General features: G+C 41.1%; 2 protein-coding genes across 3 annotated transcripts; both read left to right on the top strand.

The window, feature by feature from the left end:
- Positions 1 to 41,834: 41,834 nt before the first annotated feature.
- SAMSN1 (SAM domain, SH3 domain and nuclear localization signals 1) lies at positions 41,835 to 105,206 on the top strand. Of its 2 annotated transcripts, XM_059872851.1 has the most exons (12): positions 41,835 to 41,905; positions 45,695 to 45,762; positions 49,217 to 49,285; positions 52,078 to 52,201; positions 53,414 to 53,790; positions 86,766 to 86,837; positions 87,422 to 87,577; positions 89,538 to 89,658; positions 91,042 to 91,193; positions 93,204 to 93,410; positions 94,933 to 95,083; positions 103,971 to 105,206. In XM_059872851.1, exons 3-12 carry the CDS (start codon positions 49,283 to 49,285, stop codon positions 104,174 to 104,176), a joined length of 1,569 nt encoding a protein of 522 aa, XP_059728834.1. In that variant the 5' UTR covers positions 41,835 to 41,905; positions 45,695 to 45,762; positions 49,217 to 49,282; the 3' UTR covers positions 104,177 to 105,206. The 2 variants fall into 2 exon arrangements, with proteins under 2 accessions (XP_059728834.1, XP_059728828.1); XM_059872845.1 differs by lacking the exons at positions 41,835 to 41,905; positions 45,695 to 45,762; positions 49,217 to 49,285; positions 52,078 to 52,201; positions 53,414 to 53,790 and adding an exon at positions 70,332 to 70,517.
- A 28,355-nt stretch (positions 105,207 to 133,561) lies between these two features.
- On the top strand, positions 133,562 to 142,390 carry HSPA13 (heat shock protein family A (Hsp70) member 13). Its single transcript, XM_059872832.1, has 5 exons — positions 133,562 to 133,673; positions 135,167 to 135,507; positions 137,177 to 137,390; positions 137,957 to 138,124; positions 139,030 to 142,390. Exons 1-5 carry the CDS (start codon positions 133,649 to 133,651, stop codon positions 139,698 to 139,700), a joined length of 1,419 nt encoding a protein of 472 aa, XP_059728815.1. The 5' UTR covers positions 133,562 to 133,648; the 3' UTR covers positions 139,701 to 142,390.
- Positions 142,391 to 144,179: the final 1,789 nt, after the last annotated feature.

Below are 144,179 nucleotides of genomic sequence, written 5' to 3'. Positions count from 1 at the left end.
CAAAGGGTTACAGTGAAACTCCTTCTCTGTCAGAGCGTTTTGATGATTTGTGGTAGGCTGCTTTAGATGCTGCACTGTGACTGCAAATTCTTCAAAGTATTTGCTGCTTCCTCTAAGTATAATCTCAATTCTGTGAAGGTTTAACATGAACCAGCTGTTCTACAACCATATGGTGACCTGAGCAAGACACTGAACTGACTAGATTTTTTCAGTTTTACTAAGTGTGGCGTTTTATGTGGATACAGAAAAATGCAAGATAGAGAAGTTTATAAAATATCTCTCACTGCATTCACTTCTGCTCTTGGAGCAGCTGCTTATGCTCAGCCTCTGAACTGAGTCAGTCAATTTACTCCAATAGATACTAAATCAGTCCCTTTATCCTTAGTGATTAGACAGCAGCAAAAGGCACATCTGATAAAACATGGAGAAATCCAACACAAAACTTAAGCTTTCCTCATGGAGAAAGAAATGAGCCCTAACTGTGACTGAGCAGGTTAATAGCAAAACTGTACCAAGTAAAATCATTCTGCAAAGTGAAAGCAGGATCAAAGACATTAGACACAGGCAATAACATGTTTAAGGTACAGTAAAGAGTGCCTCAAGCCATATTTTTCAGCTACTATTCCTGTCTTATAATTAACAGCAGATTACAATTGAGTTAAATCCTATACTTCACATTGCAGATTTTCTGTAAACAAAGTAATTTGTTTGGCTTAATTCTGTATTTCAAGTAACCTTTGTAAAAGTTTTACTTCACTGAGAACTACCATCCATCTCTTAAATTCAAGTTTTATCTGACCTGGCTTCCCTAAACTTTTTACTTTTTTTTACAAAGATTAAAAAATACACTGCAGAGTAAAATTATCTCAGCTTTGAAAATATGAAATTGCATCTGAAGCAGTGCTTCAGTATGTAGTAATTTACTGTGGTGCCTCTAAAGCACAGATGGGAGTGTATAGAAAGAGGATTAAGCTGCTTTCCATATCCTAAACTTTATCAGGGATAACACAGAAAACTGTGTCATTCATTACTGCCTGGGGAGTTCTTAAGTGTTAACAATTTATCCAGCTGATACAGTCTGGGGGACCGGCTGTCTGTCTCTGCCCCCAGACACGCGTAGGATGGTTCTTGCACGCTGGGCTTCAAAGGATGAGACTGGACGCCAGGTTTTTTCGGTCTTCAGTTTGTTTATTATCTCTTATCTAAAAAGTCCTTTTCCCTGCCTGAAGGATCTGACCAACACGGCAGCCAAAGGCACTCTGCCCACCCCTAAGGCGGCCGTATCTTTTATAACAAAAACTACGTGTATCATATTTACATTTTTTCCCCAATACCTATTATCTTCGTCACTAAGTACACCCTCATCCCAGACCAATCCACAGGTGCCAACACCACCCCAGAAGATGGAAGACAGGAAGAAGAAGGAAAAGCCTGGTGGCACACCCTGATTCCTCCATCTTGTCTCTACCACCCCCCTGTACCGAAACCCCAAAATTTGTAATTCACCCTATAATAATATCTTCCCTTCACCATTTACACCTGAGTGGTTCCCGCATGTTCCATTTCCTCATACATCGGTGGCACATCTCTAGATGGATCAAAATCAAGCCACCAAGTGCTTTTGGCAACATTCCAGGGCTCCCGAGCCCCCCAAGGGTTCTCTCGGTAGCTCTGGACATCAGGAGTGATGTGCTGAGCTCCCACATCTCCCCCTTCTGTTTGCACAAAAAGCACTTCCTTTGTAATCGAACGTACAATGCGCCGTACACTCAAAAGGATGCATGGTATGAAGATCATGAGAACTGCAAGAATTAACAAAATATAAAATCCTACCTTTAAAAGCTCTCTCCATATGGGAGAAAGGTCAAAAAACTTTACCACATCATCAATCCATGATCCAGTGATCTCACCAAGTTTTTCTATGCTGTCTTTTATCTTTTTGATGTTTTCTGTAATTGATTGTGAATGGTCTGAGAGATTCATGCAACACATCCCCGCAAATTCTTCACATCCATGTCCATGGGCAAGCAACAGATAATCGACCGCTGCCCTGTTTTGTAGAGTTGCCTGTCTTACACTGCTCACGTCTTTCAACATGTCACTCAGTGCAAGAGAGACTGACTGAGCATGTTTGCTCAACCAACAACCCATGTGGTCCAATTGAGTCAAGGCCACCCCCGACGCTGTCTGAGGTGAGAAAATTGCTGTCGCAATTCTCCTTGCCTTGTCCCAAGTGTACACTGTATCATCACAATTTGTGCTATAATGTTGTAATGTTCTTTTTTCTTTACGTTTTGACTTTTTTAACATTTTTGAATCTGGTGACAACATTGAAATCTTTCCGATGCTGCATGGACCTCCCATTGCATTCGCAGGAACACCATACCAAATTCTGTCCCCGCAAATCAAAAACAATCCCTTTGGCAATTGCACTGGAACTTGGAGTGACCCTGTAGTTGTTACTGTGTTTTTGCACCAAGCTGATGCATTTTTATAATATTCATGATTCGGTGTGACATCAATGGTCTTATTTTTTGCCACATTTAAGATTCCGAATTGCATGCACAATTCCATTGTCATGGACCCAAAAATCTCCAATTCCTGAGGCTCAGTAGAATCCACAGGAAGAAGATGTGTCCAAGCATGCCACTCCGTCACAGGATCTTTAACAACCTGTGAGATTTTGACTGGAGCGTGCCCTGGAATTGGCCATTCGTCCACCGGCATCCCAATCATGCATGCCGAAAATGGACTCCCTGGTCTGGAGTGAGTTAGACAAATACTGTCTAAATTCGCTGCCTGAGCTAAAGCTTCCCAGACATTCTTTTTTGGTTGTTTAACTGGCAAATTTGCTTCGTCATTTGAAGCAATTGATGACAAAATGGAACATATGAGAATTACAAACCTTAGGATCCCATTCCCGTAACATAACATTGCCATTTTTTCCTCTCAAACCCTTTTTTTTTTTTTTTCCAAAGAAAGAAAAATCTCCAAAGTCTTTTATTCTTTTGTTTTCTCCGAACTGCTGTTTGTAACTTCAACTTCCTCTTCTGTCTGAGTACTCGTCTCTCTGCTTCCGGAACTGGTGCTTTCCTGCTCTTGCGTCCGGAACGGTTTCACGTGCCGCGCTGACACCCACTTCGGACCTCGCCCTGTGGAAACACAAGCAAAACCCTTGCCCCAAGTGATTAGTCTGAAAGGACCCTCTATTTGTCCTGACTCGGGGTTTCTGACCAAGACTAAAGGATTCTCCCTTAATCTTGCCTGAGAACTGTTCGAAAAATGTCTCAAGATGGGTGGATTGGGCTCTGAGGATGAACTATTAAGAAAGTTCAACACATACAATGCTTTGTTTAACTTCATGTGAGGCGTGGCCTCCGGCTCACCCCTTTTCTGTCTGTCCAGAAGGGATTTCAGGGTATGATGTGTTCTTTCAATGATTGCCTGACCTGTGGGTGAATGTGGAATACCAAACGTGTGTTTGACACCCCACCTTTTCAAGAACTTGTCAAGCACCCTGCCTGTATATGTTGGACCATTATCTGTTTTTATCTCCTGAGGCACGCCTAACGATGCAAATGCTTGCAAGAAATGCCGACAAGCATGATCTGCTGTTTCCCCTGCATGTGCTGAAGCGAAAACTGCTCCCGAGAATGTATCTACTGAAACGTGAACATTTTTGAGCCTCCCAAATGATGGATATTTTGTGACATCTGCCTGCCATAGTTGAAGACTCTGCAGCCCTCGTGGATTGACTGCCCCTGTTGAAGCTGGCGGCTGCACAAGTTGACAGTCTGGACAAGCACTGATGATCTCCCTCGCCTGAGTTTTTGTGAGACGGAAGGATTCCATCAGCGCTTGTGCATTTTGATGAAAAAATGCATGACTTAATTTTGCCTGCTCAAAAATGTCTGGGAGTGTCTGTGAAATGGGCATCGTCAACCTGTCTGCTCGAGCGTTCCCTTCCGCTAGAAATCCCGGAAGTGTTGTGTGAGCCCTGATGTGAGTGATGAAGTATTTATGTTCCCTGCTCTCTAGCAATGTTTTCATGCTTGCTAAGTACGAATATAAAACTTCATTGTTGGCTTCTTTCAAAAGCGAACCCTCCAATCGCCTGACCACACCCGCAACATATGCGGAATCTGTGACCAAGTTGAGGGGTTGCTTGAACAACTGAAACGCTCGAACGACTGCTGCCAATTCCACAATTTGCGGAGAGCCCTGAACCATCTTCACATTTGAGTCCCAGTCCCCTGTCTCTGAGTTCATCCAAGTGATTACTGACTTGTGTGTCTTTCCTGAGCCGTCTGTGAACACCGTGATCCCGTCCAGAGGTTCTTCGCTCATTCTTGGCTTCGCTCTGTAACATATCTGTGACTGCAGCACCCTATGTTGTGGGAAATGAATTGTGCAAGTCCCTGGAAAGGCTAACAATGCAATTAACAAGTCTTTTGATCTCTGCATCGCCCACTCGAAGTAGTCTTTCTTCAGAGGTAGATGAATGATTGAAAATTCTCTTCCTGTCATTGTCAGCAACCTTGTCCTCCCCTTCATGATGATCTGTGCTGCCATTTCTAAGTCTGTAAGAATTGTTTTTGAAGGCCTGTGAGGTAGAAAAATCCATTCTATGATTATCAAAGAGTCTTTCTGCGATGGATCCCATTGGAAGATTAAACCATGGAACTGTGTCTCCTTTCCCAGCACTGCTAACTCAAAAGGCAACGATTCAACGAATCGATGCGCTTGTCTCTTCTGAATGGCATCTGTGATTTTCTCCAACTCCCTTTTTGCTTCTCGTGTGAGTGTCCTGGGAGATCGAATGTCTGTGTCTCCTCTCAGGAGACCGAGCAAAGCTGGGATGTCACTGTTCGTGATTCCTAGAATCGGTCTCATCCAGTTGATTTCTCCTAGAAGTTGTTGCAAATCGTGTAGATTGTTGACCCTTGTGCTGACCTCCATTTTCTGGGGTCTTATTGTTCTCTCGGAGATCTTCCACCCTAGATACTTCCAAGGTGCGACCTCTTGAATCTTTGAAATACTAATTTCCAGACCTGCCTTCTGCACTTCTGCAATCACGCACTCACGAGCCTTTTGCAGCTCCTGTTGTGTTGACGCTGCAATGAGCAAATCATCCATATAATGAATGATCTTCACCTTTGGGAATTTCTTCCGCGCCGGTGACAAAGCTCGTGCCACGTACCATTGACAGATTGTCGGCGAGTTCTTCAGGCCCTGTGGAAGTACCACCCAATGGTATCGTTGCAGAGGTGTTTCCTTGTTGACACTTGGAACAGAAAAGGCAAGTCTCCTTGCGTCATCTGGATGGAGCGGAATGCTGAAGAAGCAATCTTTAAGGTCAATGACCACGAGTGGCCAGTCTCTGGGAATCATCGAAACTGATGGAAGTCCCAATTGGAGAGGTCCCATGTCCTCGACGACTTCATTGATCTTCCTGAGATCATGCAACAGCCTCCATTTTCCTGATAATTTCTTCTTGATGACGAACACTGGAGAATTCCAAGGGCTGTTTGTTGACTTGATGTGTCCCTTCTGCAATAGTTCTTGGACCAGGTTTCTCAGCGCACTCAATTTTTCTCGCCCAAGGGGCCACTGATCCACCCAAACTGGATCATCCGTTCTCCACGTCAGTTTCAGTGTGGTGAGTGCCGCAGTGACCCCGACTAAAAATCCACTTCGATCTTCGTGCCCCATTGTGCCAAAAGATCTCTTCCCCAAACGGTGATTGGCTTTTGCACAACAAAAGGACGAATGATCGCCGTCTTGTCTCCTGGTCCGGTGACAACGATGGAATTTTCACTTTGCAGACAAAGAGAAGCTCCCCCTATGCCTGAGAGAGTCCCCAAGGGTGCAATCAAGCTCCAATCACGGGGCCAAAAGATGTAGGATATTACTGTGACATCTGCCCCGGTGTCCAACATTCCTCTGACCTCTATCGTTCTGTCTCCACAAGTCAGTTGACAAGTGAGCGTGGGTCGATCTCGGCCTATGTGCTTTATCCATGTAGCATGTATCTCAACATGTTCCTTCAGTGGAAACCCTTCCTCGTCGAAAATCGACATGACCTGTTTGATGGCGTGTGGTGGCAAGGCGAAAGCCCTTGCGACTTGGGTGTTTTCCGCCACGGTCAATGGTGGACGGAGAGCTTTTGCCAAAACTGTCAGTTCCGTATTTTTGTCTGCTGAGACAACAGACGGATAAACAATGAGTCCAAGGGTACTACTTCTGTCCAACCCCACTATCAAAAAATCTTGCTTCTTGTGTGAATCCCCGCAGATACCTGTGGGTATCTCTGCGTGACTCTCGTCCAAGAAACACACTAATTTGGAAGCTGCCAATGTGCACTGTGCCCCTGGTGGGAGGAGGTCTGGGTCGCTGGGGAATCGGCTGAGGACTTTGCTGAGTGCATTTGCCTGGCGTTCTCCGATGATTGCCCTGTCTGCTCTTGGGCCATCGCCATCACTTGTGTCGTCGCGCGCTGGCGATTGTTCGCGCTGATTCTGGCGTTTCCCGGACGCGGTAGAGGATTTCCGTCCACGTCCATCTGGGAGTAACATTCATTCACAGCATGTCTTCCTTTTCTGCACCGTGCGCAGATTGGTTTTTGCAGCTTTGGTGCTTGCACTTGTACGTTCGCTTGTGGACAATTCTTCCTCATGTGCCCAAATGCTCCACACCTGTAACACTGTCCTCCCAATGGATTGTTCTTCTTGATGACTGCATGAATTTCGTTCATTATTTCGCTCTTCTGTTGTTGGAGCATCTTTTCCAGCGTCTTCTCCTCTGACTGTTTTGCTAGATGTCCTTCCAGCTGTCTCTTTATCTGTTCTTCCCACTCTCCTTTCAACTCGTCCCTCACGATCGACGCAACATGCTGTGGCGTTCCCACTTTGCTGCAAGCCTCCACCATCTCTGCCAAGGATGGCCGTCCTGGCATTGCTGAGATGACCCGTTGGCAATCCGGGTTGGCACCGCCGTAGGCTAAACTTTCCATGAGTGGCTGCTTTACCTGTTCATCTACCACCTGTCGATCCACAGCTTGTGAGAGTCGATCTATATATGATGAAAATGATTCTGTGGGACCTTGCTTGATGGATGCGAATGGGGTATCTGGAACTCCTGCTGGTGGAATCTGCAGGATTGCTCTTCGCGCTGCTTCTTTGATGTCATTCAGCACTTGCCTCGGAAGTCGTGCTGCTTGTTCCGCTGGGTTGTCATTTGGAGGATCCCCTGCCAACTGTGCTACAGTGAGGTTCGCATTTGGTCCACCTTGATAACTGTTCCTCAATCCTTCGAGGTATCGTCGCCATCTTCTGTCCCAGATGAGATTCTCCGTGTCCGTGAGGATAATTGACACAAGGCTTCGGATGTCGTAAGGTGTGAATTCATAATTGTCGAATGTCCCCTTCAGCAGTTGTTTGAAGTACCGTGAGTTCAAGCCGTTGCTTTGAATGGCCTTTGCTAAATCTTTGACCACGTCGTGACCCAGCCTTTCCCACCTTGGGTTCTGTCCCTGTGCATCATACGTCACTGGCATCGTCAGATCTCCTGATCCTCTTAACAAACCCTTCTCCTTGGACAACTCCTTTCTGATGTTTTTCCAATCTATTGGTCTCTTCGGTTGCCTTTCTTCTTCCTCTGGGAATTCCTCTTCTGGTAGTTCTGATGGCAACAGGTTGCACAGTGGAACCCTGGAAGTCATTGGTGATTCCTCGGTCCACATTCTTCGACTTGAGGTTTTTGGCCTCGCTCCCAAATCCGGAAAAGGAATTTCAAATTCTCGTGACTTCTTCTTCTTTTTCTTCACTGTATCAAATGATTGCAGAAAGCCTTTTGCTGCTTCTGCCATTGTAAACATCCATGCTGGAGTTCCCTCTGAAGCTGTGATTTGTATCATGTCCTCTCCTTCTTCTTCTTCTTCTTCCGCTTCTGATGATGTGTCTTCTAATTCTTGGAGCTCTGGAGTTGACTGAAAATCTGTTTGCTGCGTTGCTTTTTCCTTCTTTGTCGCTGTTTTCCTTTTGTATGTTGTTGGAAAAAACTGCTGCATTGTTATCGTTTTGCCACGAGATGGCGCTGTGACGCGACCGACCGGGTCTGGCATGTCCTGCACTGTGGTGTTCCCGCCACTAGGTGGCGCTGTGGTCCGCCTGGACGGCCGTAATGGCGTCCCGGACTCGATCGGCTCCTCAGCCGCTTCGGCTGAATGCAGCGTTTCTGACTTTTGGGACCGAGCTCGCACGGGTTTTGAATGAGCCAACAATGAAGCCTGAACACATGAACGTCCCTCAGGAATGGGAGAGGTTTGAATCGCAGGGTTTGGGGTCGGGGAAGCCGGAACTGGAGAGAGGGTGGAGCCCCGGGATGTGGAACCCCGCGCGCGGCCCCTCCTCGCCCGCAACGTCACAGGGGATCGGGCTCGCCCCCGACCGCGCTCCTTCCGCACTCTCTGCGCATGCGCGGGTTCGGGAATGCTCCCTGTCTCCCCTGAACTGACGTCACTGTCCTCGTCCCGCTCCGCCTCTGATGACTCCTCCCCTGTATCTGTCCCTGACTCCCTCTCCTCCTCCTCTGACGCTGTATTCACGCCCCCTGCTCGCGCGTACAACCCCTGCCCCGCCTGTGCCTGCGTGCGCAGCGCAATCCGAGCGGACCGCCGCGGCTTGACTTCCGGGTCCTGCATCATCACGCGTATCCTACGTCTACCTACGGGTGCCGCTTGGAGCTCTGCAGTTGCTCCTCGCCCGTTGCCCGCGTCTGACGTGGACGCTGTATTTTGAGAGCCCTTCCCGGACGTCCCGCGGGTCCCGCCCTGCGCGCGCGTCTTTGGCACTGCGCCAGCTGAGGCTGCCGCTGTCGGTGTCGCGCTCACAGCCCCCGCGCCGAAACTCGCGTCCCCCACTGCCTCCGCGCTCCCCCCGCCGCTCGCCGCCGCCGCCGCCGCGCAGCCACGCTCGCCGCGAGAGAGCAATCCCCCCTCCCCCTCCGGTCCCCGTTCGCCCCCCCTTTCCGATTTGGACGCTTTTCCCGTCCCTTTCCCCTGCTGTTTTCGCGAAATGGGGGGGTCTGCCCCTACAGGGCGTTCTTGCCCCTCCAGTTCGCTAGATGAAAATCCTAATTCATCTGGGGTAAGGACCGTATTTGCGTCCGAATCGGAACCCGAACTCCCCGCTGTTTCTGGGGTTTCAGGGCGTTTTGGAGGCTTCCTGGGCTTTCGGGGTAGAGGGATAGAAGGCGGTAAAGCTATTTGCCACTCCCTCTCATCGGGAGCTATTTCCCGCTCCCTCTCATCGGGAGCTATTTCCCGCTCCCTCTCATCGGGAGCTATTTCTCCAGGGCTGATCGGGACCAGAGACAATCTCTGCTTTGAGCTTTGCTCTCCTCCCCCCGCCCCTGTGGGATTCACAATTAATGACCTTTTAGCTCTACTTCGGGATCTTGCCATAATTGCCTCTAACATGATCCTTGCTGGAGACAGTAACTTCAAGGCCTTTCCATCACCCTTCGTAGCCAAAAGATAAACATGTCTATTAACTTCTTGCCAGAAACCCGTTTCAAATAACACACGGGTTTCCAGATGTGGGTAATTAAGTCTCACCCACATCAATAAATCTTTGAGTGCTTTCTTAGAAATTCCCTTTGTGTTTGCCTCAGCCACACTTTGTAGTGCGGACAAAACCTCTATTTGTTCCTGGGAGTATGTTTTCCCCATGTTCTTAATTTTTGACCTTCTTACCGAATTCACGTCGTCAGAGCAGTCCGAAGGCTCCCGGTCTCTGGCCAGCAGGTCACAGGAGATGGGGTCGGAGGCGCCTTTCCAATCCCGGTCCGGGCTGTTCTGGTACGATTTTTCTTCGGCAGAGGTAGAGTGCGATGTCCTTTTTGGCCGCTGTTCCTTCGGATCCCTCTGGCTGTTTTCCCAAGGAGTTATCAGTGGTCTCCTGGGAACCCGTCCAACTCAGGGAGCTGCCCGCCAGCGAGACTGCTTGCTTAACCGCAGTTCTTGATGGCCTTGCAGCACTGCCCTTGCAGCCCAGCTCTGTGGCCCACCTTTGTGGCCCACCTCTGTGGCCCACCCAGGGACGCCAGGTCTGGGGGACCGGCTGTCTGTCTCTGCCCCCAGACACGCGTAGGATGGTTCTTGCACGCTGGGCTTCAAAGGATGAGACTGGACGCCAGGTTTTTTCGGTCTTCAGTTTGTTTATTATCTCTTATCTAAAAAGTCCTTTTCCCTGCCTGAAGGATCTGACCAACACGGCAGCCAAAGGCACTCTGCCCACCCCTAAGGCGGCCGTATCTTTTATAACAAAAACTACGTGTATCATATTTACATTTTTTCCCCAATACCTATTATCTTCGTCACTAAGTACACCCTCATCCCAGACCAATCCACAGGTGCCAACACCACCCCAGAAGATGGAAGACAGGAAGAAGAAGGAAAAGCCTGGTGGCACACCCTGATTCCTCCATCTTGTCTCTACCACCCCCCTGTACCGAAACCCCAAAATTTGTAATTCACCCTATAATAATATCTTCCCTTCACCATTTACACCTGAGTGGTTCCCGCATGTTCCATTTCCTCATACATCGGTGGCACATCTCTAGATGGATCAAAATCAAGCCACCAAGTGCTTTTGGCAACATTCCAGGGCTCCCGAGCCCCCCAAGGGTTCTCTCGGTAGCTCTGGACATCAGGAGTGATGTGCTGAGCTCCCACAATACAGTAGAAAAGCTAGGAAGTATTTTTTTTCATTAGCAATAACAGACTGCAACTAAAATGAAAGTCAAAGTTGCATTGCAAGAGTTTTGTTCACCTGCCAAACAGAGGAAATTAATTGCTTCACTTTACATCTAAGCCAAAGTCTAAGTGTGTGGACTCAAGAAAAGCACTGCTGAAAAATTTGTTTTCTGGTGTCTTTATTTCTGAAAAGGCTATTTTTGCTACATTAAAAATAAAGAATAATGAGACACTGGTTTTGATACTTAATGCCATGCAAGGTTAATGTTCGTACACCATGCTTCACATCACACAACTAAAATGGTTTAGGAATTAGTTGAGAACCTATTAAAATCAGAAGAAATACACTCATTAACACTTAGCAGCCTTTGGATCAGACCTACCCAAAGATTCAGCTGATAATACCAACACATGCAGGAGATTACAACCAAAGTCTTGTTATCCCTTGTAATTATATCTCCCTCATGTTTGTTTTCACTTGGATGCTTTGGCAATTTTTCTAGACACTTCTGTTTAATCTGTGCACTTGGATTTAACAGAGTTTTATGACTGCAGTAGTTTTTCAATGATTTTTGAGTTTCTACAAATCCAAAGTTGTAATGCTCAAGTGGCAAGGGTACTGTGGTTTTTCTGTAAAAATGTCATTGCAGAGCAGTTCTTAATTTTGTAAATAGATGCCCATTAATAAAACATGTATTTAAACTAAAAAAAAAAAAAAATAGAGAAAAGGTCTGTACTTGCAGGCTTTCTAGAAGTTGTCACAAACCAGTTTATGGAACCCAGAGTGTGTGTATATTTGTACACATATAAATTTAGATAGATAGATATGCACAAAGATTTCTCTGCCTCAAGAGTATGCATTTAATCCTGGAAGTGATAAATTGATTGAGAACTTTTCCATTACATCTTTCTGTCAAATTCTGTAGGATTTCTTCATGAAAGCCTGGACCTGCATTGAATCTCTTTTTACATGGTATTTTTTGTCTCAGTTTCCACTGAAAACTCTTGCTCCAGATCTATTTCTCTTCTAGCTTTTGTTCTATTAATGTCTGCTCCCAGTTCTTTTTGTACGCTGGACTTTATCTTCTGCTTCTACAATTAGTACAAAACCCACAAGTAACATTGAGATGTAGGATACCATTGTGAAAATTGGAAAACACCTCTGGAGTACCTAAGATCACACAAGAAGACACATTGCACTGAGATGTTTGGTGAAGAACAGATGAGTATCCCATCTCCAGCAGTGACTGAAATTTTTATTTGTCATATTCAGAAATGTAATTCCAGCCCTCACATTGTGTTTTTTTCTTTTTGACTACCTAATCCCTTAATAATATATTATGCCTTTCTTGGTGTCTGTGAGATAAATAATATGCTTTCTTTAAGGAAGCGTAAACTGACACCCAGCAAAACTGTGGCTGTGGCTGACACTACTTGCAGAAGCAGTGGAAGTTTCCAGGCTAGGATATGTGCACACACACTTATCTTCTCCTATTCAGTTTTCATGTGGTGCCATCATTTTCTTTTAAATAAGATTCCCTGTGTCCACTCAATCCAACTGGGTTTTTCCAGCAAGACACTGGTGACAAAATGGACTGACTTCCCTGTGGTTACACACAGCAACAAGGTACTCAAAAGCAGCCCATAGCATTTGGCTTTGCCTTTTTGAAATGGCTCCTTCCTCACCCTCACTGTTTCTCTCCTGGAAATTCCCAGAGACTGGAGGAATGAATGATGACAGAGGGAGTATCAGAGGGAGATACAGAGTAAGATGCATGCCAGCCTTTGTTCCTCAAGAGGTCACACAGAAGTAATAAAGAAAAAAAGATTGGCAATTGTACTAAATACACTGCGCAGTTTACAATCTAACTGCAGCATTAGACTGGTTCCAGTTTCGTTGAGAGGATGAACAAGGATCTTTGCTGGATTCTTAGTACACAAATGTGGTTTGTGGTTCAAATTTTGGTTTTCTTCTGATTTCTTCCCTGAGCACACATAGCCAGTCCTCCAAAGCTTTCTATTTTACTTGCTGCAACAATTTTCATTTCTACTCGAGTGAAATCAATATTTAATGTTTATTGGAGCTCTGACTGGGGAATTCACTTGTATCCCCCTGTCAAGTGACTACTCAGGCAACCAGGCCAAAAAGTCATGCACCAGCTCTTACACATTTATACACACCTCTCCTTAGCTCTACTGGTGTCTAATTCACCTGCATGAAGCAGAACAGCTGATTCAAGGTTCTGGAGAAGGAGAAAGTCAACTGGTGTGGTGAAATCACACAGAGGACAGAAAACAAGAAGAAAATTTGAACCCCAGAGAGAAAGGATGCTGTGACTAGTGGGTTGTAGCAGGAAGGGTAAGTTCTGTCTGCTCCTCTACCCTTATTCTCTACAAAGCTTCCTTGAGTAAGGTTGCTCTGAAGAAAGCAGTCAGATTAATTGCAGAGATACCATAGGAACATGAATGCATAAATTAGAGATCCTGATTTAGCTTAAATGTAGGGTAGCTGTCTAGCTGCTAAATATTGTCAAGAAATCTACAGTGTCTGAATTTTTGCACAGACAGACTTTACATTTCTGTAAGCATCTTAAGAGTGAGGAAGCAAGTGAAACCATAGATTTGAAAATCAGCATTTTGACTTGAGACATTCTCTCATCAGTGACTGCTAGGGGACATGCATATGATTTTGGTTTTTAGTGATACAGACAATAAATTGAGCTGTATGACAACATTGGTGTAGTGCTACATTCCCTGCCATGGGGACACTGAAAGGATAACTGTGCTAAAGATTGTGATGTTTTAGATCTGATACCGCTGGTACCATGTGAGTGCTCGTAAGGAAGGTGGGAGGGGATGGCCAGCAGTGCAACCTCTGGAGTCCCACCCACCCTCTATCCTGGGTAAAACTGCTTCTAGATGTTTGCAGCACTAAACCAGTATGTGTGTGATTCATTGAGCTATTCCTGATGGATATTTGGAGTTAATTTTTGAACATTTCTTTCGGCATACAGCAGTGTTTTCCTTTTGGTGCTTTTAGAGTAACAGGGTTTTGAGCTACATGTGGTTTCAATAGAATTAGAGTAAATCTTGGCTGTTCCATGGTTATCCAGGATAAAAAACCAGTCATCTATTCCACTGAATCCCACTTTGAAGAATTTGAGTGAAATAAGAGCAGGGAGAGTCACAGGGGAATGGGTCCCTCTTTGATGTACAAGCCTTTGAACTGTAACTCTGCCTGTTGTCCACACCCTTTTTGCAGATTGCTGGATGCCAGTCTTCCTCAAGAACTGTCCCAATTGTTCCTTGCTCTCATAAATTAAAAGAAGTTAGCCTATCCAGGTAGAAATTCCTCTTCAAACACAGGAATACTGCCTTGGGTTTTTCCCTGTTTCCCCTCTCAATCCATTTGTAATTCATTAGGGTGATGTTAATTGTCCTGCTGAAAAACTCTGTTCAACTTAATGTAGAACAACACTGACATTTCCTCAGCAGCAGGATTTTTGTTGTGTTGTACTGGGGTTTTTTGTCTGTTTTTTTTTTTTTTTAATGTAGGTTCCAGTTTTCAAGTTATCCATCACAGGCTTTTGGTCACTTGCCTGAGGTAATTATGTTCTGCTAAATCAGGGCATGGGGGCAAGAAAGGTTACCCTGCTCAAGCTTTATAAAGTTTCTGGAACTGCCAACTCCAAGCATCTTGTTTTAACCGGGATGATTAAAAGAGTGATAATATCCAGTTACTAGCTCTGAGACAATTTGGCCATCTGAGGTACCATGAGGACTCAGCTACAGCAAGCAAGGCTGTTCTCCACAGAAATGAATATGTGCTGGTGTGCTGCCAAGATTATTCTAGGGCTGCAGATGGCATCTACTGTTCCCACTGTATAAGCCTGGTTTAATGTGACTGGTGCAGACAGTGTGTAGCTGATGGAATTTTTTTCCTGATGGGATGTGATAATCAAATTTAAATTTTGTTTTCCCTAAATATTTTAGAACACACCAGCCATGTGTTGTTCTTACAACATGTCCTGACAGTAGTGTAAGAACTTCTTCCCCAAATATGCCTCTTCTGCATATTTGATTATCTTAATAATAGCCTGCAATAGCTGGTACAGATGGGTCCTGTTTTGGAGGTACATGAAGTCATGAGTTGCCATTGGGCATGAGAACTGCCATTTTTTCAAAGGGGCCATAAAAGGCAAATACAGTTTATCTCTCACATGGCATAGTGTGTTTGTAGAAGTGATGGCAAGTGCTACAACACATGGGGAGGCAGAAAGACAGCGTAGCAGGGTCGTGGATAGTCAAAAAAGAGGACACTCTAAGCTGGAGGCTCTGCAATCACATGCATGGGGATGTAAACAGCTCAAATTGCCACTGTGTCAGTTGATGTCTCCCTGCCTCCAAAAAACAACACTGTCCTAAGGATTAGCTACCTGGGTGTGACTGCTTGGGGACACCAGATCAGCTGGCACAGCCCAGAGGAGAAATATGAACCTTTGCTGACATCCACCAGCTCAGGATCTATCCAGAGCAACTTCCATGAATATAAAGGTTCCATCCAAACAGCATGGAGCTGTTAAGCTGTGTAAAACAGCAAGGTGGGAAGAAGTGCTCTGTGAGCAGCATCTATTACTTGCTGAAGCATGAACTATTTTATGTGGTCTATTCCAGCTCATGACTTTATTTGCAGCCCTTAAGTTTTCGGACTGTTGTCTTCCAAGCAAATTTTGTACTTCTTAGGTGCATTATTAGTCACACTTCAGAAGTGGTCTAGAATATTAAAACCTCATTGGATTTTTCTGAGTAGAGATTGAAACCCAAGTTGCAGAGTGTCAGAGACAAGCTTTATTTGACACTACAGGAATTGCTGCATTGTTGTACTCCTTACCATTGAACTGCTGTGGATTGCTGGTCTCCTCAGGCTGTATAAAAGAATTGTCTTTTTTATAGAAAAATGGTTTTATACAGCCCCTGGAATCTATGTTAGAATTAGTGTAATCAAAATGTGTTTCTTGTACAGCAGAATTTTTTGGGAAGCATATATAAAAGAACTGGCTGCGGGCAGCAGGTACATATCTAAATCAGCTAAGAATTCATGGAATAGGTAAATGAAAACTAAGTGGGGAATTTGAGTTCCTAATTTGATTTCCAAAATGGGGAGTCTCACAGAAACCTTATAAGAAAATGAGAACACGAGACAGGAGCTCACCAGTGTAATTGTTAGGCTTTTTTTTTTTTTTTTTTTTTTTAATTCTAGATACTCCTGCAGCCTGTCTGCCAGTGAGTTCCTCCTGATTTGATGAGAGTGTCAAAGAGTATTGGGGAAGATTCCTGAGGACAGAAGAATAATTTTGTGTTGGGTCTACAATTTTAGGCAGATGCAAGTCTGAACTGGCTGGCTAAGAGTCAGGTCCAGCTCCAAAAACAGCAGAAAATATGGTGGTACGGACAAAATAGTACATTCTGCTGAGAGGCTACTCATGGAGATGTAGGGGTGGAGGGTGGGCTGTGAGAAGCAGCTGGCTCCTGTTTCTCTCAGAGCGTGGTGCTGTCAGCAGCCATCTGTGAGTGTGTCCTAAAGATAAGGCAGTGCTTGGGAACAGGAATAGGTGTCTATGGCCACAGGAACTGGGGGCAAGTTAGGACAGACTGTCCTACAATCATAGAATCACAGAGTGGTTTGGCTTGGAAGGGATCATCTCATTCCAACCCCACTGCCATGGGCAGGGACACTTTCGCCTAGACCAGGTTGGTCAGAGCCCCATCCAGCCTGGCCTTGAACACTCCCAGGGATGGGGCAGGCACAGCTTCTCTGGGCAACCTGTGCCAGGGCCTCACCACCCCCACAGGGAAGAATTTTTTCCTAACAGCAAATCTAAACCTACTCTCTGTCAGTTTGAAGCCATTTCCCCTGTCCTGTCACCACATGCTCTTGTAAACTCTCTGCTTGCCTTGGAGATTCCCTTCAGGTACTGGAAGGTGCTCTAAGATCTCCTCAGAACTTTTTCTTCTCTAGGCTAAATAATCCCAATTCTCTCAGCCTTTCCCCCCAGCAGAGCTGCTCCATCCCTCTGCTCACCTTGGTGCCTCCTCTGGCCTGGCTCCAGCAGGTCCCTGTCCTTGCTGTGCTGGGAGCCCAGAGCTGGATGCAGCCCTGCAGGTGGGGTCTCAGCAGAGGGGGCAGAGGGGCAGAATCCCCTCCCTGCCCTGCTGCCCATGGGGCTCTGGATGAGCCCAGCACACGGGGGGCTCTGGGCTCCCAATGGCCGGGGCATGTCCAGCCTCTCACCCACCAGCACCCCCAGGTCCTTCTCCCAGGGCTGCCCTGGGCCCATTCTCCTCCCAGCCTTTGTGCTTGGGATTACCTTGATCCAGGTGTAGGACCTTGCTTTGTTGAACTTTATGAGGTTCACACAGACTCACCTCTTGAGCTGGTCAAGGCCCATGTGGATGGCATCCCTTCACATGTGTTCACAGCTCCACACAGCTTGGTGTTCCCAGAAAATCTGCTGAGGGTGAACTCAGTCCCACCGTCCCGTCACCCACAGCCACCCACCCTGAGGTTGTGTCCTACATAACATATAAATTGGTACAGGAACTCTGAATTAAATTGCCAGAAATGCTAAGATCGATAGATGGATTCTTTTTGGCTTCATTTAGCTTTGGATTATGCTCTCAAGGAAGAAATAGATGACTACAGGTCTTAACCTGAATTCTCATAGGCAAGAGTGGAGAGATAATCCTTCTTGCAGAGTGGATTGGAAAAACTCTGCTAGCCTTTCCAAATTCTGTTCTAACTGCTCCCACCAGGCCTGGGTGGCTGCACACTTAGAGGGCAGGACTGATTGTTTGGAGCTCTTTCCAGCAGGGTGCTGTCATCTTGATATTAAAAAAAAAAAGAAAAAAGAAAAAAAAGCCATCAAAGTAAAAGGGAAATGGGGTGATGGAAAACTAAATGTTTGCAAAACAGGCCAGTTCTTTGAATTTCCCAATCCATTACATAACAAAAATGCATGAACTGTGTGATTAAGAATACTAAGTAGTGAGTACAGAAATCAATTCTGTTTAGTGAAGATTCAAATCCCCTTGAGGATTTAAAATGTTTTTTAAAGTCTAAGGAGGTGTGTGGGGGGGTGACATCTTTTCTATAAATGCATAGAATTACTAAGCACAAGGGATTTATTTAACCAGGAAACTTACATTACTGAGATTAGACATCTCGTTTTCAAGGTGCTCTGGGAAGATAATGACTCCTATAGCCATAATTCACTGTAGACATCAGTTTTGTCTGATAATACATAAATTGACCTGATGATAGAAGTTAGCAGTTTTCACTCTAAATTGCAGTATAGTGCTAGATAGCAATAAAGAATGTGTGGGGGTGATTCATTGAGTTTCTGTAAATTACAGAGCAGGGGATTTGGCCCTCCTGTTTAGGAAATATACATTTCATCTCTAAAACAGAGATGCAGTTTTTCCTTTCATTAAAATATAAATGCTCTGAAAAACAGAATTAAATCTTTTGGAACAAGGGAAAGAACAATGTGGTTATTTAACCTGAAAAGAAGGTTAGCCTCAAGGAATAGCTGAATGTTACAATGAATCATATGGAAAACACCACGGGCTTTTGTGATGCTGTGATTAAATGTGATCAGTTAGCAGGAGAAGGTGCGTGAAATTCTGATTACAGAGAATTTGATGGGAATTTTGCCAGTGACCTTAATATGCATAGAGCTTTCTTTGGATCCTGGAAACTGTGAAAGCATTTTACTTGCCTATTTGATTTTGAGTTAGGGAATATTGGCTCTTCTTGTCTTTATTTGCTTGATTTTCTAGGCTGAAGAAATGCTATAGCATTTTATGTTGAGTAAGATTAAAATAGTCTCTAACTGAGCTAAACTCTGTTGAAAATCTTGTTGTAAAGGTGTAAAAGCTGCTGTATTGAATTGATCCCTGCATCTGTAAGATTTTCTTTTCAGAGGAGGAACAGATTATTGCAGTTTGGCAGAGGTGAGGAGGATTGTGAAGCTTTTTCCTTACCAATTTTTAATTAGCTGCTGAATGTAAAAGGAGGAAATGAAGAAGCTGCCTCTAAATTGAAGGAGATTCTAAAAGAAAAAAAAATCAATACCGTTTAAGGAATCAGATTTTTAGTTGGTGCTTCATGGGTCCTTTCCAAACTATTAAGTAGATGTAATTTAGAGCCACTGATTGGAACATCTGATTCAGGAATATCAAATGTTAGTAGTTCTTTCTAAGAGACTCTATTGTGTTTGTGGTCTGAAATGGAGCTTTCTACCATTTAGAGTGTCTTCAGGGGATGTGCACGGCAGAAAATGTTAAACTTGTGTTACAGAAGAAGTCTCCCAGGTTCAGACAGGGACTTCTCATGGAGCTCTTGGCCGTGGGCTGTGGGTCACAGAGTTCTGCAAAGAACTGCTTTGTCACCTGCCTGTTGGAAATGAGCAGGAGGACCTGAAAGCAGGGGTTTCATCCAGTGTGCACCTATGGGATTGCCCTCACGTGCCAGGGAATAAGTGGGGTATGGAGTAGGCACTGGCTGAAAGGAAGTGCTGAAAGTTCTTCTTTCCAAAGAAACAGAGCAGCAAGAGGGAAGCCTCTGACTTAATTTCTGAACTTCCATTTTCCACCAAGACAATAGCAATGCACTATGTTTATTTTGAAATTATATTAAAGTAATAATTCAGCTTTTTACATGATGTGAATAGAGGAATGTGACCACTCAGCCTACCAGCAGTTGCATGTTTAACACTCAGGCTATATCTGGCATTAGTATTGTTGCTTTTGGTTTTAAACCTGTATGAAAACATTCAGATGACAAATAAATGATGATCAGAAGACAACTAGATGTAAATTTTAATTAAGGATTGATATGCTAGAAGTGGAAGAAGTGGAGGAGGAAGAAAATAGGAGTAAATATTATTTCCATATTTACTGAAATGTGTCCAAGTTAACAAGTACTAATGCATTATTTTATCTTTGTCCATCGCAAAAAGAAATCTGTGAACCACACAGCCCTGCTGAGCTCTCCCAGTGGCAGATGAAGATGCACCAGTAGAGTGGCTGTCATTAGGAGGGGAGCCTGGAGCTAAGGCTCACTTGAGAGTACCTGCACCATAGCTTGACCTTTACTGCTTGTATGCCATGTTAGATTATGGATTGCCACTTACAGTGACTGCACAGCTGAAATCCAGTCTCCTGAAAAGGCCAAGGATGCCTTAAGATTTCAGCTATGAAGTCTAGTAATTGTGCAGGAATAAAAAACTCAAGAGTACAAAAGTCACAGTTTGTGTGACTCTTTTTTTTCTCATTTTTACCTTTTTTTTTTTTTTTTTTTTTTTTGAGGATATAGAGCCCAAGCATACAGAAATCATGGAGCAGCAAAGAAAAAGAAATAAATGCTAACCATAATTTAAGATTAAAGCTGAAAAATGAAGGTTCAACTATTTGATAAAAAACTTTTTCCTGTCCCCTGTTTTAGTGGGTTTGCTGTTCTGTTATGCTACTGCTGCAGAAAAATGCACTATTTATAACTGATAAAATATACATAGAGATCACAACGTTGATGTCACTTTCAAGTTTAATCTATCTAGTTACAGGTTTTTAATTATTCTCAAGGCTCAAATTCTTTCCACAGAGAGCTGTGATGTCAAATGGCATTATGAACTCTTGCTGAGTATTTTATTTATATTATTCATCCTGATAATAATCTGTTGCTTCTTATTTTAATTATTCTAGTAGGTGTTTCCTTACAGTTTGTGATTTAACTTGTAGTCTAATGTCATCTCTAGTTTAGGCTGATCAACAAACTTGACCCTTACAGAAAGTTGTATCAGTGAATAATAAACATCTAAAGTGCTGCTTTTTCATAAGAAGAGTTTTATCACTGACAGTATCCAAAACCATGTAATAACATGTGCATTTTTGCCTTCCTACACTGTTTCCTTGCTATATAGGTGTATCTGTAAGTGTAGGTGCAGGCTGCTTCATCTATTTTAATGTTTAGTCTTAAATTATTCTCTGTTCTGCATGTCTGCAAATATAGGCAAAATGAAAACTTAATAGCTTAGTTTAAGGTCTGGCCTTTTAGTTACTCTTACCTTGAGGATCTGCAGTATAAAATCAAGAAACTTCCTCCTAAATGTTTCAGAGTATATAGCCCAATCACCTCTTAAGCTACAATCCAAAATCAAGAAATTAAATCAGTCTAAATGGAAGATTCAGAATTACTTGTTTTCATTTTCAAATGAAAACTAGCTCTTCAGTCTTTCTGGAGTTTTCCAGATACCTGTTACTGTAAATAGGCATTTAAAAAAAAAAAGTAATTAATTCTCTGTTGCTGGAAAGGGTGCTTTTGGTCGTTACTTTCATAGTGCTCTGCACATGAGGTTTCTTCTGGTAGTTTAGTTTTTCCAGCTGGAGAACCTGAGGCACAGGAAGGATTAGTACTTGCTCCCTCACAAGAAAACTAGCAAGTGAGCCATAAAGCAAATGCAAGCCCATCTGTAGCAAGCTTGGTCTCTCAAATGTCTATTTTTGTGACACTAGGTGGTAATTGACAAAATCTGTTACTATTCCTCAAGTTTATAGAAGGAGTAAATGAGAAGTCTCTCATTAATTTGCTTCCAAATGATAACATTCGTCATAAAGCTCCTCACAGCCAACCGTACTTTACTAATATGCGAAACCAACCTGAAATTATAACTGAAAAGGAGGCCTGGGAAAAGCCTTCAAGAAGACTTTTACATACTTCACAGCAAATTGGAAAAGTGTAAGTTAAGGATTTTTCCTTTTAAATCCTCAATCTTATCTGTGTTTGTTTGTGTGAGCCTTGTTTGGGTTTTGCTCGTGGTAGAAACAAATTTATGTTAAAATGTATTTGTCCTGCCAAAGTACAGACATTTCAAATTCATTGGGATGCAGATTCAGACTAAAAAATTACTAGAATAAACTGAACCAGTCAGAAGTAGGAGTGATGGAAGAGATGCCTGTCCTTTACAAATATGAAGCTGTGGGCCCAAAGAAAGGAAATCAAGATCATGGTCACAACGCGACACTGCCTCTCCATTAGTGGTGAATTTCAGCTTCTTAGTTCAGTACCAATTGCTCCTTGTTCAATGTAATCAAATTTCATAGCATTCACATAAAAGCTGTCAGAAATTTATTTATGGGAAATTAATTGTGGGTTGGTGGGCAATATTATTCCAAACACAGTCTAATTTCAAGTATTTCATAATCTGTAAAAATTGAGACTGACAGCATTAATTCTTAGACTGTTCTACTCCACTATGGGTGATGGAATTTTTCTGGTTTATACCAGCTAGTGATACAGACTAGTGTTTTTCTCTACAATCCCTTTTCCTTTGTATGCTTCTCTGTATACATTATAATACCTCTCACTATAACCCATGGACCACCTTTAACCATTCCCAATTTTTTTTATTTTCCAGATTTGCTATGTTTTCAAATGACAAAATTGGTTTAATCCTAATCTTCACCATCGAGCAATCAAAATGTTAGGCAGCAGCTTGGTAACTATTTTTTTAGAGGACAGGTGTAAAATTTGAGGTTTTTGATTGGTTGGTTGTAGATATTTTCAATAATTTGTGTTTGGCTCACAAGTTGCTCTTTTTTTTTTTTCCAAAATCTGTAAGTAAGAAGGTTTCATTCATAATGTAATCATTAGTAATTACTGAATTTTGTATATTGATTAATGTATGTAGCAAACCAGCATTTCGTGAGAATTTGTATTTTGATAATCTCAGTAAATTGAGAAGATTTGCCTTGGAGTTAGTTGCAAGTGCCAGTAGTCTCAGACTGAAAAAGATTTATTTCTCTTAGACGATAAACTTTAATGGAAACAACAGCCTGCAAGAGAGCATTTTCTGAGTTCATGAAAATCATTCAGACCGTGCTTTTGTTTTGCTAGTAAACACTGCTCTTTAATTCAGAAAACAGTTTGCATTGGCCTGGGGAAGCCTGTCTCATTTGATAATGGGCTCTGAACCCAGTGGATTATTGCAGGGATTTTATCTTGCAGTAATCTCCAGGGAGAAATGTACAAACAGCTGGGAGAGCAAGAAGGAACCGCATTGTGCGGCTGGAGTTTGTGGAGCAGGATTTTAGGGTGCTGGAGTGGATCTCAATACCAACATGAATCTTTTCTGTTTTTCTCTGGTAAGTGTGAACAGACATGTTTTTTTTAGTGGGTTACTGAGTTTATAAACTGAACTGGTGGGTGTGCTTTTATGGAAAATAATGAAGGGTTTATATCACAAACAGTGCAAGGGTTGTATAACAGCAGTGAGTCTCTGTAGCCTAGACGAAGGAGTTTTTGCATGAGAAATTGTATGTAGCAAAACACAATTAAGTAAAAACATAAAGCAAAGAATGTATAATAAATGTGCCATGCACTACCTGTGACTACTGCAAAAGCATGCATATTTAGTCAAGGGACACTTAATCCAAATACGATAAAACATCTCAGAAGTAAGATAAAATTACTAAATATAAGTATGTTATAATTTGTTTTCCATGAGGGATTTTTTTTTTTAATAGATAATAGTATCCTTTTTTCCTTCTTCAGTAGCTGGGGAGAATTGCTAGAACTTTTCAAGGAATAGTTTTCTATTAGCCAAACATGAGAAGATGGTAATCAGGAATAATTTATTCTTGGCAATATTTGCACACAGACAGAGGACTTGATTTAAGACCCTCTTTAGTTGGTTTTGCTTTTTTGCACTTTCTCTTACTGTTTATTTGTTTGTGTTGGTTGGTTGGTTTGGGGAATTTTCTTTTATTTTTTTTTCCCCTTTCCTTGCCCCAGGACAACTGCTTAGAATGAACAGGTAAATCAGGATAGGAAATCCACAGAAACTGTTTCTGTTTTAAGAGCTTAACCATCTGCCAATACCAATGCCCAGTACTAGTAATGGTAATTAGCAGAGTATATTTGCTGTATTTATGCAGCACAGTAGATCTGTTTGCCCATTTTTCATCTTTTGTCCTGATGTTTAGTATATCTTTCCCATACATTTAGAAAGAACAATAAAAATCAATATTCAAGCTGCACAGATACAAACTCAAATAGGGCAACTGCTTTGTGTAAATCATTGCTCCTGATTGCTAATACTATCTTAGTGCAGAGTACAGGTGTTTTCCAGATCATAAGGATTAAAAGCTGGTTTGTACTTAAAGTAAAATGCAGTGGTATTTCAGGAATCCGTGACAAGAGCCTCTCAAAAAAATAATTCCCAGGGAACTCAGTGACAATTTTGATCATACTTTAGTGTGAATGTATTTGTAAAAAGTGAACAATGGCTCTGTGGTACAGCCTGTAACAGCTTGAAAATACTCATTTCAGAAGTTCTTTGGGAAAGAACTGTTCCATCAATATTTTACTGTTCTGTTGGAGCAGCTTCTTGTTTTCTAAGTAGTTCACTTTTAAAAAAGGTGTTGAGCCTTGTATTGGTAGAGAAACCAACATTTAGATGAAATGTCAGGTAGATTGTGTGGGTGAGAGGAGGTCAAGTTCCAGTTCCCCTGTTAGACTCAGTATGCAGCACCCAGGGTTTCTGTGGGAGAGGCAATGACTGCTGTGGTAATGGATGGTTCAGACAAGTGAAAGCTGATGCCATGATAGTTTCTGTAATGAAATAATTAGTTCTGTTTAAAGATTGCTGCTAAGAAGATAACCTCCCTTCTTTACAAGCTTTACAAGGGAGCCATTCTGTCCGCTTTGGTAATCTTCTGCTCACCCAGCAAAACACCTCTCAAGTTATCAGCATCTAAAGATAATTTATAGATCATTAATGGATTTCATAAAAGGAAGAACCTTGTACAGTCCTCCCTGTGCCTGTGACATGGGGCAGTTGCTTTCAGTATTCAAATTGTCTAGCTTGAAAATGAGCTGGTGATCCAAGTATGTGCACGGGCCACTTCTACTCTGTTGCCCTGTGACCATGGAGAGGCTGGCTGCAAAGTAGTTGTAGCATCAATATAAGGGTATTTTCCCTTCAAGGGAGTCAAGCCAGAAATAATGAGCAGCAACAACATAATTAGGATTCAAAGGCAACTTTTAAAGGTGCCAGGGGAGAGAGTTGCTCAGTAGGTGCAAATAGACACCAAGGAATAGAAATCATGGTAGATTTACATTGAGTGAACATCTGGAGGAACAGCTAAACCTCAAACTGTGGAAGAGAAATTCAGACTATTGACAGACAGAACAAAAAGAGCTGTACAAAAGAAATAATATTCTTATGGAAGTATTTATCTCATGTAGACTGACTGACAAGATTTCAGACTGCAAAGATTGTGTGTGTGTGTGTACTTCTGTGTGCATATGCATATACTGTTAAAATACACTGGTTTATAGCTCAGAAAATACTTTTCTACCCTATAGTGGAGTATAGTGATTGAAATAATTTACAGCCTAACAGATTGACAATGATATTCTGTTTAACCAGACTTTTGGCTAATCCAAAGTGGTGGAACAACTGCTAATACTGTTGAGTTTTAATTTGTGCTTGCTTTCATACCTGTCCGTAAAACTGAGACATAATTCTAGCATGAGATACAGTGTTATGGGCTAGCCTAGAAAGTGGTGCTGTGGAGGCTGGAGACACATAATAGTCACAAGATGATTGTGATGAGGCTCTGGAGCCTGAACTGGATTGTCCCCTTCCCAGTGAGGCAAACTGGAATTACTCCCATCTGTCACCACCTGGGAGTCTTCTGATCTCCTAGTATGAGTGCTCCAGCAGGAGATGTTTCCCCAGCAGTACTTCATTCCTGAGTTCACTTCAGAATGATTTGGTTTCTCCACTGAGATTATTTTTCTCATCAGACTCATTGTCTTGTTCTCAAGAGATGTGCAGGCAAATTCGATTTGCTTTCAAAACCTTGTGTCCATTTTCCATTTACAAAATCATCAACAGGGTAAATGCCTCTTTTTTTTCTACATATATTATGTTAGAAGGTCAACCTTAGACCCTAAATTTGCAGTGTCTTTTCCATCTCATGGTTCTTAGCATGCCAGACAATTGAATCAGAGCAATACTCTTTGTATCAAGGGCAATATTCAGAGAGAGTCCCAAATGAAACACTGCTTTTGTATGAATTGCAAGAAACTATGCTGCCAAGCCACTGGTTTTGATACCCTGCCTAATAAATGTCAGAATCCTACAAATCTGATAAAATAAATTTATTATTGAACTGTAAATTCCTTTAGTTAAGGTAGAACATTTTTCCTGCATTATTTTCCTAAATTGGCTCTCCTGTATGAAGGATAGATGCACTAGGGTTAGCACCAATTCACCTGGAGCAGTACCTGTTAAACCTATCCTGACTGACACTCACGGCCCCTGCCCTTCAGTAAAGTTTTCACAAGAGAGCACAGCAGAAACCTGTGTAAGAGGGCCAGCAGAGAAAGGCTGTGCCACTCCTAATCACAGTGTTGTTCACATCAGTTATTCAAGTTGAGCACTGCTCTTAGGATTTAAGCCAAACAAGATCCCTTTCATTTGTCTATTTCTTTCCCATATGGTGCCTTTCTAGCCACCACTTTTGCTAGTAAAATGTAAAGTTAAGTACTGAGTGAAAGTCTAATCCTCTTAGTGATTTTCAGTAGCGTTGGACTAGTTAAGTTTTGTTTTGATTGTTGTTTTAAAGATGTGCTGACAGCACAATGTAAAACGTATTGCATGTAATGTTATAAGCTGAAAAAGCCCTTGGCACTAAAAGCTAATGTTTCTATAGTGCAAAATGCAGAGAGAATGAGTGTTAATAAAAGTGATGTAGTGGATAAATTGAGAATTAGCTGGTGCCTCTATGTTAAAGAAACCATAGAAAGGTGCTAACGCTGCTCTGACTAGTGGGACATGATGGTACTTAAGAATGGACTGGACTTAAAAATGTGTTTTACCAAAGAAGGATTGGCTGAATGTGGGAAGATCTTCCTCTAAAGTGGTGCATGATTAGAAGAGAACTAAGTGGTTGAACTTGTAGTGCTTCCCATGTATTCATCTCTATATAGCCCTTGTTCCTTTTAGCTGGATTGCTATCATCCCACCATATACAGGGTTCCATCCCTAAACCCGGGATGGACAATGACCTGGCTGCATTACTAAATTCCGCATTACTAAATTCACCAGGCCACTCAATCTCATGGCCTGATGCTCACTTTCTTGCACCCTTTCTCCCTCTTTCCTGAGAGCTCTGTATGTCACAAGGATTCCTTGTACACCATTTCTCACAACCTAGTCTCTGCATGGCATGATGATAAAAATATCATGCAAAGGGCAGAGCTACAGGCAATTATTTTCCTCTAGATCTGAACTAGGGTATTTTGGATATTTTATCCCTTGAAACTCCTGAAGCAAAGAGCTTCAGAAAGCTTTTTTTATTCCATGTAGGGTAAAGAAAATGTGCTAACCACTCCAGAATTAAGCTCATATTTTATTCTGCTATCTCTCATTTTCCTCTGTGATGTTTACTGTGCTCAGGACTATTAAAATAATTAACGTATGAAATGGGAAAACTTTACTGACTTGGCAGGTTTTTGTAAAAAAGTAGATTTAACTGTAAAATAACATAAAATAGAAGGAAGAAAGAAAATTTCAATTTCAGTTAAATGCTTTGAGTTGCCCTCAAAGAAAGGCAATTACTACAAGGAAAACATACTCTTATAAAGTATATAACCAGAAAGCAAAGAAAACAAATTTGAAGACTAAAGATGTATTTTCTCTTTTTTGGGTGCTATCCTTCTCACTCCTGTGCTTTTTTTGTGTGAGTTTTCTTTATTGCACTTGCTTTCCTGGTTGTTCTCTCTCACATCCTTTCCCTCTCTGTCATGTGTTCACATTCTTTCCTGTCTCTGCACTCACCTGAGCCCACAAAAGCCTCCCTTCCTCTCTCTACTCCATCTTCTTTTGTGTCCCTTTCTTATCTTTTAATTGTCCCCCCACTCTCTCCTTTCACTGTTCCTTGCCTTTTCTTTTCTCCCCCTTTATATCTTTCACATGAGCTCTCTTTATGCTCCTCCCTTTCTTCAGCAATGCCATGTATTATTCCCTATTGAGGAGAAGCATATGGTTACATTTCACATTGCAGAATCCTGGAAAGGTTTTAAACTCATCTCTTTTGTCTAGAACCTGTGATTCTGCTCTCTCACCCAGTTTCTCTCTTCATGTGATCTCACTCTTTTCTGCACCACCAAGCCCTTTGTCCCTTGCTTGATACTTCATGGCCACTCAATCTCATGGCCTGGTGCTTGCTTTCTTGCACCCTTTCTCCCTCTTTCCTGAGAGCTCTGTGTGTCACAAGGATTCCTTGTCCACCATCTCTCACATAGTCACTGTTTCTCACAAGCTGTCCTGCTCTTTCTTAGCCCCTTCCTCACAGCCCCTCTTTCTCGTGGCCTTGCACTGCCTCTCCTGTCTGCACACTCACTTCTTGCACATGCCTTCTCTTTCTTGAACAATCTCTCTTTTGCACACCATCTCTTACTCCTCTGCTCTGTGCTATTCACACTCCCTTCTTCTCATGCCCCAACTCTTGCTTCCTTTTGTTCACTGTTTTTTTTGCATGCCATATTTTGCCAGCACACTCTCTTTCTCACGTTCTTTCTCTCTTTTTCTCACTCTCTTTCTTGTCTTTCTCTCACATGTGCACTTTCTTGCAGCCTTGCTTGTGCATGCTTGTGCTTCTTTGCATACTTCCTTTCTCAAGCACTTGCCCTTTCTCATGATGGTGCTTTTCTTGCACCCTTGCTCTACCCTTTGTGCTTTCCTTTGTGTGCTGTCCTGCCCTCCTGCCTGCAACCCTGCCCTTTATTGCACCCACTCTTTGCAACTGCTTTCTCATGAGTGCTCTCTGTTATGTGAGCATTCCCTCTGATGTGGGCTTGCTCTGTCTTACAGTCATATTTGCTTTCTTAATCTATCTTGTGCACACTTCCTTTCTCACATCTCTTTTGTGCTGGGATACTTTCTCATGCTCTCTCCTTTTCTCACACCTTGATTTCCCTTGCATTCCCTTTCTTGTGCCCTCACACTCTTTCTCACGACCTTGTGCTTAACCATTTTCAAACACTGATGCTTGCTTTCTCACTCCATTTCTCTGTCCTTCTCCTTGTGCTTTCTCCCTCTTTATTTCTTGCACATTCCCTTTCTGGAGTGCTCTCCCTTTTTTGTGGCCTTGCTTATCTTGTGACCTCCCTCTTTCCAGCACCTCCTTGCACATGCTGGTAATTTCTCCTGCAACCATGCTCTCACACACCATGGGCTTTGTCACGTTCTTTTGCTTTCTTTTCTTGTGGCCACCCTTTCTCACACTTTTGCTTTCTTGCCCATGTCTTCCCTTTGTCACACCCTTGCTCATTTCTCTGCCCTCTCTCCCTCATGTGCTCACTCTTCCCCATTCCCTGGCTCTTCCCCTACACTTGCTGTTTCCCATGTGCTTACTCCACACACTCCTGTGCTTTCTCCTCCACCTTTCCATTCCCTTATGTTCACTCTTCCTCAGGAAAGCTTTACTTCTTATCCAACATCTGTCCCATGCTCTCTTTCTTCTTGTCTTCTCCCTCTCTCACTCATGGCTCCTCTGGCTTTCACACATTCTCTTGCTACCTCATCCCTTTTTTTCTCTTCTGTCCTTGCTCCCTGTTTTGTGTGCTGAGTCTTTGTGCACTCGTTTTTTCTTGTGTTCTTTCTCACAGCAGTTGTGCTTTCCCATGTGCTCCACTTGCCTGCATCCTCTTTCTCATGCCCCGGCAATTCTTCATGCACATCCTGAAGGATGTGCACTCCTTGTGCCCTCACCCTCTCACATGGACCTGCTGTTTTTTCTGCACACTGGCTTCTTCTTACACGCTCACCCTTTGTCACACTTTTGAGCTCCATCTTTCTCACACAAGATCTCTCTCTTTTTTGCTTGAGCTTGTTCTCAGGTTTTTCCTCTTTCAAGCACTAATTCTCATATGCTCTCCATTGCACTCTTTATCCTTTTTTCTAGTTCCCCCTCTCCTCCCTGTCTTATCCTTGCATGTATTTCTCTTATCCTTGCTCTTTTCCTCACTTCTCCCCCACTCTCTTTCTGTATCCTTTTGGTATATATTTTCTTACCCTTTTCCCTGCCACCACACTCTCTTTTCACTGTTCCTTGTTCTATCCTTCCTTTCCCTTTTTAGCTCTCTCATGCTCTCTCTTTCACATGAGTTCTCTTTTATGCTTCCATCTCTTCATTAAATAATCTCTTCACCAAAGTTATGTTTTATTCCCTATTGAAGGAGCTTTTCACATTTCCCTATGGTTGCATTTCACATTGCAGAACCCTGGAAGTGTGTAACAAGTTTTTAAACCCATCATTTTTGTCTAGAAGTGCTCCATCCACAACTTCAGATGGGGAAGCTGAACCATTGTTGCTATATGACAAAATACTTACAGTGATAAAAAAATAAATGCAGTAATAAAAAAAAAATGCAGTTGCTGTCAAAACCCAGGCTCAGCTGGATGTTCAGCACTTCCATGTGTTTCATAAACTAGGCACCAATTTCCCAGGAAGCATTAACTCATTAGTTCTTAGAATAGGCTCAAGTATGTAACTTGAGTATTTTCAAGAAGTTCACCATTAAATATTTTTCCCAAAATATTTATTTTGGTTTATCAAGAATCTAGCAGATTTAGGCAAATAATTATCCATTGATAAACATTGTGCTTGCAAAAATTAGTCGTGTCTTTGAACTGCTGCTCTACCAGTCAGAAATATTGCTTGTAAAGCTTTATGAATTAATAATATAACTTCAAATATACATCTGTGTTTATCTTCTGTAATAAAGGAACAAATGCCTTTAAATAATAATATACTATGTTAATTTCAATGGTGTTGCTCTGCTGTAAGTCACACTGCTATAAATTTGATTTATTCCTTAATTAATGCAGTTAAAATTAGTAATCAAAATTCATTGGGAAAATATTCAGTGCAGATCAAAATGGCAACATCTAAAATTTAGGATCATCAGTTAGAGTGTCTTTAGTTTTGCCATCTGCTTTCACTTAACTCTTGAATTATGAAATGGCAGCATGTATATGTAATCCTAGCTCTTGGAGCTGTGGGATAAATGTGAAAATCTTAGTTTCTATTAAAATGTTTATATTCTTGGTGGTTAAGTAAAAATAACCTTACACATGCATTAAAACCCAGAGCTCAAAAATTTAAATGCAAGTTGAATTTTTAATTCTAGCCATTATCATTATTTTGGGGACCTACACCATAATTGTCAAATTCTGGGGGCTGGCAGCACTATTTCTCTCTAATTCTAAGTAATGGGGTTATATTTCTGCATAAAATTAACTTTTTTTTTTTTTTTCCTGTCTAGAAGTACTAGCTAGAAAACATTTTTATGGTTCACATAAAAGCTTTCATGGTATATGGTTTTCATATTTTTCACAGAAATTTTCATGTAGTGTTCAGTTGGAGCTATACACCTGGTTTTACTCTTCTGAGCAGATAATAATAATTTTTACTGCACCCTCAGTTTTAACATGGCAATCTGTGGTGTCTAAGTCATGATACTGTGAAGTCCAGCATTTGGATACTTACTAAAATCAACATCTACAAGCCTTTTCAGAGAAAAAAACTAAGTAAAGGATTTCAAAAGATGGGGGAGGTAAAACACATTCCATTATGCAAATCACACAAACGTCTTCCTGTTTAAATTACAGTTAATTGAATATATTTGCAAGTGTTCATCTCTGCTTAAATGTATTTCAGGAGGGCTCGATGGACAGCCTGTATGAGCCTGTCCCAGAGCACCAGGAAGCCAAGGATACAGCTGCTCTTGAAAGCCAGGCTGGCACTCCAGTGAGCACACCTGGAAACTGTGAGCCACCTGACAGGTCTATGTCTTTGGTAAGTAACATTTAATTGCAAAGCATGCAATGCATTTGCAGAAAACTCTTGTGGTGTACATGGGCATGTGTGTGTTCTGCTGGCTTATCTGCCAGTTTGAACTATTCAGGCTCTTCAGAGCCACTGCTCACATCTCATCTCTGTAGCCAATGACCTGATTTCTGTCCAGTCCCAACCAGCATGCTTGAAAAGCAGGTCATGAGTTTCTCTACAGCAAAGGGAGATTAGTGCAGCTGGGCTGGACAAGGGAATTTCTCTTTGCAAGTAACAGAATGTGAAAGCTCTGGGTACAGTTATTGGTATGGTTTGTCTCTAAAGAATATACTATCACTGTCTTTGGTTGTCCTTTTTATTAATACAGAAAAATGCATTTCTAAAGCGTGAGTTGCATGAATTTTGTAACTGATGGCCTCTGGAATAAACTTGACATTTTACAAGCCCTCATTAGGCAAACATGTGAAGAAGGCTTTCTTCTGGGCTTTTTTTTCCTTCCCTAAATGATGTTACCCCCTACTTAATCCTTTCTTATTTGCATGTTATTGGTATAACAGATGATGCTTTGACAAATACTTTAACATGGTATATTAAAATTCATAATCTTATTTATTTCAGAATCTCTGTTCTCTGCTTTGCAGTGTGTCTTTGCTTATAATTACTGTTTCCATTTCAATGCATGATGCAGTCTGGTGATTGAATGAAGGGGAAATAAGGATGTTCATCATTCAGAGGAGACTGTCCTCCCTTCAGATATTGTGCCAAGTTTTACCCACATGCACTCTGGGTTAGGTACCATGTATCTATGATACTGCTGGGCCTTTGGTGTTGCAATATCACACAGCAGGTTTGCACACAGGATTTTCCTGGAGAGAGTGCTGGAGCTGGTGGGAGGGGAGAATACTTGGGGAATTGCGGCATGCGCTTGTTAAATTGCTAAAGGACTGAAAACAACTTGTTCTCAGACCTGTCTGCTGTAACCACCTCACTTTGTGCATGTTCCTCTCTTCCACATAATCACCTTGGGACTGTAAATAATGGTCCTGGTTTTGAAAGTGTAGCAGCGCAGAGATCTCAAGCATCAGCCTATGCTGATGATCTATGAGCCTGGGCTCTGAGATGTCCCTACATTGTAATTTTCCTGCAATAGGTGGGAGATTCTCTCCTGTGACAGGGTTTTTCCCCTTTTCCAGGCTGTGGTTTTGTCACTATAATATTTAGTTACCAGTTAAGAGTGTATAACTGTGGTTGTGAAATGTGGCTGTAACCTCATCCTAGCTTGACTGGAATATGTTCATTGTGGGAAGATCTAGTTATTTTTATTTGTGTACTGCATGCAATTCTACATGCCCAAAGGTTAACATTATAGTACACTTCATACATCCATCCCTTTGCTATGACTCCAAGCCAACTTAATTTTCAATGACTGCTACACTAATATTTCCTTGGCCAATAGATGTTCATCTGTTAGAAGCAGTATTTAGACAATATAAAATGAAAAAGGCAGCTCTGTTTTTTGATTTGTACCCAGAATAGGATGTATGATATCCTAATGGACCTTGAAATAGAAAACTAATAGAAATTGTCTTTTATTTTCTCAAGGTATGGTAAAGACACACCCTTAGGACTGTGCTCTGCTATGGTTTTCACAATGTGTAAAAATAAGGCTTAAAACTGCCATGGTTGTTTATATCAGGCTGTTCCTTGCTTTTTCTTGTTTTATTCTGCTTTTTATGTGTCAGCATCTTCAGACTTTTCATTGTATTGGGTTAAAGTTTATAAATTATTTGGCTAAAGAAAAATAACCAACCTATCCAGTAAAGAATTTTGTTTTCCTTGAGCCAGCCTGAAGAAGCAGAGTTGCTACTAGTGCAGGATTAGAAAATCCCGTACATGAATCTGAACAAATTTTAGCAAAACTTCTTTCATATTGTGGGATAGTACTGCATAGTCCATGAAGGTACATGTATTACACTGAATAGAAGAATCCAGCACTTTGGTTTCTGCTATATACTCTTAGCATGTATTTTTGTTTTCTTAAAGGAGATGTTATGGTGATGGCACATTTGTTCATCATTAAATATACAGCTCATTCTCAATAAAACTCCACTAAATGGGGTAGGCACACTTGGCTCACTAGGTACTAACAAGGAGCTTCCCAAGGCTGGCTCTAGGTTTTATTTTCTGGTTTAAGAGAAAATAAAAGAGTTAAGCTCAGCACTTAACTAAAAATAACGTCTGGATGCTGTGTCACTGTGCTGGCTGTAGAATCAACACGATTATTTATAAAATACTTTCTAGAAATGGAAAACAAGATTAGTGATGACGTGTCGGCAGTAAGACCTATGGAAAAATGTGGCTAAGGCCAGAGGCCTGTGTGTAATCTTATCTGCTATTTCTGGCCTCTGAGTTATTACAGCTACACCTTGGATGAAGCCGTTAAGCTTATTAACTGAGCCCATTTGTACTTCTCTCCCATTTTTAATTCCGTCACTCGGTTCCAGGCTGCGGGGCAGCCCCCACAGCATGATAAATTCAGGACATTATTGGCTCCACTTAGCCATCCATCATCATCCAGTAATGCACGTACATAAGTGCACTGCTAAGTAGGTATGGACTCGAGTGAATCTTTGAATGGTTGGCTGAAGCACAGCAGGTTCCACAGAGTTGCTAAATCTCTAAAGGGTGGAGCAGCCTGGCATGGCACACTTCCTCCTCAGGAGGCTTAAAATCAACCAGCCAGGCAGGCAGGATCAGCTCCCCTCACATTTAAAAAAGGTGATCAGAGCTAGAGAAAATTCTTCCTCGTAACGCAACAAGGTAGTGATTTTCTTGCAGTGAACTCATCTGTTGTGATTTGTCCTAATCATAGATGAGCTGTGAAGTTCTTCTGGAGATGTGGGAAATACAGGCTAGTGTGGTCACAGAAGCTGTGCAGGACATCATTCACTGAACACAGTCTTTGGACATTCCTTTTTGAACCATGGCTCTGGCCAAGCACCTGCCCAAATGACACATCCTGTATGAAGAAAAAGCTGTCTTTCATGTACACTGTTCTTCTGCTTCACATAACTCCAGAGACCTGTTTAGTATCCAGAATTATTTGTCAGGGATGTTTCCACTCTGGGTTCCTGTGGTACTATCATGACCTTGTTATGCATGCTTGTCTTTTGATTTTAATCCTCCTGGAGAATTGGTCAGTTAACTTTGTGGTTACTTTACCTGTTGCTCAGCTTCAGTGATATTCTCAGAATGAAAGAAAACCATAGATTTATGGAGTTGTTTTTGTAGTTCATGCATAGCAAATCTGAATTGGACCTTCCTCAGAAACTGCTGGTAGCCATGAGCACACAACGAATCACATGGATACTCTTTGCCTGTAACAATGCTATTAACTGGGAAACTGAATTTCTACCTCTTGTCACCTGGTGTCACAGTCTTCTACCTCACGAGCTCTCTCCAGCTTCTCAGGGAAAGAGCCTTCAGTATTAAAATCATTTTCATATATGTCCTGTCAGGCTGAAATTACCAAATGTCATAAGAGCCACATATTTTTGACTTGCTGACCGTGATATGATTGACTACTCTGTATATCAGAAGAGTGCCAAAAAAATTATCAGTTGTTCTAAGCTGTTGCCAGGAATAGCAAAACCAGTTGTGATACCTGCCTTAATCTGCAGTGTTATAATTGGCCTTTGATCCCACTGAGGGCAAGAAGAAGGCTGGTTTTCTGGAATGGTCATTTCACTCTTTGCAAGTCTTAGCACACACAGGAGCTCTAGCTTTTCTCAGCCAGCTTGGAAACACCAGAGGGTTTAATTCAATTCCTTAATTCACAGTTATTTGATAAAAGCAGAAAGAAAAGGACTTTATCAATAATTTCATCATGCAGGATTTCCCCATACCCAGTTTTTTCCTAGGAAACTTTTGGGATAAGGAGGGAAAGAAATGTTCCCATAGACAAGATAATTATGCTCCTTAGAGAATGTGGAGAGTAGAGTCAAGGTAAACCTCTATTTACATTCTAAGATAAAATATGTTTTTAGAAACTAGTATCATTTTAAAGTTACATATAATTTTAAAGGTATTCCATACTGAAAAGTTACTTTTAAAAAGTACAAACCAGAATAATTTATTGTTGTACCCCAATTTAGCCACCTGATTCAGATACAGCAGGAAGAATGTCTTGAATTAAAGGTGCCATTTTAAAATGGCCATTTAAGTCCACTACCTATTTCATTTTGGCACTGCATCCCATGCTACCCTGTGAACCCACATTAGTCATCACCTCAATATATGATGTACTGTCATCTATACAAATTTGCTGGACTTTAAGAATTGGTTTCAAGTTGTGGAGCAAAAGATTATACCTTGCTTCATGGTCTACACCAGCTGTTTGGTGTGTAAAGATATGAATCAAATCTTTTTAGGTACATTGCCACAATGGGGCCTGTCTCCAATTTTTTCCCTGGATACTATACAGATTTTAAGTTACAATATCCTTTGGTCTCTGACCTCCATGAATCATGCTTCCTTTAACAAACCTGTTTGAAATCAAATAGTTAATATTTGTCAATGAAATTTGACATTACCCTTTTAAAGAAGCCTCAAAATCACTTTTTAAATTCTTTTACTTCTCTGTGTTTGGGCACCTCAGTTAGTAATTTCTCTTGAGTTATTGAAATTATTTGTCCCAAGACTAAAATGCTGACATTTTTTCAGCAAAACATTTGTCTTACATCACCTACGTTATTTCAAAGTGAGTGATAAATTTTGTATACTCTTTTGCTCTACGTACAGCATCTATGAGCAAATTGACACAGGCAAAAAAAAAAAAAATGTTGTTGAAACTGCACGCAGTTATTACATTCACAAATATCCATGCTAAAAGGGTCTCTTACACTCAGCTAAAATAACTTAGCACAGGAAAACAACCTTTTCTTAATGCACTGCTTGAAAAAGCTTAAAAAAAATCTGTGATGACTTTTACTGAGAGGAGGGGGAGAAGTATAAAATGCTCAATTATGCACTTACATGGTTTTATGTAGTACAGATTTTGGTTTTTTATCATGCAACCTGGATGGCATTTTAAAATTACTGTGGTCAGAGTCATACAGCTGCACTTAGTGCTATGAGAAGGAAATAAATTAAACTTAATATCATGAGAAATAGGTCCAGTTAGACTAAATTTACAGATTTATAAAATAATTAATGGTTATATCATTTTTTAAATGCCTCTTGTTGCACAACAGATTGAAGTGGTATCATCATGGACATTTTTAAACCAGTTCCTGCTTTTCAAACCTGGAAGAAATAAATAGGAAGAAAGTGATGCAGTGCTTTGATATCCTGTCCAGGAGATATCACAATAATATAGGTACAGAGATCTCTTCTGTCCTAGCCATGACATCCTTAGGTTTTCCTACAGTGAAAATTAACCTCAAGTCCATGGTTAATTGCACAGCAAACATGCATTGAGATGTTTTGGTATCATTTGCCCAGCAAGGCACCTTTTTGTTCTCTCTTTCAACAGCTGCATCCCTTCTCCTCCCTCTCACACTTGTCAGGGTATAAATATTTATTGTTTGGGCCCTGAGGGCTGTGTGATTTTGCTTCCAGGCCAGTGTTTGATTCTGATTTTGTCCCCTTCAGAGCTTTCAATTTTATTTGCAGTTTCCTGCCCTCTTGCACATTCTTGCATGTTTGGGTTTACAGGGTCTGTGTCCTGTGTCCATCAGGAAACCACATCCCGTTGCAATGTGTCGGTATTTTAATCCTCATAAAATTCCAAAGAGTCATACTCTGAAAGAAATATGATATTCATTCCTGGGGTATGAGCATGGTTTTCTGCTTTTTCAGGGGTATTATGGTTGTCAGCTTCCTGGGAACTATGGATAACTGAAGCCTCCTGAAATCAGGCCACAAAATTATATATATTCTCTGCTGCACTGTGTCCTCCACAGCTCCAGCTGTTGGAAGTAGAAAGACTTGAAATGTTAGTGGACATTAAAAAGCTCACATCAAAAGTATATAATTCATTGTCTTTTCAGCGACAAAAATAATAGATTTGGATTAAACATTTTTGATTTTCATAGACCTTTTTTCTCTATCTTTTTAAAAGGAGTTTCCTGACTTTGAGAACACACTGACCAAAAAAAGAAAGTAAGTTGAGACCAGTTCAAGGTCTACACAGTGTCACTCTATTTGTCTGTACCTTTCATCCTTGTTGTTTTATTAAGTTTTGCCAATGTTGCTTTCATTCTCATAGAGTACATGTATTAGTGTTGCAGCTGAAGAGCCCATAACAAGCTTGTAATGCATTACTAAGGCTCTTTTGCCATGACTTTTTCATATCCACACAGCTTTCTTCCAAAATATCAGAACTGGGACAGCTAAAATCAAATGCAGTTAATCTGAGCTTAGTTTAACCATATGTCTGCTTTTCTGAGAGATTGAAGTGGTAACCTATTTTATAGCATGTTTGCACCATTGACCTGATAATCTCCTGAAGAGGTTTTTTTTATTTGTTTGTTTGTGTTTTTAATCCAAGAAAAAAATTTGTTTGCAAAATTATTCGGATAAAGCAGGTCAGACATAATTTTATGAATCATTTTTGTGATTGCAACATGTTTTGAATACATTCATAGACACAATGATATGATTTGAGCTAATGATCAATATTTATTAGCAGGTAGAGGAATTTATTTTGAAAATTCTTTTTTGTGCTTCATGTTGAAATCTATTGCATTACTGAAGTGGACCTCTTCAAATGAAATCTGAAATCCTGCCTAATGGAATGATACAGACAAATCTTATCTGTCTGCTGTGACAGACATGAAAATCCCTGGAGTTTTTGCTGGTTTTTGTTTTTTCCATTTGTAGGTGGGGCCCCACTAGACACAGAACATCAATGTTATCTGTGTCTGTTGCTGAAAAATGTCAAAATGGGTAAAGATTTCTAAGGAAATTAAGAGCTCTTTTGTCTTAAATAAGAGTTTAAATCTATTTCTTGTCATCTGATAAAAACACTAGTAACTTATCAGCTTCAAACCCAGAGACATGTGCACTCATCTATGAGATCTCAACTCTATGCCACCAGTCAGGACTCTGAAACTCCTCCCAAAATTTCATTACTTAAAATATGGACATAACTCTAGTACTCATGGATGTCTCATCATTCTCTTGCACTTTAAAGGAAGTCAAACTATTGTGTAGGCCTTATCAAGCTCTACCAGTTATGCTGAAATCACCTGGATGCCTAAAAGTGTCCTGCTTAGATCAGAACTAGGTCTGCCCCATGAAAAAAATAGCAGTCTATAGCTAAAAATGTCAAATCTTACAATGCAAATAAAACCATTCTTTTTGAAACCTAATACTATTCTAAAAAAAATTATTAGAATTTAGAAGAATTGTTGAGATAATTTGACTGATCAATTAAAATAAAAAAAAGTTTGAGCTGGAAGAAAATAGTTTAAGTAGTTTGAATCAACATGAAAATATTTTGTAATGAAAATTATTTCATCATGTCCAGCCGTCACTCTCCTGGCATGGCACTCCAAGTGATAATGCAGAAATTTCCCCATTGATCTTTCATGTAGATATGGAGGAAGTGAATGAGGAATTAATCATTCTTTGTTCCCCACAATGGGGCAACAAGGAAGCACCAAATTTTATGGAGTAGCAGAAATATCATAAGTATTCCTTGTTTAGACAATAAGAATTTAACTGTGGAATTCAGGAATCACAAAATCCAGTAATTTTGAAAGGAACTGGTGGGTACGGACTAGTTCCTTAAAAATCCCACGACAGTTTAGCTGCACCCTGTTCCTCAGGAAATCCTTCAGCACCTTCATGACTGAGGATGGGAGAGAGGTCCCAGATTTTGTGTTCTTTCCCTTCTGCTGATCATTGTCACAGATCAGACAGTCCCTGCTCTCACCTACTATAACCACTGCTCATAAATTACTCTCATTGGGTTTTTAATGGATAAAATGTAACAAATTAACCTTTATTAAAAGATTTTTTTTCCCTCCCTCTCTAATCTATTCTTCAAGTGGTCCTCTATGAACTACAGAGCACAGATGGAAGCATGAATTAGGACTAATCCTTGATGTAAATGTGCAAAAAGCTCAAGGTTTGCTGGGGCAATAAAATGGCACTCAGGGTCCTGGGAATGGTATGTTTCATGTACATTCATGCGTAGTTCTTTGGTTCAATTCTTTATCACGTCACCAAACTCGAGGCAATAATTCGAAAAGTTGTAGGACACTTCAGATCATGTCTAAAGGAAAGTATCTCTTTTTACTTCCTGATGGGTTCCCAGGATTCCAGCATGAATTCTTCACTTCAAAAGGAAACTTGAGTCCCATATTCTTGCAGAACGGAGCCTCAGATGCTTTCAGAGCTTTGTGTGGCATGTGGGAGTTCATGATTGGGTGAATGAAACGAGTAACTCCAATTAAAGCCACTGGGAATAACACAGCTAAATCCCTGTGCCCTGCTTTGAAGAATTAGTTGAAAATACCCATATTTGATTAAACACACTTTAATTTTTTCATTCTGACTTTCAGCTAATGGTAAATTCTTTTAATTCTTTTAGATCCATCCAGAAGTCCATGTCTGAAAATGAAGCATTTGGTTAGTAGCTGCTTAATCATCTACTGTTTACTTGCTAATCTCAGAGAGCCAACTTTAATTAAGGGTCTGCTTTGTTTTACAGCTGTTGGAGCAAATGCAAAGGAAAGGAAAAAATAGAAATAAGCTATCAATATATTGTCCCCTCTTCCCTGCTTTCCACACACACACATGTAGGTAGACATTGAAAACAAACTAGTTAAATATAAAAACCACATTGAGATGAAGAACCTGTTATGGGACAACATTAGAAATACTCAGCATGTCCTGTGTTGCTTTTAATCATTTCAATAAAACCCTGAAATGTCTCTGATCTAAGAAAATCCAGGTCCCTGCCCTTTCCCATGATAAACTACTTTGCGAGAATTTTCACAAACAAGATGACCCAGAAGGAAATTCAGGGGTTTTGTTAAACCCATCCTGACACTGTGTATTGTTATCTACTCTGGTGTTTCAATGGGTTCTATCTTGTAAATACTCTATAGGAAATAATCATCAGCTTCTTAAAAGTAAAATTTCCTGGGTTTTTTTTGGTTTTTTTTGTTTGTTTTTTTTTTTCCCAGTGAGAGCTTCCTGTTATCATGGCTTCATTTATTCTTTGGAGTTTTGGTTCAGTTGTTGTATCTAGTCCGTGCTGAGTATAAAGGGTATTGAATGTGGCTGTACTGATGTGGCTCTTTTCCGCAACGTGTCTCAGATAGATGAAAGCTCCCCTGTGTTAAGGCTTCACTCTGCAGCCCTGCACGGGGAACACTTTCATGCAGGACAGCAAACAGGCTCTAATGAATTCCCAGCACCTGACAGGATCAACAAGAGCTTTCACAAAGAAAATTTTCTGAGTGAAAGCCAGCATTAAATAAAACTCCACAAAACAAAACCAAACAAACCCAGAAAGCACAAACCCCAAATAGCTGTCTATGTGTTGTGAAGCACAGGCACTCTGAAGTTCACTGAAGGAGCAGGTGAATGGCCATCTCCTTCTCAGAGCCAGCCTAGTTCAGCCAGCCAGGCTGAGACAGTCCAAGCCTTGGAGTCCACAGGGCATCCCTGTGGGCATCTTTGATGCTATTTCTTGCAAACACTCTAGCTTGGTAATGACAGACTTAAAAAAAATAACAGCAATTATACAATTAATACAATGTACAATATATAATACAATAATTATACAATTCCTGGAAGCAAAACAAAGGCACAGATTTTCTATGGGATCCTAGGTCTTAGATCCAGGGTTAAGATAACAATCATTATGATCATGTGTTAAGTGTTAAATGAGGTATTAGACCACAGGAAAAGATGATAAAACTTGAAGTCTGACTAAAATAAATATTATCCATCCATCTTCCTATAGTGCAAAATCATCAGTTCATTTCCATGTCTGAGCAGATGCTCCAGTGTTCTGCAAGCTTGTTTGATTTGCATTCTGATGCTATTTTTATAGAATTTCCTGTTATTTCACGGGTTTCCTATGAATTCAGGTGACTGCTCTCTGTGCTTTTACTTTAGACAGGAAAAATGTGAATGGCACACTTTGGCAGGGTTCCAGGAAGCCAGAGAATGATTCGTGCATCAGAAGGCACTGCCAGCTTGAAGGTAATTGCTAAACATATTTCAGCTGATTTTGCATTTTCAACAAAGTATTTAAAAGGGCACATTGGAAAATTTCTCATTTTTCACCAATAATTCAGCTAAATAATTTGTCAGGTCTTTGAGAGATTTATTTTGTCCTCAAGGGGGGTAAAAGTTGTTAGAATAAAGATTATCTTAAAACTGGTAAGATAAGAACACACTCTATGACCAACTGACTCTGTAGTCCATGAGCCAAAAGAGACTTTCCCTGCAGTAAATTGCCATAAATGTGTTGTGTAGGGCTTGCCAGCTGTAGTAATCCATGTTTCCTGGGCATTTTACACTGCTCCAGATATCCAACAGGGAAAGGGGTGCAACACTTCTCAGAAAAAACTTTTTGTGGCAGGTGCAAAAGAGAGTTGGCCAAATTTTAGATGCAAGTACTTTGTCTTTTGTTTCTCTTTTTAAGCCTGCTCTGACTAACTTTATTAAAACAACCTCACAGCTAATGTTAAGAAGTTGCTAATGGCACTGCTTAAGACTGTACCAATATAAATTCATTAAAATAACATTGAGTATTAACAAGTGAGCAATCACCTCACACAAACTGGCCTTTAAAAATCAACATGCTTTGATAATCTGCTTGATGTTGCTTCCAGGAATGGCATTTATATTTGTACTATTCAAAGTTAAGGTAGATCTCTTACTGTTGCTTAATCAGACCAAACCAGACAAGGCTCAGCAGAAGCAGAAACCCAGATATGTGAGATTAAATTGAAAGTGTGTCTTGTTCTCAATTTAAACTAAAAAAAGTGGGAATTTCTCCTGCACAAATGGTCTGGAGATCATCCACTGATAGGAGATTCCACTATTACCTGGATATGTCAAATAAAGCAATGGACAGGGTGCCAACTTTCCTTCTGAATTTAGTTCAGTTCACCACTTGAAGTTAAACTCTTAAATGTTTGGAAATAGATCTGAAATTGCAATACATATTGCACTTGCCCATCTATGGGCAAAATTGGTTTCTTGAACCAGAAATAAGAGCTGACAGGAAGATTGAGAGGAATTCTTCCATTGAACTAGTGAGGGGAAAAGGGACCTTCAGTAAATGTCATTGGCTTGCAAGGAACAGGTTCTAATGATAGGTGAAAGAAATATTGGGTGTTTCCTTCCTGACAAGTCTTACTTTTAACCAAAACCATTTTGGAATGATTCTTCCAATGATACTCCAGAGGCTGCTGGATTGGAAGTGGGGAGAAGCTGAATGAGAAAGCAGAACTTTTTGACCTTCCTCTAAAGTCTTTTCCACTCCAGGCATTTTTTACCCTTTTAAATATCCAAAGCATGCAAAAGAAGCAGTGCACATTTTAAAAGCTGACAAGTGTTGTAATTGAAGGGCAGGGGCCCAGAGGGAACAGGAAGCAAAGCTGGCAGCTAAATAAAAATCTCCCTTTCCCCTACTGCAGTAAAATTATTTCAAGGGAAGTCCCCTTCCCACAGTGGTGGAAACCTTTGCAAGGAGATTTGCAGTGTATCGCTATTGATCAAGATAATTCGTCGTTATTGATCAAACTTTTCTCTTTGCAGAGATAATCCTTCAAGGTCTGCAAGTCTAGTGCCTAAAATGAATTTCTGTTAGATTTAAAAAGCTGTGTATGGTGGTCACCACAGACATCTCTGCTTACTTCTGAGCTGTATCCATAAACCTGTCTCAAATCTCACTCAAATAATTGTAGAGACATCCAGAGACCCTGGTAGCCTTTGGAAGAAATCCTTGATGATAGCTTGTGTGTTATTTCATCTACAAACCCAAGTTTTTCAGGATGAAAATGCAGTGAGCACATATATATCCCACAGACACAATAGTGGAAACACCTGTCTTTGCTCATAAGGCCAAACCCAAATCATCAGCACAAGATCTTCCAGCCTAAAAGCATCCTTGTTGAAAAGTGGTCTGTGGAAGTCACAGTCATTGGGCTTGCATGAAAGATTATGGAGACAAACAGTGAAAAGCCAACACCTCTCAGAGCCAGTGGATGTAATTCTCCACTGCTCCTAATTCATTCCATAGGAGGGTGACTGGTGTCTGTTGGCAGACTAGGAAGACACGAACACTGCAGCTCTATTTGAAATTCATTTATATATTTTGCATGAGGGTTCTTGTGTGTTTGTTGGGTTTTTTTTTTTGTTTTGTTTTGTTGTTTGGTTGGTTTTTTACACAAACACCTTATTCCATAATTCAGTGGGCTGCAGAGCTGATCTAAGCAAGATATAAGAGCACTGTGGGTAGAGGATATTATGGCTATCAAAAGCCATTGTGGTTTGGGGGGACCACTGAGGTTTGCTTTAATAACTTGCTGTTTTAATTTGGGTTGGAACAATATTATATCAAAAGCAGTGTCACTGTATATAGTCTGTCAGGTTAAGGGCTTTCTATGTTGCCCCACAATTGTTTGTGATTCAGCTGCAAACACTAATAATAATATTTTGGACTAGACTGTCGGAGGACTTTGGGGCAAGGAGCTGAACAGTGCAGGATTGAATTTCCAGAGTAAGCTGACAGAGTGTAGGGATGTGGTGTACAGAGATGCCTGCAGGAGATGGAAACAAGTTATCCTGAGGACCAGAAAGAGCCCACTTACATTAATCTGGTGTTGCATGAGCACTGCTTCACATGAGTTATGGTGCTCCTGCAAGTCCAGCTAGCTATATAATGAAATAAATAACCAGATTGTCAGATGCCAGGCCCTCGGTGACTTCAGGGAGATTTTTAGGTGCTTAAGACAAAATATGGATCAGGATCTTATGTGCCTCTTTGAATATAAATTTTAATGACCACATTCAGACTCTTTTTCCATGTGATAGCTAAAGAATCTAAGTCACTCAGAATTATTCCCTGAATTACTCTTTCTTTTCCTGTTTATAGTAGGGAATGCAATCAGTCTTGCATACAGTTCGTTTTTGTGGATCTATATGTTAAGTAAGCTGTCCTTTTGCAAACAGGAGAACTACTGATGCTGTAAGGTATTCCACAGATGCAACAAAAATGCCAAATTAGGATTAATGAGGAAGAAAACCCCAAAACATTCCTGCTGTTTTCTAGTGACTTTAGAAAATGTGGTGTGATTAGCAGATATTTTTCTTCATGTTTTTTTTCTCCCTGCAATATCTGAGCGATAGTGATATCTTTTCTGATGGAATCTAATCACTAGGGCTGTCCTACAGTTACACAGTGGTGGGTGCTTTGCCTTAAGACTGGGAGGAAAAGTAGATCTTTCAAAGTAAGCTTGCTTAAAATATTTTTTCCAGACTTGTTTGACCTATTATTACTCATTGTTGTAGTGAAGGTTAATACTCTTCCCATCCAAACATTCATTTATTGCAAGAGATGGAAGGATGTTCATCCTTTGAAAGCAATTTCTAATCTAATCTAAGTTAAACAGATTTCAGTTGAAAAGATCATTTTTGCCCTTCATTTTTTGTATGAATATTCTAGAATTTGCAGCTGTAAATTAGCAGGGCAAGAGGAAAGTCACAGTGGGGTTCTGGGTTAGTAAACTGAGGACTGAGTACAGAAGAAGAAATAAGCACAAATGGGTTTTCTTTCTGTCAGTCAGTTTGCCAATTTGCTCTGCAGTCTCACTTCAAAGCAGTTTAAGAGAAAATGTGTGCTTAAATGATATAAGATTAACTTCAGAGAGTCAAAATGTCAGCTCAAAACATCAAGTGCAATTCAAATGATATTCCTCATTAAAACATAAAGCAGGACATTTTAAAGCATGTTTTCTCTTTTCTGGTCATAATTCACAGAAGATAATATTATTGCTGATGGAATACATTTGCTCCAAGGAAAGAAGATAGAAGAAACAACATGTCAGGTGAAACAACTACTCTTCTTTTTTAGAATCTAAATTTTCAGTCAAAATTTCATTTCTTGTTTCCATTCATCATTTTCCTAGCCTAAACTTCATGCTCAGTATGCCTCTGTATTTTAGAAGCTGATTTTAAAAGAAGAATCTGGTGACTTCCAAAGTTGTTAATGATTTTTCTTATGCAGGCCATATGGATTTCATTGCCTAGAAAACCTCTTCCTTCCCTGAGTGAATACATTTCTGCTAAATTGATGTGCTAGAACTGTGTCTGGCGAGATCTATCCTGAGTGTTTAGATATGTCTTGCATGATCCATATTGGCATATGGATCCTAATTCTTTCTGAATTTCTCTCAACATATACCATATTTCTTCCTACATCTGTACTACTCATCCCACTGGCATGAGGAATTAACAAATTCTGATTCCTGAGTTTGCATAATCATAGCAACAACACAAAAGTAGGTAACAGCCCATCAGCAGAGGCGAGGAGAAAGACTGGTAGCTCTGGAATTGGAATGACTGGTGTTTGGGTTTTATTTCACTTCCACTCCAATGTTTGATCTGATAATGTTTTTCTTCAGTTCTTATCTGTGGCAAACCAGCTCAGCTCTGCTGATTTCACAGGACATAACAATTTACCCAGTTTGGGACTAAAAATATGTAACATCTGTATATATGTGTGTGTTCTAAATGAGGAATGACTACAATAAAATTATTTAGAAGCTGAAAATCTATTAAATTTTCCTTTGCAGAAAAGTATTAAATTCAAGGTGAGCAGCATTAAACTTTAGAAATAAAGCTCTGAGCTGAGCTTCCTCTGTTGTTTCTATACAATGCCAGGAGTCCTTTTAGATGTTTGGGTTAAAACCAAGAAAAAAAATGGACATTCATCACCCTCGAGGCATCTGAGATAAGACAGGGAACTGTGAAGACCCAATGTTTAGGTAGTGCTCAGCTCCAGTGTAGGTCAAAGTCGAGATGTGGCTTAAAAAAAGAGTCAAATGATCTGCATATTGGGGGACACAAAATTTCCATATTGGAAAACAAGGAAGGTCACTGTGTCCCAGGTTCTTCCTGCTTTCCCTCAGGGTTTTATCTGTCTCTGCACTGTTAGTTTGTTCTCATGATTATCTCCTCTCACAGCTGACAAAAGAGTATCTGAGGAGGAAGGAAAGGAGAAAAGAACTCGTTTTCTTTTGCAACTCTCATTGTCTTTGATTTCTTTCTCTCGTTCTCTAAGTGTTGTGGAGAAAGATTATTCTTTGATTTCCTACAATAGTTCTTCCCTGAGTGTGAGGGATCTCTGGCTCTGCCCCTATCCTGCCATGACAGCTTTGGGAGTGGCTCCTGGTGAAGGTCCAGGAGGTCATTCCTTAGACATGACAGACTGTGGAGGGGAAAAGGGAATAAGGTCTATGTTTGCTCTAAGTATAAGTTCCCATAAAATCCCTTAAAACTTTTCCCCATGAACTACTTGCCCCATTTTAGAAGCAAGGTCCTTTTTTTTTGACTTCTCAAAGCATTAGAAGATTTTTTTTCAGGTGCATGAATGATGAACAATAGGGACTTGGTCCCTCCAAACTTTGGTATCAATTTAAGACTTATTGCACTTGCTTTATAAAAAATTCAAGTGTAATGGAATTATTTTGAATTTTAGTGATTGTTACCTCATGTCTTCATAATCATATATCATCATTGATCCAATTCTCTTTTAAGCTTCCAAAATAGTCTGATTATAACGATTTTCATTTGCTGCACTACATTATGCACACAAAAAAGGAAATGCTGAAAGAACAGCATTATGGGGGAAGGTCTTTTTCTGCAAAATCAGAACAAATGAATGTCCTCATGAAGTGCCTGTCTGCTGATGCACACAGCATGGGGAACAGACAGGAGGAATTAGAAGTCTGCATGCAATTGCACAACTGCAGCCTCAGGATCACACAACTGGGTGGGATAGCTCACACAACTCAGCTATCCCAGAAGGTCCAGGGAATTACAGGCTGCCACTCCCAGGAATATGATGGAGCCATGGGCACAAACTGAGATACAGGAAATTTCACAGAACATGAAGCACTCTTCTAGTAAAAGAGGTGGTCAGACACTGATGAAGCTTCCTAGAGAGGACATGAGAAGTTTATCTTTAGAGACATTCCTGTCAGGAGATGGACCTATGCAACTTGCTCTGGTGACCAGTTCTGAGCAGGGGGCCAAACTAGACAATCCCCAAAAGTGCATTCCCACCTGAGCTGGTCTAAGGGAGTTTGTGATTCTGTGTGCCATGGAAGAGGCAAATTTACAAACAGGAGTAAATAGAACAGATGAACACCTTAGATTTTTTTTCCTTTAGTTGAAGGAAAAAAAAATAAAAAGAGAAAGCAAATAAGTTTCCCTGAGTGCTTCACAAAAAGCTTTAATCCTTCTCCATTTCCTAAATTGACATTCATTCATTCCATTCATTCTGTAAGTGCTGGAAAATGGGCTTAAAACAGAAGTATAGGTTGAGGGATATAGCATGAGCACTGCTGCAATAATTGTACCTTTCCATAAAAAGTGCCTTTATTTTCTGCATTTATTTTTTGTACCTTTGTTCTTATTTACTCGTGTCTAGCAGGGCTCCCTTGATGGCTCGAAGCCTCTGTAGCATATTGGGAAGGACATAAAATACCAAGTAACGCAGTCTTTGGGCTAATACATTTTCAAAAATGTTTCATGCCTCATTTCTCACGTAAATTCATAGGTTGCATTCATCCTTCAACGTGTCATTCATATTCATGAAGCAAAAAGGCCAGTGTTCATCACTTTCCTGCTGAGCTGGAGGCACTGCCAGGCTTGCCCCCTAGGGACTGCAGCAATGCCCCAAGGAAGGTGTATTCTCCTGGAGCTCCTCTCCTGAGGACGCTGTGACCAACAAACGCCTTGTGGGCAGATGACCAAAGTGTAAATAGTCTTGTCTTAGTTCTGAGGATTGCCCCATTTTCTCCACATTGCTAATCCAGTTCAACTCACACCCGTGGTGCTCAACATCCCAGGAAAAATGAGGTGAACTAAGCAAGACCCTTTTTAGAACTGCATCAGCGATGCTCCTCAGCTGGGGGAGTGCAGCTGAGGGAAGTGTTCTCTGGCTTTCCTGTTCATTGAGCAAGGAAAGCCAAGATCTAGGATGAGATCCAAGGATCCCACACTATAATGCACAGCTCTGCCATGGTGCTGCTTTCACTGTGATGTCTCCAAGACGTTACTGAGTCCCAGATAACTGAGGAAATCAAGAGAGTTCAATCCCAAAACAATTTCAATGGGTGGCAGCTGGTGTATGTCAGCCTTTTATTTTCATATCCACAGAGTACTGGCCTGAAAAACTACTGAGCTCTTGTCTATATTTTATTACATTATGCTTATTATGCTTATAAATCTTATGTAAGTTGTAATTTTTTTTATATTACTTTTTTTACTGTCTAGGTGATAAACTATGAGCAATGGATCCCACCACGAGTTCACAATCCAGGTGTGCCTGGTAACAGTGAAATGGTGAGTGGCCATGAAAATTGGGAAATACAGGCTGGTTTTTGCTGTGCTCTATGTTCCTTCTCCAAAAGCTGAAAGATCTTTATCCATATCCATGTTGTTAATCATGATATCCCTTTGTCTTCTGTAGAATACCTAATTATTGTTCTGCTATTAATGATTATATTTCTTTATCATTTATAGAATATTGTATTATTGCTGTGATATCCAAGACAGAATCTGCCTATTATCTTAGGCTGCTTAGTCTGCTTTGCACTCATTTTAAGCTAGTTGGAGTACCAGACCAACATCATGGGAGTATTTAAAGGTCAGATATATATGGGGAGGAGCGCATGAAAGTCTGCACAGTGCTTCTCTATACACTGGCTGACCATGGCTTTATCAACATTTTCTAACAGAAAATTTATCCAAATTTGGAGCAGAACTCTTTTAAAAAGAGCAAGAAGTTGCCTATCATCACATACTATTTTAATATTAATTATGTGCGGCCATGTTATTACTGAAGCTTCCCAAACATTTTTATGGTGCCATAACAATTAGCACTGTGGACACAGTAAACACACACTAATATTTATCTTCTCACTATTACTCTGCACTCTGAATTTAAGTGCATTGGTAGTCATGATTAAATCATTGCACTTCTTTCGGGAAGGCAAAGCAGTTGAAGAAAAATCACAGAGATTAGACTGTGCCATGGCTAAATTCTTTATGCTGAGAAGTGACATGCTGTGCAAGTAGTTTTATTGAAATTAATGCAGTTACACCCAGGAAGGAGAGTGCTCACCAGGACTGAGATTGCAGGAATCTGACCAGCAGTGTTTTACACTTAGCTTCCAAATTGCTGTATTGCTGTCACCAGGTTAATCCTCATAACATCTCACTGTGCAAAGATTTCTAAGGTATTTAAAATACCTTTATAAATTGGAAACAGTTTATCAGACACAATTTAGGTCTTTCTTCTGTAATGCATTTTAGAATGCATTTTTAAAATGTCTATTTTTTGTACTTAAGTATTCCTGCACACTTCATGCAAATTATTTGCAACTAAAGGGCAGCCTGTGATTTATTTTTTTTATACAATTAATTTTGATTTGTGAGGTGACATGATTTTTTCATCACTAAAACCCATTAAGTAGGGAAATCAATAATAGTCTTGATTTTTGTTCATGCGGGAATTCTTTCCTTATAGATAGCTTTGCTTATAGATTGGGGCAAATCACAGTTCACCTGATTGTCTGGTTTCAACACCAAAGAATGTTTGGATAGGCAGATAAAAATCCATATTTTAATGCTTAGGTAAGCCAAAATAAAATACTGTAAATTTAAAGGCTGTCTCACCAACAGCTGATACTGCATGAGCTTTTTTCTCCATGAAAGAGAGTTACTGCATTTATTATTTAAGCACTTATGACTTTTCCCTAACAATGGACTCTATGAAATGAGTGCTTTTAAGGAAAAGAGGATTAGAGTTTGCCATTAATGAAATTATCTGAATAGATTATCTTCCATTTATCTTGATGTCTCCATGATGGAAATCCCAGATCGTCAATCAAAGTCATCATGTTGCTTTTGTGTCGTTACTTACAAGTGAACAAATTATTATTGCTACAAGAGATCTAATATGAGAGCAACATTTCCATTTTAAACCACTGTGATTTATTTTGTGAAGACATTCTCACAATGAGAGAGTGAAAAATTGCACCTCAGTTTCTCTTGTTAGCTGAGGTAAAAATTCTTTCCTCTTTCTTGAATTTGGAAGAGGAAAGAAATCCAGACACAGGTGAAGGACAGAAAAAGCACAGCAGAACAGTTGGTGCTGATGAGCTGATGTCCACACTGTGTCCTATGGGAGGTCTACCTGTGCTCACATCCTCTCTGTTGGACACCAACCAGAAGCTGGAGGTCATCAGCTGAACTTCTGGAAAGTGTCTTTTGTTTTAATTTCAGCTGTAACGAGTTCAGGCTGTGGCACTTTGAGACCAAAACGCAGCTTTCAGGAATAGCTGCGAAATTCACTGCAAAACTAAGACACTAATGAAGCCATGACTTACAAGGGACACTGGAGACGTGAAAAGGTGTCAACTCCCTGGCTTCCTGCTCTGCTCCTGTGGTTGATTCCCAGTTTCCAGAACACTGCAGTTTTCATGATATATAGCTTGCTGCTGAGAAGGAGGGAGTCTAAAGCCACGGTGGGAACTTTTGCACTATTGTGATTAAAGAAGGAGGACTCCTAGGGTCCCATCCTTAAGGAAAGCAGTCAGCATAGGCTCCACCAGCATGAGTGAGATTTATATCACCCATGAAGGTAGCCCTGAAAGGTGTATCTAGACATGTAACAAAACAACAACATCAACAACAACAATAATAATAACAATAAAATTTTACATAACTAAGATGATTAGCATAATAGTGCCTGAAAAAATTAAGCAGTTTCAGATTTTTTGAGGTGTGGGTATATGTTTATTTTACTAGGTCCTGCTTGTATTCAGTAATGGTCAGGTATTCAAGAAAAGTAATAGGCAAACAGCAATATGAACACTGGTCTAAGCCTGATGTTTCTTGTGAGTGACCTTTTCCCCTTTTTTTACCTATTAGTCTGAAGCAAGGAAAAGACTAACTTTCAAAGATTTGTGTCAGCAATCAGTTCTTTGAATCCAAAACTTTGTCATTTTCAAGATAAACACCATGTTACCCTTAGTTTTTATTTTTTGGGTTTGAATTATTTTAATGTCTTTCTTGTTTTGTTTTGGGGTTTTTTTGTTTGTTTGTTTTTTTTTTTTTTTTTTTTTTGGCAGGGTACAGAACCAGACAATAAAGCTGAGTCCAGGGGAACATTAAAAAGATTGCAGAAATTGGTGCGAACAAAGAAAACAAGTACACAAAGCTTGGAAGATGTCAAGCACGTTCTGGTTCCCCTCAGTAAGTAAAGCATCACATCAGCATTCTTTCCAACATTTGGCAAATGACACTGGATTGAACATAACTGTAAACAATCTTGTCCTGGTCTGTCATTCACCACCCACAATTTTCAACCTCCAACTGAGATGTTACTGTGATACCACTCCAGCTCTGACTTCTTCTTAGTGTGAAAACCTGCTTCCTGTCACTCTAGCTGGAGTTTTGTAACAGTATATCTCACAAGTGGGGATTCTAGGTAAATAGAATTGTATAACAGCGGGGCCTCCATGCTGGGGACACTTTGGCTTTCCTAGTTTTGTATCATATTTCGGGTCAGAAAGGCTAAATTCACAAATGAGAAGATGATTTCCAGTGCTAATCCATGGGTCAGTAGCGTCTGCGAGGGCAGGAGGGTCTGAGGTATGACAAGCAAGTCGGTTTGTCACCATATCTGAGTGCCCAGGGCTGTAAGACACAGGAATTCTGAACTAATTCTGGCCTCACTGATTTTCTGGAGTTTCCTATGGTTCTCTGGTCTGATTGTGCAACAGTTCTTCCTCTGAACTTGTTTTGCCTACATTGTTTTAACAGCACACACATTGGTTGTGCAATGCACTTGTTTGTATGATTATTTATAATCCAGTATTAACAAAATGACTTTAAACTCTCTGTTGAACTACTGCTCCAGCCAAATCACTGCTGGGGCTGAAATACATGAGGAAATAGGGATTTTTGTAACACAACATACATACAAGGGGTGGGAGAGCAATTGTCCAGAAAGCTTCCTGAACTTTTCCAGCTCGACTCATGCTGTCTGAAACTATCAGCAAAATGACATTCAGTTAGCAAATTTTCATGGGCAGAACTAATAAAATTTTCCACACCTCTGAGGGAACAAGATGAATATATCAAATGGAGAATAAATCTCACTTTTGGCTCAGATGCCTGACCTATTAAAAAATCCTTTCTATCTCCCCAATTATCATAGTTATTGGTTTTGGTTTTGTTAGGGTTTTTTTTTTTTTTTTTGTATGCATGTGTGGATTTTGTTTATTTTTTTTTTGTTTTGTTTTGGGTTTTTTTTGTGGGAGTATTTTGTTGTTATTTTTTTTTTTATGGAGTCCTTGACTTCTTAATTATATAGACTGAAAGACAGCTATTAAATTTAAGAAAAAGTGTGCTACTTTCTCTATGAATTGCAACATATTATAACAAGTATTTGCATTTTTAAAGATACCTTAGAAGATGCTTATCTCTCTGAAGAGGATGAAGAAGCCCTAACTTCTTGCATGAAGCTGACAAAGCCCCAGGAAAAGAAGACATGGAAAGATAACACAAGAAGAAAAGAAGAGCCTGAGACCAGGACAGATTTTATTTCTGCATCTCTGGGCCGCTCATACACTTCCAGACTTAATAACTTAGGAACTATTTCAATTCATTCTGAAACAGAATTTCACTTGTGGAGTGACTGGAAGCCGTTTCCTGACAACCAGCTCTGTCCTTGTGACTTTTTAATTTCAAAAATAGAAGAATGGGAAAACTGTACTTGCTCTTCTCATCAGCCACATCTTACATATTCCCTAACAGATATGGATCTACAGTACTCCTGGGTAAGTGGAAGTGGTTTCTTTTGTGCTGATATGCATAAAAATTGGAAACTTTTTGCTCTGATTCAGCATTAAAGAGATACTGTCATCTTCTGTGTGGTTATGAAATGCTATAAACCAAATTTAGATTTCAGGTAAATGGATGTGAATGCATTGCTCAGGCTAACACCAGGGCTTCGTATAGCCCTGGGTAGTTCATTTTTAACCATGCAGACATCAGCAGCTTAGAGATGGAAGGCTCTAGGCTATTCTGTTTCTCATCAGCACACTCATGCTTTTTAGGTTTTTTCATCTGTTCTATACTCATCCTTCCAGGCTTAGAAAACTTTCTGGAAGTCTGGGCTGAATCAGTAAGAGACAATGAAGCTAATGGACTTGGAGTAGGCTCCTAGCGGTCACTGCAATACTAGTAAAGGACACTGGAGTTATTTAGGCAAATGTCAGAGGTTGCAGAGGTATCTGTGTTTCTATCTTGGTCAGCTTAGCTGGTGGAGCCTATTTTTGCAATTACCCATGTGGCAGCAAGAAGATTCTGGAGACAGAAACAAAGAAGCAGAGTTTAACCTTGTTCTGAAATTATCTTCCTGGATAGATCTCTGGAGGAGGTTTTCATGGTATAATTGCAGGCTTTTCTATAAAGGGATATTTGAAACTAGAAGAACAAAGCCAAGAGAAACTCTTTTTGGAGAGATAGACAAAATATAGACACTGCAACAAGGATTTTCCCCCTCTCCTCACTGGGCACAGGAAGTCTTCTGGCACTGCACATAGTGGTGAGCACATGGAGGGTGACTGGTACAGTGAAATACATCAGAGAAGCAGTAAAAAGTAGCCCCTTTTCCCTTTCTGCCTGTTCCCTCTACAGTGCTCCAGGGACAGAGCTGTCTCTCACTGTGGAATAAGACCATCTCCCAGGAAAGTACAGCCAAACTACAGGGGGTGAGACACCTGCAGAAACCTGAGCCAGCTGAGTGCTCAAATGCAGGCCTGAGCAATCACAGCCTTAGATCAGAGAGTGTCCTGCTGAGAGCAGCATGATCTCAGAGTGCCCATATAGCATTTGAAAGGTAATAGATGGGGGTCTGTCCAGCAGCCATATTTCTGAATTCATGGGGAAGGTAATTCAGTTCCTTTCCAATGACCCAATAGCTGAGATACCAGGCAGGACCTGAAATGTGGGATTTTCCTAGCTGTAGACTTTCCTGGGATTTGATGTAGAAAACAAGAGTCTGAAACTTTCACTGATGGATCATTCGAAAAAGAAAGGAAGGAAGCTACTCTAAAAAAATCTGAGGGAGATGCATCAAAGAAACCCTGGACACCTCAGCCCTGCACACTCCCACGGGGAAAGCACCTGCAGACAGACCTGCAGGACAGAGAGTTGACAGAAATGGGCTGTGAGCCATGAACAAAGGCTGTGGTCTGTCAGATGAGTCCCCCAGCATGGCAGGAAATAGAAGTCTCTGCAGAAAGTGAATTGAGTCAGGGATGGGAGCCTCCATCATATGCCTGGCTCCTTTATGCAAGCAGCTGTCAGCATCCCAAGCGAAGGCTGAAGTCCCAGGTAAAAACAGTAATAGAGGTGTTGGTCAGATTTATGACAACATAAGTGTCAGTTCAAATAATTTTATTTCATTTTGTCACAAACAGGCTGTTAATGTTCCCTACCCTGGTGAGATTTGTCCTACCCATGTAACTATTAAGTACCACCAAGGAGTTTAGTGCTTTTTTTTCCTGAATTGTTTATTTTGCCATCTGCCTTCCTGACGGGCTCTCTGACTTTAATGTATCTCTGTGGGCTTAGTGCCTTTAGATTTAGGTTACAGCCAATGGCAAGACATCTCATTCTTTGCATCTGCATTCTACCAACTGGCTCAGTTGAAGATTACAGAGTCTGGATTTTCAGTTTTGCTGTTTAAGGATCAAAAAGCAGGCACTGGAGGTTTTGCTATGAGAGGATCAGACAGAGGGGGTGGTGCAGATGTTCTTTCTGATGTTGATTTATTTATTAGAGTAAAAGCAATATATTCCATTATATTCTTCCATATTCTGTGAGAAAGAAGGTATGGTTTCATTTTCTTGACTTGGTAACTCCTCTGTTGTGTCTGCTGCAGCAAATTGTGGAGGAGATAGCTGGAGATGAACTATCAAAATGCTTGTTGGTATGTCCTAAATTGAGACCAAACTGGTAGATGCAAGACAAAGATCCAAAGATCCTCTGCTATTCCATCAGCAAACTGCTGCTGATCTGGCATGGGGGACAGACAAATATCTAGATCAGACAAATATTAGCCAGACATATCTCAGCAATGCACACAAAGCTGATTGGGCCTGGCCTTTATTAAAGCTTAAATGGCAGACAGTGAATTAAGCAGTGCTCTCCTGTAATCACAAGGAAAGACATGGATCTCTCCATGATGGATTGCTGTTTAGAGAGACAAAATATGAGTAATCCTAATTCCCTTCCTCCAATTTCTTCCCTTGACACCTTTCTTCCCTTGACTCCTTCTTGCTTTCTTCCGCCTCAGCACTTTACACAGCCTCCCTTGTGGTGCTTCATATTGCCAGTCTTTGTCACCTAAACCAGTAAAAATGCTGACAGAGGTCATCTAGGCAAGGACTGTGAGAACAGACTCCAAAAACCATATCCATCTTCAGCTCCATCAGGCTCCTCCAGCCTCCCCCAGTTAAGCCCTCAGCAACCACCTGCATTACTGGACAGCCTCTGGCACAAGGATATTGCAGACCACCCACATTTCACCCATCCTGCCATGGTGCCACCATAAGATTCTTTAGGCAGAGTTAACAACAGGTCTTTTATTTATATATATATATATATATATATATATATATATATATATATATATATATATATATATATATATATAAAATCATTCAGCTTTTTAAAATATAATTAGTGTTTGGCCAAAATTTTGCTAGGGGCAACATAAAACATTGCTTTTTTTAGTGTGTCAAGCTTGCCATGTGAAATTATTGTTACTGGCATTCTTTCCAGAGACATGTAATTTATAAATACTTCTTCCTTAGAAAGTGGAAGAGAGTGTATTTTAAAAAATACAGTGTACTTGAAGGAAAAAAAAAAAGAAAAATATTCTTGCATGCTTGGATAAAGTAACTACTATGCTGCATATTTTTCTGTTATCACAAAGTATATTGGGGATATCTGGGCTGATGTTTGTGATGGTATGAATCAGCTGAAAAGCAGGCAGAGGATGGAAGAAAAGGTTGTCCAGACACCACTTTAACAACCACTTGACCCTAATGGGAAAGGTTACTGGATTTTTATACTTCTTTTTATTCCTCAGGCTTAGCCCTGCAGAAAACAGTTAAGCTGTCTGTCTCAGACTAGTTTTTTCTCTTTTTTTTTTGTGTTTACTAAAAGCTGCCCTTCTGTCATTTGTATGCTAAGATACTCAGTACCCCAACAAAGTAGTATACTTAGAAATGCCATGTCCATATATGACTTTTACAGAAGCTCTTTCAGCCTTCTGTTGCTTTTCTCAATCTGTGCAATTGCATAAGACTTTTGCAACCTCGTGAGGCAAGAAAAATCTACAGTCAGGAGGCTGTAAACTATAGGAGCTTGCTAGGCTTGAATGGACCTGAAAGGCACAGTGGAGCATAGTGAGGTCACAGCTGAGGTCCTCTTCACAAAAGGGTTCCCAGACTATCCTGGACAGTCTGAGGCAAAGAGAAGAAAAGCAGATGAGTCCTTTTCTACATCACTGGCTGGCCCATCCACTCTCCCATTATCTGTGAAATATGGAAGATGCATTTGTAGAATCACACAGGCCGCCTTTACAGGAAAAGGAGAAGAGACAACATCCTCTGTTGGAGACAAATCAGCAGAGAGTTACTGGAAGTGGGTTTCCCTTCTTCACACATCTTACCAGCATGGTTAAGTTTGACAGAAGAGGTATTTAGTCATTGATACCATAAGAATATTTATTTGGTGCAACCTGTGTTTGGCATTCAGTGATAATGAAGTATGAGGGACATTCCCCAAGACTAAAAAGACCTGGGATTTTGATGGGGAGAAAGAAAAAAGTCTAAAGGTACTGCAGAGGAAGATACAATTTCTCTTCCATTTTCAAGTTAAGAGGAGATTAGAAATCTTTGAAAGATTGGTTTCTATCTGATATATGTTGTATTGTGGTGGAATGAACAAGTTGGGGAAACTGCAAAAGACTTTATGCCAATTCCTGTGTTCATTGTCTCCATATTCCTCTCAGGAAAGTGTTGTGATCTTATCAGGATTATGTTTGCCCTGCTGTTACTGGCCATGGTTCTCTGCCATTTCAGTGACCTTGTGGCTTTTTCCTTTCCTCCTGGTCTGGCTGCTTCCTAGTCAGCCATTTCTCAGCATCTCCCTTTCACCCCCAAGGAGACATGGCTACTTTGACACTCATTTTTTTGATGAAGAAACACTCTAATTGTCAACCCTGGTTTTGTGCATTTCCTTATTCCAAATTTTCCTGACACATTGTGCATAGGTTCTGGCTGCTGGTTGCCCCATCACAGCTTTGCTTCCTTGCTGTGGTTGCTCTTACCCTGCCCTCTGCACATCCTCTGATCATTTTGGTTCTCAAAAACGTGCTGCAGATTGCCTGGAGGTTTTGCAGGTGTGGGGTACCTGTGATACCAGGGACTGATAACTGCTCCCTGGACTGGTGGAGTGGGAAGGAAGGGTATGGACAGCTGGTAATGAACAAACAGGGCAGAGTGCTCTTCTCCAGTAAAATGTGCTCCAAAGCTGAAAGCTGTATTTGCACTGCCCAGAGAATTGCTGTGGGAAGATTTCTGCTCCATTTCAGCCAGCAGTTACTGCTACATACCAGAATGCTGTGGGCTTTAATGGACTTTCTGACTGCTCAATTTTCTTAAGCAATTTGACTGTTTTCTGATGTTTTTCCTTTCTTCAGCTAGTGTCTTTCTGTTGAGAGACACCTGAACATGCCTTAGAAGAGCTTTCTCAACTGCATTTTGAATCCTCATTTGGCACAAATATAGCACTAAAAAGAATGCCTGGAAATCCCCAAATTGCTTTTCTGAGACACCAATTTTCAGCTGCTCCGGTCACTCTGGCTGCTTTACTGTCAGTAGTAAGTGGTCCTTTTAAAAGCTATGGCTCTTGTTCCTATTTCAGTGACAAGGTAGGAAGCCAGGTCCTCACCAAGTATAAATCTATTTTCTATGGGTGTTAGAGAGTCCTGCTCTGCCTTAGCCAAGCTGAGACCCAAAGTCTTTGCCCAGAGAAGAGAGAAAGGGCAGCTGAAAGAGGCAGTAAACAGAACCAATCAAGACCATGAAATGCATGTTCAGGTGACAAGCTGTGGCTAAGACATGAAAACAGGATTTGTTTCCTAAGATATGAAACTGTCCCCAGCTGCTTCTCTTTCATCTTGTCATAACTTCAAGGCCCTCAACAGGTTTCCTGTTGCTTTTTATAACATTCTGGCTAATTTTGGTGCTCTTCCCCACTGTTCCACCAGCTCAGCCCTTCTCCCTCTGCATTCAGCACCTCTCTTGCAAGGTAAAGAGACAGCTAGAAACACCCCCATGCTCCCCAGACTGCAGACATGAGATATACAGGAGCTGATAGACAAAAAGGAGCCGTGCTACAAAGGCACTCATCTTTTCCTCGTTCAAACCCCGTTCCAGAACCTTGTGAAAACTAATTTTGAATTTCAAGATTTGTGAGTGGGTGGGGATTGACATTTATGCAAATCTATTGTAGTAAAGTGCTGGTGACATTTGAATGGCTTTTGGTTTTTAAACTGATGAGAAGACAAGAGCCACAACTAAAGTTTCAGTGTTTACTTTTCCTGGAAATATGAAGAAAAATATGGACTCAGAAAAAAAAAATACAAAAGCTAGTGAACTTAGGAATGCTCCTTTTCTTGATGCTTTGGAGTCTGTAGAGTTTTACTTTTTCTACTGTCACATGAACCTTTATTCAGAAACAGTTGCAGCAACAAGTTGGTAAACATTATAAGGTCTATTTCAGTTAAATACAAAAAGTGAGAGAGAAAATCACCTCTTAAAGTGCAAGGCTTCTCACAAGCTTTGTGCTGGGAAGACAGGAAACTGGGAGGGTGTCCAGCCTCTCTAAAGATGCACCATTGCACTGTGCTGATAGCAAATATCTGTCAGCACCATTCCACTTCCTACAGTGAATTTTGCTATTTCTTGCATAGCAATGTGAAAAATTTGGTGTCCTCATCTGTGATGACTTTGACCATGCAGTCTTAAAGCAGGTTTTAAAAAATGTGAAAAATCTGATGCTGTTATTCTTCACTATGGTAACTCTTGCCCTATTTTTTATTTTTAATACCTGACTAGAATTTTCATAGCTATATAGGGAATGATATCATACTTTCCATTAATCTTAAAGGCATGTATACCTAGCTCTACCAAAAAGCTTCCCAAACTTTTTCTGCCACAAACTTCTGGGCTGTTTTGTAAAGTTGGATTGCTAGCACTTGCTAGTATATAAGAGGCAGAATGATAATAAAGTGAATTTATTTGCACTAAAAGGTATTTTAGAGTACCACAACATTTTTAATATCATTACAGATAACTGCAGAACATTGCTATTCACTTCAGCAGATTTCATGGGTTTGCTTCTGCCATTGCTGCTTGGTCCTGCAGAGCTACAACTAGAGAGGGAAATGAAAGATTTTGGATTACTGTCATGAATGTAGTAAGAAAGGCAGTGTGATCATTGAAATTGCAGGGAAAACTGTGCATTTCCTAGACTTATTCTTTGTAAATGGCATATACCTTCTCAATACAAAGAGTGCTATGTGCTTCATGAAACATGATTAAGAGTCAAAATATAATTAAGCTAAGTGAAGTTGTTGGTAGCAAACTGTCTAGTAAAAGGATGACTTCCTGCTAGCCTACTTTAGAATTGCCAAAATGATGCACTTTTGCATACTGAAGGAAATAGATTGCATTGCCTGTCTACTGCTTTATTTACCTAGTCTGTGACAATATCATCCTTATGTGGATCTGCTATCAGTCCTGTATAAAAGACATTCTTGCTGTTTTTTATTTTTAAAAAATGTATTTAAGGCTATCATTTCTTTCCATACACCATACAAAGCTAGGAAAAAGGAAAATGCACATTACTGTGCTTGATCAGTGCTCCTGCTGAATGAATCAGCTAATACAGGCTGTGTTTTCATGCTGTGTTGTGCTAATGTATTAGCTCCTGGTGCTGGCAGGAATACCTCGACCAATGAAACCATCAGGCAATTTTTAAAATTTTTACAGTGCAGTTTATCTCCTCACACAAAGCAATGCAGCTTTACTTCTGTGTAGACTCACTTTTGAAACATAAATATTTTCTAGATCTTGTCCTTGTTGAGTTGGTGACAAGCTTCCCATTTGTAGCCAAAATGTTTAATCTTCACTGTGCTTGCAGTATCTCAGTGCACTCTGAGTGTGCTCATCTTGATGCAGGAGAATGAGCAAACTTAGCTTCCTCAGAATCCCTAATGAAACTAAAATTAAAGTGCTAATTAGGTAAGGATTTTGAGGCTTTGGTAAGGAAGTCATGGCTGAAGATGACTGATGGATCCTCTCTGACCTTAAGTTACAAGAATAGCTAAGTGGTGGCTGGCAGTGCACACCACAGTGCCTGATACTCCTTGTCTTCTCCTCTAGCTGACTCAAATGGCTCTTCTTTTGGGGCCATCATCTTTCTGGAAGTTTTGAGATGGCTCAGAACCTGATTATGTTTTCTTGCTTCTTTTGTGAGTTCTGATGAAGCTTGTTATCCTCTTTGGTAAATAACTTTTGTATACTTTAAAGTGCTCCCTAAAGCCTGTTTGTGAAATCAGCATTTCATAAATCAGAAGAAATTAGTTCTGTTTACATCTCCCTCACAAAGAAGTGAAGGGAAAGTCACATGATATCAGTGCTCAGCAACGGCACAAATAGAGGAGTGAGGATTTTCAGTGCCAGAAAGGTACTAATGTTTCCAGGGCTGCAGCATTATTATAATGAATGTGTTTCAAAGCCCTTTAAAAGAAGCCCTTCTGTTGTGACATTCTCCAAAAGCAGGGCATGTCTTGCATAATTCCAAACTTGTTTTTAGAAACTGAAAATTTAATGTGAAAACTGTGAGTTCATCCAGCTTGGAAAAAGTACTTGTGGGTGAAATGAACAAGAATGGGGCCTGAAAAATAAGACTGGAAATGAAACAATGAACACAGAGTGAACGCACCTGTAGTTCTGCTATTTAAATATTCTCACATATATGGATAGATCATTGGAAGACAAAGACCAGGGCTTTTCAGAAAAAAATGGACAGTGATTTGTATCTGAGTATTCACTTTTATTTTGAAAGGAATTCACCTATGGTAATGAAATTTCTGGACCGTTTTTCTGTAGACATTTAATTGATTGAAGTTCACCTTCCCTAATACATAAGGAAAGCAAATTGGAAACTTGAACAACATAATTCATGCTGGAAGTGCTTACACTCCATTTGAAAAAATCTGGCTGAATAATTTTTGCAGAAGAACCAAATTAATTAGGATAAATGATGTGAAACTCCTTGTTCACTTCTACTTACAACTTACCTTTGATAGCATAGCACAAGAAATGATGACAAACAGTGTGTGGGAGGTAGGAAAATGAGGAGTTCAGATAGTTTAAGATCATGAGACAGAAACTTTTTGCAGCTATCTTGAGGGTTTCTATATTTAGTTCTAGATTGTGTAAGTGTTTTAATACCTAGATTTCCTTCTTCACATTTATACTTCAACATAATTCCCCTAAGAATTATGGCAGGATAGTATTCAGATTTTCCAGTCTGAAAGACTGAAATCAAACTCCCCAAACTTTGCTTGCATCTATCTGTGCTCAAATTTTTTGCACACTTAACCACAGGGTCACACCCTGAGAATTACATGCAGTCAATGATCAATTGCAAAGTAAATAACTTTTAACACAATTTCTTTGTGCTCCCCTGAACTAGAAGGCCAAAATAAATTCTTACTCCACTTCCTTGTAGCAGCATAGGTTATTTAAACTAATGAATCATGATCCAGTGATTAAGGCTGTAGATAATGCAGATTCAACTCCCTGCACTACTACAGACCTCTTGTGTGAAATTAGACAAATCTCTTCACTTGTCTGCCTCAGGATTCATTTGCAAAATGGGGATGGCGTGTTCTTGTACACAGTTGGTTATTGCACAAGCAAGGATACATATTCCAGCCTGTGCCCCAGAAGGGCAGCAATTCAAACACTTTATTTGCAGGGCCTGACACTGTCATTCAGATTCATAGTTTGCACTAAATTAGACAGACATGCAGTAGAGAAAATGTGGTAAATGTTACAGCTGTCTTATTAAAACTGCACCATGAAACACACACGTGTAGGGGTGAGAATCAGGTATCACAGATAGCAATAATTCTGCCCTTCCTTGGCTTCAAAAGTTTTTTTCTTTCTCTAATGAGTTTGGGTGTGTATTGTACATAAAGGTGCTAATTTTTAGGGGTTTAGGTATTATTCTTTCTACCTCTAGGGGTGTTTGAACCCAAAGATATTTCAAAGGTTCTTGTGAACTTTCCCCTCACAAACCAGAGGAGCATAATATCAATGTTTCTCTCCACCAGTTTCTACATATATTAAAAAACCCCATAAAGCTTGTAAACTAGAAGGCCTAAATTCAGCTTTCAGAGTTTCCTCCTGGAGTGAAGATCCTCTCCAGTTTGCTGTCTGTAGCTCAGTAGAACATTTAGTAGATTGACCTGTTTGCAGGAAAGATTTTGCTGCCTTTTCATCAGCTGCTGCCTTCTGTGGCAGCATTAAGGCAAAGGAAACAGAAACCATACAAAATAATATATGTGATAGAAGAAAATAGAATCACATAAATGAGAATAGAGGGAAAAAAATGTTCTCTAGAGAAGGGGTATGCAAGATGTGAGTCAAAAGCTGTAGAAAGTGAGAGGGAAAGGAGCTGGATAATAGAATAGAAAAACATAAAGATTGGTGGAAGGAATATGGAAGGGGGTGTTTGTAAAGAGGCAAAGCATTACTCTCTTTCTACAAAGCACAGCTTTGGAGACATCTTTTCACTTCCATTCCTTTGTCTCCCCAAAGACAAGTTACTGACACATAAGTAATTACCTTAAACATACTGAGCACTGTGACTGTCCCTGTGAGTGCCTTTAGCCTACAGCCTGAGATAAAGCATGTTATCTAAAACCCTTAATGAAATAAATTTATGTGACTGTGCTTCACTTCATCTGGCTGATGGGCTTAGAGCAAGTCCCCACCCTGCTAGAGAGGCTCAGCTGACCTGGGGCAGCTTAGTCAGTTGTGACCATGCAGCCACAGCCTGAAGCATCCCATGAAACCCTGAGTGGGGCAAGAGGAGCCCTGGCCATGACCAGCACAGGGGGCAGCAATCACCTTGCCAGTCCTCAGTGCCAAAATCCAGCAGGAAAAGCATCTCCTCTCATTTGTCAAGGAGCCCAGCATGGCTGTTGCTTTCCCACACTCCCTCACTCCTGTCCTGGAGCAAGCAGCCAAGGGATCCAGGTAACCTCCTACACCTGCCAGACCAGCACAGAGCATGAGCCAAGCCACCCTGCACTGAGGTTCAGACCTGGAAGTAAGGGAAAATCAGCTCTCAAGTCTCATTCCCCGTGTCTGTGATTTGGAGGTGATGGAGATATTCTGACCCACTTCCTGCCAGATTTTGAAGGTATTTCCATTCATGTTAGCACCTGAATTAAGTTTTGCTACAGTAAGCCCACAGCTCTGGTACAGGGCGTGGGGAAGAAAGGAGGGAAGGGATGATGGAGGTTGCAGATGATCACCTTTTCTCAATGATGAAGACTTTTTGTGTCTCTGCTGGCTATCAGACAAGTATCACATCATTTAAATAGGTAGAAATAGATTTTTAAAACCAATTACAAATAAAACTGTCTTGTCCCTCTCTGTCACTTCCAAATTATGATTTTCACCCACTTTAAACTGTGTCAAAGGAGAAAGGAGGAACAACATTTTCCTCTAGAATCAGTGTGAAATCCCAGCCCTGTAAGTGAATGGATGTGCAGTGTGCTGTGTTACTCCTTTTCCTGATAGCCTTTGCATAGCAGTCCTAACACTGTGATGGCACAGCAATGTGACACTCTGACACCAGTGAAGAAATTCAGCAGGAGATGTTTACTGGGAAAAGATGGTTTCAACTGCAGTGTTCTGACAGCAGGCTGGTATTAGAGTTAATCAGAATTTACTTCTGTTGATCTTGATTCTAATCAGAGATAGGCTGGCAGACGTCATGTACATACCTTGAAAAAATCCCCTGCTGCACTGTCAGTGCTCCTGTGTTAAGCTGGTCTTCTAAATACCAAACGAAGCATGTCATGTTTTGTGTATGAGATTAAAACAGAGAGCCTAAATTTATTTTTATATCAGTTTCCTTTATTGAAAATCTCATATCTGAGCTTTTTAAACAGATGTGCAAGGCAACCATCACTATTTATGTGTAAATGCATTTCTGGGAGGCTGAGCTTCAGCTGGATGACTATAAAACAAGCCATCCAAACCTGCAAATTCCATGGGATAAAATGCCCTTGTAGCTGATTAGTAATCACAGCATTCACCAACAGAATCCACTGAGATGTTCTAGGTATGAACACTGCAGTGTATTTTAGCATTGATTTTAACACTCACTCTGAAACAGTGTGGCTGCTCCCCTGCATGTCTGAACTCACAGCAGCAGCATCCTGCCAGTTGCTTTCTGCTGTTCATCACAAACTGGAAAGTGCACTCTGCTTGCAGAGTACAGGAATTGTACAGGAAAACCACCAGTGACGCACATTTCTGCAGCAGACTTTACACAGATGCTGGATAAGTCTGTGGTTCTGCTTTACCATACATCAACCTTGCTGACTTTGAGTTTTCTCAACAGGAACACCTAGAAGATATAGACACAACTTTGGCTCTTACTGTTCAAGCTAATAAGAAAGGGATTTGTTCAATAGGTGAAAGCCAATCTCCTTGAGAATCCTTATGTCACAGTAGCATAGATTTTTATTAGTGTTAGGGCTAACCTGACATAGTATAGGTATGACTGATCTGTTCATCTACTGCTAATGCAAGGGAATGTGTTGGGATCAAAGCTGGAGATAAGTTCCTGGTGCTTCAATTTCCCTGTAGGCCAGGTGGTGTTGGGAACATGCCAAGGACACGGTCTGAGGGCCTGGCAATGAGACACTTCTTCTTACTCACAGAGCATCAACCACTCTTTTGGACCAGACACCTCTTTAAACTCTCGTAGTGGTGTTCTATAGCCTGTCCCTGCCGTAATTCTTCATGACCTTAAAGGCAAAGGGTTAGCATAAAAGAAGGAAGAATCACAGTAACATTTTTTTCAGGAAGAGAAGGAAGCCCAATAATCTGGGAGGCCAAAATCCCATTTCCTGGGACCTGGCATGATGTGGGTATTCCTGCTGTTCTGCACCCTGGTGGTTGCTCAAACAAGTTTTGACTCCCACTCTTTGTGGTGTCTTATGCCTTTTCACTTTATGTAACTCATTAAAAATCCACCCAATGTAAATTATTTAACAAAAATTAAGTTTTTGAAGCAAAAATGTTTGGTTTTGAACCACAAATTAAGTTTTTGAATTTAGGTGTTAGTTATTCCCTTGGCTGCATAGACAGGTTTCATAAGTATTATACTTTTTATGGGGTAGGAGTCTTCTTGATATAGGGTCAACACAGCCACAAATCAAAACTGTAAACTTTAAGCATTCTTTAATCATGTCCTGTCTCTCTAAAACTCTGAGGTTCTGTAGCTTCTGCATTTTCTATTCCTGATGAGAAAAGCACATGGGAGCCCATTCAATACGAAACCACGCACCTGGTTGTGTGAAGTCCCTAAATATTTCGGACCAATTTTCAATACTAAGTTCTGGATGAGGAATTTTCAGAGCATGTGGGAGTCTTAAAGATGAGACTTTAAGCATCCAGTTCCATTCCCCAGCAATCCAGTGGACAATCACAGCCTCAATCTTTGGCATTAAAATTAAAATGAGTATGTTGTTGAAATAGTTACAGCCCAGCCTTCAACCTCTGTTTTCTTTCATGGGTTATCAGTGGAGAGAAGAGGGCCTGATTTGATTTTTCACACTTTTTCCTTTTAGTTTCTGAAGAGTCTTTGCTGTGGTAGTTTATGGAGAGAGCTCTGCTGAGGATTAGCAGTGACTGTAGCTGTGGCTGGCTCGAATCAGACCAGGAGAGGGAAGTATCTAGCTAAATTCTTGCCCATAATTAATACATTTGAGGAAATTGTGTTCTGCTCACGAACATTCCTTGAGGAAATAAAGATTAAATTTGTTGAGTAAATTATTCACTGCAAATTATTCACTCAGCTTCACTTGCTATTCTGAGATTTCTGCAATATCTGAGTTAGATGGCACAGGGAGATGCACGGCCATAAAATCACAGGCTGAAGGCAGGATTCCTTTCTTGCTCAAAATATGTCTTCTTTTAATTAAAATAAACAGACTAAGACACTCTGGGCTTGTTTAGTGTTAGGGAAAGCAATGTAGAGCCCCAAGGTATCTTTGAGCCTCCAGTTAAACTTGGACCAGTTTTATCTGACGGACAATGAAAAACGAGCTGCTAACACAGAGAAAGTCTCATTTCATTTGCTTCTTGACAGGTGGCCAGAGTGCTAAACCCTTCAACCTACTTCACGCCCTACTTTCTGGTTTTATCAGAATAATCAAGTATTGAAAGGATAAGTTTACTCTTGCAGTTTGGTCTGGAAGTGATCTCTCCTCTCAGGGAAGGTAACTGGATGGAGCCCCTCGGGGAATATGATACCATGTGGGAGGAGGCACATAAAGCACTTGAACATCCAGGACCATCCATCACAGTCCATTCATTAAAAGTGAGTAATGATAATAATAGGCTGTAAGGGATGTTGCCTTTTATAAATATAATGACACTGAGAATCATTCTCATGGGGTCATCTTAATTATTTTTAAGTGGATAGCCTTTTTGCCTGTAAGACTTTCCAGATAAAAGAGTGACATTGCCTGGTTGTTTCAGGATAGAGGAGTCAGTCCAAGCCCCATAAAAATTGCCTGAAAAACACCTATTGATTTCACTGGGATTTGGATCAGATTCAAAGTCCAGCAAGGAAATGGAATAAGTTACAGGCAGTCATGTCAAACAGAATACTAAGTGTAGGAATTTTTCTTTAAATTTTACACAGGTACTCATTCCCCTTTGAAAAATTAGCTTCAAATACAGAGGATATAAGCACAAAGCTTATTATTAATTTTTAATTCAAAAGAGCTCCTTTTGAAACCTAATGATTCACTAATTTAAATGAACTCTAATGTTATATATGTTTGATTTTCTTCACTTTGTTACTTTTTAAAACTGGTGGGTCAACCTTCCAAGGGCAAGAACATAATCAGGTCAGCCTTCAAGCTGCTATAATTTTTCTGATATGTGGATGAGGAAAGGAAATAGATATGGGTGGGTACTATATCTCTTGAAATAGCCTCTTTCTTCCTGTTTAACAATAAATATTCTACAGAAAGGAAGCTCATATATTACTCTTCAGCTGAGCTCCCATTTTATTAATCATGAAGATTTTAACAGTGGCCTGAGACAGGAAATCACAGTCTAATGATCAGCAGAGTCTGATTTAATCCTCACATTTGGATCAGATTAAAAAGAAAACCAATATACTGCAATATAAATCTATGGAGACAATAATCAAGTTTAATTACTATTAAACATACATGCAGCTTTTGTAACAACTTATGGCCCTACTGAATTACTGAGGCTGATTAAATATCCATGGTAAAACCTCCTTCTGCTTAGAAACCTAAACTGATGTTTCAGGTGGTCTTTTCAAATATAGGGAAAAAATATCTCTGAGTTAACCATTATTATAAATTATTTAATTATTAATAATCTGAATAATTAGGAACTCTAATGGATATGTTATTTTCAATAACAAAACCCTCACATTCAACTTTGGTTTAAAATGATTAAAATGTGAAGTGAAGCTCCATGGGCTGAGATTCAAAACATAGCACACTGCAGCCCACTAACCCAGAGATTTTTGGGCCTGTATTTGACAAAATTTTGGTACCTTAACCCCAGTTCCTCCTCCCCTTCTTACCAACTCCCATCTTAGAAAGCCTGGAAAGGAAAACCTCATAATACCATTAGTGTATAACAATTATTCCTTCATCACTCAGTCTCAGTCCATCCAGCTGCCCACCCATTAGAACCCAAAAAAACCCTCCAAAACTTCTTTTAAGCATTTAAAGAAAACTCCAAATAGCAAGTCAAAGTGGGAATTCATCTGATGAGCATGTCTTATCCCTACTTGGAATATTCATCTGGTAGAAGAGAAGGAAGAGTATTTTTAAAAGAGCTTTTATATATGCCAAAATTATGTGTTAAGGCTGCTTAGAAAAAAAATAATTTTGAAAAAGTAACAAAATCTTGAAAAAAAATATTACCAATTTTTTTTTTGGACATCTACTCCTGAACCTTTTTCTTGTAACTTACTAAGACGTTTCTTTTACATAGAATCTCAACTTAAGACTTAATTGAAGCTCTGTGAGGAAACTGAAAATTTGGAGTTTGAAACTGAGAATTTGCCTTCATTTCTCAGCAAAATGTTGGGAATATTTAATCGTTTCAAGGTTTGTGGCCTATGATTCACAACAAATAAGTTTTACCAAGGATGCTCAAGACTTTTGTTTTTCTGTAAGATAAAATTTTCAAGCAAAATAAAGCAGGAATTTCAGCTCTTTTAATAGCTTCCTTTCTTTTAGCTTTTGGGCTGGTTTTCAAGAGGTTGTAGAGCACCTCTGCCATTTCCCTCAGCCTCTTTGTTTAAAGTCTGCTGTAAGACTTGCCTTTTCTCCCAGTGACTTTTTCAGCAAATCAAGGAAAATGGACAACTGAAAAGTGCTGTTTCAGGGAGTCCCAGTTCTGTGATGAATGGCAAAAAATTATTCCACTATGCAATAGAAAAAGATGGCTTTAGATAATTCCTTTCTCTACCAAACAGCAACCTTAAATCTCATTTCTTTTATTGAATTGCTGGAGAGCCAAGAGAGGAATGGAGGAGTTAGGGGCCAATTACACCCACAGTGTAGCTCACATCTGATATCAAAAATAGTTCTTGGTCCTCTGAATATCAGCACACCTTCTTCACACACAAGTCCAGCACTGGTAGAAATAAAGGTGCACTTAGTGCCACAAGACTAGGGAGAGAATAATTGAGAGAGGAAAAGAGAATAATTTTCTTGAGGTTGTCCAAAATCTTACTAAGGGCTGATGGTGACACAGCAGCAGATAAGTTTTAAAGCATTTCTATTTTGACCCCTGCCCTAATTTTCAACTCATATCCTCGGTGCGCCTCTCTCTTTCTTGTCCCCGTCACTTCCTCCTTCCTTCCTCACCCCCTCCCCAAAGGAAGGATTCAGTTTGCTGCCCCATGCCACAAGGCAGCCGTGTGAAGTCACATCCTGATAGAAAAGGAACTGCATAACCAATGCACACGTCCGCAGTGCCCTTCCTTGCACTCAGTTTGGTCACAAATTCATAGCACTTGCACGTCCAGTGGATTAACTGAGTTAAACATGCTGAAGAGAAAACCATCTAATGCATCTGAGAAGGAGAAAAGCCAAAAGCCAAAGGTAAGGATGTTTTGTTTTTGTGGCCAATTAATAATAATAACAGGAATTCTTAACAATTTTTAATATGAGGGTTTCCTCTTAAATCCTAGCTTCAGGATTTTCCTATGTCCTTGCAAGTACCTCGGTGCTATAATCTCAGGAATCTGCCTGCATATACTCACTTTATAATAGTAAAGGTCCAATTCAAGGAATCATCATTGTGAAGCTGCTATAGCTGTGCTAATGAAGTCCAGTGCTGCAATTTGTCTGTAGTTTTACGCTCTGCATCAGTCTTTTAGCAGATGGGCACTCAAAATCCACTCTCTCCATTTCATCTATGATAAACCAATGATCTTCCAGAAAGGAGTGTGAGAATCAGTGAAGAATTAGAAAAGCTATTAAATTTGTTCCTTATTTTAATAAATTTGCTTTTGCATCGCCATAACCACAAGAGAAGAGGGTACTTGGCAATCAGTGCTTGTCATCTTAATTTCTCTGGGAATCATTAAAATATCAGCCTGAAAGAAATACTCTAAGCAAACTATATGCTACACTGGACACTTTCCACAATCAGGAGTTGTAAGAAAGGTAGTGAGTGTTTTGCAAGATGCACAAGGATGTGTCCAATGCTGGAAATTTATTTTCAGTCCCTGCCCTGGATTGAGTGCAAAAAGACCTCTGTGCAATGTATTGTACAAGTTGTAGAGCATTGCAAGGCTGCAGTGCAACAGCTACTGCTCAACCTGAGTACTTCAGCCTCCATTTCTGCCTCATTTATCAGTGCTGAAAATTTACCAAAGAGATTAGAAATGCCATTTAGTATTTCTCTGCTCTCAACAACTGGTGTTTCCCAGTTTATAGATCCACCTTCTCATTGTTTGGGAATCGACCTCCCTTAGTGACTTCTGTGTCCTAAGAGATTACTGCAGACATTGTTTCAGCAAGGAGGTCTTCTGCTTTCACACAGCATTGGCTTTTGTAGACTGTCCTTGCAATTTTAGACCATGACTCATTAACAGCTAAAATTAGCAGCTTTTTCCATGGATTTGAAGTGATTTGATACTATTTCCCCCTGCGTTTTAATATTTTTTTAAGCATTGCACTGGTTGGCTTGGTATGCATTTTTTTCTGCTCATTCATAATACTGTGTTTTAAGGGCAGGGAAGAATTATAATTAATACCTAATTACATTATTGATTAAACAAAAAATGATCATGAAAGACTCTGGGAATGGGCTTTGTTTCCCTGGCTGTAAAATATTTTCAAAAGCCAGTTTTGGCCACTCTTCTTTTCCAAAAGAAGGCATTCCTTAACAATAGTGTGATTTTTATTTTTAAAGGCCCACTTTTGTACAGAACTGTGTAAATTTTCCATGAGTGGAATGCCTTTGCTGGCTGTGCTGCTCATAATCAGGGCAGGGGAGCAGACAACCCCACGTTGCACAGAACAGGAATCTTGGCTCCTTGTAGCACGTTTCAAAACTTGTCCCAGGGAAGCAACGTAAATACTCAAGTTGCTTAATGCTGAGTTGGGTAAGGTGGGACACAAGTCCTCACCTCTTGGAGAAGTTACAGGATTTCACAAGTGACCTCTGTAGGTCATGTCCTGGCTGTCCCTGCTCTGTGCTGGCCACATTTGGTACCTCCTCAGGCTCACGTGGCACGATACCATTGCCACTGGGCAGGTCATGGGCTACCTCACCTTGCCTTTAGGCCACTTAGACATCCCAGTGTCTCCAACACATCCACACAGACCTGTGGGAGAGCCATAAGGCCTGTTTTGCATTTTAAATGAAAATCAGGTTTGCAGCCATAGACTCTCAAAGGGGACACCAAAAAGATCTTTTTAGATAATTGAATCTTTACCATGGTGACCATTTGTCTTTATCACAACTGTACAAATTTCTGTGTGTTAATTAGGGTGTTTCAGCAATATTTTCTTTTTAATACTTTTGGTTTTATTACTTTCTAATGTGAAGAACACTGGCATGAATTGATGCCTTTTGATAAAGATGAATGAATATCACAGAGGGCTGGTGTTAAAGCATTTCTCAAGGCAACTTGCTGTCCGTGTATAAAACCCCTCATGGAGGAGGGCAATTCAATGACCAATGCAAGAGAAATACAGGTTCAGTATCTCACTGTTCACTATGTGCAATGCAGTTACCTTATTTATTATTGTGGTGCTTGAGGGACTTCTGCAGATCTGTTAGATGCTGCATAGACAAAAATCTATTTTAATGCTCTCAGTGTACAATATGAAAAAGTTAATCTATGCCACAAAAGAATAGTTTTGCAGGGTTTTTTTGTCACTCAGCAAGATTTCAGTAGTGCTGCAGCCATGCTAATAACTTCTTTCAACGTCTGGCAGTTCTTGTGTATTCATGGATATGCATAAAACTGCTGAATGCATTTATATAAATAAACATTCATTGTTAGGCAAAAAGACATCTAAACCAGGTGTAATTTCAGAGAAAAGTGGGAGAGAAATGAGACAGAAATGCATTCAAAAGAGATACTGGAAGGATTCTGATCCATTGCAAATGTTTATCATTGTAGCTGTTCATACTAGTGCACATTTATACTTTGTATAACAGCTTAGGAAGTTGAATTATAAAGAAAAAGTCTTAGAGGGTTAAAAATACCCTGCTTAATGTTGAAGAAATTCAACCAATTGAAGAGTTGAAGCTCTCTATTCCAAGCCTATCTAAACTAACCTATCTGTCTATTGAGGACCTTAAATGACTTTCTACCACAACAGAATGTGTGCATCTCCCAACCCTCCCTTTAGGGAGTCCTTATCTGTCCTCCTTTCATTTCTGCCAGATGAGACACGGCTTGGTTTACACAGTGTAGCTGCTCAGAGCTGCAGAATTATTTGTGAGCAGGTGAGGTCAGACAAAGTAGGTCTTGCACAAAGCCCTGAGGTCCATGGTCACGCCGATGGCTGGAGTGGCTCACTGTGGCTCCTGCATTCCTGGAGCATGGCAGAGCAGGAGAGTAAATGGGGAAAGCACATATGTCCTAGATGTGCTTCAGCTATGGGTCTGTGCAGTCTGTCCCACCACCCCTCAGAGAGCTGGGGAGGAGGAGAGCAGTTGACTTAGAGGATGAAGGAAAGAGCCCTGAAATCCCCTGGATTTCAGCCTCTCTGAGCCTTATGATGTTACAGATGTCAGTGCATCTGGGGAGTGGAATGCAGCAGATTTAGAATGACGGTAAGAAAAAACCACTCTAACAAATAATACAGGTTCTAGTCTTCTCTTCTGTACACCCTTCAGGCAGCACCATACAGATAAAACCCCATTAAAGCACTTCACAGCTATTCTGCATTCCACTTCACACTGTTTTACACATTTGTCCAGGTGCAAATAATCTGTAAAACATCCCTGCATTGTCTTGCCCACTTGCCAGCACATGTAATGTGCTGGCCAGAACCTTCTCTTTTCCCTCTCTCTCTCTCTCTCTCTCTATCTCTCTTCCCCATTCCTCCGGACACAGCAAACTTGAGAACTGCCTGATGATTCTTGGCTTTACTTCAACGTGAAGCAAAGACGACTTTGTGCCATTTTTTCTGGCTTGACTTAAGAAAGTCTTGTGTTATTATTCTAATGACAGTTGATCTATGTTTATGCTAAAGGTTTGAGACATTTTTGTTTCCTTATTCTGCTTCCAAATGCACTTGGTGCTTTAAACTCAGCTTACATCTGGTGTGTAAGACAATTCAGGGTCAATGCCTCTGCATTTCATTTAGGCAAAAAAAAGATGTCCAATCTTCTAATTAAATCAATATTTGCTTACTTAGGTGATAAACCATTATTTGTGTTCAGGGTTATGAGAAAAGAATGGCAAATCCAACCGGAGGAAACATTTTAATATGCAAATTTGTTCCCCACTACAATTTCATACCAGCAATTTTACTTTTTATAAGCTTAAAATGAAACCCCGACATTGCAGAAATCAATGCACATTTTTGTCGTATTCTTGAGGCCAGAATTACACCTTTTTATATTTTCTTCACAGAAGGCCTGATCCTGATTCTGACTTAAATGAATAAATTAGCTGTGATCCCATTGATTTCAGCAGGATTATCTGAGTTAAGTTTATTGCTTTCCTAGGTGTTTGGATCCTGTAATGCAGACAGATGCTATAAGGAAATTTTTTGGTGCTGCATTTGTCTCAGATGGTGGCTCATGCCTCTTCAGTGGGGAATACTTATGAAAGAAAAGAAAATAGATACAACAAACCTAAACACCAAAAATAATTTGAGACATAATGAGAACTTCTGTCGGACAAGATCTGCAGTGAAGAGATTGCTCGGTGTTAATGAATATTAACTAGGATTTATCCTTGAGTGGGGAAAGCTGAAGGTTTTAATTTTATTTCAAAGCTAAAGACTGGTAGAGTTATAAAGTTTTATAAGTTTTATATTCTTTTCTTTCCCCCTGAAATTTTGAGTGCATAATAAAGGAGCCACTGCTAGTGTCACAGATGCTAATTTTCACAACCATGACTGAAGTGATGTTCGTTTCCATTTGCATTTCATTCTAACAATGATGAGAGGTGATGAGTTGATGATAAGCTGTTTTCACCATACTGCCCGCTGTGCAAATTTATGCTTATAGGCAAAGATGACACATAGTTCTGTCATTAAAGGGCTTTAGTGCATTGCCTCTTGAGCAGACTGTTTGTCAAAATCCATTTGAACTCTGGTAAGTAAGCAGGAACAGATGACAACATCTGGGAAGTATTTTTAAGAACCTGGTTTATGCTGTAAATACCTGTGGGCCTTTAGTGGGGGGGTTCAGAAAAAAATAATGATACTTGTAAAAACCATGTGTGTGGAGATGGGGAAAGGAGGGATTGCAGGTGACACTTCAGAAGGTGTTTTCTGTCTCCCCTAGGCTTCTTAAAATACTGGAACAAGGTTAGAGTGAACCTTGGGTTATTTTTCTTGTGTGAGTGGGTGGTTCTATAATCATATCACTGCTTCTCTGACTTCTGCTATTTTTTCTTTATTTATATTATCATCATGCTTCTCAGTCACCAGCTAATTATTCTTTATTTTTATGAGCAGCTTCAGAAAGTTGTGTCTTAACATATATGCTAACATATCTCTTCTAGAAAGCTATTGAAATTAGAGGAATTTTGTTTTCTCAGCAGGAAGTAAAGGTCCAGAGTGTTTGTGGGGAAAGAACAGTCATCTCTCACCTGGCCCTTGGCAGGAGGCTGGTTAAGACGACCAGACTCCCCATTTTGATGCTCACATCAAGACATAGTCTCACAACTCTTGGCTAGCTTTTGTTACAGTGGAAAAATTATATCTGTGTCCTGTTTCAGTACTGATGTATTTTGTGTGCTCCCTTGATTAAAGCATCTTTTGACATTTTTGTCAACTTTGCACAATACTAATTTAATTTTTTTTTTCTTCCCTGTCTTGGTTTCCTTCACTAGCTAGGCCTAAGTCCTTAAGAGCAGAATATTTTAAAACAAGTGAGAGCAACCTTCTGAAGGGAATATTTACACATTAATATTCATTTTGCTTACAGTAACAAATCCGGGGTTTTGTTTGTTTTCTTAAGCAAGTAGGAACATTTCAAAAAGTCTGCCTAAACCACCTTATCCAGGCATTTTTAGAAAACAGACTATCAGCTACAGAATTTATAACTGTGCTCCCTGATAAATAAAGTAGCACAACTACCAAGGTGACACAAATCAGCATTAGCTGCCTCCTAATTCTTTAAGAGTTGTTTAAGAGCAGTTGACTTACTTACTGTGTTTCTAGGAAAACCTAAATACCCCAAAGTAAACATTGGTCAGGATACCTGTCATTGCTGGGGAAAAAGCAGTAAAAATGTATGGGCAGGACTGGCAGAGGATGTGGTCTACAGTTTCCTGTACTTCCATATTTGTCTAGTAATCTATATCACAGCATAAATTCAGACAAAAGGTGTTATAAAGCCATCACTTGGCAGCTGTAAAGGCACTTTCTGGGTGGCCACAAACACTTCAGCCAGAAGAATCAATCTCTTGCTATGTGGGTAGAACCTGCTGGGAATCCCCACTCCTGAGAAGGGGAAAAAAAGTCTTCTGGGTCTCTGTAATCACAATATCCCTTAAGCTTTCTCTCCTGAAAGGCTGCAACAAAGACAGCAGAGTTACTCCAGTTGTTAGAAACAATTATACTCTATTCTACAAATTGGCAGTGGCAGTGGTTTTGCTCAACATTTTCTGCTTGGCACCAGGCTACAGATTATATATGCTCTGAATATTTAGCATATCATATATCCTTGAAACCATCCTAATGGAAAACTTTGTTTCATGAATTAGAGGTGTGTTGTATGCCTGTTGTTATTCCACAGGAAGATGAATGACCACTTATCTTTTTTTCTAAGTGAAATCTCTTCTGTATTCTTGCTTACTCTAACCCTTGTAGCTTTTAAAAAAAGTTAATTCCTCTTACAGTGCACCCAAGAGCATGTTCTTACTACTTTTCTTCTTCTTAAACCTGAGAGGGAAATTCCAGCCTGTGGAAAAGTTTGGAGACTTCTTCAGGTGTCACTCGTGTGCCAGGGTTGGGGCAGGAACAGATGAGAGGCAGGATCGTAGCAAAGGCAAAGCAAGACTTTATTCAAACAAACCGCGCGGTTTTTATAGAGAGGTACGATAGATTCTATTCTGTTGGCTAACAAACACAAACATCTTTCTCATGCACTGTCCTTGAGGAACAGAAAAACAAGGTAGAAAAACAGCACCTGCAAATTGTTTATAGTCAACAGGTTATCACATCTTTCCGACTCCCTAAAGTTTCTCACAAGCCGCTGTGAGAAACACTTGCTGTTTCTCTCTCCCTGTCCCATGGTATCCACATTCAGGGAAGCTGCTTCTTTGACTATGCACAATATATACCTTTCTGCCACTTTTCCTCTCCATACTTTCATTAGTTTATTCCACGGATACACAGAAATCTGGATAATGACTTCACCTGTATAGAGTCTTCAGGCTCCTTAATTGCCAGTCATAACATCTTCTGGCCCCTTTCTGGAAAGCTGAAATTCAAGAGCAAAGGGTCTTCTATCTCATCACCCAGCACTGAAGCTGACAAGTGTTCTCTGGCAACCAGCTCTAGTGACCTGCTGGTTTGCACCATTATGACTTCTGGGAAGAGTTTTAGACCTTTTCCTACCCTTATTTGTCTTCATCTCTTTTATCATCTTCTCAAGAACGGCCATGAAACCTAACACTGCTGAACTTGATTTCCATGAGGTGCTGAATGGTCACTTCCTTGAGAACTGTAGGAAGTGAGAGTTCCCCTACTTGTCCATGCTGACCTGATGTGGTAGTTTTGGTAGGTTTGCTGTTCTTCCAGGTATGTTGAAGGACAAGTGGGACTTGAGCCCCTGAATACTTGAATACTTGGATTTAGGTTTTTCTGCAGTGCTCCTCATGGCTTCTTCAGGGAGAGGATAAACCCCAGAAGAGTTCTGCTCAAACAGAAAACATGCTGCAGTTTCATGTCTTCCCTCTACCATTATGTTTGAGACAGAGATGGAGACGTGTCCTTGACAGAAATTAGCTTCACTTAGTGACAGCACAGCCCCCAATGAGCTAGAGGGGACAGCACAGTGGCTGAGCCAGCTGAGTGAGCTCACGTGGCTTCTCTGCTGCCTGCACCTGTGCGAAGGGGAGGCTTGGCTCTACTGCTCCTCAATGGTTTCACTGGCCACAGCTGTGCTGTTTTGCTCTTACATTTCTGTCTCTTTGCCTCCCTCTTTAAGATCAGATGTAATGTTCAAAAACCACTTCAAAAAGCTGGAGAGGGGACGTGGTTCACTGATGGTTAAGCAGCTCAGAACCTGTGGAGAGGTTGCATGAAATGACTGATGGTGGTACATCAGACATCCAGCTCTAGCACAAGCATGTTTATTACTGGCATGTTTACATTATTTTCTTCCTGTCTCTGTAATGGAGTTTGCATTTGCTTGACTAATACATCTTGGTAATTGAGGCAAAATGTTTGAAAACATCTTTGTGTTTGCGGTTTTAGCCAGTATCTGAAGGAATGGGAAGAGGCAAAATCTTCCTAAAATAATGTACTTGGTAGAGCTCCCTTTGCAGTGTTAGGGATGATTTCAGTAGGATTTGGAGTATGTTCCTTAATCTGGGGTTCAAAGAACACCTCAAAGCCCTCACTGGTGTCACTGCCTCAGGAGCAGCACCTCACTGGTGAGCTCTCCACTACATGTGGTTCTCCTGGAAGCTGCTGGAGTAGGGCAGGGGGAATGTTCAGTCTCACTCTTCTCATATGCCAGAATGAAAACACACTTCAGGCACCTGGTACACTTGTTTTTTATGAAATGAAGCTGTAATTTTCCACTGAGCTGTGATCACAACAACTCATGCCACAGAGATGATCAAATGGAGAGAGGGGAATACATGTGCCCTTACTGGTGCCCCTGTGAGCTGTTGATTGTGTTAATTCCTTCTCTGGAGTGACCTGAACAGAATCAGAATGATATATTCAGATTCCTAGATTTTTTTTTTTCCCTAGGATTGCAATTATAGAGCTTGCACTACAAAGCAAACATGGAATTTAATACATTAGAACTTGTGCACTACAAAGGATTCTTATACACTCTTGAATCATATGGAAACCCTGAGCTGCCAGCCTTCTCTCAGCTTCCATACAAAACCAAAAGCTTGCTGAACTTATAAGATCAAAAGTCCCAGGAGCATTTTTAGGATTCCCAGGTATAAATTGTGCAAGCATGTCCAGTTTTTGAAGCCTGAGAAGGTGCAATGAAGTGCCACGTGTTTTTTCTTCAACTGGACAATAAGGATAACTTTGGCCTGTGGATGACAACAAGCCAACATTGGAATACAGCCATTTGACAAGGGAGGACACAGCAAAAATGGTGACCCCAGTCAACATTTCAAAGGAGTCAAAAGTTAACCCACTCTAATGAACCTAGCATTTTATTTCTTTGTTGCTTTTTTTGCTTTGTTTTCCAATGTAAAAATGATTTAAATAAATGAACAGATAGATCTGATGAAGCACTCAAATTCACAGTGACTGATGATAGATACTGCACTGAATTTTGCTTCTCCACTGTAGTGCATCTCCATTAAGGCAATTTCAGCTAATCTCACTATGGATTCATTAATCAAGTGTAGTCAGGATGTCTGAAGGGAGATAATGAGGGGGAAAAATGGCCTATTGTTTGGATCCTATTATTCAGCTAGTTATTTTGTTTATCATGTTCCATAATATTTGTACCCCAATAAATAAGTTCCAGTTGCAATTAGTTATCATAGCAGATGACTGGGACATCTTTACTTACAAATTCAAAATCATTCCACAATGGATCAATTAAATTTGGGCTCTCTTTACATCACATGCCTATACAGTATCAGTTAGCAGTGAAATGGAAACAAGGTGGACTGGTGCATTTTTAAATTTCCTCCCTTTATCCAAAGATGCAAGCATCCACGGAGATAAAGACCCTAATCCCACATCTTTTTGTCTAAGCACAAATATCCTGCAGTATCAGCAGTCCTTAATGTCTTCCAAAATTTCTCCTCTAAAATCCCAAGAAAAGATTTGTTCATTTTTTACTTGCTTTTTACTCATTTAGGATTACATACTGTATATCTGCCCCACATAAAGCTGTCACTGTATTACTTAAAAAAAAAAAAAAAAAAGTTGAGTTTCTAAGAGCCCGGTGGGTTTGGAGACTGCTGAAGATGGGAATGTTTATAAGCTCTGTGATATTAACTGCAGCACTCAACCTCAGGTGACATAAAGCATGCAAAAAAGAACTTTCTGTCAGTTTTATTATTTCTAAAAAGGTTCCCCTTGAAAGAGAAGAGTGACCTTGCTCTGCTGAGCTGACATATGCCACTGAATTAATGGCTGGGCTTTGCTGTAGGGAAGCTTGCAGAAACATTACAACTCCAATGGCTGAGTTTGCTGCGAACATTAATCAGAGGAACCAAGATGATGTATCAAACACTCATTTAAAAGTAATAAAAACGAACTCTCTCTCTGGCCCCCTCCCCCAAGTTCCTTAGAATTAGCTTATTGTTGGTCATTACCTGTTGTCAAGGGTAAGGCTGCAGGAGGGCAGTGAAACTCGTGTAAGGGCTTTCTGAAGTTTGCTTACTCTTCAGAAAAAGAACAAACGAGCTTTTGGGATGGTCAGACTTGACCGTGGCTTAGAGGTTATTTTTTTTAATCTTGTTTTCATCTGGAAGGTCGTCTGAAGGAACACCTTCCACTGAACAGCCACATTCCCACCTCCTCTGCCAGTGCATGCTGGTTGCCCCTCTCGTGGGGGTGCAGGCCAGGCCTGGGGGTCCCTGTAAAACTGAACCTTTGGGGCTGGATTCTTCTCAGCCCCTCTTTAGGCATATGTATTTTTGTCGTCTATGAGGCAAACATGCTTGTGAGTAATTTCTCTCACACAGGAAATCCAGCAAAACCTGTGAGGTCTGGACCTAGATAACACACAACATTATTAAAATCATGCTGTTTAAGTAAGCAGGGAAAGGACTTTAATTGAAGCTGCTAGATGATTTGGTTTTAAAATGTGAGAATTCGTCTGTGAATTCAGCGGGTTTGAAGAGGAGGAAGTTTCAGGAGAGGAAAGATGTTGGTATTTAAGGGATTAAAGATCAAAGCCTGCAATGCTTATGTAGAGTTTAACCAGGCAGTGCTCCCCTCTACTGCAGGGATGGTTTTGTGGAGGGTGGATTTCAAGGCTCATCCCTCGGTGTTTCTGCCCATGTGTAAATGAAGAGTAGAAAAAGGAGAGCAGGGAGGTGGAAGTGCAAATCGTGCCAAATCCTTAACTGTCATTTTCATAGCTCCTCTGAGTTTGTCACACATCCTTAACCTTCTTCTAAAGCCATTTTCTTTTCATGGTTTTGTGTGCCACTGAAAGTCACTTTTAATTAAATGTCATATAAATAATAAAGTCTTAATTACATAATTATTGCTAATACCTGTGTGCACACTCCCAGAATTGGACAGACTGCCAGAAGAGCATTTGGAGTGACTTTTCTCACTGGGAACTGAGAGTGCTCTGCAGCAACTGGGAAGGAATAATGGTGCTCAAAACTCAGGGTGAATGTGCATTTAAAAAAAGTGGAGTCAGGTCCCTCCCCCCCTTGCAAATTTTGCAATACTCACTTGCACAAAACTTTCCGAGTGTCAAGACTGGCATTTCCTAAATTGCTTCCTTATTTAGTCCCTCACAAAGATGTCTAATCAACACAGCACTTTTCTCTTTTTTTGCCAGACCACACTGCCTCTTTGCTCAGATCTCCTGCATGGCTGCCCCTTCCAGAGGAAGACTTACAGACCTTGCAAAAAATCCCACCCTCGTTTAACTTCAGGAACAGCAGCTGTGCCCTTCTCTCAGCTGCCCCAGTGCCTGCCCAGGGCAAGGTGCCCCTGGAAAGCACTGGAGGCTGGGTTTCTAGTGGTGACTCTGACTGGGTTATTGGGAACTCTGTGCCTGGTGTCAGCAGGGAGTTAGGGCTGAGAGACCAAGGCTGGTACCACTCAGAGGCACTGATAAAACAGCTGCTCAGTGTTTACTTTGGAGAGAGCACTTTGTTCACCAGGAGGAGTGTTAGTTATGATTAGCTCATTTTTTAAATTCAGCTTTGCTTTTCCAGTCCTTTTCCACTGTTAAAATTAGGGTGTTTGATCTGAGGCTTCGTGGTGGCAGTTCTGTTCAAGGTCCACTTTGCTCCCCTCTCTCCCCCACCTCCATGCAGCTACTGAACACCAGGCCATGATAACAACCAGTCTTTTATAGAGTCATTTTTAAGCCAGTTAAAAATGCCATTTCACTAGATTGCTCTATTTGAGTTAGCAGGAACAAGCTGTATCTTTTTTATTGCTTTTGACTGGTGAAGTGCAAGGTTTAGGCCGTGTTTCATGTGGGCTATAAAGTTATATTAATGTGTTGGTTAGTGGTCAGAAGTTCTGTGTGTGTAACTAATGTGTAAATAGGAAAAAAATCCCTCTGGTACAGAGGTCATGATGTTTTCTCTTTTGTTGCTTCTCTTACCCTTTGGAGAGTCACTTAATCTTTAATGCAAATTCTCCTTCTTTATACAGAAGAAGGAGAATTTTGGTGGTGTTTGGTTTGTGGGGTTTTTTCCCACAGAACATCCAAAAAGCTATAAATTGCTATGTTGCCATCTGGGAAAGTAGGAGACAATTCTTTTGATTATCTATGCAAGAAGATAAGCTAGCAGAGTGGAAATATTCATCCCCTCTTGGTAACTCTTTCATTCTCAGAGTGGTCTCCTCCTTCTGAAGGGACCAGAACCATCAGGGAATAGAACAAATGAATCAAATCCTGATCTCCACTTATCTCCATCAATCAGAGCAGCAAGAACAGGCTGTTCTCTTGAGGGCTGCTGTATCTGCTCTCAAAAAAGAGGGAAGACAAGTGTCTGTGGCAGGCAAGGAAATTGAGCAACATGCTGAGCTCCCTTTTTATTACTTCCAGCTTCCACATTTGCCCCAGTACAGCTTACATGGTTTGGGTAGTCTAAGGATGAATGGAAGCTAAAAATTAAAATGCATGGAGGAATTTGAAGAGATTTACTTGTGTGAGAGGGTCAGTAAAGCCTTTGACACATGCAGGATTTAAAAGATATTTTGAATAGGACTTGAAGCAAAATATAATGGGCCAGAATTTATGACAGCAGGCAACCATATTGCTGAGCAGTGTGAATTGTCCAAAGAAAAATATGGGATGAATATCTCCCGTAATGATTATTTATCAGGATAACGGCAGTCACTTTTGGCTCAAAGGTTGTTTTTAGACACAGGGAAGCTCTGACTAGTTTGTCACAGACAAGAACTTACTTCTCCTATGATATGTCCTACAAGGGAAGGATGTTTCATAACAGAAAGACATGGATTGCAGAACCTGCTGTTGTCCTACTATTTGCATACCATACCATATTATTTTCTCTGGAAAATGATAGGCTATTTACAGTCAAGCCAGACAATCAACTGCAGACTGTCCAAATTAAAATCAACAATTACATAGCATTTATCCCTTTAAAAGGGTTATTTAAAATTCCTGGATTTCAGGGAATAAATGATAAAGGAGAAGGAAAAAGGTTTTAAAATACTGCAAAGTGTCTGATATTTTCTAATATGCTAGCTTGTTATACTGAACGGGAAGAGATGAAAGTTAATGCATTGATTTATAGAAATTATTTGATCAGTCCTTGTGCGGGAAAACACAGTTGTTTCTCCCTCTGCCCATGCCTCCATTAGATTTTACTGAGCAAATTCATATTTGCTTAACATATCCCTGGGTAGCTCTTGCATGAATTGAGCCAGAAAAACCACTTAACTTTATAGGATGCTGAATCCTGGTATCAAAAGTCAATAGCGTATTTTCTCTTAGTAGCTTTGCATTTACTTTAAAAGCTTCCCTTCACCTGGAAATAAGGCCTGTCCATATCTTCACAAAGTAGGTGTTCCCTGACACTAATGCAGTGACTGACACTGCTGAAAGTAATAGTCCCATTCCCTTTGCAGCCAGGAGCTCCTAAATCTGCTTTTCGTTATCAGTATAATGGGGTTGGATACGTTTTTAAAAGGTGGTGCCTATTGATTACTTAATGGAAAAAGTTAGTGCAGAGAACTGCTGAAGCAGCCCTATTCAGTGCTCTCCAGTGCAGCAACACCATTATCTAGAACAGTGGAAATCATCCTGTAACCCTTATTAATATTTAATAAGGATGAAGCAACACTGAAGTACACTACAAACAGCCCCGGGCTCCTGCACGTGTAGGATATAAGGTTGTTTCGAGGGTCAAAAAAGAATAACAGTGCTCAAGCTGTTTATAGGTAAGACCAACACTAAACAATGTATTCCCTCTTGTTCCCTTTAAACTATTTCCAGCACATCTGCACTTTAATATACACTTATTCCTACTAGACATATTGAAGTGTTGGAATGCAACAGAAAGGTCAGTGTACGTTTAGAGATTGCTGAGACAATTTTATACTTTCCCTTCCCAGTATTGCTGTGAATCCCAGACTCCCTTTTCCATCCTGCTCTGTGCTGCAGGGCACATTTGGCTGGGATGACAAGCTAGTCAAAGGTGTTAATCCTGTCTAATAGAACCATAATCCTCAGGGCTGTGTTTTTATATCATACTATTGAGCTAACCCCTTGTCACAGGATGTTCTTCATCTACTTAATAGCAAAGCTCTTTATGGGAATTTTAGATAAAATTAAATGTACAATTCAAATTGTAATTTTCAGTTCCACAATGTAAAAAAAAAAAAAACAAAAAAGCAAAACAAATAAACCACAGTGTTTAGAAGACAGAGATTTTACAATCAATAAAGAGTGACTATTGTATTTTCTTTTTTATTTTCCCCTCAGTAAATAGTAAATGTCATTATAGTTGTCCAAAAATATTCACAAATCTGGGTCAGTTTCTTCAAATAACCTTTGGCTGGAAATGTTTTTCAGGTTAGATGTGCCCAGAAATATAGGGCAGGGGCAAAAAGAGGATGTTATTATTCTTTTAAGCTGCACTGCTTAGAATATGGAGCCAAAATATGGGTAGGTTTTTCTCTTCCATCCATCTGACTCTGCTCAGGCTCCCACTATGTCCACACTCATTTTTTGGTGGAGGTGGCAGAACTGGTTAACAAATAAGATTACCCAAAGGATGTTCTACCTCTGTTGCTTCTGAGGCTGCCTCATGACCATTCTTGCCTGGTGGAGAAGATTGGAACTCTGTAATAGGAAAGGTGGGAGTTCACAACCCTTTTGTGAAGTTCCTGGATTGACAGCAAAAGGAGGGAGCTGAAGATGCCAGGTGAAGAGTGCACAGTGGGTGCTTTAGAAATCTGGGGGAGATGAAAATATGACTCATGTGGCTGGGGGTGGGGGAAGGAAGCAATGGAACAAGGAACTAGTTTGGCTGAAATCACACGGGCAAGGCAAAAGGATGAATAAGTACAGGAAAAGCTGTAGCCCAGATACTCTGAAATCACTTATTAAATCAGACAGAATGTATTTATTTTGTGGTTTACTATTTTGTTCAGTGTCTTTTTCCTCCAGAGGGGATTTTGAATACTCAAAAATAGACTGAGTTATATTGCCTCATGTATAATAGAGAGCCGTGCTCAAGAACTCTCATACTGCATTAAAGATTTTCATTTAGTATGGAAGAGGGAAGTACTTAAAAAAACCCAAGCCACTCTAGATCTAGCTGTGAGTATTGGTGAAGACATAAAAACAAGCTCTTAAAGACACTGTAGAGTGGATAGATGTTCAAATTCTGGCTGTTTCTAGTGCCACACTTGAAGGGACTCCAGACTTGGCATCAGTGCTGATTTTATGCATTTTGCCCCCCATGGGCAGTGCAGTGTCAGGCAGCTGTGCCTGAGCATGTCTGACAGGTATTTCTCTATGACTCCACTCCTCAAAATCTGCTGTGCCACCTCCCTCCTTTCCATGCCATTTATCCATATGTAGAAAGAGTGAAAACTAGAAGGAAGGCAGAGCAACCCATTCACTGTGTCTTAATGCACACCTCAGGTGATGCAGCTTTGTTAAGCCAAGTAAAGCTGTGGCATGGCAGAAAATTGTACCCATCTACGTTTTAAAATCTGAATTTCTAATTGGAAAATTGGGAAGAAAAGCACAAGGCCTGCCTGATTATTCTGTTATTTACTCCCTCTGCAATGTGTGCATTTTGGACAAGATGTATTCATAATCCTCAGCAGTCCTTGCTCATTCCTGATGGTAAAGAATCATAAATTGTCTTCCCAGCTGCAAAAATACATTGTATAAATTGCCACAATTTACACCACCACAACCAAGTCTATTGCTTGTATCATATTTATGATGACACCTTTTTTTTGAAACTCATAAACAAGTCTTTCTTACCTGCAAACAATGCATGGTTATTTACATACATAAGTAATGTGAAACAGATGTAGAAGAACTCATAATCATATCCATTACCTAATTAGTATTTGAAGCAGTATTGTTTCTCTTATTTTTCTACCTCTGCCTGCACAGTCATAATTTTTTTTTCCCCTACAGTCGCCTCATATTTTGTTTCTAGCTGGATGCAGCAGTTCATGGGCAACTTTATGGGAGGGATTTTTAACACCAACAGGTGGCTTGACAGTTTTTAAGTCTTAATAACAGAACAAAGCAGAGCAGCACCAGTGAGTCAAGGTTTGTCTTCTCTTCTTTTGCAGCGCACGAGCAGCTTTGGGAGCTTTGACCGTTTCAGGCACCACTCGATATCAAAGACAGATGATTCAGCTGAGGTCTGTAGAGCACTAAGTTTGAATTTCTGCAGTTCACTTTCCTGTGGCAGTTATGCAAAAACATTGGGATGCTCTTGTGTAAATTTTGGAGTGCTGAGAACTTTACTTGTATACCTGTTCAGTGATTGAAGCCTTGACAAAAAAACCAAGAGAATCACACCTAAACTTTGGCACTTTGATGTGAAAATAGAAACAATTTTAAAAAAAATTTTAAAAAGTGCACTTCACATTGGTGCATGCCCAAAGCAACCAGCACTTTACAACTAACCCACAGATGTCTCACTTTTGTTTTCAAGACCTCTGCAAAAATTCCCTCAATTCTTATTGATATTAGGGACAATAAATAATGGGAAACAAAATTACCTACCATAAAATAGATTTTCTTTCTTTCTTTCTGTCATTCATACATAGAGTATTGTGCTGCAAACCTGTTTAGGCACACAGTTTCCAAGGAAAATGGCCATGACTCAATATTGTCATGCTAACTGTGTTAGTGTCCTTAATATTTCCCTGTAATTTCTGCTTCAGCTTGCTGTGTTTTATTTTCCTGGTGAGTTATTGCTTACTTTTTGATTTCAAAACAGATATCTGAGCTGGAGACTATAAGTGACATTGGGGAAGCAGTACAAATCAAAGCAGCAAACAATGGAGGAAGCCTGAGTAAGAAGATGAGAGCCATTTCACTTACCATGAAGAAAAAGATGGGCAAAAAATACATCAAGGCACTGTCTGAGGAGATGGTAAATACGGCCTAAGAGCCTTGTGTTTGTTGGAAATAGATATGAAGTAGTAAAAATATTATGTGCATTTTTTCTGTTCATGTTTCAACTGTCCTCAGTTGTGACAAACCATAAAACCAGGGTAACAACACATACTGAATTAAGCTTTTGGTATGTACCTGCTCTTTCATGTGCATTTTAGTGTACACACAAATCCCACACTTATGACCCAAGAGAGTCATAAGAATTTCACTTCATTTAATTTTGCTTTTTCATCAAGGAGCACTGGTATGAGCATGTGTGTATGAGCTCAAAAAAAACCTCATCATGTGGACACAAGGGAGTTTTGGTTGAACCCCACCATCAGTCTGATGGTCAGTTTGTGCAAAAAGCTTCATTAGAAGAATTTATCTCCCAATGCAAGAATTATTTCTGAAGTCCTCTTTGTAAAGGTCAGCCAGCATCCTAGAGAATTCCAACTCATATGCCTTATCTCCTTTTACCTTATCAAATCTTAGTGAAACTATCTCTATTAAACATAAAAAACATAATCTTGCGCATACTGAAAACCCTGTTTTCTCAGTACTTTGTATCGGTAAGTTCAAAAATTTAAAACCATAGGAAAAGAAACTTGTCACACTTAGCAATCCAAAAAAAATCTATCTAGTCTGCATCCCATCTCACATGTCAATATAAGGTAAGTAAGGAAAATCAATGAGGAACGTCACAAGTAGAAAATAATTTTTCACAGGATACCTTTAAATATCTTTTGGAGGACCAAGAAAGGGATCTGTATTTCATTAGTTTAGTTTTCTTTTATTTCTTTTTTCTAAAGGGCAATCGATGATCTTTATATTATATTTTTATATTTCCTTTCTGCACATTTAAAGCAACAATTCCCATGACAGAAATTCAATGGATTATCTGGTTGGACACACATGTAGCATGATCTTCCTTCCTGCTGGAGATGATGACAATCAATACCAGCCTCCTGATTAATCTGTTATGCTGCTGGCTGGTTTAACAAGCACAATTCTTGTTGAAAACCAGTATAGTTCTTTATTTCACTGCTCTGCCTGATATGTACCTGTATGGGTCTCTAATTCACACATGCACTGTCATCTTTGCTTCAGCATCTAACTGGTGAATAACTAATTTTAAAATCCCCAAATACAAAGTGCTGAAGGAAGTTTCAGTTGCATTAGAATATCACATGCACCAGCAACATGATGGATTCTACTGAAAAATCCCTCCCTTTGAAAGATCATCCCTATTTAATTTATCTGTTACATCATCTCTAACTTAACTGTGACTGAAATATGGATCTTATTGGTTTGAACAGGCCTGATTCCTGAGGTGTGGTTTATTGGGATAAACTCAAGGGGCCAATTTCATACACCATTAGACTTTGAGAGAGAAACATGTACCTGTTAATTCTGAAATGCCCTGGATTTCGAGGACAGGGTGAATGTGGGTAGTGTGGTGAGCACGGTGCTAGAGCACACCAGTGCCCCACGTGTGTGCAAGTTGTCCCCAGCCTGCCACCAAGCAACCACCATCTTCACAAGTTCAGTGTAAAGCACAGCTGTGCCAGCCAGCTCTTCACCACCTGCCTTCAGAGCTGAGTTTTATATTTCCTTCTCTGAGACAAGCAGACAAAATCTTATCAGGCTGCCCACAAATTTCCCGTTAGAAGCTTTCAGCTCTAGACTGTGTTGCAGTCCTCCTAGCTTAGCTGTTTGAGCAGGGAGGGGGTGAAGTGAGTGGGGCAGAAACAAGAGGGAATTTCCCCAGGATCATAAGGGGTGATTGTTGGGCATGGTTAGTACCAGGCATCAGCTTCAAAAATGCCTTCTTTCACAAAGGAGTTCTTAATAAAGTGCAATGATGAGCTAATCTCCAATGAGACTTTAAAACAAACAAACAAAAAATTCTCTAAAACACATTTCTTGAGGGTTAACATTTGATTTTTGTGTTAAAGAATGAAGAGGGAAAAGATGACAGTGATCCTGGTGGTGGAGCACACACCGAGAAGGTCTCCCTAAAAACCAGTGACTCTTTGGAAAGTCTCTATAGTCTGAACAGTGGCCAGAGCTCATCTAGTAAGTACAAGACTCTACTTCTTATTCAGTCACTGGATCAATATAGTTATTGCTTATGTCTGTGGAATCAGAGCTGGTGATCAAAAATGTGATGGTAGAGAGCTCTTCATTCTGGCAGACAAAAGTGTAATTTGGTTAAATGGGTAGCAGCTAGCATAGGTATACATTTATCCAGAAATAAATTGAGTGTTTTTAAGAGTGAAATACTAGCTGAAGAAAAAAAAATAACAAGAATTATAGGGCATAGTGCTGGTATATAGACCACAAATTTTTGTGGGGTTATCACTGCCTTGGTGCTGGGTGTGCAATCACTGGGTGCAGCCACACAAGTGTCCTCTCCTGGTGGGCTGGCTGTGAGTTCATCCTTTGCCCGGGCAGACAAAGTCTCCCTGAGATGGAGGGGGATGTGGGTCTCACCTGGCAGCTTTGGGACCTGATGCAGAGAGGCACAGCTCACCTGAAACCCTCTGAAACCCCTCCCCCATCTGGGTAGATTTGGTCAGAGGGCAGATGAGTCTGATGAGAAATGTACCTCCACCTCTGTCTGTGTTGCCCTGCTGTGGATATCTGCTGGGTGGCAGGCCACAGCTATCCCTGGTTACACTGCTGTGCCCCCCTGCAGGCACTGCCTGAGCCCTGAGTGCAGGCTGGAGCTGCAGGCCAGACCATTTGCACTTAGAGTTAATCTGGCCCTGAGATGGAACTGTGCACTTAAGCAATCACCTCAAACAAAACCATTTTTATGATCATTTTCTGTGACGTGATTTGTGAAAATCGTATATGGGAGTTTACTTCCAATACACTGCTGCTCTTATCTAAAAACATATTTGGATGGGATATTGCAGAGCTTGCTCAAATTTGCTTGAATTACTCTGCTGATATTTTATTGCTCAACTTGGATAAAATGACAGGCAGAAATGTTGATAAGATTAAAATTTCCCTCTGCAATGCAGGTTCCTTTGATGTTTCAGCTAGCTCTGGAATGAAATAAAATAACTTTCACAGTACTTGTTTTCATTTCTCTGAATAAACAGGAGAAGTTCAGCAGAATTAATTCCCTAAATTGCACTTTTAGGGTACATTTTATTAATCTGCAGAGGTAATATTTCAAAAAGTCTGTAAATAAAATGCGTAGTCTATTAGTATCATCACCAGAAAAAGATTACTTTAGGGAAGATATTAATGAAAGATCTCCTACCCATTTTGTTCTGTCTCTTGTAGCATGATTTTTATTGAATGTAGTTATCCTGGAACGTGTCAAACCCACACAGGATACGCTCTCTCTCTGATTCTGTGGTTTTGAACCCCTTCCTTTGGGCTGCTGTGCAGAGTTGCATGTCTGGGCATTTGGTGCAGGGGTGTCTCAAGCTGCCTCTCTCCCAGGTGGGGTGACCAGCTGCTCCGATGGCACCAGCAACAGGGACAGCCTCCGCCTGGACGACGAGGTGCCCTACAACGGCCCCTTCTGCGGCCGAGCCAAAGTGCACACCGACTTCACACCCAGTCCCTATGACACTGACTCACTGAAAATCAAGGTAAGACAGCCACCAGGACTCCTCCTCTCCCACTAGCAATGCCAGGGGCACCACTTTTTACATGTAAATGATACATTTAATAATGAATTTTTACCTGCTCAAGCACGTGGAACACTCTCAAAGCAAGGCTGGTCTGGTTTCACAGTGCTTCTGTAAGGACTTAGTTCAGACAAGGCTGCAGAGCCAAGTGCTGCTAAAGGCTTTTTAAGGCACAGATTCCAGGTAGGAACCCCTTCATGGTATCTCCCTACATACCCCAGCCTTCCTCAGAGTAAAATACATGTTGTTTCCCACATACATGGTCTGTAGTTAGAAAGTCTCATGAGATGTGTAGCTGCCTCCCCAGGCTTTCCCAGTCACAACTGGGATATATCCAAATCTCAGTGGCCCCAATTGCCTTTAATAAAAACAGTTTGCCTTTCCATTAAAGTTTTCTTTATGCCTATGTTTGAGCTGTGAACATTCTTCAGCCCAGACATGGCAAGGGGTGTCTGGGTTGTGGGAGTGAGGAAGAGCAACAAACAAAGGCTCAGTTGAACATTACTTAAAAACCTCAGCCTTTCAGACCTTCTTCTTCACAGCTTCTTCATTTTGCCAAATTCTGTACCTCACACAGACTCCCTCTCCTCCTCTCTGGCCTACATGAGAGCTGTTGCTCTGCTGATACTTGCAGTCTTCAGCACTTGCCCTCTACTTCCACCCACATCTAGGGCATTTCTTTTAATGCAGTTTAAAAGTTTTAACTATTTAAGTGGTCATGAAATGGCAAATACCTGCTGGCTCATATAGGTTTCTTTTTTAGTCATTAGGATGGTGTATTTTGGAATTAGAAGTTGATAATTAGGGTTGAAATCCCCTGTATTTATCACACAAAATTTCCGTACCCTGGATGCGAATTCAAAGTGCATCTGCAGCTTGGCTTGGATCCTGACCTGCATCCACATCTGAAGCTCCTGAGCCTGCATGAGTTTGTAGAATAACATGTGCTTGTAGACCTTTAAATAAATGTTTGTTTAGTTTCCATTTCAAATGTGCTCACAGCTCTGAGCCCCATGTTCTAACTAAACCAGGTCACCAGCTCAAAGTCAGTTTTGTACTTGGGTTTGTACAAAAACTAGGGTGACCACTTGACTTGCTGTTCCTTGACCAGATCAGAAAAGATATACATCATGGAGCTGTGAACACATCTTAACAAACTGAGTTTGATTTCTAACTTTGTAGCAGAATCCCAAATGAAGCAGGTATTTGTTGGATAACTCTTCAAAGGCTTTCAACCTTTTTCTGTGATACGTGTCAAGAAGAGAGGGCTCATTTTGAGGTCCTTGGGAGCAAATTGTGCAGGGTGCATGACTTTGTAAGAGCCTTTTTACTATGAGAGTTACTCAGAATGACTGTTTTCCTGAGCTGAGACCTTGGTTCCCACAGTGTGGCTGTGAACACCTTCACCAAAAAACCTTCTTGAAATAGCTGTGTTGTCATCCTTTTAAGCACTCATATTTGCTAAGGGAGTTAAATGTTTTTTATTATCTTTGACAAATGCAGCCAGTCATTTTTCCTGTAAAATGGGTAGGAGTCCACCTTTCACATAGATCAGCTGTTTTCGGAGACCCTTGAGAGGCTAGATAATAAGATTATTCTGTAAATGCTATGGCACATATTTTGAAAATAACCTTACAGTCATCCCTTGATTTTTGCCAAAACTATGCCCACTGCCCATGACGAAAGTTAATTGCTGATGCAACCCTATCCCTATTCAGGGATGAAGTGGAGCACAAAAATAGTGAGTGGGGCTGCTTGTGCTCACCTCTCCTTCACAAAGGTTTGGAGATAAGGGCTAGCTCCACTTTCTGTAAATATTTTTCTGGGATTTTATAAAAGCAAAGGCACTAAATCAAGGTAATTAAAAAAAGTTACTTCACACTGACTAGCGCTGGTTTTGGTCTGCAGAGGAAAAGCTACATATAACAAACCAGAGGTGTAAGCAGTGGTGTGCTTTTTTTGTTGTTCTAGAAAGGAGACATCATAGATATCATCTGCAAAACTCCCATGGGCATATGGACAGGCATGCTGAACAACAAAGTAGGAAATTTCAAGTTCATTTATGTGGATATTATCTTGGAAGAAGAAGCCGCACCCAGAAAGATAAACCCACACAGAGGAAGCAAAAGGACCAAGCCTAAAACATTGCAAGAGCTCCTGGAATGTGTCCACCTGCAGGTCAGCCAAAGCATTTCCCAGCTCTGTTCCCTTTCTGTGTGCTCGGGTTTGAATGTCATTGACAGGCAGGAGGAGAAAGGCAGGTTTCAGCAGTTTTGATATCAGCAAAGCAAAGCAAAGCAACCTCCTGTCTGTCTTTTATCTGATGTGAGTGATGCCAAGATGATTTTTTGCCTTTTCTTTTATCTACCTTTTATATAACTTGTATGTAATCTCAGTATTCTTAGCATGCACACATGTAATTCCTTAAGTCTGATAACTGCATAGCCCTAGTATTTTGTTAGGCCAGGAGACCAAACATCCTAAAGACCTCATCAGAGGAGGCCAGAAAACCCTACACTGTCTTGGGAAACCAAGGTCCTCTCTAGAAAATATCCTGTAAACTAGAGGTTTGGTCCATCCAGGGGGGAATTCCATGGATGGGGGAATATAACACTATTCACCCACGCCTCCCATTGGGGCATACCTTGTTAGATATGCTGAGGTCTACACATTTTTAAGGTATATAAATTGCATACAAATCAATGTTGTGTGTGCATTGTGGCACATTCCACCCTGGTGAAGGGTGCACCAATAAGGATCCTTATTAAATATTGAGGTAAAACCCCCTTATCCCTTAACTGTGTCTGGTTCTCAGTTTTTAAGACCATGAAAGGCCTCATGAGTGGCTTATAGAACTGCCTTTTACCTCATCATGTGGCTGGGCTAGGAGACTCCTCCACTCAGAGAGGGGCACTGGTGACTTGTCAGGTCAGCCTGACTGCAGTTGTGTGTTTAAGGACAGGAGATGTGTGGCTGTGGACGTTTCAGGGGCAGGGCTGCAGTCTGACTCCAGAGCCAAAACTGAGAATTTGTGTTTCTCATTTCTTGTGATCTTTAGGGAGCAATAGTATTTTTGCACCAGGCTCATGTTGCACCTCTCTCCCTCTCTGCAGCCCTAGATCTTGACTGAGTGTCAAAGTGTAATGAGGTCATGATTTACAAGTAACATTTTTAATAAGGGTAATTGCTTTGCTGCTGATGCAAACACTCCTTTCCCTGGAGCATGCACAGAGGTTTGTACTGAGTCAACACATAGCTCAAGGAGGACCTTGCCTGACACAGCAGGGCCCAGGGCTCCCTCTGCTTCTCCCCTTGCTTGTATTGAGGGGTTCCTCCTCTGAAAAGGCAGAGCACTCCTCACCTCACAGGCCCTCTTGGGCTCAGCTGGGGGACACTCATGGAGTGACCCACAAAAGTCCAGACATTCAGCAAATTAAACAATTTCTGACAGAGCCCTGCCCTGGTCCTGTTTGCTGGTGGGCTGTGCTAGGGAGCTCAGGCACAGATGCTGGCATGGCCAGGAGGACTCCCAGGCATCTCTGCCTCTGTTCCCTCTTGCTCTCCACCTCTGCCAAAGGTAAGTCAACTGGACTGGAGAACAGAGCCCCTTTCAACCTGGCCAAAAAGTGAAATTGTGCCTGTTACTCTACTGAACATAATGCTTGTTTCCAAGAGAGGATTTGCTTGTTTCCTTTCACAGGAATATGCCTCGACCCTCCTGCTGAATGGCTATGAAACTCTAGAGGACTTAAAGGATCTACATGAAAGCCACCTTATTGAATTAAATATTTCTAACCCAGAAGACAGGGCAAGATTGTTATCAGCAATTGAAAATCTCCAGGACTGTGACAGTAAGTGTTTAGGATTTGTCAAGAGTATATGCACTAGTATCTTAAGCAAAAGAGAGCTTAGGTCAAACAGCTCCAAAAATGAATTTTCTTTAATTTTTTTAAACAACATTCTGCAGATAACTCCAATTTTTTTCTTCTCTCACTTCATCCCACACTTAAATCCTTATCCAAATTAGCTCTTTTGGTAGGAAAGTATTGTAAAAAATAAAAAAAAATAGCTGGTTTTCATTCTTCTCTCAAAATTAATTTAACTTCTGTTTCTGGTGAGCTTCCAAGATTTGAACATATGGGGTGTGTATATGCACGTGTATTGGTCACCATTTTGTTTTCTTCATTTCTTTTTTTGTGGGGAGTGGAAAAGCTAGGATACAGAACAGGAAAAAACTTTTCTTATGATATTTTAATAATATTTCCAGTCTGACTTTGAATTGTAAATAATTTATGTCAATTTTTTAGGAACTACAGCTAAGCACCTACTTAATTAGATATTCAGCCAAAACAGGAGGGGTTTTCATCTTCGTTAATATTTGTGCATACTCCCCATATGCTGAGCCATCATGTCATCAAATGTGCACTTTCAATTGAGAAGAACAGAAAAAAGAGAGAGAAGGATAAACAATGTCTTCCTGGGATAGCTTAATAGCAATTTTTTTCAGGCATCCACTTATTATCTCTTCAGTATGTCAGCAGCTTTCCATTTTTTTTCTGAATGTTTGGGCTTTTTTTGGAACCCCATTTGTACATTAAGTTGTTCCTGTTCTTATTCAACTTCCAGTGAAAGGCTCTTGCAAATATGTTGGAGTGCCATTAGAAAGGTTTTCTTTGCCCTCCAGGTTCAGAAGTTCTTTCTGGTCTATAGCTTTGCGAGATGACAGGTTTGAAAAGAACTCTTGAAGGGCTGTCTATGTAGAAGCAATGATTGAAAGAGTGAATCCAGAAAAGAAATGGGTTACATTTTGCACAAGTTTTATTGCAGGGATCTGCCAGGAAGGCACCTGAAAATGTACATACTGAGTATAGTGTGTTTGTTGTGGGAACCAGCCCTGCTGCGCTTTCTGCTCCTATTACTGCGAATGTTTTCCCACATTTAACACCAGAAAAATAGTAAAGAAAAATGCTAGATTGTAATTTTGCAGTTTTGCATAGGCGTGAAAGCCAAACTGAAACATAATGGTTTCTAACAGACCACACGAGTGCTGAACTGTTCTGTAGTGGTGAGAGTATGGTTTGCTGCTTGTATTTGCTGGGTAACAAAAAGCAGAGCAAGCAGCTTTCGATACCAAATGCGTCTTAACCCCTAATGTTCTACATGCACCTGTGCAAGAACCAAACCTAACAAGTCCTTATATGTCCCATATTCTGAAAATTAATATATTCACCCTTATTATCCAAATTGGGTTCTTCCTACGTTGGCAGCATAGGATTTAGTCACTTCTCCAGGCAAAAAAGTGTCCCTGATGTTATCTGCATGGTTTAATAGTTCAAATTCTTGTTACAGCTCTGGGAATATTAACATTAAATCTTGTAAAGGGGTCCATGCTTCAGAATCAGTGACGGCACTGTGTCACCGACATGTTTTATGAAAAATCCTTTCCTCAGGATTTTTCCCTCCTGAGAAGCTGAGAGGCCTCAGGAACAAACTGTAAACAATTCTTATCTGCTGCTGTAGAATGCATCAGGGGGATCTGTGATTGGTCTCATCTGGTTGTTTCTAGTTAAGGGCCAATCACAGATCACCTGTGCAGACTGTCTCGGTCAGAGACAAGCCTTTGTTATTCATTCCTTTTCTATTCTTAGCTTAGCTTTCTGATAAAATCCTTTCTTCTATTCTTTTAGTATAGTTTTAATATATTATCTATCATAAAATAATAAATCAAGCCTTCTGATACATGGAGTCAACTTTCTCGTCTCTTCCCTCATCCTGGGACCCTTGTGAACAATACCACAGGCACTGTAGTCTTATTTCAAGAGATGAAATGAATATTTGTTTCACGTGCACCTTAGATAGGTACAGCAAATCTTTCCAGTATTCAAATTCCATCAAATAATTTTCCCATCATTTATGAATGCTCACAGGGACCAGAACCACAACATCTTTTTGTGTCATACCAGCTACAAGCATTCATTTAAGTCTAGTTAAATTTGGTAAGATTCATGTATATTTTAAGGTAAGCCATGAGTAAATACTGTCCTAGTTTGGTTCTTGAATCCTTGCCGTGTCTGGTTGCAAAGGGATCAGAGCATTTGTCACATGACTGGTGGGGACAGAACTGAACAACCTGTTCCAGAAAGGAGGATACTAAAGACCAAAATGGATAGTAGCTATCTGTTAAGTTGTTATAACAAAAGACAGGGCGTCAAGATGATCTTGGGGATAAGCTCCGCATGAGTCTGACGTTGTACGAATCATTTGACCTCTTTGTCCTTCTGTCAGTCAGATTGGAAAATTGGGTTGAAAGAGGTGGGTGCTACTCTGAAAGTGAATTCTGCATCTGGACTGAACTTTCCTTGGTCAATATTTTTTTTTCCTAAATGGGCATGGATCAGTCCAGCATAAATGATTTTTTAATTAAAATTGATTTTGTGCATTGCTTAGAAGTGAACTGCATAATTACCCACAGCTACAACGTAATCTGTTTATTGGCCAAGAGAATTCTAGATAGAATTTCAGCACTTTCCACGTAAAAATTTCACTTTTTAAAAGTAAGCTTTATGAAAAAGTAAGCTAAGGCCATAGACTGTATTTACTGTTCTAGGCCCATCTTTCTCACAGAGCTTGGAAGACTTCCATGTCTCTGCATTCCATTCATGCTTCCATGAAGCACGTGTTTGATTAATGGATGGAGAGGCAGGTATGGCCCAGAGCTGAAATACAAGGGTTTCTGAGTTTTTGTGACACTGCCATTACTCAGAACAACCAAGTGTGCTGGAACATAGTCTCATTTTACTAGACCCTCCTATAAATGCAGTAAAACAGGATTTCATATTTCTTTAATGTGAAATCTGATCTTGTGAGATGTCCAGAAGTTTTTACAAGGCTTTTAATTTCTTTGTCATTCCTTGGCTTTTTCTTGACATTTATTGTATGTTATACCAAGTAATTTCTTCAAGACACATACTCGTGGTACATAATTCATCTTGCAGAATAAACATTTATTGAGTTTTCTAACCAAAAGACCTGCAGCAGTAGTTTCCATATTATATGCTACTTAAAGCCATGCAAAATACAGGATTTTTGGCAGTAACATTTTTAAACTTACATTTGATTTAGACCTGAGTGAATTTGAAAGAATAAATTTTACCTATCTTCTACTATGAATTAAAAAAAAAAAAAGTTTTATTTAGCAATTGCTACCACACAGCGTTTTTAAAGCAGATTTTTTTTCTTGTTATTACTGCACTATCTTCTTCCTCCCTTTCCTGGGAGTCAAGGCCGAAATTCATCATCTTCAAGTTCTTCATGTAGCAAGGCTATCCTAGAACTGCAAGGATTTGTAAGCTCCTCATGACCTCCCCCCCTTCTCAGACACTTTTTTAGATTTTCTATAAGTTGGTCAAACCTATGTATTTGGGGCAAAAGTCTTGGTTTCCATGAATTCATGGATGTGAGGAAAAAAAAAAAGGGCTTTTTCATAAAGTATTTCTTAATAGCTTTCCATTCTTCTCCCAGATGGCTTCTAGACAGGAGATGGATGTCTGTGCTTTTGTAGGATGCTATTTTTAAAGCGAAGCAGTTGCTGGATGGTTAATGAATAAAGTAATAAAAGAAGTTTGGAACTTCTTTTCTTGACCGCTTCCCAGGACACAGGTTTCTGTGTGTGCAGAATAGGCTTGATTCTCTTCTCACATAGATGATTTAAATCAAGAGGGTCATCCCTGAAATTCACTGGGTTACACTAGTCCAAAGCTACTCTGGTCTGAAGAAAAATTAGACTTCACTGGATATGTGCATACAGTTCATTTTATGGAAAAACCCCAAAAGGTGAATATGTGCAATTTTGGGGTTAATAGTTTACACTTATCTTCTCAAATCCATTTCCTTAACTTACTTTTCATATTTAAGTGCAGATCATCCTTTAAATTCCACTACTAATACAAAATAAGGTTTAGTCTTTATTTATTGTTCTTGGACAGCAAGATAGGAGATAGATAAGGACACGACTTTCAATTCTAAGTCACATCCCTTACGTGAGAATCAGGGACCAAGAGTTCCATTTTACACTGGGCAGTGCCTTTCAATGCATGGGATCATACAGTATCTTGTCAAGGTCAAATAGTGCTCAAAGACAATCTCCCTTTCTGTACTGTGGTACAGAACATTGGCCTGAACATAATATTTCCAGATTTCCCAAGGAAGCTCATCCTTGCATGAGTATTAGTATTTTTCACTTTTTTTTTTCTTTTCAAGCACATCTGTTTGCTTCTAGATTTTAGATAAAAAGAGAAGCTTCTCATTTCTGTTTTCACCACAAGTTCTCACATCTGTTCAATAACTTTTTCCTCCCACAAAAGCTGTGCCACTGATTTCAGTGAATGCAATATTTTAAGTTCCGTATCTGTAAATATCCACAAAATATTTAGTCTTTTGAATGCCCAAAGTACTGCACAAACCTCTTCAGGTTTCTCTGCATCTTTTCCAAGAATTACTTTCCTTTACTGCTCCCAAATGGTACTTTCTGGATTTGATGTATTGTGAGATCTCATTTCATTTTCACACTTAGATGGTCTAACTGGTACAGGTGATACACGGCCTGTGCACATACTTTGGACATCTGGCTTCATCCTCCAAAACTGACTTTGTTTAGTGGGGCCCAGTGACAGGGCAAGGAACAATGGGCATAAATTAAAACGCAAGAATTTTAATCTCAACATTAAGAACTTTGTGCTGAGGGAGGCAGAGCACTGGAGCAGCTGCCCGAGGGCACAGAGTCTCCCTTTCTGGAAACACTCCAAACCCACTTGGACACACTCCCATGTCACCTGCTCCAGGTGACTCTGCCTTGGCAGAAGGCTGGACCAGATGATCTCCAGAGGTCTGTTCCAAGTATCCTGTGATTCTGTGATTTTGAAACTTTATTTATTGAAAGATGCTGCTCAGTATGGCACCAGGAGGGCATGTGAGTGACTCAGCCTAAAGTCCTTAGGAGCCCAGTGCTCCTAGCCCAGCTGATAAAACTCACAAAGGCAAACCCTCATAGAGCACACTCATGAAGTCTGATTTGCTCTTGGGTGACCTTCTTTTTGTCCAAGACAAAATCCAAGCCTCCTGCCACTCATCTGGTTTAAACTGACATAACTGCAGAGGAGTCAGAGTGACCTCTATGCATTCTTGAGCTGAATTCCCTTAAACCCAAGCTTAAAGTGCTTCCCTAATCAGGACTTTAACCTCATTAGAAAGGGGAAAAGCGCTGGTGAAGGAAAAAAGAAATCTATCCTTGCACATGTCATGCACATCAAAGTCATTGAATAACAAAAACTCATTTTAAAGGTCTAAGTAGTGAGGAAGATAAGGAATGCATCACACATCTCTTACCAAGGCTAAAGGCCTCACATTTTTTTCAGAAGTCTGAATATAATCCTACTGTCTAAAAGAGTACTGGAATATATGTGTCAAAATGATGCATATCTTGGGCACTTCTGGCCATATCATAGACAACAGTGACTGAGAGCCATTTATCTTATGTGAAACTGCTTTACTGTAGAAAAATGATAGGACTTCCATTTGTTGATAAGATAGTTATTTCTGATGATTCCGCAACATCTAACGGCAGTTTAATTTTATCAATTCCTGTTTTCTGTGCAGCGTGGCTTTCTTCTGATGCCCAAAAGATTAAGGCAGCAAACTTACCTTTCCTAATGCAGAACTTGAGCATGTACATGTTAGAGAAAGGACTTAAGCAGAATGGAATAGAAGAGCCAAAAGCTTAAAAAAAATAAAAGAAAAAAGAAAAAGAGCAAAAGTTCCTTTGGTCTTGTCATGAAGCAACTTCTAAAATTGCACGATATGTATTTTTATAATACTCAAGATCCTGTTCAAATGGCTTAGTAGTTACTGCGTAATATTTAAGACTGCTTTAAAGAGAAAAAATGGCACCAAACTTTGCTTAGAGTCTTTTCTTCATAAAAATGGAGGGGGAGGGGTGTGCTTCCAACTTTTTCTGCTTAGAATGAAAAATAGAAAATATAACATTTTTAATCTCTCAAACACCTGAATATTTTTGGTTTTCAATTTTCCATGTAAGAAAATTCAACTGGTTTTACAGGAAGTTTTACACATATATATATCTTCTAAATAGAGAGGTCTCGTTTTCCTAAGTGACCTAAATTCAGATTAAAAAAAAAAAAAAAAAATCACAGTTCCAGGCTTGTCTGTGCATTTTTCCCTGAAACACAGTAGAGAGACATTGATAAAAAAAATAGGATCTGTTGTTCACATAGGAACTGCTTAGATTATATAGACAACCAGTTACAAGGCACTAATACAGTGACTAACATCACATTTTCCTTTTAATCCACTGGCTACTCCATCTTCCCATTGTAGAACAAACAAAGTAGATGGAGGGTCCTCTCTGACCTTGAAAATGTAAACAGGATTAACACTTTTTAGGTCAGTGCTTGCCAGGGCAGCAGATGATCTGGAGCAGCAGATGAAAGGGCAGCGAGCAGCGTCAGGCGGCTGAGGGGATTAGGGGGAGGCAGCTGGGCAGGAGGGCTCCTGGTGCTGCACAAACCTTGGCTCCCTTTGCCCCAGGGCTTGCCCCAAGGTGGGATGGTGTTGCAGGGAGCTGGGGACACACTCAGGACAAGGCTTTGCTGCTTTTTGTGCTGAATTACTTCTGTCACTGCCAACAGCAGTGGGAATACCTTCACCGGTGTGATGCCTTTGTGATTCCTTCCTGACTTCAATCAGAAATCAATTGGACCCTACATGATCAAATATTTTCCCTGCAAAGAGAGAGATAACATTTGACATGACAAACTGTGTTCTGTAAAGTGAGAAGGAGATCAAACAGTTAGAGATATCAATTAAATCTGCTGCAACATGTGCTATTGCACGCAAGTGCAATTAATGACTTTATTAGAGAACAAGGTGGAACTTTTATTCCTTGGAAAATATTTAAAGGAAATTTTTTTCATTATTCTTTGAAATAAATCTGGTTAAGCCCATACCCTCAGACTTTATTGAAAAAATAACTAAGTTGAGACTTTGGAGTCTTTAAAAAAATCAGCTAAGTTTTTCAATTAATTAAGCAATTGGAAGTTAGAAGATATTAAGCAGATTTAATCAGGCCAAACAAATCTACAAGACTTCGATCAAGACCTCAAAATGCTTCTCAGTAAATCAAAATGCTTTGTGAAGGTTCTTGAAATCTCACACAATGAAAAAGTCTCCAAAGAAACTCTCCCACTGTTCCATTTCACTGTAAAGGAGTGAAAAATTTCAGTCTTTCATTTCTAATTTATTCTCTGTTATTCAATACAAGATAGAAAAAAGAAAAATCAAATTTAAAATCTTTCCCATTTTACCAAATCTCATAATTTACAACAATTCAATTGAAATAAAAGTCAGTATGAATGTTCTTTGTGGAAATTTTGAAATTCTAGGAACTAAAATAGATATAGATTTTGACACAACATTAAATCTTTTATATCTTCAGACTTACATTCTGCCTCAACTTGAATTGAGACAGTTTATGACTAAAGATCCAGAACTGACTGTTTAACCAAAAAGTAACAAAACAAGTGGGAGAAGGGAACTTTCTTTGCAAAAGCAAAAAGGTACCATTTTTCTGAAGGGCTAAAAATCTGGAGTGAAACCATTTGTTTCCTCTGAGATGTGTTCCCTATACTTTGTACAGAAAGCCAAATACAGTTGGAAGTAAAACTACAGCTACAGGTGGTTGGTAACAGCACAAGAAAAAATGTAGGAAATGGAAAGATTTATATTTTATAGCTTATTTTCTTAAGAAATTTACTGTGAGTAAACATGTACTTCACAGCTAGAGAACAGGAAGAGGAAATTTAAAACCAGTACATATAAGAGTCGTCATATACTTGTATGTCCTCTCTTGTTGAACTTTTTTTGAGAGGTCTGTTGATACTGTCACTGAGTTCCAGATTTTTGAATTTGAACAGATTAGTCATACAGCAGCTAAACAAGGGAAAATTATTTGCAAGATAATTTGCTACTACTTAGTTTTGGAACAGTGTTCAAAAACCATACAGCAGAAATCAGGCATCTTAGCTTCCTCTGAGGTTTCTGTGTTTTGGAAAGTAACCTTCTGGATATCAAGCTAAGCTTGGTGGAAGTTTCCATCAGCCACCCACTCCTGCTTTAGAAAAGCTGGTTACCACGTCTTTGTGCCAAGCACTTCTGGAGGGCAGTGCAATCTCTCTGCTGCAGAGAGCACATCAGGTGGTGGGGGCTGCACTCCAAAGACACAGATCTATAGAGCAGTGTGTTTTAAACAAGGCTCAGTGGTTTATTCAGTATCCCACTCTGTGATACACCAGCTTGGGAGGGGACAGGCTCCATCTCTGCTGTGGGCACAGTGACCACACACAGTGACTGCTGCACTCTGCACAACCTGAAGGACCCCAGCACAAAGGATCAGGCCAAAGCCCCCAGCATTCATCTCTGAGACACATCCAGAAGGAAAAAGACCTACCTCACTGTACACTCAGATGTTGTTACACTCGTGTAATTGTGCTTTTAATTCTCTGCTGCTGAGGTTTCTGTTTCTGATGGACAAAATATATTGATGTAGTCATGTGTAGGTTACCAGCTCTGTTTCCAAAGTTCTTCAAGATAGTCATGCTGCTATCTCAGCTCTTTCACAAGGTACTTGTATTGACAATTTTTTCTTTCTTTTTCTGTTCTTTCTAGTTGAAGAACAGGAGAAAAGTGAGGATGGTCCAGAGATGCAGAACTTAAGCCCTCACCAGAGTTTTGACAAATCACAGTTAAATGACTGTCCAAGAGATTCTGGCTGTTACATCTCATCAGAAAATTCAGATAATGGTAAAGAAGAAGCAGACTCAGAAGCCCTGTCTGACATGGTGCAGTCAATAACAATCAGTGAGTCTAACTGATTCGGTCCTGCTGCTTTTCTGCAGATTTTCAGAAAAGACAATCACATTTGTCAGTATGGTGGCACAGAAGCAGAATACAAAATGTTCTCAACACTGAAAATCTACTTTTTTCTGATTCATGATGCTATAAACTGTTTCATATGTGGACACTTGATAGCTAAATGTTAGTTGATTATAAGAATTTCTAATGTTTTTCTTTTCAATGAATCCACAGGTATTGCCCTGAAAAAGTTTATACAAAAGTATTTATAAATATTTGTACAGCAAATGCATTTTCTATAATAGTAGATATTTTTTTTAGGTAGTGGTTCATAATCTGGAGATGTTAATTTCTGGAACTGTCCAAAATGTAAATATTGTACATATTTATTTTAAAAATATATGGATTAATCACACTATCTCTGTTTTCAGCTGTGTTTTGCTGATTTGTGTACAGAATGTTTTTCATTGATATATCAGCATAATAAAAAGGCAGATACAGTCATATCCTACTTTGAAAAGTACCAAGCCAATTCTCACTAATATTAAAGCTGTTTCACACCATTTTTCTCCAAAGTGAGCTGTAAAGTAGGCAGTCATTTCCTGTACTTTTTCCTGGAGGCATGAGAGAACTGTAGGGTGAATCTGAATTCAGTTCTCTGTGGTCCTTATGTTGTGGAAGAACAGAGCCATCCCAGTGGCAGTGGCAATTTTTTTATGGCTCTTTTCACACCTATTCTCATTTGTCCCAAGCATTATACAGAGAATTTTACAGAGAAAAAAAGCCATCAGGATCAGTGCTATGCTTTTATGATAATGTTTTGTGAAGGTGTTGCCTTTTGTGTGTGGTGTGAAGTTTGTCAATAGAGTATGTGTTTATATACAGAACTCAGAAGCTAACATGGTTATTGTACCTGACTGTCTTTCATATGAGATTTTATTGTCTTTTCCCAGTATATTTCACACTGGAATACACATTTAAACTGCCTGTCTTCTTTTAGAGTACTTCCTTCAATAATAAACAGAATCACGTGTTTAAGCCCTTTAAAAATACTTGATTTTTAATGTGGTCATTACATTTCAAAGACTGCTCTCTTCTAAGACTAACACAGTAAATAGTAATTCCACTGAGCATTTTTAGCATGCATAAGAATCTGTGTATCAAGTCAATAGGAACACTTTTTGCTCAGTCATTAGTCACAAAATTTTCATAATTTAAGGGATTTTGCATTTATTTTAAAGAGCATCCACATATTGCTGACAGCTTGAAAGAAAATCACCTTCAGAAGAGATGAAACACAAAAAGTTCCACCCCTAAAAGAGTATTTCTGAAGAAGCTATAAACAAATGGAAAGCTTTTTCTCCCTTTCTTTTTCTTTTCCCCAATGCAAGTGTTTTCTGTACTTTTCATGACTTCTCAAAAGACTGCTGCTGTCAGACTCCTAACAAACAAGTCTGCTTTGAAGGCTGTAGTATAAAATTGCCATTTTAGAAAATTGCATTAACAAGATTTCAAAGATTTGGAGTAAATAAACTCTGTTTAGGAAAAAAAAAAAACAAACCAAAACACCAGAAAGGGAGCTACTCTGATTTGTTTCTGGTTTTAACTTAATTTTCATACCAGCAACAAATGTCATCATTTAGCAGCAATGACCCCATACTGCCAGGCATGGTGGGGATGCAGAGCCCTTGGTGGGATGAAGAATGTGAGAGCTTGCATCAAGCAGCTATATTTGTTTCTTAATGCTTTTCCAGCCAGTAGTGCATCATGACATGCAGTACTGACATTACTTAATATGACTTAACTTCTGAAATAATGGGTTTGAATTGGCTTCTATCATCTCCTCATTCTAGAGAAGGACTAAATTCAGCTTGAATTTCTCTCAGAGGGGCTTATCTTTTGGCTTTTCTGGCAGATTGCACTTAGTCTTCAGGTTTTGAAGACATCTGCAAAACTGCTGAACCTGTAAAAGTATGTTGAGGTGAGCTTAAATATGATTGTGACTGTCAAGAAGCATTTAAGTTAGCTGGGTCAAGGACTAACAGCCACAGAGACCAGAGGTGTGCCCTGATACAAATACTTGGACAAATGGTAATTTGCACAGGTTTGCAAATGAAAACAGGCCTCCCTAAACAGTTGCAGTGAGACAGGCAAAGCTTTCAACAGAGCAAACTACCCAACAGATGCTGTATTTTACAGGACTTAAACTCTGCCTATTGGGCTGATGGCAATGGGATACAGGTGTAAGGAAAAGTAGTTGGGAACGAAGGGCATGAGTTGTAACTGCTCTGAGCTCTAATCAGTAAGGTTTTGTCCAAAGGGCCTCTTTTTTAGAAAAAAATATATCAACTGAAAGCTTGTTTGAGACTTTTGCAGCTTCCTGAGAAGGCAGAGCAGATTAGATCTCAAACTGAGACACTTCCGCTCTCTCACACTGTTCTGAGAAAAAAAATGAGGAAATTTTGTATCACAAAGAAAAAATTGTGTTTCCTACAAGCAGCAGACCCAACTTACTTTCCTCTCTTAGTGGTCTCATTAATCACACCGATCATGGATTAAAATGTTTGGAATAGCAGAAGCATTTCTCCTACTGGTTTAAGTGCTGGGTAACCTGAATAAAAGGTTATTCTGGGAGTTCTTGGAAAAAGTCTGGTGGAGATCTAAGTGACTTTCGAGTAATTCTTAAAATGTCCCTGAGATAGGGAAGAGAGGAAAGCAGCAGAGGTTTTCTTCCTTTCTGCCACTTGCTCAAGAGTGTCATGTCCCTTTTCATTTTTATTAACCTTCCTCTACATTTAAGGAGGACTAAGACATTTGCAAGTCTCTTATTTGGAGCCTGCTCCCTGCAGTTACAAAGAGATGCAAAACCAGTCAGTAATAGCAGAGGCAAAGCTGATGAGGGGCAGCCCTTGTAGCCTTTAGGCAGTGGGGATTTCCTGGCTGCACAGGGCTGTGGTGCAGGTGCAGCAGACTCCCCCAGAGCTGACTACTGACAGATGTGCTGCTGCTGCCCACAGCAGAAAGCCACAACTCAGAAAGGCTTGGGTGACCCCCACAAAAATTCAGGTGGTGGCAGGCCTCCTCCTTCTCAAAGCAAAACCATCTCTGGTCAAATTTAGCAGTGTTTAACAGTGCTGCCCAGGTTCAGCCCCATGTGACTGCCAAGCACAGCAGGCACCACATTAAAGCAGGGCAGCTCTACCATCAAAAAGAGGAGCTGAGTGCCAGGCCGTGCATGATCCATGTGGACTAGCCTGCAGATCCCTGGAGGCAGCATCCTGCTCTCCAGAATCTGTAACAACACCTCTGAAAGTCAGAGTGCATGAATGCAGCAGCGTAGGGGCTACCATCAAGGAAGGGCTGCTTTCATTTAGAGGTGCCCATGAGCACAGGAAGTGCAAAGAAGAATTTGGGCAGCTTTGTGGAAATTCTGGACAGGATTCATCCCTGAGGGACTCAACTAACTACAGGCTGCCAGCTGGACTTCACAGCACTCACACAACCCTGCCAATTGGCCCAGCCAATTTTCCACCCACCTTACCACTCAGTTTTCCATCCCACAGCTCACCAGCTCTACCCCTGAGTGTCAGGTCTGTGATGTGCAGAAGCCCACAGCTCATCAGCTGTGATAGAAAGGGCCCCTTTGTACCACAGCACTTTCTCCCACGTCGTGGCAATTGAAATAATTTCTGGCATTGCCATGGAGCTGCATCATACTGGTAGACCCATTTGTAAAGAAGGCTGGGGCACAGGTAGCAAAGCAATATTGAAAGACTAAATGGGTGCTGTGAAACAGACAGGCCAGTTTGTAGATGTCACAGTGTTCACAGGATGAGTACAACCTGCCCCTTGCCTGGAAATCACTTTTTCCATCAAGTCAAGGCCAGTACAGTTCTTTCTGCCCACGCAAACACACACAGATCTGTGGACAACACGAAAGGGAAGATGTGCCACAGGCTGCCCCAGTGCCTTAGGTCACAGTGGCAGCTTGGTGTCTGTCCTAAGACAGCTTTGATGGCAGTCATGCAACTGAGTCACAGTGTCACAGATGCCTGAGCCTTTTGTCAGTCTTAGAGAAGCAGTCTCAACATGTCTAGTAACAGCATGGCAAACACTCTGCCTTTTCCACAGCTCACAGATGAGGTTTTGGGCTACGTTAGCTTTTGAATAGAATATTTGTATCATGCTCTGTCTGCTGGCTGTGTATGTTGTGGTACTGCTTTGTGCAATGACACTCTTTGTGCTGGTCCAGGAATAGGTGACATAGGATGGCACAAGTACATCCCTTTGGTTTAAGAGTTCCTGCATGAGATGTTCATCTGTGTCCCTGATCCTCACTTCTGGGGAGGCAATGAGCAGATTTTTGCCTACAACTGAGGAGAACGTGGAACAGGCTATAATATGGGTATGGAGCATTCAGTTTATATGCACCCAGTGTTATCTGATGAACCCACCAGCCTGAAGCTCCTCATTTGTCTGTGATTTCCTGAGGATTGGCCAGAGGACTGACACAGGCAGGAATCCTTGCCTGCAGGTTGACAACCCTCAAACTGAACGCAGTTTTGGGGTTCCCAGCACAGGAATCCTGTTGGAGCCAGGCCAGAGGAGGCACAAAGGTGATCAGAGGGATGGAGCAGCTCGGCTGGGAGGAAAGGCTGAGAGAATTTTCAGCCTGGAGTAGAGAAGGCTTTGGGGTGATCTAATTGTGGCCTTTCAGTGTAGGGGAACACAGTATGGGTAAATGAAGGTGGTGTAGAAGATAATCTTACCCCCAATGAGTTGCAGCTGGACCAATTACTAAAGATTAGAAGCAGGTCTGATCTTAACAGGCCACACCTGTAGCCAATAAGAACAAGTGCTATAAAAGAGTGGATTGGAGGAGTCAGAGGACTGCTGCAAGGACCAGGAACAGTCAGTGCTTAGAGGAGCTGCTTGTGGGAAACATTGAGGAGGTATGAAGCTTTGGTGGTATGAAATCCTTGCACTATAATGGTGTTAGAACTTATGCTAGTGAAGACAAAAGTTCAGTACCTGAAGGGAGCTCACAGGAAAGATGGAGAGGCACTATTTACGAGGGTCTGGAGTCACAGGACAAGGGGGAATGCCTTCAAACTGACAGAAAGTAGGTTTAGATAAGAGATTAGGAAAAAAATTATTTGCAGTGAGGGTGGTGAGGCACTGGAACAGGTTGCTCAGAGAAGTTGAGGATACCCCATCCCTGCAAGTGTTTAAAGCCAGGTTGGATGGAGCTCTGAGCGACCTGGGCCTCTGAAAGGTGTCTCTGCCCATGGCAGGGGATTGGAATAGATGATCTGTAAGGTTCCTTTCAAAGCTCTATAATTCTATGATTAGAATTAGCTATAGAGCCATAGAATGACTCTATAATTCTGTGAGTCTATGATTAACTGATCCTAGAGGAAGAAGGGCTGGTCTGTTCACTGTAAAACCAATAGAATTGGTTCCAAACCTTCTATTTTCTCCTGGCTAGGAAGGGCCAAAAAATGCCACCATGGACACATAGACAAAAGGGGCTGGAGAACAGTAATGAATTCAGGGAAATACAGCTGTTGCATCTACATAACTGCATAATGTATGCTGAAACAGCAGTCATTGCAATGAACATGAGCTAGATATTCAGGGAAATACACATTCTCTAGAAGGAGGACACAGGTGGGAGGAGCTCCATGATGGGCTTGGAGGGTCTGAGAGGGATTTTATTTTTTTGTGGCAAGGCAGAATTAGGTCTGACATGCTCAGAAATCTCTGCTCAGCATGAAAACTGTCTGCTGACAGCAAGAGCACAGAAAATCTGCCAGTGCCAAGAAGTCATAGACAAATGAGGGACAAGAGGGCTGGAGGGCAAGTGGTGTTCCTTAACAGTTCACATACCTTGGCTGCTTAGTTTAAGCCTGGCCAGTGTCCCACAAAGTGCATGTTTCCTAAGAAAGCACACATGTCCTCAGATCCTTTCCATGTCCTGGTCCTTTCCCCATGCCAATCCAGAATATTTCTCTGGAGGACCTCTCATGTTGTGTGCCATACACTGGTCTCTAGGGTGGAACATCAAAGGTGTAGCCATGTTGTGCAACTCAGCATTAGGACATGGAGACAGGTCAGGACTGTGCAGGGCCATCAGGTAATTTTGGCAGACTGTGGCAAGCTGGTGTCACCCTTTGGCTACCAGTTATGTCCATATGGCTGAGGGAGGGCATGGGAGGGCTTCAACCTGAATTGTTCCCAAGCCTCAGCTTTCCTACAGAAGGAACCAAACTGTGTGAATTGTAGATACCCTGAGTGCAAACAAACATAAAAGTGTTGAGGGTTCCTCAGTGACTTGGGGTGGGTTTGCATGCAGTGTGTCCTCTGCCACCAGGACAGACAGCCTGTGCTGCCTCTGTTCCCATCTCCTGAAGCACCTCATCCAGACACTACTGACCTGCTTTGCTCTGATGCCTGGTCCCCAGTGCAGGTCTCAGTGACTGCTCCTGCAGCTGCTTAGCTCAGCCAGAGCTCAAAATTAGGCCCCAGCCTTTTGCCACTTTTCTTAGAAAATAAACAAGGTCTTTATGCCTGTGATGCACATTATATCACAAATCTCTCTAAAATGTTCACCATCACATTTGAGAGCAGTCCCTTGCTGCCTATCAAAAAAAAAAAAATCCTCCAGGGAAGGCACTTCTCAAAATACTGTTGGCAATAGCCTTAGACTTTAGAGAGTGCAAATGTAAAAGAAGTGGAAATAGAAAGCCACTCATGTGAGGAAAAAACACTTTAGAGAAAAATGAATACAGCAAACCCGAGGAACTTGTACTCTTTTAAAGAAATCTCTCTCTACATTATTACCTAACTACTTTGCCTCCTAAGTTTGCTCTCATCTCCAACATAAGAGGTGAATGACTATCATTATTTACCCCAGCATATTAAAATAAAATGTAACTTACTCAAGAACAGTTATTTCTCTTTAAATGTCTCTTTGGTAAAAATATACAGCAAATACTTCCTTATTGATGTTTTGAGCTACAAGGGTATTTCAAGAGAGTGCTGAAGTATCAGAAGGAGCTAAAAGATCATAACAGTTAATTAATGGCTGTGCATCACTCAATTGTATGTACATGCCCACAGGACATCTACCTGTCTTAGTTCTGCTTTACTTTTCAGCTAAAATGTAATAGCAGTCTTTTATTATTTTAACCTGGTTTAGAAAATCATGCTTTGTGACCTAGAAAAGGCTTTGGAGGGGCTGCTTTTTCATTTTGCTTGCAGCATGGAGGGAAAGCCATCATCAGTGCAAGGGGTTGTGTGACCAGTGACTTTGCTAGCTACAATTTTATTTTGTTAGAGAAAAAATTGGGAAAAGTGACTGGTTTGGACTGAATTTGTAGATATATTTAACACTTAGTTAAGGTATGAGAAGCTTTGTGTGTTGTGAAAAGCATGAAGGCTGTAGCTAAATGGGTCAGCCCTTCAGCTGTTTAGTGAGGTGAACGGAAAACAATGGCTGAGTGTCCAGCAAAACAGGAGCTGTGCAAGAGCATGCAGACCAGTCACCTATAATTCTTGCATAAATTCAGTCTCTCCAACACTGTTAATTTTGTTGTTCCCTCTGGCAAAAGACCTAAATCTTGCCCAACTGGCAGAAAAAATTAGGCATTATTTGACAAAAAATAAACAAATTTATGTGAGACATGATTCAACAATATAAGATCCTAGATAAGAGATTTAGGTACATACTCTGCAGTACTTCATAGTTTCAAAATTGAATACAGGGGATCATTTAATTAAAACCTATTCAACTGAAAATCCTATTTATCTGAAACAAATGTTTGTCCTATCTATAATATCAACAAACTATTCACATGAGCAACTAGCAATAAACAACAGAAAGATGCACAATGAATGTCAATTAACACAATTTGCTATCAAATAAACTTGCAGTTTATGTGTACAGCTTTAGCACTGTCCTGTGTATCCATTATAAAGGTCAATTAACCTCAATTGCAGCTAGTCAGCTTGTTCTAAAACAAAATCAACATAAGATACCTTTCATTTTTTTTTACATCAGCATCTCAGCAATTCAGTTGCCTGGCGCTGAAAAACTTCTAAATTGCTAAAAGTCTTTGCAAAAAAGTTTTATGTTATCAAATGTCAAAAAGAAAAAAGAAAGAGAGTGAGATTGGCTGAAATTGTCAAGGTATCACAGTGTGGCTGCATAAGGCTTTTAAAAATATTCATTATTCAGCACATAATAATGGATTCAAAACAACAAAGAACTTTGGTATGTGTGTGCCTCAAAGGATGAAAATCTTCCTAAGTAAAGCTTTCGATGGATACACTAATCCAAGACTACACTAACAAATCTCTTGAAATGGAAATCCTTGCTGAAAATGGCCTGTGTGCTTTAAACATTATCAAAAGGGTTTTTTTCCTCCCCCTCCCCTTTGGCTGCAGAATGTCAGCATTTATGGTAAAAGTCAATCAGGTGCTCACTTGTTCTGCTTAATCAGGAAGAAGTGGTACCACGTGAGCACTGGGAGCTCTCATCTGGAATTGCACAAGCATCACTAACTCAAAGGGCCATCAATGCTGTAGAAAGCAAAGGCAAGTGGTTAGAAGTCTGGCATATTGGTCTGTAAAAGAGGCATTAAATATTTGAAATCACACTTGAAAATACAGGTGAATCTAAAAAAAAAAAAAACCAACAACAAAAAAACCAAAAAAAAAAAAACCCACCAAAGCAAACAAACCTGAAAAACAACACACACAAAAATAAACCCCAAACCAAATCCCAAAAAACTAATATGGATTATTGATCACTTTGCAGGACATTCTCCAGTGGCAGTTCCAGCCACCAAGCATTGAGTTAGGCTTCTATCCAACCTGTCAGTGTTTGAGAGGCTGTTTAACTCAATTCTTAAAAAATAATGGGCAAGGTGGTGGCTGACATGATGAATCACAACTCTGGCCCTGCCAGATGCTTGTGCAGTCTTTTTAAAGCTGATGATAGTTACAAAATGACTACAGTGGTATCTTCTCTCTTTAGAAGGAAATCATAGGAGACTTTACAAAGACCTAAGGCAAAAAAAGATTGCTTTCTTGGTGCATACAAACACACCTTCCTTCTCAGAAGGTTAACAGGGGCTCTGTGCTTTCTGTGTCCTTTATGAACTTTGCCTTTGCTGTAGGCAGACCGTGTTCAGTGCTACAGAGTAATTTTTCCACTGCTACTGCTGCTGAGGCTCACAAAATAATAAAACCAAAAAAAAAGGCAGAACTTTAGAACATAATTATACCAGACAGGAACCTGTGGGAAAAGGCTTTGTTTTCTGGATAAAATTCACCTGTGTCCCTAAGGCCTATGCAATACTTGCCTACAACTGTAGTCTAAAATGTACAGTCTCTTAACTCCTTTAGTGTATCCTGACTCACTGCTTCATTCTACTTCAGTGTTTAATTCTTCCTAGAGGTGATTTTTAGTTACCCCTTCATTGCTACAGCAAACTGCATTACACTGGTTAACTCATCAGGATTACATCAGTAAAAAGAACAACTAGCATTCATAAAAAAAGTAGGAGTCACTTCCCTGGCTGATGGGTGCATGCTTTCAAAGCTCAGCTACAAACATGAACACAGTTCATGACTAAAGAAGCAGCAAGAAGTTTTCTTTGCATTTTTTCACATTGCTAAAAGAAGCCCTCCTAAAAACAGGTCAGTTTCTGAATCTTAGCATTATGATCTCAGCATGAGATAGAGTGAAAACAGATGCTTGCCTTGCCTAGCTAAAGATGAATGGGTGATCTGTACAGACCTGGCAGAAATCTTCAGATAATCCTTAAGTTTCATGTAAAAATAGAAAATTTTCAGTTATTGATCCAGGATATGTGGGAATGTTGCACTTCCTTCAACTCTAAAAAAAAAAATCATATTTACTATGATTTCTCTCTAGCTGATGAACTTTTAAATCAAACTGTTCTGCACCCTCGTAGGAACTTGCTAGAGGAAAGCATGGCTCATAAATCACAGGGCTTGGTCTAGTAACATTATAAGAAAAAGACCATCTGAGTCAGCCAGCTTGGTGTAAGGTAATACGTCCTAAAAGGCATCCTAAACATCATAAGGGTCTTGTGAAACAACATTTTGATTAGCTAAGTGAAAATGAATCACAAGTGTTGGCATACAGCTATGCTATCATTTTATTCAAAGAATGATCAATCGGTGGCAGAGTGATGAAACATTAAACAGACAGATCAATTCAAGACATTATATTCTTACAAGTCTCCCAGATCCTCTACTCAAGATCTGATAGTTTCCACAAGACTTATCAGACAGGGATGATAATTATAAAGATATGGTAATTGAGGGCATTATATCAAGCGTGTGAGCTGGATCTGCTGTCACAGCAAGAACCTCTTCACCGAGAACTGGCAGAGAAGGATTTTCTTCCCCTGTGATGGCACAGCGGGATCCTCATCCAGCCACTGGCACAGTAACAGGTTCCACTTTAAATCTCTCCTATCTACACCCTGTTGAAGTAATTCAGTTAATTGTGTGCATCAGTCTGGGGAGAAATCTTTCATACTGCTAGTTATGTCCTTGGATGAGTAGGGGAGCAATCAAACACTGAGGGGGCACTGCTGCCTGCTAGACCTGGAGCTGCTGCCTCAGAGCCAAGAGTCCACTTAAGCACCAAGAGCCCAGCAGCCCACAAGATCAACTAAGCTTTTAAATGCTATAAATTGCTCAAGAAGGGACGTGGTGTAAGCAAAAATGATCACTGTGGTGCACAGCACGGGGGAAAAGCTAGCCAGAGTATGACTTGGCAATTTAGAGAATTTGATGCTAATGTTAGTTTATTAAATTTCTTTTTTTAGCATTAGGGAAAAAAAAAAAAAGTAAAAGGAAAGAAAGACTGAGTAAAACTAAAAGAATTGCAATGAAGACCAGACAAAACATTCATCCTGACAGCTGAGACAGAGTTCTTCTCCAGACTGTGCCAATATTGACTTCCACATAAAGTCTTATTTTTTTATAGAAGAGGTTAACCTTTCACAATTTACTTACTCATGAAATATAAGGTGAACAGAGACACTAATGCAAATGATCCAGTATATTAAAAAATGCATTGAGCCAGGAAACATTCAAAGTTCTGTTATAAATTATCTTTTAAGGTCTGGAATAGTAGACATAGTGGCTGTGCCAAGCCCTATTAACTGGAATAGATGGATTTAGAAGGAATCTTCTTTTAGGGCTGGTCTCTAAAAGATATGGGGGCTTTCTGTCCCACTTATCCTTCAAAGATTATTTTTAGAAAGGGTTATAGATAGCCCATCATGTTGTTAGGACCTGAGTAGCAAAGTATATATGGGCAACTAGAAGTATATATTTCAAAGGAGCACAGTATAATAACAACAGTTTGATCCCTTCCTATCCCATCCCATAAATGTTATCACTATCATTTATAAGAGTGGGGAAGAAAGACGCTTCTTTGGCTTGGTCAGCTTTTGATATGAGCTGCAAATGATGGGTTGTGCTGTCCTCCTTCCCCTACTGCCCTCAGACTGCAGTCAGAGCAGTAACCAAAGACAAGCAGCTGATCTGAATAACAAAGTTTTTCTGCGTCTCTCTCCAGCTTGGGACACCAGAGAGATGATAAGTTCACACACCACTACTTTACTTTTACTACAATTCCACTGACTCAGAGACTTTTTTGGTAATGCTGGGAGTCTGAAAGAGCAGGAGACTATGAGGAAGTTCCTCTAATTTTCCTGCTGCTTGGGGGGCTGAAAGGCCTGTAGGTGTTACCTAAATCTTGATAGCATGAAATGGCAAATGTGGGGTAGCAATACTGTGCCAGGTCTCAGTGCAGACAATTTTATTTGGCTGTAGTAATTCCTTCCTCTTTATGAGGAAACTAAGGTTTTAGGGGAAGTTTCTGAACAGATCAGTTCCAATTAAACCCCAGCTACACATATTTCTTGGTGGAGGCAGATCTTCACTAAGAGAAAATTGCTAAATCCCAGAATCAGAGAGCTTAGAGACGGGATGAATCCTTTTCCCTGTGGATCTGTCCTTTAGCAGTCAGGTTTACAACTTGCCAACACCTGCTGAGATGAATGGAAAGGTTTTCATACAGACTGGGACAAGACAGTCTTTAAAATGAACTGCACTTTTCCTTTAAGTATGACTAATGTGCTAGCTGGTGAGAAGCAAAAGGGACAAAAATAGAAAGATGAAAAAAAGAAAATCTTTCCTTGGGTACAAGATTTGATACAGAGATTTACTGCTACATAGTCTGTGTTGAAAACCCTGTAACACCTTGGAGGGACCATTCTGGTTTAGTTTACCTGCTGTGAACGAGACAGAACAGGTTTAGTGTTGAGACAGCAAGAGAAAAGGATTTCCTCTGGCAGGTGTATTGACCTAGCTAAGAAGAAATGCCAAAGAGATGCTGGATGTGATAAGAGATTTGAGGATACCTTGCTCCAGTGTCCCCAGCTTCAGTCAGCTTATGTGAATCCAGTGTTGCATACCTTAGCAAAACCAAAGGAGACAGCAGACCATGCATTCAGCTGGGGCTGGGTTTCACAGTTCTTTGCTCAATATGTGATGCTTTTGTGAGGGCCATTCAAGTTCAGCAGTCAAGCATGGAGCAACCCAGACACCATGTCCTCACATGTCCAGGTACTCTTTACAAGCTGCAGAACTGTAGTACTGCATGAAGTTCTACTCAGAGCCAAAACTGGTTCCTACACCTGCCAGAGGGTAAATTAGCAATAGTGATTTTTTACAAGTACAGTTTCTCAGTTGTTTTAAAGTCAGCCAGTAACTTACGTGGTTACTTTCTTAGCAAGAAAAGTGCTTGTGCAGTATTTGCCCAAGGTGCTTGAACTATCTGGCATTTAATCATTCTTTTTAATTTAAGAGAGAAAGATAACTCCTCTTGGGTCTAGTCTCTTCAGGAGGTGACTTACTTCCTGTGTAATTTCCCTTTCTGCAGCATGAAAAACAGCTATGCTGTTCATCTCCTTCCTGTCTCCTCATTTTTAGCTCTAAGGTACAGAGCTGGGTACTGTTGCACATTATGCCAGAGGTCTATTAAGCAGCATACTGGGGCACCGAGGTGGAAAAATGTAGCAGGCAGTGATGCTGGCTGCATTCAGCACGAGCCTCGTAAATCCCGGGCACGTTCTCTGCATCCTCTAAGAGGTGCTGAGGTAAAAGAGAAAAGCTGTGCTACCTGCATACATGATGGATTGCCAGCACTGAAATGCTCCCTCACACTGCACCGCTGCTCCTTTGCCACCTTCGCTCCATGGCAGCAGGGGAGGCAGAGACAAGAAAGGGAAGGAAGGGCAAGGGGATGTGCCCAGGTTATACCATCCACATGCATCAGGACCAAGGCCTTGGACATGCTGTCAGATGCTACACAGGAGCATCTCCACGGCTTCCCCAGGCTGGTGTGGGCTGGCAGCCAGACAGAGTGAGGAAGTCATAACCAGCTCCTCACTCTGCTTCAACAAACGTGGACTCAGCAAAGCCAAAGCTCTGGCCCAGCGCCTTTGCTGAACACAGAGCCTGAGATGTGGGTGTATTTTTACCACTCACATTCTGTCTTGAAGTCTGACTGGAACATTTGTGCAGAATTCATTCGCTGAGTTTTTAATTCTTTGCGGGCAAAACAATGTGTCAGCAGGTGTTGTCTTGCTCTCTGAAAGAAGTCATCATCTTCAGCAGCACTTCCAGCCAGAGGGTCTCCAGGGTCGACTCGGAGCTCTGCAATGTCAAAGGGGATGTTTGAAAGAGAGGGCTCTGGATTTAGCTCCAAAGCCTGTCAAGCAGTTTAAGTGTCACATGGTACTGGTTTGAAGTATTGCTGTCCCTATATTTTGGGTGTAAATTGCAATATAAAGTTTTTTACTTTATGACACAAGTTTTGCTCCAGGCTCCTACAAAGTGGTGGTGGCTGATATTAAGAGTGATATCCCATGTTTGTCCACGTTCTCCTTGGATGATGTACCTCTGAGAGTATCAGCACCTCAGCCCTCACAGGTGTGAGGCAGCACAGAATTGGAAATAACCTCTTAGCTTTGAGTCAGTGCCTGCTGGTCACCAGCACTGAGCCATCCCCGTGAAGCCATGCTGCCCCTGCAGCTCCCAGGCTGCTGGACAGCCTCACCTCTCAAGCCTTAAACACCAAGTGCCCAGACAAATATCAGAAATAATGCTCCAGCAAACTGTTCCTGCTATGGGCATGAAAACAAAATAAATGCCCTTGCTTTGATAACTTCTTTTGAAGTTATGCTCCACTCACTGAATGGGACTGAAAAAATTAAGGTGCTCTTCCTCCTCTGACCCTGCTATTTTTGGTGGCACACTCACTCCCCCCTCCCCACACCTGTCCTTCCCACCTTCACAAGGCTCCTGTGCAGGCCTCCAGAGCTACAGTGGACTGGGAAAATGCAATGGCTGAGTCACAAGGCTTGGCCAAGAGGTTACCAGTGCACCCACACTAAAAAATGCTGGGGTGCATCTCAACCAAAGGTGAGCCCTGGGTCAGCACTGCTCACACACAGCTCTGTGCCCTAAGCCTGCAGCTGGATTTATCCAAGAGCCAGCATGGAACTGTGGGGAGATAGCAGAGACACTGCCAGCCCCTCCATGCTGAGAGCAGATGAAGAGGGGAACACCTCCCCTTTGGAACAGGGAATAATTAGGACATCAGGATTTTATTTATTTATTTTTGTCCTAAAAGCGTTGCTCTAGAAAGCTCCTGTTTCTGCAGGATTGCAGAGGATAACAAAAGGGTGGGAAGGCCAGGGGACAGAGCCCTGGCAGCTGAGGCAAGAGCCATGCTGAGGAATACCTCATGTTAAACAAGCAGGATAATTATTCTGCTCTACTTAGCACCAGCTAGGCTCATTGGGAGAACAACGCTCATTTTGGGGCACTGCATTTTAAAACAGACAGAGACACTGGAGAGAGTTCAGATGAGAGCAACAAAAATGATTTAAGAGTTAGTAAATAAGACCTCTGAGAAAAGGTTATGAGAGCAGGGGCTGCTCAGTCTGGAGGAAAGAGGACTGAGGGGAAGCATTACTGTCTGCAGATATGCAAAGGGCTGTTACAGAGATGACATAGACCAATTATTCTCATTAGAGAACAAGAACAGAACAAGAAGCAATGGGTTTAAGATGCAGCAAGGGGGAATTTAGATTAAATAATAGGCAAATGTTATAACTATTGGAAAAGTTAGGTTACAGAACAAGTTTACAGTAAAGTTTGCAGAATCATCTTTACTGGAGAAATATGTGGCTGAGGTGAGAGACCTGTCTGTCTGGGCTAGGCTAAGACAAAGGACATACAGAGCTCTCCTGCTCTGCACAGAGGTGATCCTGAGCCCTTCACAGGCAGCCAAGGATGGCTCCTAATAAACAGGAAGGAAAATGAGGGGTTTGTGTATATGCACATGAATGCACGTGTTTATGAATGCTGCTGTAATTAATACTACAACAAAAGAAATGCTATCAGTAGTCACAGCCCTTATTGTTAGTCCATGTTTTGTCCCAAAACACCTTCTCTCCACATCAGTCTTTCTCCAGCACTAGGGAAGTCATGACTGGGATGTAGGGGGATACAATATAAGAAAATAAGTTAGCATAGAAAGCAATCTTATCCTTAAGGAGTTGCAGCTGAGCCAATTATTAGAGATTAAGAACAGGCCTGACTCTAACAGGCCACAGCTGTAGCCAATAAGAAGAGTGCTATAAAAGAGTGGGTTGGTGAGTTGTGGGGGAACTGGAGTCAGTTGGCTGCTGTGAGAAGAAGGAAGAGTCAGTGTTTAGAGGAGCTGCCTACGAGAAACATCCGGGAGGTACGAAACTCTAGCGATATGGAACCTTTGCAATATAATGACAATAGAACCCTTGTGATATAATAACAACACTGGGACATCAGTAAAACCATACATGCATATTTGGGTTCCAGTTCTACATTATTTGTCCCACAGGATGGTGAGCTTGGTGGGAAGCTCACAGAGCTTGATTTACAACCAAAATAAGCACATGATGTGCAAGTGCCAAGGATGGCCAACCTTGCTAGTGCCACGGAGGCTTACTGTGACAGCTCCATCATTTCACCTCTATGCTAGTTCAGATACAACTGCACAACAGCAGGCCCTTTCTACTCAATGTTACCTAAACTACAAGCCAGAAATCAACAAAGGTACAGGTGGGAAGTCACAGATGGAAATGGAAGCACTGAGTCACTCCCACTGCTCCCTGCAGTTTTAGAACAGTGCAAGGCCTGAGAAATGCCACTATGAATATAGAGTGCAAACAGAGAAATAGACGTGTCTGAAGCTCAAATATTACCTTGAATTCATGTTATCCCTACCACTTCTGTAAAGTCCTAAATGCTTTCAAAATTACACTTGCAAGTGAGCACTGCACTATCAATACATTTGTTTTGTTTGTTTTCCCTAAAACATTAAACTCACCTTTTGTCATGGAAAGAATGTCCAGCCCAAACTAAAAAGGTCCATTCTGTGTCTTCAAAACCTAATCTGAGAATTTTGAAAATTTTGGACTAAATAATATGATTAATGTTGATGTACTGTTTAACCTGGAGTGAGGCTTTATGCTGAAGTTTTATAAATATATATGAAACAGAAAAAAAAAAGGTGGGCATAGGCACTGTGTTAGCCCAAATGTGAACACTGAGAAGAGTGACAATATAGCCAAGTACAAACAGCATTTTTGCTACTATACCATGGCTGCTCAGAAACACTCCTCTCCTTGCTGTAGGTCACTGCTTTGGAGAGGTTATCACCACTGACCAAGCCCTTTGCAACATTTTTTTGAGGCTATTGTAAAGGCAAGCAAGAAGCATGTGCTGATAAAGAACTGATTTGAAATGTCAGCCTTATGGGAGGAGGTGCCAGTACAGCTGGCTGGCTTTTTTTTTTTTTTTTCTCAAGCACAAGAGGATTAAAACCTTCCTGGTCAGGAAGAAAACCCAGAGGTAAAGAAGCCAAAAGTCTGACAGGGCTATGAACTTCATAGCTATAGCAATAATTTTGCAAATGACTAATAATAAGGAGTCGATAATCCAAAGGATGATTTCTGAAGTGAAGAGCACCAAATTGCTTTGGGAAGAAAATCAATTATCTCTTTTTGTGTCTGCACAGCCTACAATATGCAAATGCACAGAAGTTACCATAGTCACAGAAACCTGAATATCAACTTAGAAGAGAAAAAAACCAAGGAATTTTACAAGGATTGCTCAAAAATATCCTCTTCATGAATGGATGCGTATCTGCTTTATTTACACAGCTGCAATGTTATTCTGATATTCTTCATCACAAAGGCTGACAGCCGTCTAGAGATGTCAGCATCTATGAAAGAGATGCTGCACTATGGTGAAAGCAGAATGGGGCAACTGGGTCTGGAAGGCAGCAGAGAAATCAAATTATCATCAAATATTGTGGACAGATTTTTAACATCTCTTCTCTTGCTGAGTGGTGTCTCACTCCATAACTGGGTCACTGAAATTAATGGAACTACTTGCAAGTAAAATAGTACTCAACGTGCCTTAGAGCATCAGAGTCTGACCCACAGCACATATTAAAATACAAGGTGACATTTGAATGTATCTCAGACTTGAGGGGGTTTAAAAAATATTATTAATTTAGAAATAGACTCCTTATTGGGATCAGGCTCTTTTTTTCACTAGAAGCACAAATGTCTTTAGAGGAGATGGCTGAACATTTGGCCACTTGTTACTAAAAATCCTATTTCCATGCCTGTGTAATCCACATTCCCTGAAGGTTTTGAGAGCAAGGAGCTTATTGTTGATGAAAAGGGAGAAGTGCAGCCTAAGGGCTGCCTGGGAACTCCAGATGGATGGAGGTCTCCAAGGGGAGGGGTGCATTCCTCGAGCATTTGCTGGTGAGCCAGGAAGACTGTATGGGACAGACCTCAGACATGTTGCAGTTAAGTATCGGGTTTAGGGACTTTGCTTAAAACGTGTTTAACCTCTGGATTTAAGGATAAAATACCATTATCCCTATTGGGGGATAACTGACAAAAGCCCTGTATCAATTGTGCTTGGAACGATGAGGTTCCCTAATTACAAGCACCGCCTTTATGACCACACTAGGGAAGCCTCTGAAAAGACTCAGAAACGAGACAAGGAAAGTTTTATCCAGAACAGCTTATTTAGGAGCATGGATTTTTCTCAGCCTCAGTGTATCCCTGGTATTTTCTAAAAATGGGAACAGAATGGTGTCACTTCTGAGATGTTGAAAAGAGCTGAAAGTACTTGGACTCAAGCCAGAGAGAGAGAGAGCAACCCAACTGAGGGACATGGATAAGGACCTCCTAGCCTTATTACGTGATTTGAGAGAAGGCACAGACACTTCCCTCAGTGTTGAAAAAAGGAAAGCAAAGCAGCGAGAGATCTTTGTCCCCCACAGGTAAATTTCCCTGCTCCTGGACAAAAAATTCTTAGACTTAACACAGAATATGGAAAAAGTATTTGTGAATTGCCTTACTACTTAAGTCTCTGAGAGACAGACTGGGGTTAAGACTTCACTAGGAGGGGAAAGTCTCACCTAATACCATTTCACTGCTCCTCATGCTTATTCTGTGACTCCTTTTATATCTGCTTTAATATCTGCTCTTCAGAGACACATGGGGTGATTAACACCATAATAGATAACTTCATTTAGTATCCCAAGCTACTGGGATAAGGCACTAAGCTGGAGCTATTTTATTTTTTTTAAGGTAACTCCTAAAGACTGAATACAGAACTTATTAATACCTGTAGTGCTTCACTGAAAACATGATGAGGTGAAGAGGCTGCAAACTTGTCCTGTCCAAGGTCCACTGAAATATTTGTACTCCACAGGCCACCTGCCATGAAACCAAAGGTTGCCTCCAAGAATGGTTTAGGTCAGACCATGAAGCTCTGGGCTTTCAGCCTTCCTCTCTGCTGGGGTGTTGCTGCTGAGTTAATTTTCAGTCCTGAAGTCAACTGACACTGCACCTGCATAAGAACTAAACCTTCAATGGGGAACTCTTTTTTTTTACACTGGATGAAAACTACAATTGAGTGTCCCAAAAAATCAACATTTATGGCAAAAATAAAAAGTCAGTCGTAGCCGAGGAAGCTGGGAAAGATCTAGTGTGCATGTGGTGCCTCACCTATACTCTTCACTCTCTTGGAGCAGTGCTGAACTATGACCTCTTGCCAGCTGTAGGATATGATGTGCTCTAATATCAAAATGATGTATTTGGAAATAAATAGTAACAGCAAAATGTACAGGCTGCACACCACCTCCATGCTACTGAGCATTGTTTTGCCTAGGCTCATTCCTTACAGGAATTACCATAGAAATAAATTGGTCCTCTAACACAGCAAGTTATTAGAGCTGTCTCAGAAGAAGGTGCTATGAAATATTTGCACACATTAATTCTCTGGAGTCACTTATGGCATGCATAGGCCTTAGAAAAGTTTTGTCCTATCACCATTTTGTACAAGTTGGTCATAACTCTGCAACTTGAAAATCATTATCCTCTCCATCAGCTTCTGTTCTTGCTCTTTTTGTCAACCTGAAAGTCCAGTCTGAGGCACCCACAACATTTAGCCTTTTAGAAGACAGACCTCATCAAGAATTCAGTTCAGCAAATCTTGACAAGAATTTTTCTTTGCAAGTAGCAGACAGACTATGTATATATATTTAAGGATAACATGGGAGTTGGTTGCCTTAGTAACAGGATCTTTCAGCCATTGCATTTAGTATTTACTCAGCACTGGAAATGTACACTGTATTGAGAAAAAATACAGTATTTTTATTAGTCTGCCCCTGTGTATATGCCCATCAGCAGCAAATACACATTGTTTAGTTTGACTTTCCATTTCCGAGTTATGTGAAACCTCTGAGAAGAGAGCATGCAGAAATGAAACCAGGGCACCTGGTGCAATGTATTTTTGTTACAAGTGTTTTGAGAGAGGAAAAAAAAAACCTGTTGTGAGAGTTTAAAGCTCTGCACTAAAGATATTCCTTGTTTCTCAATAATACATCCAGAAGCAGAAAACTATCAAAGCATTTCTATCCCATGGTTTCATACTCTGCTGAAAACAAATATACATAAAATAGTTATGAAAGGGGATATTTGTAAAGTGGCAGTTTCCACAACTGCATTAATGTGCAGTACCAGTTAACAAGATGTGTTACAAGGCTGTTTTACTTGGCATTTGGGGGGATGGAGGGGAGTGTACATACATTTAAAGTGCTGTTTCAAACTGGGCTTCACTCTGGGTGAAACAAGGCACCAGTTACAGCTGCATCATTTAAAATGCAGGAGAAATTAAACAGAATCGAGCCATTGAATTTTGGGACCAGCCAGGATGTCAAAAAGTTTATATCTCTTCCTGTGCAAACATGGCATGGGATTTTTCATCCTCCCAGCAAGACAAAGCTGCCTTCAGGTACTAAGCACAAACCCACCACCTCCAGCTGCCCAGTGCCTCCTGTGAGGGCACAGGGCTGCCTGGATGTACCATGGCACAGAGGCCCCCCCTCCTCTGGGATGTGAAGAGCAGGGAATTGCTTTGCTCCAATCCACTGGGTTTTCACAGATGTTATTTCAAGAGCCAAGGATAGAACCAGGTTCTTCTGCTTGGAAGTATAAGAGCAGGTCACCCAGGACCTTATGGCCCCAAATGTTCAGGGCTCAGGCTGGAGAAGGTTTAAGCATGTGATCCAACCTGGCAGACTGTTTCTTCTAATAGTCTGTACACTACCTCTTTCTCTTATGGTAACTCAGCTCTTGCACTGATAAGAAATCCACTCCTGGGCTGCTCTTTCTCATTATAATTTAAGAAAGTGTAAAACACTTCTGTATGATAGCAATTTAATATCTGATATGGCCTCTGTCACAGTGTTATATCACACCCTTATAGTATGATGGACTCCAGTCTAATACAGCTTTTCCTTCTCTAACTACTGCAATCTTATATCCATTTTGCAATTCAGAGGGAACAGACCCTGCTCAGACAGGAAAGCAGAATGTTATAATCTCATAGAATAACTTAAATGTAATTACAGACAAAACATTTATTCTATATTAAAGAAAAAAGAGCTGGAAAATAGACGTGGAAAAGGTCTAACAGTGGAGAGAGCAGGCTGAACCAGATAGTTCCTCTGATTTAAAGCAGTGCCCAACAAATGCAGGCTTTTTCTTTTATCATGAACAGTTTTCTCCCCAGTCCTGACTTTCTCAGGTTTTATTTAGCACAAAATATTGTTGCATAGATGGGTTTGCAACGGACTTTTGGGTTAACTGCTGAAAAGAAGACCTGGAGACTGCTACCAGACAGCATTACTGGGCTCTGCACTCCCCCCAGAGGGGCAGGAGTGAGTCACCGTGTTCATGTGTAGGGCTCACCAGCTGGAAAAGTCAGTGGTGCCACGCAATGTCAGTGCAAGGGAGGCTACAAAGCACCCAGCTGGATGGGGGTCAGCAGCAGGAGGAGCAGAGAGGTGGATCCATTACCCAAGAGAAATCAAGTCCCCCAGGTCAATTAAAATGTTTGTGTTTAAAAAGAAAAGTGTTTTTTTTCCTCCATTTCTGTTGCCATCCTTCAGTGTAATATGGAGAAAGCTTAGTATTTCTGCAAAAAGTGGAGGGGAAAAAAGTAAACAACACACATTGTTTAAAAATGGCATAGAGATGGCAAGCTGCTTTTCCTGACAGGCCTTCCATGAATTACCTCATTATCACAGGCTGCAAACTAAACTGCATTTTCTCAGGACTGTCTTTTACAGGAAGAGCTCCACTGCTGTTTATCACACACTCGAACTAAACTCTATCAATTTGCATTTAATAAAAGGAGTTCTGAGAACTGGGAAAAGGTTTCAGCTAGTAGAGCTGTCTAATTAAAAACAAAAAACCTTGCTTGTCCTGCTCAGATTTTAAGGCCATGGAATTTGAAACAAAAATACTTAAAAGTCACACAGAAAGAGGCTCACCTGCAGAATTCTTACCCACAAAATAATCAGAAAGAAGAAACAAAATGCCAGTGAATTACTAACCCTCAGTGACTGCAGATAACAGACAACTCAATATTATTTCATGGGAGATCCCATGTACAAAATCAAATTACCAGAGTTTTAATTATTTGGCTCCCAATCCCATACACTTTGGAACTACCCAGACATGCCATATTTTCCATATATTGATCTAGAATGTGTAATCCAACTTCAAAAAGCTGTGTATTAGCAGCTGTGACCATACAGAGCATTATATACAACTATTGTTTTGCTTTCAATTAATGTAGTACCAACAAGGATGCAGCCAGATCTTGCAATTTGGGTTATTCATTACTACTGAAATTGCAACACTTTTTGTTTCCATTTGTTTTATTTTGCTGATAAGCATATTGCAGGTTTTTCAACTGTATTTTTTTTTTTTTGATTGGCACAGCACTGTGTATCTGTGTCTCTCCTAAAGTGCTTCTGTCATACTTAACTGCTTCTGAAATGAAAGCCCAGACGATGGTGACTGCAATAAATATCAGACAGAAAAGGACAGGTAGTTTGTTGTATTGTTCCTTGGATCCTTTTCAGCAAAGTGAGTGCAAAGTATTGATGTTGCATGATGTGAACTGAATCTACATCTCCTCGAGAGAGAGAGGACAGCTACAGTGGGAGTAAACAGGTAAGGAGAAAAAAAAAAGGTAAGTTTATTGTTCAGCAGCTGAAGCTGTCAAGGTCCTTAGGAAAGGGAAAATCTGAAAGAATCGACATCTGTCAGCTCTGCTCACTTTGGGACTGACTGACAGCAAGAGAAGAGCATTATACTGAGATGGGAAACATTTGGGACTTCTCCAGACCATAAGAGATGCATTCTCTGTCCCAACAATTCAGCAGAAATTTATATACCTCTACTACCTCTTCCTGAGCTTATTAAATCCCTCACACTGTTTAATTGCAGCACTAAGGTGCTGTGGGAGCACCTCTAGTGTGATCACAGCCAGAGAGCCCTCTGTGCTATGTACTGCAAACAGAAAAAAAAAGAAAAAGGCAGTCCAGCCCAATGAGATTGTTTGCACACAGTCAGAAATTTTTCTTAGTACCATGACATAAACATACTGTTGCATTTTTATCAGTATTTTGTATTTGGTAAAAATATTCTGAAGCTTAAGGGCTCAGCGCCCACAAATATGCTGGCACACAGATTTTGCATATCTTGTAAAGTCTCTGCCTGTGCTTGGGTGTGCATAAGCAGTGGCTGATTTTTCAAACACTTCATATCTGAGCTGCAGGACCGAGCCAAAAGCAGGGCAATGAATTATGTGCTGCACGAAGGTGTTGGTACAGTCCAGCAGACCTACCCACAGTGCAATCATTCAAGAAAGAGAGAGGAAACTGGCATGGGGCTTTTATTTTATTGTGATTGCACAGAAAGGCTAACCTCTGCCTCTGTGGGTGGATCATTTTCCCTAGCTGTACACACTTCTTCTGGAATGGCTCTAACTTTGCAGTATCTGCTTCCAACAAACTTCTCTCCAGGCTAAACAGACACTTGCTACTCACACGACAGCGCAGGGGGAGTGATGCTGAAAAAAGAAGACATGGTGTGGCTGACATCTTTGCTTGTCTTGTAATCTGAGTAACGTCGCAACGATTCCATCAATACTGCCAGAAACAGGTTCAAGAGCCCTCCAGGTAGGTTGCAAGCCTTGGCACAGGGAGCAACTAATGCAAAGTGGTTGCCAATTGACCAGAGGTTCTGGGAAGGTACAAAGCAACACTAAGGACCTTGACTCAGGCTGATGACACAGTTTTCTTCCTCTGTGTTCATAACATTTCAACCCCTGTTTCAGAGGGTATGAAAGAAGTGTGGTGGGCTATGCTGTCAAGTGCTATTGGTTTTACATATGGCACTCAGGAATGAGTGACACCAAAACTGAGTTTGTATAATGCTGGATGAGCTTGCTCACATCTCAGTTGTATCTGAACCCTGTATCCACTAAACTGAAATAAGCTGGGCATTTACACAATAATGGCAACTCTGGTTCTTGCAGGACAGATGTGTACTATAAAGATCATTAGGAAATGTCATTACCAGGAGAAGTGTCCTCTCCTCTCCCATCAAATCTTTGATGATACTGCTTAATAGAGGTTCCTAAAAATAATGGAAGAAGGTTGATGCTGTTGTGAGATCTCTGGAACAGTGTTTGAGACATCTCAAACTGTATTGGCCCTCCAGGCTTATTATATATTCTTGAGTCTTTGACCTTTAGTGTTCCTTTGCTTCCCACAGTGTAAAGAAGTATACATGCTCTTACCTGTTATTTCTTCCTGGATTGGAAACAATATGGGCCAGGGAGCTGGGTCCATTAGGAAAATAGATAGAGCATAGTTGCTCCTGGAGTACCATAACACTGCTTCTAAGGGATGACTGAAATAGATCTTCTGTGCCAGTCAAAAGATTCACGGTAAAGGTCCAAAAGTTCTTATCCAGGTGATACCTCCAGGAAAAGAACAAATGTAAAACAGACACTCTGATACTTCTGCCTCAGTACTCCACAAAAAAAAGAAAAAAATTAAAGAAAAGAAAAAGAACAGAACAAAACTTTTCTCTATCTACACGTATTGCAAAACTTCTCTGCCTGGGGAGCTCGCTGTTCAGGCAGCTGTATTTGAGTGCATTCTTGTGTTTATCCTTTTGTTGTCATTTACAATAGACCAAATTGACAAGCCTGACTGACATCTGTATGGATTTCATATACACAGCAACAACATGAATGAGGTAAAGTGGCCTCTTGAGAGACTGCTGGAAGTCTTATTCATTATCATTATCACCATGATGATTGGTGCAGATGATGAGGCTCCCAGCCATCCCATCCTTGAGCTCTGCAGCCCTTCACACAGTGAGGTGCTGCAAACACTGCTATGAATTATCACTTTCCCTGTCACCTGTGCAGCCCCACTCTCCCTGCTCCCTCACAGGACACCCAAGCTGAGCAGAAGGTGGATGATATGTTCCAGGCACCAGCATGAATCCAAGCCAAGCCACGATTCAGGCCCACTACCCCAGGCTGCTGTGGCTGGGGAGAATTCAGCCAAGTCACAGCTGCCTCTTGGCCTTGCAACACTGGCCCACTTCATCATGGTCAAGCAGGAAGAGAAGCTCTCAGTTACCAGACCAGTAAGTGCCAAACTGCTATCTCTCTTCCATAAAATGTCTCTGGTTTTTATTTTTCACACCACAGAAAGCTGCATCAGTATTCAGACCAACTGAAATTCAGTAAGAAAAGCGGGACAGATAAAAAAATCTGTGAAAATCTCTTTTCTCTTCCAAATTGTTTTTCCTAGACACCTACTGGGTTACATTATACTGGTATCACTGTAACTGTATTCATGAAAGGGGAAATAGTAATTTCATTATTAACCTCAAAATTATTTCATGAGAGTTTGTTGAAATGGGTATTTTAAAGCAATTAAAGAAATTGTAATGAGAATGTGGCACCGTTTTCATGACTTACGCCTTTACAAGACTTTGGATAACTACTGCTAAAGGTTAATATGCTTTATATGAATCTGCAGGTATCTATCAGACACCAAAAGCCATCTGGGGAAGGAATGCTGCATGGCAGAGACATCTGCTGGGTGCATTTTGTACTCCTCCCACACCTCGTGGTTCAGCTCTCTGGGATTGTGGATCCTGGGAGAAGCCCCGAGCTGCTCCTGCTGCCTCCAGCTGGGGAGTGAGTTTGTGACTAATGGAGAATGCAGCACACCCCTGCCCAGCCACTCAGCCACTCAACAGGAGCCAGAAATCTTTAGGCTATGTGCTGGAATTTTAATGGAAACTTTTGCATCTAAATTGAAGGCTATGCTCCTCCATCCAGCTGCCTGACATTGAACTGTCAGAGGAAGGCTGGTGAAATTCATCCCTTTCCCAAGCATATACAGCAGGAGAAGATCAGTGTTTTAATTAGGGAAAGGAACTATCAGGGACCTCTGCAATTTTGACAACGTGCTCACACTAAGGCACTGTTATCTAAGTTAAAAACTGAAAATGAGGTTTCAGATTCTAGCATCTCCTAAATACCTTCCATCAATCACCTCCCTTCTCAGAGAGACATTGATGCTACTCTCCACCTACAAAGTGGATCTCAATCCCTCTCCCCCTTCCTCCTTCATAGCGGGAAAACACGGATTGATCACCCTGGGTTGACGGGATCACACTGTGCTTTGACCACATCCCAGCATCCTGTGTTTCAGCTTTAGACACTGTCTGAGACAATGCAGAAAGCACTCACCGAGTAAACCCTAGAAAGATGAAATCCTGTTTTACACAACAGCAGAAAAGAGAATGCTTTGCAAACTCAATTCCCTTTTCTCCAAATGCAAGGATACAGCTGATGCAAAGCATCCTGCAAATGAAAACATGCTGTATTTGATTCCACGCACACCGAATGCTTGAACTGTGTTTAGCACATCACAGCTGTAGGGTTTGAGTGATAATCCCCAGTGTAGCAGGATTTTTCCTGCAGACACCAGTTCACATCTGATGGGAGACTGTTTTAAAACCAGCCTCTGCTCTTACATTGTAAGAACAATTCTCTCCCTCAAGCTACTTGCAGACAAAAACATGTTTACCTCCACCTATCAAAGCACCAAGGGAAAAGAACAGCCCCTTGAAGGAAATTAATCCCCGAAAAGTGTTTGAAATGTTATAAACAGCTTACTACCAGAGTGAACAGATGCACTAAGAAGGATAAACAAGTATTTGCCCAGCCCCTCAGAGGGAGCTGGCTGCACACCCCCTTTACAGTCACACCAGAGGCAGGTGGGTGTCAGGGTCCCAGTGTGTCCCACTTGATGTGACCTAGCCCAGGTGACCAAGGCAAGCTGCTCAAGACTAGCAGCCCCTGGCACTGCAGCACCTCACTCAGGGGCACCCAGGGAAGCTTTATCACAGCTTTTGCAAAGCAGCTGTGCAGGTCTGAACTTGCACTGCCCACCCTCAGGTGAGGGTGCTCACCATGGCGTATGTGCCCTGCCTGCTGTTGCAGGGAAGTGGCAATAGCACAGAATTCCAGGAAAACAAAGGCCAGCCTTCCAGTGTCTGCCCCGAACACATTTATGCTTTCCCCATGAGGCACTCTTAGGGACAGAGGGTCCATAGCTTTCTCAACCAGACAAATAAGTCTCTTCCTCTACTGCCCAATGAATACTGAATTATTCTGTGTGAAATCAAGCTGTTTTCTCCAGAATGTTCCCTTCTGCTCTTGAACAACCCATTCCTGAGTGTAGCACTCCCTCAGATAATGGAGGAAAATGGAAACAGGCCTCCCTCTCACAAACAAGAGTAGGTAAAAAAAGGTGATGCGGAAGACACAGTGGTAATGCCCAAAAACACAAGGGCAAGGTCACTAGGATTAGTTCCGCCTGTGTTGGAGATGCAAGACAAGTCTGGCATCACTGTGCAGAGTCCAGGAGTATCCGTGAGCAGGTCCTAATTAGGTCATGGAGAAGACATGGAGGAAAATAATTAGGCACTTGTGGACTTCTTTTAAGCACGTCTGCTGAAGACCATGTGCTCAAGGGACTACAGAATACTTGTGGTGGACGGAGCCCTCAAACTCTGCAGCAGCCCAAAGCAGCCACAGGGGAGTCAGTGGCTTCTGCAGAAGCTTCTGGCACGGCAGAGCTTTGCTGCAGGGCAAAAAGCCTGCTGAGATACTCCCCTTGACTTCACTCCACTCCCAGGCAGGTGGCATGTGCTGTGTAATCCTGCAGGGAACAGCCAGGCCTCCAGGGAGTCAGTCAGGTGGGGAGGCCTTGACTGACAAACTGAATTCATTAGGCTGCTTTGCTAGAGAGAAATAGAAATAGGGCTTGTATCAGTACTTTTTTAAAACACATCTCTACATATCTGCACTCTGCAGCATCATATTTCAGATGGTCCTTGTGTATTAAAAAAAAGCTGCTATTAAATATCAAAATCATGAGCAAAATCCAGTTTGATTGTACACCCTCTTTGTGCTAAACCTTTTTTTTTTGCTCACCATCCACTGACAGTGGCATAAAACAAAGTGCCCACTCATGAGATGAAGAAACACTGTAAACTACTGAGTTTCCTCCCACTTAAGAATGAGCAAAATTACAATGGTCCCATTTCAAGAAAAATTATTAAAATATCCAAAAGAAATTAAGAAAATAAATTAAGTTGCCTAAGTAATTAGAAAACAGGCAGATCGTGAGTCATTAAGGAGGCTGAATAGTTTAACCTTTACTTCCCTTTCCAAAGAGTTCCCACCTTCTCATGCTGAGAATGAAGCACTTCACTACATGTTAACCACTAGTGGAGGATGAATGCATTTTTTACTATTAAGTTAAAGCAGTGCCTCTTTCTTTGTATACAGAAGAAGCTTTTAAGAAGTGAGCTCCTGGAAATTACTTTTGCGTTATGTGTCTTTCCATCACTCAGGAGAAACAGAGATGCTGGAGATGGGAACTGCAATAGGACTTAGTCTAACTTTTCTTCCACTATGCTATTTGCTACCAGCTACTCATTTATGAATATTTTTCTATTTAAAAAGCTTCTACTTAAACTTCTGCCTGAAACAGAAACCTGCTCTGCAAGAACCTGAAAATCCATTACTCGTTATGAGAGTGGAGCAAAGGAGAGGGATAACTGATGAGAAGCAAACCACAGAGTTTGGTTCAGACTGCATTTCTTAGGGTGCTTACCAATTCTGCCCCTCCAGGATGCATTTGAGGTTTCACCAGCATTCTCCTTCCTTCTCCAAATGCCAGCTGGGCAGGAAGCAAATCTCCCCTCACCATTAATAAGGGAATTAGGTAACTTGTAGCCAGTGAACTGTGATTTGTTTGTTGAAATGCATGTATTTATTGTAAAGTTTTGAGAATCGGTGTGCTTGATGTGTGGAAAGCTTCTACCTTGCACCCTGTGCAGAATAAACAATGTCTCCTTTCCGAACCTGGCTCTTGGCCGTGTCAAAGACATCACGGCCAGGCTCTCTCGAAACCCTTACGGAGGGGGTTTCGGTACTTTGCAGCTGAAAACCGAAGGGGATAAAGGAAGAGGCTCTGGCCCCGCACCGCCACAGCCGCGGTCTCTGACGCCTCACGCTGGCGGGAGGCCGCAGAGCACCATGGCGCCGGGGCCCGGAACTACCGCTCCCAGCAGCCATCGCGACCCCCTGGCTCAAGTCTGCGCATGCACCTCTGAGAGGTCACACACCGCCTCCCCTGCTAACGGGTAACGCGCCTCCCAGCCCATTGGCTGGTACCCGCCGGAACCGGCTGTGCCGCGATGCCCACTGGGAGTTGTCGTTTTCTCGCCCGCAGCAGTAGCTGACGTGAACAGGGCGCCCGGGATACGCGTACTACCGGTCCCTGCGTGCCCCGCGCTGCCCGGAAAGAGCCGTCAGCGCCGGAGCCACGGGCAGACATGGCGGGGCAGATGGCTGTGCTGGGTGAGGCGGTGGCGCGGCTGGGCTGCAGGGTTTTGGGGAGTCTTGCTTCCGCTCGCGCGTCTTTCTGCCACCAGGCTGGCTGTCGCCCCGGGCTGGCCCTCCAGGGTGGCACGAGCTTCTCCTGCTCCTTCTCCTCCTCCTGTGTTGCGCTGTGTCCAATTCTGGGCTCTTCTGTGCAGGAGAGACATGGGACTCCTCGAGCGGGTCCAGCGGAGGGCAGCAATGGTGATGAGGGGACTGGACCTTTTAGAAGCAAAGGCTAAGGGGGCTGGAACTGCTGAGTCTCGAGAAGAGAGGGGACCTCATCAATGTATTCTTCCCAGTGCCTGCAGGGAGGTGTCAGAGCAGGGACCAGGCTCTGCTCGGTGGTGCCCAGCAATGGGACGAGGGGCAGGAATTGATGCACAGGAAGTTCCACCTGAACATGAGGAAGAAATTCTTCACTGTGCAGTGAAAGACCAAAAATAGGAACAGACCCCCCCCCCCCCCCCCGGAGAGGGTGTGGAGTCTCCCTCACTGGAGATACTCCAGAAGTGTCTGGGCACAATCCTGTGCCATGGTGCTCTGTGATGACCCTGCTAGAGCAGGGAGGTGGGACCAGATGACCCTCTGTAGTCCTTTCCAACGTGACCCATTGTGGGATTCTGTGAAAGCCAGCGTGCTCAGTGGCACATTGCTCAAAAAGGCCTGGGAAGATTTGTAGCCCAGAGCAAGCCAGAGCTCTTCAATCAGTCTGTTTGAAGCACTGCAATGGCCTAATGGGAAAAACAGAGGTCACCCACTCTTTGAAATTTAACTTATTTACATTTATTGTTGAGATTTTTGTTGATTTTTTTTTTGGTAATCATTTGAGGCATTACTTGATGGTAGAATTTTGGGTTTCATGTGTTTGTTGATTGTAAGTAAAATTAAAAGAAAATCAACCAAACAACAAACTCTTCTGCACATAAACTGGTCTTCCCTTGGGTTTCAAGGTTCAGAAAAGATTTAGTGGTATGGTAATGTGCTTTTTTGGGAACTATGGCTGAAACAGAATGAGGTACTTTGGGTTTCTTTCCCCTTAGTTTTAGACTTTTGGTGGAGCTGGAGGTGTTAGAAGTGTAAGTTTGTAATTTCACTGTGATTTTGGGCAGCCTCTTTAACTCAATGTCCTTTTGGGGTCATTCATAGGCAACTCTTACAGAAGTACTAATCAGCCAGTGTTATTGCAGTAACATGCAGAGAGAAACAGAATTATTTGGTGGTATTTTTGGCTTGGTCGCCTCTTGGGCTTTTTTTTCCTTCATCAGTTTACTATTTATTGCCTTAAATTCTTGACTTCTAGCCACTCTGTGTTGAGCAGGAAATTAAAAACTAATTAGGTGGCTAACGAGGCTCCGGGGTGTGAAATAAAGCTGCAGGAGGTGCAGCGTGTCTCGCCGTGTCACTTGCATCGACCTGTAGGTTTGCAGAGTTGATGCCCTAACCCTGCTGTTCCCAACTCCGTGTTTCAGGCTCTGCTGTGCTGGCCCTGCTCTTAGCCAGCTACCTGGCACAGCAGTACCTGCCCATGCCCACGCCCAGGGTGATTGGGATCGACCTCGGCACCACCTACTGCTCCGTCGGCGTCTTCCTGCCCGGAAGCGGGGCCGTGCAGGTCATCGCGGATGAGAGCGGGCACAGCAGCATCCCCAGCGTCGTCTCCTTCACGGACACGGGGGTGCACGTGGGCTACGAAGGCCTGGAGCTGGCCGATGCCAATCCCCAGAACACCATCTATGATGCCAAGAGGTTCATTGGGAAAGTTTTCACTTTGGAAGAACTGCAAAGTGAAAGCAGCAGGTATCCCTTTAAGGTAAGCAGCCACCTCTTTCAGTTCCCTCCAAGCAGTAAGGGATGTCCTGCAGGACGCAATCCAGGCTGAGCATGGAGATGCAGAGTAGCCCTGGGTGCTGGTGGGTGAGAGGCTGGACATGCCCTGGCCATTGGGAGCCCAGAGCCTCCTGTGTGCTGGGCTCATCCAGAGCCCCGTGGGCAGCAGGGCAGGGAGGGGATTTTGCCCCCTCTGCTGAGACCCCACCTGCAGGGCTGCATCCAGCTCTGGGCTCCCAGCACAGCAAGGACAGGGACCTGCTGGAGCTAGGCCAGAGGAGGCACCAAGGTGATCAGAGGGATGGAGTAGCTCTGCTGGGAGGAAAGGCTGAGAGAACTGGGATTGTTCTGCCTGGAATGAGCAGCCCCTGGTGTGATCAAACTGAGGCCTCCCAGTACCTGAAGGGAGCCCACAAGAAAGATGGAGAGGGACTTTTGACAAGAGGATGGAGAGAAAGGACAAGGGGAAACAGCTTCAAACTGATAAGAGAGTAGGTCTAGATTAGGGATTAGGAAAAGTCTTCTTTACTGTAAGGGTGGTACAGTACACTGTGAGGCCCTGGCACAGGTTTCCCAGAGAAGTTGCACACGCCCCATCCTCGGAAGTGTTCAAGGCCAAGTTGGATGGGGCTCTGAGCAACCTGGTCTAGTGGAAGGCGTCTCTTCCACTGGCAGGGGGTTAGAAGATGAGCTGTAAGGTCCCTCCAACCTGATTCTATGACACCTGAAATGGGGTTGATCGTCTTGTCAGACCTTGAGTCATATGGCCCAGTCTGATATGCCTGAAAAATGTAAGAGGTATGCAGAGAGCAGAAGGAAACGGTTGTGGAAGTTGTGTACCTCTGCATGAGAGCTGATAATGATTTTCCAGAGGAGCCTGTGTTTCCCTGCTGAGAAATGTGTTTCTGGGTAACATTCTAGTCCCATCTCTGAAAGGATAAATTTAAACTTGAAATGCTTACTTTGCTTTGCTGAAACTTTATTTCTCCCTGAAATTGTAAAATAAAAACACAAACAAACAAAAATCAACAAACCTCTTCCCCCAAAAATACCCCAAAAAACCAAAACCCAAACAAGTTTTAAAGCCACATCTTCTCTGTCCCAGTGTGTTTTTTCCTTCAGTACTTTACTATTTATTTGACCAGCAGCAGAACTTGAAAGCTGCTTTAAAGAAAGTAACCTGCATTATATGAGCGTGGTGCAGAATTGGTTGAAAAAAAAAAAATTGTACTGCAAGTGGTCTTTGAAGTCTTTTTATTTTTTTAATATTGTTAAGACAAGCTGTTTCAGTACCAAGCTGTTTGTTTCCTCTCAAAAACCTGAAAGATAACCTAATGATTAAAGAACCACTCCTTCTGTCTTTGAATGAGGTGTTGGAAGTTGACTCCACAGTTTCTAGGTCTTAACTTTTTTTAATGTGTTTTACTAGGGCATAGTGGGTGTCATTTGTTTGGATATACTTTCACCCCTTAAGTGGCATGTTTTGCATAATCCTCCTAGTCAAGGAAAAGAAGTGGCCCAGAAATGACAAAAGCACATTTAAACTTTTCCTGAATAAAGAGACTACATGCAAATAAAATATTTGGTGGGAACCGGGTGGGGGAGTATAGGAAGATTTCTCACTTGGGGGTTGTGTCGCTTTATCCTTCTAGATTGTCAGCAAGAATGGATTAGCTGAATTTTCTGTGACAACTAATGAAACCTTTCACATCACTCCAGAGCGCATTGGCTCTAAGCTGCTGCTGAAACTGAAGAAAATGGCAGAAGCCAACCTTGGCATGCCCATTTCCAAGGCAGTCCTCTCCGTGCCAGCAGAGTTTGATGAAAGGCAGCGGAATTCTACCATTAAGGCAGCTAACCTTGCAGGTGATGTCTCCCTATTCCAGAGTTTTTCTTGGAGGGCTTGAGGTCTGTTTCGCTAACAGTAAGGTCTTTGTGGAGGATATAGAAACTGTGAATCAGTGACAGAGAAGCTTAGAAAGCATTGGACCCATTCCTCCGTATTGTGAGGAACAGCTGAGAATTTCTGAGTACCAACAGGTGCAGCTGGCTGGAAGTAAGTTTTACTTCAGGGACAATAGTCTTATTTATAATCTCCAAATAAGGAGACTATATAGAGCATCCTTGGACAATCATTTAAACAGAAATAGAGTGCATGAAATAAATCTCCTTAGCAAGGTTTCTCTGGAAGCAATGTGTCTAGGCACATTATGGTTCATGATTTCGCCCTGATGCTGAATCAGTACTATTTTAGGATTAAGGAAAAGAGTTCATTGGATATTACTGCTTAGGAAAGTACTTCCTTTGGATCTGGCACTTATATCTTGAGTGGGGTTAAAAAAGCCCCAACAAATAATGGCAAACGTCATTCTGATGTAGAAACTGCAGTTTGCTGAGGTGTACCTGAGTGTTGCTTGTTGTCTCTGTCATAGGGCTCAGCGTTCTGCGAGTAATCAACGAGCCCACAGCTGCTGCTATGGCTTATGGGCTGCACAAAGCTGATGTGTTTAATGTTCTGGTGGTGGATTTGGGTGGAGGAACTTTGGACGTGTCTCTGTTGAACAAGATGGGAGGGATGTTCATCACACGAGCCATGGCAGGTGAGGAAAAGCTGTTGTTTCTCAAGGAGTGGGAGGCAAGGTACAGCAGAAGTCGCTGTTGGAGGGACTTTTTGAAACATACCAGCCATGTCACAGAGTGTTCTCCCAATGCACTCTCAGCTGATTTTCGTGCAAAATTAGGTTTGTGGCTGGTTTCAGCAATTAAGACCACAGAGTCATAGGTTTTGTCTGTAAGTTGTGGTTTCATTTTATCTGTTTGTTAACTTTTGTGCTCACTAATAAAGTGCTGATGCATGTTACGCTTACTGTGACCAAACTTTAGGGGGGTTGGGATTGTTTAAAATCTTTCTGTCACCTTTGCCCAAACTGGGAATATTGGCAGATCACTGACCGGTGTTTTGGTGCGTCCTTGCCTGGGGTTTGGTGCCAGTTGAGCTGAGCAGGGTTTGGGAATGCGCGGGCCGTTAACCCAGAAGTTTTGTGATTGGTGTATGAATGGTTCATCCCCGGGCACAGAGCTCTGGCAGCAGTGTTTGGTTACACAAGTGAAGAGACAGCCATGCTTCAGCTGGCCTGCATGCGCACAGCTCTGAGGTGCAGTGCCTTCAGCAAGCAAGTTCTGATGTGAGCTGCTGCTGCTGCTCAGTCCAGTTAGAGTGGAACACAAGAAAGATTCAGCAGCTTCACTCTGATTTAGTTAGACAGAGGTCCACTGAGTGAGTTACTGTTTTTAGTCAAAACAAAAGAGTGGAAATTATTATCCATCATGTGTGCAGTTGACAACGATTTTGTCTATTGTCACAGCTCTGTGAGCTCGTGTGCTTGTGGTCCTTCTGTGATTGTTCTTACCCTTGAGCACCATCTCTCAGTGAAAGAGAAGCAGTGTACTGCTTTCTGGGGCTTTGAAGGTGCTCTGTCTGATGCCTCCTATTCTGATCTTTCAGGTAACAACAAACTTGGAGGACAGGATTTCAATCAGAGGTTGATGGTGTATTTATATGATCAGCTCCGTCAAAGGTTTGGTTCTCTGCCAACACAGAAAGAGGAGATTCACCGCCTCAGACAGGCCGTGGAAGCTGTTAAATTAAACCTGACTGTCCATGAGGCAGCTACACTGAGGGTGCTGTTGACTCTGCCAGCAAATGAGCTTACAAGAGAACTTGCAAAAAGCCAGGTAAAAACAAACAGTGCGCTGAAGGGTGAGGCCTCACAAAACACAAAAGGCCTGGAAAATCTTGGAGACACTTCCAAAGTAGAGGGCAACTTTGTGGAAGTTGTATTTGAAACAGAAATCTCTCGGAAGCTGTTTGAGATGTTAAATAAGGACCTTTTTGAGAAGATTCTTGTGCCCATTGAACAGGTGTTGCAAGAAGGGCACCTGCACAAAGCAGAAGTGGATGAAATTGTGTTAGTCGGAGGCTCCACACGGATTCCCAAAATACGTGAAGTTATTCGGGACTTCTTTGGAAAGGAACCCAACACCTCTGTAGATCCTGACCTGGCAGTTGTGACGGGTGTAGCTATCCAAGCAGGAATTCTTGCTGGCTCCTGGCCTCTCCAAGTCAGTGCTATAGAAATCCCTAACAAACATTTACGGAAGACTAATTTTAACTGAAAATAAACTCTTCTCAATTGTATTCCAGCTCTCCAAAAGGATCCATACTTATCTGACTGGCAATGGAACCTAATCTTAGCTTCATTCTATTCAATTTTCACCTGTCCACATTGGGTGTTACTGGACACCTACCTGTGCTAAAGCTTGATGTTACTTTAAAGGTACAAACGAGTTCTGAAGTGTACTGTGTTTACTTGGAGAAGGGATATTGGATGAAAATGCCAGTGATGACACACCCACATTTTCTTGCTAAATTTTATTAGCAAATCCTGGAGCGGTGTGTGTTTAAAGTATCAAGGGAGTGTGACCAAAGGTTTAAAATGATGTGGTACTGAGGTATTCCTGGGTCCAGTGTATTTCCTTGGAAGGACTGTGAAGCAGCGTTACTGCACAGAGCACCGGCAGTGTTCAGCTTACACTTAGTTATTAGATTGAGCCATTTGAGCATTTAAGCACCTTTCCTAAAGGCATCTTGCAGCTTAAATGAAACTGAGGCATTCACTTGATTCTTCTGCTGTTCATAACAGCATAATGGTATGCTGGGGCTCTGTGGCAAATTGTCCCATAATTAGGAAACATTATTGAAAAGGTAGCTCTTGCCAGTGCAGTTTCTTGGTCTCCAAGGTCTTCATTCCTGACCTGGCTGTGATGGTTAAACACAGGTGCTGCTGTTTTACCACTGATGTTCTCCACAGAGAACGAGGGTATATTGCCAAATATTCCTACCTGCCCCTGCCTTATTTTAAAACTACAGTGATTTTATGTATCTTGAAGCCACACCTGCCTGTCTTCCCTTGAATTTGACCTACACGAATTTCATCATTCTGCATTTACAAGTGTGTGACATCTTCTCTGTGAAGTACCCCAAGCCGTACTGTCATTGTGGAGAAAGTGTGGGACAGAAGGGATGGCCTGGATGAAATGTAATTCCTGTAGCCCTAGTAAATGAAAATTGACCCAACTACTTTGTGCTTTTTAGCTCTTACATGGTTTAAGTTTTTTCATATCCCTGCTCTGAATGAAACAGAGGTTGTAGCTGTCCTATTGGGAAAGAAACAGTGTTGTGTGTAACTTGAGGTTTGAGGTGGCACTTCTTAGGACTCTGTTTTAGGCAAATAGATCACTATCCAGATACCTTGAAAATGTGTTGTGAGGAGAAAAAAAGTCACTGATCTGAAGAAAAAAACGAATTGGTGACAGTTCTCTTTGGCGGGATTAAGCAATAATCAAGCACCAGCTGAATTCTATTATCTGCTTGGAACTTCCTACCAAAAAAACATGTCTTTCAGCTAAGCCTGGTTTTAACATCCATCAGCCCAGTCTTCATCAAGTAAGCTCTAGTAACAGGTGGTTTTAAGGATTTTCTTGTCTTCTCCAGAATAATTTTGTATTAACCTTGCTAATATAAAGTGTGGGGTTTAGATTTATTGTTTTAACCTATGACTATATTAAAATAGGCTTATTACTCTCCTGGCAGTAGGCCTGATTTATGGCAGTGCCATAAATCAGTTGTGCTGATTCAGCTGTTTGCATAGCTATTGTCTAAATGCATCTTTGAAGTAATCCAATTAAAAACCTCTTAAATTGAATCATAGTTGCACACAGCCATTCCATCAGCATTGTTTAACTTGACAGAGGATTCCCAAAGTACTGCTGACATCTGCTTAATTTTCCTGCATTGAAAACGAGGAATTTTTTTTTTTTATTTGAGGATTCTTTCCTTCCTTTGTGCCTCTTTGAAAGTGACCCCAGCTTCCAGTAAGTAAAACTCCTGCAGTGAAAGAAGTGCCTCTTCAGTGACACCATGGATGAATGCAGTACAGTCCTCAGTTGCTGCTGGGGGCCTTTGCTTTGCAGACATAAATGTGTGTGTTCAACATCTGTACCAACTCTTTAGAGTCATTGTGGCCTTTCCTTCTGCCCTGCTGTAAGTTCATCTCAAAATCCACTGGAGGTACAGTAGGACTTAAGTCTTCATGTCTTTAATGCACTGTGTAAAACAAGGAGACCTTTATAGAAACAGAACCACATCACAGAGAAGTTAAACTATTAAAAGCTTTTGCAGTTTTGGGACAAGTTAGGTAGGAGCTGTTAAAACTCTCAAAGCAAATAAATGAAGTACTTTTTTCTTTCACATCCTCCTTCACCCTGGGGGAGTTAAATCTCCTTCAGTGTTAATCTGGGAACTGGAAGGGAAGGGCAGGTTGTTTACTTGTAAAAACTAAATCCACAAAAGGGTTTTTATGCAGAGATCTATATAGGTTGGATTTTTAGTAGAGAAATTACTATACACTGGATATCACAATGCATCCTTATTTATTAAATCTTCTGAATTATTTATTTTGTATCTTTTAATACTGTATTTTGGCACAAACAATTAAATTTTGAAGACGAGTCCGCTGCACTAAGTGGATATTTCCAGGTATGCACATGGGCTGCTTACCAAAAATCTCTCTGTAAGAAAGTTGATACTTGAAGGCTGAAATCTTTCTGTAATCCTTATGATTGCCTGAGGTGGTAGGTGTGTAACCAATTTCTCTAGCTAAGGCTTGTTTGGTGAGTTGAAATTTTGAAAGCATCAAGAGGCCTCAACAATTGTGTGTTCCTAATTGTTTCCCAGTGCAGATGATGAAATGCGTTTTATAAATAACATTTTAGATTTTTTTAATAAAAGCAATTTCTACCCCTTGGATCTGTCTTCTTTCACTTTCTCAAGGAAATTCTATCTTCCTCAAATTCCTTTGAAGTGTAGATGAGGTTGTGTCGGCTGTGAGTTTGTACATCTGCATTGTCTTGGGGAGCTGTGAAGTTTGCAGTGCCTGAACAATTACAGTATTTCATAAATGTTTCAAAGCTGGCAAAAAGCAGAAACATGTCTCTTTCTGTGAGGGAAAGGCAGAGTTCCTCCTCAACTTCTTTCTAGTTTCTCCTGTGATACTGCCAGGACAGTGTGGAGCAAGGGCAACAAGCAGGGCTGAAGGAGGCAGTCCCTGAGAGGGTGGTGCATGTGGGATTTTGGAGCGCTGTGGGGAATGAAGTGGGAGCAGGGCATAAGCAGGTTCTGCTCCCTGCTCCTTCCTGTTAGAGGGAATGACAGAGTCCTGGCCCCTTATGAGCCTCCTTCTTCAGGTCTGCTCTGGTCCCCTGCCTGTCCCACAGGACAGGACTGGAACCCATATTCCCAAATACCAAGGAAGCTCAGGGAATTCCTGTTTGGAGGAGGAAGGTCAGGGGTGTGCCAAGCTGCAGAGTTAGCACTTGGCTTTGTTTGTGCTGGCTGGTGCCCTGGTGTTAGGTGGGTTGAGTCAGTTCTGAACTCAGCCAAGTGGCCCTTCTTGGTTTCCTGGAGTGAGTCTCCAACATCAGATGTGTGAGGGGAGGAGAGGCTGCAGACCCTGGCTGATGTGCTTAAGGCACAAGTGCCTTTCCCTGCCCGCCCTAAGCCTGCTAGGGGGTTTGCCTTGGTAAACTATTGCTGCATGGAAACACAGCAGGAGCATTTCCTGCTGCTTCTGCCTCCACTGCACCCCCTTTTCAGAAGTTATAGTCAAATATGAGTGGTACAGTTTGCTGAAAGAAAAGGAATGGCTTTGCTGACACTAGTCCAGCATTTTCTTTTCTCTCAGGCTTTGCCATTATTCAGTCTGCAGCTCTCCCAGCTGCATTCTGAAGCTAGCTGGAAGTTAAGGTTATGTTGGCTTGGCAGTAAGCACAGAAAGCTCTCCCCACAAATTAAAGTAAATAAATTAAAGATTACCATACACTGATACCTCTCTAGACCTTGCAAAAGGGATTGGTTCTTGAGGTACTGAAGGCTACCTTCCCTAGCCTATATGCCCAAAACTTTATCTTGGGCAAGAAATTAAGATTGTGCTTGATACACCAGGTGTCAGTATTAAACTTATGTAACAGGGCTGTACCCAGGAACTTTATTCAGTTTGTTGAGTTTTTTTAAGCAGGTGATGGAGATCTTATCTTAAGATTAATTACTTGTTGGTACTAAATTTCAAGAGCTTCAGGAACTGCAATAAAAATGGAAATGACTATTTATGTGGCCTACAGAAGCAGATACATTTAGCTGACACTTCAAGTAAATGTACATAACCTGTCCTGATTCTGTAATTAGTAGGGAGGTTTTCATTAATATTTACCAGCAAAGACTCAGCTCCACCTGACTGCATTTTTTGGGATTCTATCACAATGAGATTTTGTAGTGCTCAATTAGATATGTAAGATGTGGGTTTCAGTTTTTCAGAAATCAAAAAGGAAAACTGACTAAATGGGACTCATTTACAGCCTCAAGAACTACCTAAGTATATATGGGGGGATATCCTAAAAATTAGCCCCAAGTGACATCTGTCTCTGTGTCCACACAACAAACAGTTTTGTTTTTTCCTTGAATGTGTAATCATAGTAAGAATTAGTAAATAAATGAGCATAATGTCAGAGCAACTTAGTTCAAATTAAGACCAGCATGTC

The sequence above is a fragment of the Haemorhous mexicanus genome, chromosome 2, assembly GCF_027477595.1.
Source record: "Haemorhous mexicanus isolate bHaeMex1 chromosome 2, bHaeMex1.pri, whole genome shotgun sequence".
NCBI lineage: Eukaryota > Metazoa > Chordata > Aves > Passeriformes > Fringillidae > Haemorhous > Haemorhous mexicanus.
The sequence above is the reverse complement of the archived record's forward strand: the minus strand, read 5'-3'. Positions and strand labels throughout refer to the sequence as shown.

Bases quoted from the DNA above. Each gene is read 5' to 3' on its own strand.
- SAMSN1 (XM_059872851.1), top strand. The intron at 53,791-86,765 runs GTAAGTGGAAGT...CTTCTTTTGCAG, and splicing joins TGGATCTACAGTACTCCTGG to CGCACGAGCAGCTTTGGGAG. The intron at 91,194-93,203 runs GTAAGACAGCCA...TTGTTGTTCTAG, and splicing joins CTGACTCACTGAAAATCAAG to AAAGGAGACATCATAGATAT.
- HSPA13 (XM_059872832.1), top strand. From the start codon at position 133,649: ATGGCGGGGCAGATGGCTGTGCTGG. The intron at 133,674-135,166 runs GTGAGGCGGTGG...TCCGTGTTTCAG, and splicing joins GGGGCAGATGGCTGTGCTGG to GCTCTGCTGTGCTGGCCCTG. The intron at 135,508-137,176 runs GTAAGCAGCCAC...TTATCCTTCTAG, and splicing joins GCAGCAGGTATCCCTTTAAG to ATTGTCAGCAAGAATGGATT.